The 122,534-nt window shown below is 50.5% G+C and overlaps 6 protein-coding genes and 1 non-coding gene across 12 annotated transcripts; 3 read left to right on the forward strand and 4 right to left on the reverse strand.

The window, feature by feature from the left end:
- Positions 1-3,975: 3,975 nt before the first annotated feature.
- CMTM4 (CKLF like MARVEL transmembrane domain containing 4) lies at positions 3,976-46,327 on the forward strand. Its single transcript, XM_004583910.2, has 4 exons — positions 3,976-4,262; positions 37,836-38,012; positions 44,573-44,671; positions 45,808-46,327. The coding sequence occupies exons 1-4, from the start codon at positions 4,077-4,079 to the stop codon at positions 45,970-45,972; spliced, it is 627 nt and encodes a 208-aa protein (XP_004583967.1). The 5' UTR covers positions 3,976-4,076; the 3' UTR covers positions 45,973-46,327.
- Positions 35,881-35,984, forward strand: LOC118757745 (U6 spliceosomal RNA). Its single transcript, XR_004995352.2, has one exon. It is a non-coding gene; the product is annotated as a U6 spliceosomal RNA (small nuclear RNA).
- A 6,495-nt stretch (positions 46,328-52,822) lies between the features above and the next one.
- CMTM3 (CKLF like MARVEL transmembrane domain containing 3) lies at positions 52,823-58,449 on the reverse strand. 2 transcript variants are annotated; one of them, XM_004583909.2, is made up of 5 exons: positions 58,167-58,449; positions 54,955-55,110; positions 54,138-54,233; positions 53,798-53,918; positions 52,823-53,123 (listed from the first exon to the last, which is right to left on the reverse strand). In XM_004583909.2, the coding sequence occupies exons 1-5, from the start codon at positions 58,317-58,319 to the stop codon at positions 53,095-53,097; spliced, it is 555 nt and encodes a 184-aa protein (XP_004583966.1). In that variant the 5' UTR covers positions 58,320-58,449; the 3' UTR covers positions 52,823-53,094. The 2 variants fall into 2 exon arrangements, with proteins under 2 accessions (XP_004583966.1, XP_058530971.1); XM_058674988.1 differs by having other exon boundaries at positions 53,792-53,918; positions 58,167-58,448.
- A 7,329-nt stretch (positions 58,450-65,778) lies between these two features.
- Positions 65,779-76,289, reverse strand: CMTM2 (CKLF like MARVEL transmembrane domain containing 2). Its single transcript, XM_004584146.3, has 4 exons — positions 75,855-76,289; positions 75,501-75,659; positions 66,503-66,604; positions 65,779-66,087 (listed from the first exon to the last, which is right to left on the reverse strand). The coding sequence occupies exons 1-4, from the start codon at positions 76,080-76,082 to the stop codon at positions 65,779-65,781; spliced, it is 798 nt and encodes a 265-aa protein (XP_004584203.2). The 5' UTR covers positions 76,083-76,289.
- A 65-nt stretch (positions 76,290-76,354) lies between these two features.
- Positions 76,355-90,220, reverse strand: CMTM1 (CKLF like MARVEL transmembrane domain containing 1). Of its 2 annotated transcripts, XM_004584145.3 has the most exons (4): positions 89,320-90,085; positions 88,181-88,339; positions 78,284-78,382; positions 76,355-76,774 (listed from the first exon to the last, which is right to left on the reverse strand). In XM_004584145.3, exons 1-4 carry the CDS (start codon positions 89,962-89,964, stop codon positions 76,541-76,543), a joined length of 1,137 nt encoding a protein of 378 aa, XP_004584202.3. In that variant the 5' UTR covers positions 89,965-90,085; the 3' UTR covers positions 76,355-76,540. The 2 variants fall into 2 exon arrangements, with proteins under 2 accessions (XP_004584202.3, XP_058530141.1); XM_058674158.1 differs by lacking the exon at positions 78,284-78,382 and having other exon boundaries at positions 89,320-90,220.
- A 142-nt stretch (positions 90,221-90,362) lies between these two features.
- CKLF (chemokine like factor) lies at positions 90,363-100,572 on the reverse strand. Of its 2 annotated transcripts, XM_012926652.2 has the most exons (4): positions 100,396-100,572; positions 95,081-95,239; positions 93,222-93,317; positions 90,363-90,546 (listed from the first exon to the last, which is right to left on the reverse strand). In XM_012926652.2, the coding sequence occupies exons 1-4, from the start codon at positions 100,459-100,461 to the stop codon at positions 90,424-90,426; spliced, it is 444 nt and encodes a 147-aa protein (XP_012782106.1). In that variant the 5' UTR covers positions 100,462-100,572; the 3' UTR covers positions 90,363-90,423. The 2 variants fall into 2 exon arrangements, with proteins under 2 accessions (XP_012782106.1, XP_058530142.1); XM_058674159.1 differs by lacking the exon at positions 95,081-95,239.
- Positions 100,573-100,981: 409 nt separating this feature from the next.
- TK2 (thymidine kinase 2) lies at positions 100,982-118,707 on the forward strand. 3 transcript variants are annotated; one of them, XM_058674541.1, is made up of 10 exons: positions 100,982-101,353; positions 104,624-104,698; positions 108,014-108,067; positions 109,422-109,502; positions 110,035-110,124; positions 110,812-110,885; positions 116,256-116,344; positions 116,774-116,853; positions 117,431-117,511; positions 118,420-118,707. In XM_058674541.1, the coding sequence occupies exons 5-10, from the start codon at positions 110,041-110,043 to the stop codon at positions 118,516-118,518; spliced, it is 507 nt and encodes a 168-aa protein (XP_058530524.1). In that variant the 5' UTR covers positions 100,982-101,353; positions 104,624-104,698; positions 108,014-108,067; positions 109,422-109,502; positions 110,035-110,040; the 3' UTR covers positions 118,519-118,707. The 3 variants fall into 3 exon arrangements, with proteins under 3 accessions (XP_058530524.1, XP_058530522.1, XP_058530523.1); XM_058674540.1 differs by lacking the exons at positions 100,982-101,353; positions 109,422-109,502 and adding exons at positions 101,539-101,707; positions 102,382-102,419 and having other exon boundaries at positions 118,420-118,703; XM_058674539.1 differs by lacking the exon at positions 109,422-109,502 and having other exon boundaries at positions 101,226-101,353; positions 118,420-118,703.
- The last annotated feature ends 3,827 nt before the right edge of the window (positions 118,708-122,534 follow it).

A 122,534-nucleotide genomic window follows, 5' to 3' on the forward strand; every position in this document is an offset into this window, starting at 1 on the left:
ACCGAGCACACACTCCGTGGTATCCGTTGGCTTCTACACTTGGTCTCCAGGTGGCAGGTGCCTGCCACAGGCTCCCCAAAGCCAGGAGGCAGGCACTCCAGCTGGGTCTCTCATGGGTGCCAGGAACACAAATCCTTGGGCCATCATCTTCCCTCAGGTGTATTAGTAGGGAGCTGAACTGGATCCCGAGTTGTGGCTTAACCCACAGTACCACATCACACACCAGCTCCTCGCATTTTTTATTGAAGTAGAATCAAACAGATCAACAAAGTCCATGACTCTCACTCCATTTTCTGTTCTCCAAAGGCAACACTATTGAGCATTTAAAACTGATTATATTTTTATAACATGCATATATTGCTGCCTCTTGATTTTTAAGTACTTACTGGTCTTCCCCTAATGGATGCTGTTTATTTAGAGATCTTTCATTTGCTGGTTCATCTTCAGATGGTTGCAATAACCAGAGCTGGGCCAGGCTGAAGTCAGGAGTCAGGAGCTTCTTCCTGGTCTTCCATGTGGGTGGCAGGGGCCTAAGGACTTGGGCCATCCTCTGTTAGGAGTGAGTGAGGAGACTGGAATTGGGAGCTGAACTGTGACTTGAACTCATATATTCTGACATTGAATGCAGGTGTTCAAAGCAGTAACTTAAACACTGTGCCAAACCCCTGCCCCCAAATATACACTTCATTTCATGTAGACAAGTCTTCTTCAAAGCCTCTGTCAAGTCCTGGACTGGCAGCCCTGGCCCTGCTACACAAAAGCCTCTGTTGCTGTCATTTCCGCAACCCTTAGCATCTCTCTCATGCTGTATCTATCCTTGCCTGGCTCCCAGATCCTCTGCTTTCATGGTTTAGAATCAGGGGAAAGGAACATCTAATCTGGTCTACATGCTGCACTTGTAGGCCCCTTTGATCTTTTTAAAATAAGATTTACTTATTTCTATTGGAAAGTCAGATTTACAGAGAGGAGCGACAGAAAGATCTTCTGTCTGCTGGTTCACTCCCCAAGTGGCCACAAGTTTGAGCTGTACTGATCCGAACCCAGGAGCCAGGAGCTTCTTCAGGTCCCCCACATGGATGCAGGGTCCCAAGGCTCTGGGCTATGCCTGACTGCTTTCCCAGGTCACAAGCAGGGAGCTGGATGGGAAATGGGGCAGCCGGGACACAGACTGGTGCCCATGTGGGATTGCGGTGCTCGCCAGGGGAGGATGTGCAAATTGAGCCATTGCGGGCCCATCAGCGTGGCCTAGCAGCTAAAGTCCCCGCCTTGAACGTGCCTGGATCCCATATGGGCACTGGTTCTAATCCCGGCAGCTTCACTTCCCATCCAGCTCCCTGCTTGTGGCCTGGGACAGCAGTTGAGGATGGCCCAATGCTTTGGGACCCTGCACCCGCCTGGGAGACCTGGAAGAAGTTCCAGGTTTCCAGCTTCGGATTGGCGCACTGGCCGTTGCAGTCACTTGGGAAGTGAATCATCGGATGGAAGATCTTCCTCTCTGTCTCTCCTCCTCTCAGTATATTTGACTTTGTAATAAAAATAAATAAGCCTTTAAAAAAAATTGAGCCATTGCACCAGGCTTAGGCTTTTTTTCTTTTTTTTAAAGATGAATTTATTTATTTGAAAAGCAGGGTAGTTTACCAGAAAGAGGGAAAGGGAGGAAGGAAGATAAAGAGGGAGAGAGAGAGAGATCTTCCATCTTCCATTTGCTGGTTCATTCTCCAAAGGGTTCTAGTGGCTGGAGCTGGCCAATCCAAGGCCAGGAACCAAGAACTTCTTCCAGGTCTCTCACATGGGTCCTGGGGCCCAAGCATTTGGGCCATCCTTTGCTGCTTTTCCAGGTGCATTAGCAGGAAGCTAAATTGCAAGTGGAGCAGCTGGGACTTGACTAGCTGCCTATATGGGCTAGCAGCATAGCAGGTGGTAGTTTTAACTGCTATACCACAGTGCCAGCTTGTAGGCGGGGGTGGGGGGGTGGGGTGTGTGTGTGTGTGTGTGTGTGTGTGTGTTCATTTTTTTAAGTTGATAACTTTGGCTCACAAATGATATTCTAAGTGCTCAAATAACCTTTGGGAAAGAGGAAAAAAATAAAAGGGTCCCTATGCTTGATGGTTTTTGTGGAGTCTCCTCCAACAGCTTCCTGAGTCAGAGTGACTGCAGGTCCGCCCTTGTACCTGAGTTAGGCTCTGTGGGAACTCACCTTCTAGAAGAGATCGTTTGCCCTGAGGGTGGGGAAGGCAAAGTCGCTGCCTTTCTGATTCCTGATTCGTCAGAGGAACTGAAACCTGTATGGTACCCATCTGGGATGCTGAGGACCTTCATCTGCCCCATTCCCTTTTGCTTCTGGAAAATATTATTGAATTATTTTATTTATTTCTTCTGCCCACCCCCATAACTTTATGGAAGTCCCATTCTCTTGGATTGTTTCCCTAATTTGCTCATCTTTTATTTTTCCACTTTTTCCTTTGGCTGTACTTCCTGTTAGATTTTCTGGAAAAAAAATCTGTTTAACTTATTTTTTTATTTTTATCGCAAAGTCACATACACAGACTGGAAGTTCTTCCGTTCAATGATTCACTCCTCAAGTGACTGCAGTGGTTGGTGCTATGCCCATCCGAAGCCAGGAGCCAGGCACTTCTTCTAGGTCTCCCACATGGGTGCAGGGTCCCAATGCATTGGGCCATCCTCAACTGCTTTCCCAGGCCACAAACAGGGAGCTGAATGGAAAAAGGAGCAGCTGGGACATGAACCAGCACCTATATGGGATCCAGGTGCTTGCAAGGTGAGGATTTACCCATTGAGCCATCGTGCTGGGCCCCATTTTGTTGCCATTCTTTGCCCTTATGGTTTTATGCCCTGAATAAAAACAAATCCCTGTGTCTGTCATTTCACTGGGATTTGAGGCAAATAGAGGCCAGAGGCTACACCTAACCATTTAACACTCTCTTCCCCCAGGTTGGGGCTGGGCGCCTTCCCCCAGTTCTTACCGTAGGCTTAAAATTTAATGAGAGCCCAATCCATAAGTTTGGGGCCAAATAAAGTTTTAATTAACATTATGGTCCTTCCAGGACCACTCTCCATTTTTTGCAAATAAGCTGGAACCTGGGCTCTTTGCACCAATTAGCAGCGTCACCTGGGAGGAGCCACCTCCAAGCAGGACCCTTAACCCTCTGTACTATGTCATGACAGCCTGGGGTGTCTCGCTCAGCACTCAAGCCAGGAGGTTCAGAAAGTTACACTTGGGCTTTCAGTTAACCTTCAAGCTAGAATTCCAAACTGCTCCTTCATGAATACCCTTCAGGGCAAAATCTGTTTAGCTTGATGGGAAACCTTCCTGGCTTGGAGAGAAAACGAACGTTAGTCATGGAGGACCTACTACGTGGGCTGCCCGGTCAGCGTGGGGGTGCGGACACCTCACCCTTGACTCTGTCTCTCCCAGTATTAACTCGGTACTGACCCCGCTCCGTCTTCAACCAGTTGAAAGCTCCTTGACACCCTTCTGACTGGCCGAATAGTCCGCGTAGGTGCCACTCGGGGCCACGCCACTGTCCCGGGCCCGGGAGGTGGCACAGCCCATCTTGGTCCCTACTGGTACAAGAACCCCCGCTTCCTCCAAAGAAGAAACGCAAGGCAGGGCCCCGGGGAAGCAATTTCCCGCCCTGGCTCTGGACACCTCAGAGCGCCCCCATCCCTGTCGGGTCCCGCCCGCGCACAGCGCAGGTGAGGGCGGGGCGGGGCGCCGGGGGCGGGGCCCGAGCGGCCCAAGACCCGCCCCCGCGGCGCGGCCCCGCCCCCTCCGCCTCGCCGGGCCGCTCGCTCCGCCCCCTCCGGGCCCCGCGCGCCGGCTCCCGCCTCCTTCCCTCTGCGCCCGCTCCCGCCTCCCTCCCTTTCCGCTGTCCAGGCGGCGGGAGCCGAGCCGGAGCGCACCGAGCCACGGCCGCAGCCGGGCGGGGGGCGCAGAGGCAGCGGCGGCGGCGGCGGCGATGCTGCGGCTCCGCTGAGCGAGTGCGCCCGCTCCTGGCGCCGGTGGGTGGGTGGGTGGGCGGCCGCGCAAGAGGCGGCCCGGGCCAGGCGGCAGCATGCGGAGCGGCGAGGAGCTGGACGGCTTCGAGGGCGAGGCCTCGAGCACCTCCATGATCTCGGGCGCCAGCAGCCCGTACCAGCCCACCACCGAACCGGTGAGCCAGCGCCGCGGGCTGGCCGGCCTGCGCTGCGACCCCGACTACCTGCGCGGAGCGCTCGGCCGCCTCAAGGTCGCCCAAGTGGTAGGTGCCGGGCGGGGCCCCAGGTACGAGGCGGGCGGCCTAGCTGTGCACCTTCCCTTCTCAACTCCCGCTGCGCGGGGGGCGCAGGCCCGGCAGGCCTCCGAGGCGTCCCCGCCTCCCGGGGCCAGACCCCGGCTTCGCGCAGCCCTCTCTGCCGCGCGGGGTCTTTGGGCCTTCCCCTCTCGTTGCCTCCGGTGAGAGGGGAGACCTTGCCCTCGCCCCACCCTCCTGGGAACCCGCCCTCTTCCGCTTTGCATCCTGGCTGCCTCAGGTGTGCGCCTTCCACCTTAGCACCTGTCCCCAGGCCTACCTGTCCGCTCGCGCCTCCCCCACCTCGGGCGCTGGTCTTGGCTGGGTCTGTGCACGGAGCCCGGCGCGCAGGGTTAATGCTGTCCCTTGGGTATTTAATGGGCTTAGCAACTGCTGGTAGTTTCTCGGAGGCCCTTGCCACCACCTGTGCACGGTCCTTGCCTTTCTCCGCTCCCCGGAGATCGGGAACTTTGGCTTGGTTAGCCCTCTGGCGCCTAGCAGGGTGCCGAGCATATGGTAGAGAAGCAGCAACTGTTGCTGGGCCGCCGGTAGCCCAGATACAGTGTGTGTGTGTGTTGGAGAGGTGTTGAGTGGGCGCCCGGGTTGGCAACACGGCTTCTCCCGTTTGTCTTGTCGAGTTCTGAGCCCCCCTAATGACCCGAGAAACCAGAATGGGCCTCTGGGAGTCCCCTACCCCAGCATGGTGGCTGGCGCTGCCCAACTGGTACCCAGAGTTAAATCGCTCTGGGAGGACAGCCAGTTTGGGAGGTAACAGAAACAGAGAGCTTTCTGTTGGACTTGTCCGGAGCAGAATGAGCATTCCTCAGGGTCCTTGTTTGTTGCTTCCCTGGGTACCCAGGACACGGGCCTGTGGGCTCGGGGTCTGTGCTGCAGTTTTCTAGCAGGCCTCCCTGCGCAGTTGGTTAACAGGGCATGCTCCAGAGATGTGTGTGTGATTTCGTGGCCCTGTCACAGTAGGCTTTCCTCCGGCTGCTGCAGCGCCCAACTGTATGCACTTCTCGGCCAGAGAAGCCATTAGCAGAGAACCCCAATGCCTGTGCACTTTGCTTCTCGTGCTTTCTTGAGAGAGGTAAACAAGCATTCCTTGGGGGATCGGAGCAGGCGTGGACAGCCTTTCAATCCTGATCTGTGTGTTCATTGCAGCAGCAGTGTGTGATCTTTGCCACAGGCAGGTCTAACTCCGCTAACTGCTGGGGGAAGGAGGGAGGCGTATTTGGAGGACTTTAGGACAGATTCATGGAGCAGGTTGAGTTTTTACACTGACTGACCTTACCCCAGACTCTGGAACGTTCCCTGGGATGATTGGCTTCAGTGGGGTAGATGTTGCTGTTAACATAGAGGCTGGAGGAGGTGCAAGGAGGAAGGTGTTTGCCAGTGTTGCAAGTCCAGGACAGCTCGTTGGAAATGATTAAGTGAGGCTGCACTTTGACCGGATGAGGGCCTTGTCAGATGTCTTTGTGGGGTTTTGAAGGTAGCCAGAACGTTGCCATTGGTGAATTCACCTGTCACTCCAAGGCTGGTAGAAAACTGGAAATCCAGTGGTTGAGGCGGGAATGTTAGTTATCACCTCATTGCTGGGACTTTGTTGCCTGTACCCTGGATGAATGTTATCAGTGTTGAGTATACTTTTGAGAAGGTGCTGCTTTATGGACCTTTTAATCTGGAACAATTTGGGAGCCCAGCCCCTAAGATCCTGCCCTAAAAGCCAGCATTTTTAGAAGGGAAAACCTTTATCGAACTCCAAGAGAGAGAGCGCCTAAAGCTGGGAAAGAGAAGAAATCAAAACCCAGAGTCCCATCAAGAAATCTGTAGACATTTTTGATAACCCGTATACAACTTTGGTGACCTGTTGCAACCTGCTCCGTGCTCCTTCGGATGTGTGCCACAGACCCACAGCACTGCTGCCTCCTGGGAGAGCTAGTTAGTGCTGGAGAAGCAGGGGCGGGCCCTTGGCACAGGGTCAAGTTGCTGCTCCAGACAGCTGCATCCCACATCAGATCACCTGGGTTCAAGCCCCCAGTCTGCTTCCAGTCCTGCTGATGTGTGCTCTGGTAGGCAGCAGGTGATGGTTCAAGTGCTTGAGTCCCTGGAACCCACGTGAGAGACCACATGGAGTTCCAGGCTCCTGGCTTCAGCCTGGCCATGCCCCAGCTGTTGCTGGCATTTGGACAATGAATCAGCTGATGGAAGATTTCTCACTTTTTCTCACTGTTTCTTTGCATTTTCAAATACATACTATGAATGAATAAAATTGCCGGCATATAAGAGCAGTGCCTCACTCCGGACCTTCTGAACAGTAATCTGCAGTTTAACAACTTTCCCCTAAGTGATCAATGTGGACATTAAACTTTGAGATTTAAACTTTATCATTTGAGGATGAAAACTTTACACAGGTGCCAGCAACCAATTCTCTGTCAGAACCATTAGTAGTCAATTAAGGCTGAGATTTTTTTCTTTTTCCCATAAAAGGAGCCGGTCCCTCCCGGAAAAAATTAAGAAAGAGCCATTATGGAAAAATTAGCACCTCACTCGTTAGGCATTTAATTGGTGTAATAAATGTAAGCTATCATTGTTGCTAATTAATATTTCCTGTCTCTAGAGAAACTTGGCAGTAATGTCATCCCAAAATCCTAATTACATATTTGAGTAAATATAGCTTAATTTTTGATTTAGGTTTTTTAATGGGATGTTATTTGAGGTTAAAACCAATCTGAAATATTATGAACACTGATTAGTGCCATTGTTGAGATTATATCCTTTCACAATGAAACGGGGACTTACTTTCGGATCCTGGGAGTGTCTGTGGGGGCTACATCACTTTGTGTGGAAATAGAGTTGGCTTGACCAACTGACCCAAATCACCTGCCTCTCCCTTGTGTGAATGCTGTGACAACTCATGTTTAACCCTTAGGCATCAGTGAATGGAATAATAATAATAGGCCATTAGCTTGTTAATTAGTTTTAAATTAAATGATTAAAAGAGTTTTGTTCTTGATGTGGAGATTGTCACTGTCATTTACGCTGTGATGTGGGACAAGGCCCTGGTAGTAATAGCGGTAGGTCTCATTTATTGGGGGCCAACTTGACTACCAGCATTTCCATTTTGTAGATTAGGAAACAGGCATAGAAGGCATTGTGGGTCATGTGGCTTGGTCAAGGAGGAGCTGGGATTTGAACCCTAGCAGTCTGGGTTAGGAATAGGCCTTCCCCAGTGGAAGCATCCAGGAGTCTCGTGGGTGAGTTTTTCGGTGCTGGCAAGCAAGCAGAGGTTCTGGTCTTTCCAAAGGGATACTTTTTGGAGATGGGTGCTCCTGTGGGTGTCGACGGCTTGCCCATTTGCAGGGGCACAGGTGTAGACCCTCTCAAAGGCATGGCAGTTCCTCCAAGGCCCTGCATTATGGAGTCCTCGTTGCTTCAGGTCTCATTCTCAAACCTCTCCTGACCCCAACCCACCTTTCTCGGTGCAGTGTGTCTGGGACCTGGCGTATCCGTGAGTAGGCTGTGAACATCCAAACCCTGGTGCTTCTCAGCCTGCTCACTAGTGGAAAGTGTGCGGTAACAACTCAGCATTTTCCTAATGGAAAATAAATGTTAGAAAGTAGATGCGACGGGGCCTGTTACAGTAGCTCAATGGCTAAATCCTTACTTTGCAAACACCAGGATTTCTTATGGGCACTGGTTCATGTCTGACTACTACATTTCCCATCCACTCCCTGCTAGGGACCTGGGAAAGCAGTGGAGGATGGCCCAAAGCCTTGGGACCCTGCACCCATGTGAGGACCTAGAGGAAGCTTGTGGCTTTGAATCAGCTCAGGTCTGGCTGTTGTGATCATTCGGGAGTGAAACAGCAGATGGAAGATCTTTCTTTCTGTCTCTCCTCTCTGTAGATTTGCCTTTCCAATAAAAATAAATAAATCTTTTTAAAAAGGTAGATGTGATATGGGAATGGCTACCTTTGCAAAACAGCAGGCTTGACAAGAGACTGGCTGCTGTCACAGCACTGAGCCAGTCAGTTCCCACATCCACCCACCCCCACCCACCCCCGGCTGTGTAGGAGGGGCTGGTCCGTCTCAAGTTCTGTCAGGTGGGAGCTGATGCCCTGTGTCTGAAGACCCTGGAGTAGGAGTAGGTGGGCCTGGGCTGTGCAGGCACAGGATGTGCCTGTCAGAGGCTGAGGGCTCCGTGTGGCGCCGAAGGTTCCTTGGCCTGTCTGGTGTTAACTTGTCCTGAAGGAATGAGACAGGCAAGATAGTGGCTTTCATGGTACTGGGTTCTCAGACCCCCTGGGTGTGACCCCATGTCTGGGGAAGGTCTGTGTGCAGGCCAGATGAGGCCCATGAAATCATTTGGTGAGGCCCTGCCAAGGCAAAAAAAAAAAAAAAAAAAAAAAAAACATCAGACAAATATATCTCATTTGGGCCCAGCACAGTAGCATAGCGGCTAAAGTCCTCGCCTTGAATGCCCCGGGATGCCATTTGGGCGCCAGTTCTAATCCTGGCAGCCCCGCTTTGCATCCAGCTTCCTGCTTGTGGCCTGGGAAATCAGTCAAGAACGGCCCAAAGCCTTGGGACCCTGCATCTGTGTGGGAAACCTGAAAGAAGCTTCTGGCTTCGTATTGGTTCAGCTCCAGCTATTGTGGTCATTTGGGAGTGAATCATCGGATGGAAAATCTTCCTCTCTGTCTCTCCTCCTTTCTGTATATCTGACTTTGCAATAAAAAATAAATAAATCTTAAAAAAATTATCTCATTTGGTGATAATGCTGTCAGAATGCTTTTTATAAAATGTAAGATTTATTTATTGTTTCTTTGAAAGTTATAGAGAGAGAAGCAGAGAGATATTTTCTCTTTGCTGGTGCACGCCTCAAATAGCTGCAGTTATCAGAACTGGATTGGCCTGAATCCAGGAGCCAGGAGCTCCCTCTGGGTCTTCCATGTGGGTGCGTGATAGCCCAAGCACTGTGGCCATCTTCCTCTGTCTTGGCACGTGCATTAACAGGGAACTGGATTGGAAGTGAAGCAGCTGGGACTAGAACCTTTGCCCATATGGAATGCCAACACTGGAGGCTGAGGCATAACTTACTATACTGTGGTGCTAGCAAGGCCCTAGTGAGTTATTTCTGGACAGTTTGGGAGGGACTTAGTTCTTAGCTGGAGATTGGCAAGAGTCTTTCCCAGGTTCTGGGACTCCAGGAGATGCTGACAGGCAATGGCTTGGTCATACATGCCCTGCTATAACCCTGTCCCAGGGATGCTGAGTATATGTTGCTGGGTTCCTGGGTGCTACACCGTCGGGAGGTGGGGCCTAGCAGTGGGGTCTGTGTCATGGGGGCAGAGCCCTTGTGAATGGGTTAATGCCTTCATGCATGGGTTAATGCCTTCTTCCCACTGGCAAGACCGGATCAGCCACAGTGACTGGAGGCTGTTTGTGAAGCAGAGCTGCCCACTGTGGCCTTTGGGCTCTGTTTCCAGTGCTCCCATTCACCTGGCTGCTGTACATTGGGAATTGGAGCTGTGTAAGGCTCTCTCACCAGAACCCTCGAGAACACCGAGCCCACAGAAAACCCCTTTGCTCTGTGATTTACTCAGACCCAGGTGTTGTGACATAGCAGCAGCAACCAGATCAAGAGCCCTGCCTGCTGGGGTCTGGTTCTGGCCTAGAGGTTGTGCTGGATGTGTCTGAACTGCCCCAACCCCATGTGGGTTCCCTTGAGCACATGGGACTGAGTTCTCCCACCCCCGCCAGAGATCCTCCGGGAGTGATTAAAATCAACAACTGGAAATCCCAGCATGCTAGGCTTCAATGCCACGGCCGCCTCTATCCTAGTTCCTAGGAATAGCCCCAAATCCTTCTGGTAGGATAATGTCAGAATTCTTTGGAAAATAAAGTGATTTGTTAGGGAATAGCATAGTAGTCAGAAGGGCTGTGACCAAAATTAGTAAATTTTCCTGGATAGTCCCAGTTGTCTGTACTACCTCATTGGACTGTGTAAGTGTATTTTAAATTTTAAAAATATACTTTAAAATATAAAGTGTTCCAAGCAGTGACATGACGCCGGTTCATGTGGCAGGTACCTGTTTGCTCACAGTGTGTCTTGATGTTTTATTGGAAGACAAAGGGGGATGAGTCTGTGTGTGTGTTGCACGGGCGTGGACAGATGGGATGAGATTTGGGTCACAGCAAGGTGGTATTGCGGCATGTGGAGAAGATCATGCTAGACAAGCCTGGGAGGTGTTAAGGAGTCTTTATTAGCCAAGCTTGGTGATGGCAATGCCTAGTAGAAATTAGTAAATGACAAGTCCAGTAGCAGTCTAGTCTGACAAATGGTCATTACCGTGAAACCTGTCCATTAAACTGAAGACCTACATCCCAGCTTCCCAGCAATATAAATTACCCTAAGAGACAGGCAACAAACAACATGGACACACTTACAAAGCTGCAGATATTCACCTTTTCCTGGCTTCTCTGTCCACATTCCATTACTGCTAGGGCCTACCTCTCCTGGAACTCTTGAAAGTTCACAAATTAGAAATAAAAGGCTTCTTAGCATTTGCATCTTCATTGACTCAAGCAGTAGGTGAGGAATACAGACATACAGGGACTTCCTGTCCTCCAAGTCTCTGGAAAGCCAGAGAAAGCAGGTGCTGGGGAGGCCAAGAGTTGGAATGCCAGAGGGGAGGAGGCTTACGACCAAGAGAGCAAGCCCCTCCCTATCATGGGCTGTTATGGGGGCTGGTGAGGGGAGTGGTTACACAACAATGCAATACTTCCCAGTCTAAGGTCCCAGGAGGTGATAGGTGAGTCACAGGTGAGGGATGTGAGTGGTTTTCAAGCTCTTGACCCTGAACTAGTTGCTGAAAACTACGAATTGGGCCTGGTGTGGTAGCCTAGCAGCTAAAGTCCTCACCTTGAATGCCCCGGGATCCCATATGGTTGCCAGTTCTAGTCCCAGTCAGCCCTGCTTCCCATCCAGCTGCCTGCTTGTGGCCTGGGAAAGCAGTTGAGGACGGCGCAACCCCTTGGGATCCTGTACCTATATAGGAGTCCCAGAGGAAGCTTCTGGCTCCTGGCTTTGGATCGGGGCAGCTCTGGCCATTGTCATCACTTGGGGAATGAATCATTGAATGGAAGATCTTCTGTCTCTTCTCTCTGTATATCTGACTTTGCAATAAAAATAAATAAAGCTTTTTTTTTTTTTTAAAGATTTATTGTTATTGGAAAGCCGGATATACAGAGAGGAGGAGAGAGAGAGAGGAAGATCTTCCATCCGATGTTTCACTCCCCAAGTGCGCCACAACGGGCCGGTGCTGTGCCGATCCGAAGCCAGGAACCAGGAACCTGGAACCTCTTCCAGGTCTCCCACGCGGGTGCAGGGTCCCAAAGCTTTGGGCCGTCCTCGACTGCTTTCCCAGGCCACAAGCAGGGAGCTGGATGGGAAGTGGAGCTGCGGGGATAGGAACCGGCGCCCATATGGGATCCCGGGGCTTTCAAGGCGAGGACTTTAGCCACTAGGCCATGCCGCCGGGCCCAAAATAAATAAATCTTAAAAAAAAAAAAAGACCACAACACTGGGACTTCAGGCAGCCAGAAGGAAGGGAGGGACACACTTGTCAGGGGCAGTGTTGTGGTCGCAAAGGACAGGTTGTCTGGGGTGCAGGGATGTGGCAGTGATGGCTGGAGAGGGGACCAAAGGGAGGAGGGACACGGTCTCAAGATGACACTTCCTTGGGGAGAAAATTCTTCTTTTATTTGGAGTTTGTGGGAGACTCTGGTTTTAGTCATTTTCACAGCTTGAGGGGCAGAACTTTGTATGAAATAAATCTCTCATGAAGGATGGCTTGGCCCTCCTCTCAGGTCCTTTGTGCAGTGGCCTTGGGGCCTTCCACTAGCTCTTGGAGTGAAAGGTGAAGCCCAGGGATTCAGAATCAGAATGAGGGCCTCGAACCCCTAACCCAGCTCCACTGAGCCAAACAGGGCCTCCGTGGCCCAGCTGGCTTTGCTCCGGTTCCAAGAGCCCCTCCCCAACAGTGTGCAGCTGGACGCAGTCCCTACCCCTTAGCGGTTACACCTGACCAGAGGGGTGCCTGGTGGCGTGGCCTAGCAGCTAAAGTCCTCGCCTTGAACGCACCGGGATCCCATATGGTGCCGGTTCTAATCCTGGCAGCTCCACTTCCCATCCAGCTCCCTGCTGCTTGTGGCCTGGGAAAGCAGTTGAAGACGGTCCAAAAAGCTTGGGACCCTGCACCCGCGTGGGGGACCCAGAGGAGGCTCCTGGTTCCCGGCTTCCGATCGGCACAGCACCGGCTGTTGCGGCTCACTTGGGGAGTGAATCATCAGACGAAAGACCTTCCTCTCTGTCTCTCCTCATCACTGTATATCTGACTTTCCAATAAAAATAAATAAATCTTTAAAAAAAAAAAAGACACCTGACCAGAGGGGCTGCGGGCAGCTCCCAGCTCTGTCTGCCATGTCTAGACCTGGGCCTGGACATGCACAAAGGAGAGGGTGAAGAACAGATATCACGTATTGGTTTAGTCAGTGATGCACATAAATGCCGGCTTGACATGAAGTCATGGAATCCTTAAGGGAAATATAACATATAAATGTGTATAAATAAAGCAGTGGGCTTCTATTGGTGGAAAATGCTGGGGAGAAAGTATGGGAGTACAATGCCACTATCATTATTTTTCCTTTTTTAGATTTTAACTTGAAGTCTTTGAAAGAGTACTGCTACCAGGATACAGAAGCTTTTGCTTAGAAGACAGATTTTTGTGTAAGTGGGAGAAACTGTGAAGAGACTCTGCCAAGCTCTTTGCTTAGGCAACAGCGGTGGCCGCCGCCGCCTGCTGCCTGCTGAACCCACCCGGGGCAGCGCTGCCCGCGCTGGCCTTGCCCGCGTCTGTCTGAGGGCCCCTGGAGTAGAAGAGATGTTCCAGCCATGGAGAGTGAGTGTCAGGGCTGCTGCCAGGGTTTTTATAAAGTTCCCTGATTCCGGTTCAGGAAGAGGCAGGCGAGGGCTGGCAGAAGTGCTGCCGCCATCTGGGGCCACAGCCTTGAACACCCCCAAGCCCTGGTTCCACTTGGGGAGCCAACAAATTGTAAACACTTAGAGCCCTTGGCGTTTCGTCACTGGGAGGATGCTTCTGGTTGGGTTCTCTGTTACCCCTGCTGGTTGATGACGGGCGCAGTGGAAGCCTTCATTTTTGTGGTTTCCCGTTTATCCCAGCCCAGCTATGAAAAACAGTGGAAGGCTGAAAGATTTTTGTGCCAATGGAAAGAATAAAAAAGAAACAAACAAAAAAAATAAATGCAGGAACAATGGCCCTGCCAGTGGCATGGCTGACTAGCGTGTCTACTTTCCTGACTGGTTTCAGGCTGAGCTGGGTGTGTGAGGTGAGGTTAGGAGTGGCTTAGTGCCCTCAGGATTAGATCAAGCCCTGTGACTTGATGTTGGTGAAGATTCCAACATACCTACCTCTTTTAAAAACAAAACAGAATAAACACATACTTTATTTGGATGCAAAGGCAGGGCCAGGTGCTGTTAGACAAACATTAACAGGCCAGGGAACCCTGGGGCCTTGCAAGGTTCAGGGTTTGGGGTGGACAAAGGTATACCCATCCTTCCACCTGCCAGAGCTGGGTGCTGTCATTTGAAGGAACCCCAAAAAGCTCATGGGAAATAGAATTAAATGTTTACTTGGATACCAAAAAAAGAACGAAATTTAGATCCATGCATTCAAGGAGTCTTATTGAAGTTCATGAAGAATATATGGCTGGATTTTGTACCCCCCTTTTTTTTTTTTAAGATTTATTTACTTTTATTGGAAAGGCAGATTTACAGAGAGGAGGAGATACAGAGAGAAAGATCATCTTCCATCCACTGATTAACTCCCCAAATGGCCACAATGGCTGCAGCTGAGCTGATCTGAAACCAGGAGCCAGGAGCGTCTTCTAGGCCTCCTTTGTGGGTGTAGGGTCCCAAGGACTTGAGCCATCCTTTGCTACCTTCCCAGGCCATAAGCTGCTTCGGAATTGGAGTCAACTGGAACATGAATTGATGCCCATAAGGGATGCTAGTGCTTGCAGGTGGAGGATTAGCCTATTGAGCCACTGCACTGACCACATTGCTCCCACTTATCTTAATCTCTTTTTCCATGAACTTTCAGAGTACCCTGGCAGAGATCTGGGACTAGTGGGCCTGGCAGGGGAGCACTTGTGACCCTGTGGGAAGTGGCATGCTGATGTGAGATGTTGAATGGCTGGTGCCTGGAATGAGATGTTCTGGGTCCTGTGGTTCAGAGCGGTCTCAGGTGCAGGGAGCCAGGGGCAAGCCCAGGAAGGGGTGGGAGGCAGGCAAGTCAGATGTGGTCCACTGGGCAAAGGTGTGGGGAAATGGGAGCAAAACAGATGCTCAGGAAGGGATGAGAGGGACTCAGCTTGGGGCGGGAAGATCTTCCATCCAATGTATGAGGCTGAATTTAGATTTTCTGCAACAGGCGGGAGCAGCCAGGGCTGTTGAGCACTGAGGTGCAGCTAGTGTGAACTGAAATGTACCTAAGTGCAAAGTATCTGCTTGTGGCTGAAGGCTTAACGGGAAAAGTGTAAAACTTCGCTATGTTAAACATTGAAATGATAATGCTTTGGATAGGTTGGGTTTTATAAAGCATCTTATAAAACACATTTTGCTAATTTCTCTTTTCTTTTCAAAATATGGCTACTGGGGCATTTGTAATCGGAGTGTGGCTCCCATGTTCCTGTTGGGTATTGTTGGGTTAGAGGGTGGGAGGAATGGCTTTGGGAAGGACAAGATTGTGGCGTGGAAAGAGGCTGAATGAATCTGGTTGGGGGAAAGGGGACGGAAAAAATATGACCAAGCAAGTGCATTCAGGGTGGCAGTTAATGTCTTACATGTTTATTTTGCAATTAATTAAATCCATGTTTCAGTTTTAAGAAACGCTAATCAAGTCTGAGTGCGCATTTGGAACAGCAGATGAGGTTGCCGCTTGAGAGGTCCATATCCCATGTTGGAGTGCCTGGCCACTCCGCCTCCCATCCAGTCACCTAATGCACACCCTGGGGGGCATCTGGGGTGAGGCCATGTTCAAATACTTGGGAGAGCGGGTGGCATTCCAGCCCTTTGGCTTTGACCTGGCCCAGCCCTGTCCATTGCAAGCATTTGGGATGTGAACTAGTAGATGGAAAATCTCTCCTCAGCTCCCTCATTACCTGCCTGTCTCTCTGCTTTTCCAATACAGTGAAACGAAAATAAACACATTTACCAAGAAATGATTATGAAGCCCTCACTTTATGCCCATGACTATGTGCCAGATTACCAGGCGTTTTACTTAGTCACCTCATTTAAAGCTACTGGCGAATGTGCCTATTTTACAGAGGGAGGAACAGACTTCTTGAGATCAATAACTGACTTGAAGTCCTAGCTGTTCAGAATCGGCAGCTGCACAGCCCGGGACATATTGGAACCCTGGGCGAGCTGGTTGCTGTGCCCATGAGGCAGACAGCACACACTGTTCAAGGCCACAGGGTCTGTCCACCTGCTGCTGGCCCCGCTTCTCGTATGTCAGCTGGTCCCAAGAGAGCCCTTCTGTTCCCTGATCTCCCCCAATTATTGCAGGGTTTCTGGGCCACATCTGTCAGAGTCCAGGAGGGGCAGTTGCTTCATCTTGAAAGGAGGGCACCCCATTCTCATCTAGCTGTTGGGGTTATCAGTGTTTAGAAATTGTGGTAGCATAGCAGCTAAAGTCCTCACCTTGAATGCCCCAAGATCCAATATGGGTGCCGGTTCTAATCCCAGCAGCCCTGCTTCCCATCCAGCTGCCTGCTTGGGGCCTGGGAAAGCAGTTGAGGACAGCCCAAGCCTTGGGACTCTGCACCCACGTGGGAGACCTGGAAGAAGCTCCTGGCTCCTGGCCTCAGATTAGTGCAGCTCCTGCCATTGTGGTCACTTGGGGAGTGAATTTTCAGATGGAAGATCTTCCTCTCTGTCTCTCGTCCTCTCTGTATATCTGAATTTGCAATAAAAATTAATAAACTAAAAAAAGAAAAGAATTGCTGAAATCTGGGTGAACACCGTGGCTCAGCTGGCTAATCCTGTACCTTGCAGCAGTAGCATCCCATATGGGTGCCGGTTCTAATCCCGGCTGCTCCAGGTCCCATCCAGCTCCCTGCTTGTGCCCTGGGAAAGCAGTGGAGCACAGCCCAAAGCTTTGAGACCCTGCACCCCTGTGAGAGTCCCAGAAACTGTTCTTGGCTCCTGGCTTCAGAGGTCTCAGCTCCATCTGTTGCAGACACTTGTGGGAGGAGGGGTTGAACCAGCAGATGGAAGATCTTTCTGTATCTCATCTCTGTGGATCTGCCTTTTCAATAAAAATAAAACATTTTTAAGTTTATTTTTATTGGAAAGGCAGATCTGATTTACGGAGAGGAGAAACAAAGTTCTTCCATCTGTTGGTTCATTCACCAGGAGCCAGAAGCTTCTTCTGGGTCTTCAGCAGAGTCGCAAGGTTTTGGGACATCTTCTGCTTTCCCAGGCCACAGGCAGGGAGCTGAAAGGGAAGTGGAGCAGCTGGCATATGAAGTGGAACCCATGTGGGATCCTAGCACTTGCAAGGGGAGGATGTAGCCATTGAGCTATCATGCATGGGGCTCAAAAATGAATAAATCTTTTTAAAAAATCACTAAAATCGGAGCTGCAGCTGCACAGGGAAGCTGGTGACCACAGAGTCCATAGGGAGAGGGGAGCCCCATCATCCTCCTTTGCACCAGCTGCCTCAGGGCCTTCAGCGACTGGAAGGAGTGTGGACCCCACTCAGGAATCTGTATTTCCCCTCCAGGTGCAGCCGGCACACAGTGCTGGCAGCTTTTCGGACTTGAGTTTGTGGGTATTTCAGGATAACTTATGAAAATAGGATTGGGCCCGGCGGCGTGGTCTAGCGGCTAACGTCCTCGCCTTGAAAGCCCTGGGATCCCTGGGATCCCATATGGGCGCCGGTTCTAATCCCGGCAGCTCAACTTCCCATCCAGCTCCCTGCTTGTGGCCTGGGAAAGCAGTTGAGGACGGCCCAATGCTTTGGGACCCTGCACCCGCGTGGGAGACCCGGAAGAGGTTCCAGGTTCCCGGCATCGGATTGGCGCGCACCGGCCCGTTGCGGCTCACTTGGGGAGTGAATCATCAGACGGAAGATCTTCCTCTCTGTCTCTCCTCCTCTGTGTATATCTGGCTGTAATAAAAAAATGAATAAATCTTTAAAAAAAAAAAAAAGAAAATAGGATTGTGGCTCTCTCATGAAAGATCCTGATTAACTCATGCGGGTACCCGTAAAATGTAGTACCACATTCCAAGGAATATTAGCGTTTAAAGCCACACACCTCCAGGGTGGGGGCAGGGCAGCACTGTGTCTCCTCCAGGCAGAACCCCTTTGCCTGTCTCCAGACTCATGTCCTTGGCCCAGCTGGTAGCCACCCAGGACTTCCTGAGCTGCCAGGTGGCTCCAAGATAAGGAAAGGCCTACATTCCCTCAGGTCAGGTAACCTGGAAAGTTACTTTGTAATCAGGCCTGGTTTTCTACTGGAGACACTGGGTCATCTTTAAGGCCCTTTTCAGGAGGTTTTCTCGGTGTAGCCTGAGATAGGGACTCCATGAGGACGGGGCTGGCCAGCTGGGTTCTACCCAAGCCATGCATGTCAGACCTTCGCGACTGTATTGGTGCCCTCCTCTCTGTGCCTTCTGTCTCCTCCAGCCTGAATGGCATCCTGTCTCCATGGGGGGAATATGGCTGACCACGGGAGGAGGGTCCTTTATGGCCTCTTGTCCCTGCCCTCCCTTCTAGATTTCCCTGTTGGCCACTTCTCTTTACCAAAATAGGTCTTGATAACTTTTGCTCAGATCTGTGCCCTTTTGGGTTCCAGTCTGGCTGCTGAGGACCTGATTCAGGTGCAAATGGTTAGCAGTGAGGGACGGGAAGGCTCGCTGTGGCCTTAGCAGGTGCAAGATTGAATGGAACATGTCTAGCACTCAGTCTGGCCATAGGAAGCCCTTACCTGGCCCAGTTTGCTGGTGCTGCCCATCACTCCCCTGTGCACCACGCTCTGTGTCCCCTTGCTGCAGGAGCTCCCTGTGCCTTCACAGAATCATATGGCGGTGGCAGTTGCTGTGTGGCCACCCCGACCCTCGCCCTGCCACTGCCATCTCTGGGTGTGGTGGGAGGCTGAGGGCGCCAGGAGCCCAAGTTCGTCTCCCTGCTGTTCCTGCCTCCGCCGGCCTTGGAGGCCCCCGTTTGCTTGGATTTGTGTCCTGGAGGTGTTTTAGAGAAGTACTTGCATTTATGGTGCCCCTCCCTGCACTGGTTCATGGGTACCGAGGTTCTGCTTGGATCAGTTGATGCATATCTGCATGGCCCAGACCCAGGCTCTCCTAGTCGGTGTCCATGATGGTGAACTCCAGGCCATTGCTCAGCATTTGCCAGCCTGTCCATTTGGGCAGGTGTTTAGTTGATGCTCTGCTCCCGGCGGTTGAATCCCTTGGTGGAGTTCCTGCTGGGGAGATAGGTCTGACTCAGTCCTGGCTGTTGCCTGGGTTTGGGAAGTGAACCAATGGATGGTAAAAATCCCTCCTTGGGCCCGGCAGCATGGCCTAGTGGCTAAAGTCCTCGCCTTGAACGCACCGGGATCCCATATGGGCGCCGGTTCTAATTCTGGCAGCTCCACTTCCCATCCAGCTCCCTGCTTGTGGCCTGGGAAAGCAGTCAAGGGAGACCCAGTGCCTTGGTTACCCTGCACCTTCGGAACGGCGCAGCACTGGCCATTGCGCTCACTTGGGGAGTGAAACATTGGACGGAAGATCTTTCTCACTGTCTCTCCTCCTCTCTGTATATCTGACTTTGTAATAAAATAAATAAATCTTTTAAAAAAATTAAAAAAATAAAAATCTCTCCTTTCCTCTTCCTCCTCCCCTCTCATTTCTTCCTGCCTTTCAAATAAAGAAAATAAGCCAAACAGTCAAAAACTCCTAGCTGCTTACAGCTGGAAACTCATTAATACATAGCATACAAATTGTCTAAACCTGTGAAATCCAGGATTTAGCCAGATTGGTTCAGTACTACAAAGAATAGTCCCCAACCTCCTGGATAAACGTCTGGTTGATTTTCCAAGTCCACTTTGTGCAGTTGGGCAGACTGCACTGCACAGCAGGTCCAGCCAAGAGAGGCAGGGAGACAGGCTCTGCTTGCCAAGCTGTGTGTCCTGGCATTGGGCAGTGTCCACTGGTTGCCTGGTCCCAGTTCATCAGCCAGACAGGGTACCATTTTACATGTGCTGTGCTCAGACCCAGCCAAGGTCCTACCCAGACTGGGATCCGTTTTTTATTGACATAAAGGTCTTGATCATTTGATTGTGAAGCTTGTTCTAGAAACATGCCTCAGCTGCGATGCTAAACTAGAGGGTGTATTTTCAAATAAAAATGTGGCCCACAATTATTTTCCACATAGAGTACATTGAACAGATGATTCTGGATGCATAAGCGTTGCTTTAGCCTTCCAGCACTGTGTACGTTCTGTAACACAAGTTGGACAGCGCCTCAGAGAGTCTGTGGCAGAAGCAGGCGTGTATTCCAGCTGTAAGGATGCTGCCTAGGGTCCCGGGTTTGAGTCCTACCTCAGCCTCTGGCCAGCGTGTGCCCTGGGAACCTTCAGCTGAAGGCTCCAGTGCCGGAGAGCAACTGTGTTCTGAGGTCCTGGCTCTAGCTAATGTGAGTACATGGGGATCGAACCAGTGAATGAAAGAGCACCCTTGTGAAGACTGCATTCCATGCTGGCGTCCTGGGGTTCAATACTCAGTCCTGGCTCCTGACCCCAGCTTCCTGCGAAGGTGGACCCTTGGAGGCAGCGGTGATGGTCAAGGACCTTGGTTCCTGCTACCCACAAGGGAGACTCAGCTTGAGTTTCTTGAGCCTTGACACTGACTCAGCACCTTGATCCCTGTGAGCATTTTGGGAGTGAACCAATGAATGAAAACACACACATACTGTCTCTACTTTTAAAAATTAATCTTTATTTCCATTAATTTTTGTTTTGTTTCATGATTGAGTGGCAAAATTGAAGGCTTTCTTGTATACTTTGACTCTGGAACAAGTAACTAAAGCTGGTTTAGACTTTATCATATCATAGTGTAGAGTTAAATAATCAAAAGAAAAAAAAACGAAGTAGGGGAGCGTACATTATTTTCTGAATGTCTACGAAATTGGCAGTTTAGTTCCAGAGGGCTGGGCACCTGCCAAGAATGTTGGTAGTCTTCCCGTGTTTTGTGACACTCACTGAGTGGACAGGTCACTGTACATGAGGACATGATGGGGCACCGCCCCAGTTCAGCCCGGAGCGGTTTCACCAATCTGCAGAGCTTCCCGCACCAGTCCTCAGCAGTGATTGCCATCCCTATAGTTTGGTCCGAGAGCATGCTCCTTTGACACCAGCTCTCCCCCATGTAAATGTTTTATCAAGAGCTCATTCCTGCTTACTGCTGAGTAGTCTTCCGCTGTAGATGTACAACATTGTTTCTTTATTCATTCAGCCTGTTGAAATGCATTTGGGTTGTTTCCCCTTTTTTGGCTGTTATGCATGGAGCTGCTCTTAGCATTTGTGGTGTTTTTTTTTTTTTTTTTTTTTTTGTGGCTACAGGTTTTTATTTCACTTGTGTTAGTACATAGGAATGGCATTACTGGGTCAGAGGGTCGGGGGACATTGAACTGAGCTGTATTCTAGAGTGGGTTGCTATTTCTCAAAATGACAGCAGCGTTCTAGCATGGCAGTTCCGGTTGCGGTGCTGCCTGGCTGGCCCTTGCTGTCATCTGCTGTGGCATCTTGAGGTAGTTTTCACCTGCATTCCCCTAAATGGGTAATGATGTCAGGTGTCTTGTGCCTATCTGATTGGCTATAAGTGTATCCCCTTAACAAAATATCATTTCGAGTCATTTCTTTATTGGACAGTTTGTTTACTTACAATAGGATTTTGCAGATTCCTTATATACTCTGGGTACTAGATCTTTATAAATATATGACTTGCACATATTTTAGATCAACCTGTGACTTTTCATTGTCTTGTAGAGCAAGTTCTTAAGGTTTATGAAATTTGTCAGTTTTTTTTTCTCATGGATCATGCTTTTGATATCCTATCTAAGAATCTCAGATTGTAAAGATTTTTCTCTCATGTTTTCTCCCAAGAGGTTGTTTTATTCTTTAGAGTTTATTATTATTATTATTATTAAAGATTTATTTATTTTTATTACAAAGTTAGATATACAGAGAGGAGGAGAGACAGAGAGGAAGATCTTCCATCCGATGATTCACTCGCCAAGTGACCACAATGACTGGTGCTGCGCCGATCCGAAGCCAGGGACCTCTTCCAGGTCTCCTATGTGGGTGCAGGATCCCAAATCTTTGGGCCGTCCTCTACTGCCTTCCCAGGCCACAAGCAGGGAGCTGGATGGGAAGCAGGGCCACCGGGATTAGAACCGGCACCCATATGGATTCCTGGGGCGTGTTCAAGGTGAGGACTTTAGCCACTAGGCCACACCGCTGGGCCCAGAATTTATTATTTTTTAAGGTTAGACTTATACAGAGAGAGACAGACAGAAAGATCCCACATTGGGGGTTTACTTCCCACATGGCAGGAGCAGTCAGGAGCTTCTTCCCGGTCTCCCCATGATGACCCCAAACACCTGGGCCATCTTCTGTTTTTCCTAGGCTGTTTGCAGAGGGCTGAATGGGAAGCAGGGCTTCCGGGACATAAACTGGCACCCACATGGGATTCTGGCGCGCATGCAAGGAAAGGACTTTGGCCAAGTGATTTCTTTTTTTTTTAAAGATTTATTTTATTTTTATTACAAAGTCAGACATACTGAGAGGAGGAGAGATAGAGAGGAAGTGGAGCTGCCGGGATTAGAACCAGCGGCCATATGTGATCAAGGCAAGGACCTTAGCCACTAGGCCACGGTGCCGAGCCCGATTTTTTTTTTTTAATGCAAAGTAAAAATAATGTAGTATGATGTTCCTATGCTTGCCTGTTGGTGGGCAGTTCCCACATTGTCTTTCAGGCCATCCTGATTAGTCTGTGTGTCCATTCTTTTGTTAATATCACACTACCTTGATTACTGTAGCTTTCTAGGAATTTAAAATATTTATTTGAGAGGTAGAGAGACAAAGAGAGTGCTCTCATCCACTGATTCATTCTCCAACGGCCATGACAGCAGAGTTGGGCGAAGGCCAAAGCTGGAGGCTTGGAACACATTCCATGGTTCTAACGTGCATGGCAGGAACCCAAATCCCTGAGCCATCGCTGCCGCCTTCCAGGATCTGCATGAGCATGAGCAGGAAGCTGGAGTCTGGAGCTACAGACTGCCTGCTCTGTCAGTAACCCATACGGGCACTGGTTCTAGTCCTAGCTTGCTCCATGCTAATGGCCTGGGAAAGCAGTGAAGAACTGTCTAAGTGCTTCACCTACATGGGAGACTTTGAAGAAGCTTGTGGTTCCCAGCTTTGGGCCAGTACAACCCATGCTGTTGTGGTCATTTGAGTGGTGAACCAGTGGACACAAGACCTCTCTCAGATCTGACCTCATCAAGGTGCCAATATCTGATGAGGGTTTTCCTGATGTGTCTGCATGTAGCAGAAGGGTGAGGAAGGTCCCTGGCTGTGTCCCACAAGCCAAAAAAAAAAAAAAAAAGCAAAAAGACAAGATTTGTTTGAAGTTTTATTTGTTTGTTTGAAAGGGCAAGGGATAAGGAGAGTGATCTGCTGGTTCCCTGCCTAAACAGCAGCAGCACCTGGGGCTGGGCCAGGCTGAAGCAGGAGTCTGGAACCATGTGGAACTCCTATGCAGGTGCAGGTGCCCAAACATTTTTACCATCTTCCACTGCCTTCCCAGGTGCATTTGCAGGGAGCTGAATCTGCAAGTGAAGTGGCTGGGACTCAAACTGGAGCCCGTATGGGATGCTGGTAACACAGATGGCAGCTTAACCTGCTGCACCTTAGTGATGGTCCCTGAGTGCTGTTACATGTATTTACACCCTGGACCCAGAGAAGCCATTTCAACAGGAAACCCTTGTTCCTTTCAATAGGAAATAATTAGGTACCTCATTGGCACGTGCTTGTTGTTACTGAGTTATTATTTCTGGCATTTTGAAAACGGACCTGGCTAAATTTTTTTAAGGAACAGAAGTAAGTTAATGTAATTACTTAGATTTTATCCTTTTTTCTTTTCTTGGACTTAAGTTTTTGATCCCTGAATGCCCAAAATCGAGCCTCTTAATCTCATTTTAATCTCATTCTAGTCACATAGCTAATGGGGAAGTAACTCAAGTGTCCACGATGGGTGGATGGGAAAGCGCAGAGCGCTTGGTGCTCCCGTGCGGGCGCAGCCCTGTACCTTCACAAGGAAGGCAGCTGACAGTCGCCATGTGAGCAACTTCCCCCGTCAGACCCTAGCTTCGAAAGGCAGGGACTGTGACCCAAGGGAGTCCCTTGGACTTTTCCTGTGGTAAGGATTGTGGTAACCATTTGTTTAACACTCATCATATAATAATGGACTCATTACAACATGGTTATCCCTTTATCTACCCTACGGATGCATAAGTGAAAAGAGAAATCAATCTTGTGATTTAAAAGTTGTGGTCCAGAGAGGAAAGGTGAATGCGGCGGGATTACAATGCACCTACATGGCCGAGCTGTACTCAGCCGTCAGCTGAATTGGAAAGGACTTTGGTGCTCATACTATGGGGACTTGGATGGAGCAGTGAGGCAGCCAGCTCTGGGACTTTGAGGTTCCAGCTAGACGTCCATCTCCAGGATGGGGCCAGGGATCTGCTGGGGGAAATGCACGAGTCTGATGAGAGTGCGGCAGAGGCCAGAACACTGGGAGCATCTGCTGTTGGAGGGGAGGCAGGTGGAAAGGAGGCAATATGTGGCTAGGAGGAAGACGGTTGCAGGAGCCTGGGGCTGGCTTTGACATCTACTTCTGCTGGTAATGAGACTCATGATTGTGACTGGGTGACTGGGCATCATGGTGTTGTTTTTCCTTATCACCGAGATGGGGATTAAAAGCTGTGTTCCTGGAGCTGGTGCTGTGGCATAGTATGCTAAGCCTCCACTTGCTAGCATCCCATTATGGGTGCCAGTTCATGTCCCAGCTGTTCCACTTCCGATCCAGTTCCTTACTTAAGGCCTGGGAAAGCAGTAGAGGATGGCCCAAGTTCTGGGGCCCTTATATTCATATTGGAAGCCTGTAAGAAGCTCCTGGCTCCAGGCTTCAGATTGTCCCCATTGCAGCCATTTGGGGAGTGAACCAGCAGATGGAATATTTCTCCTTTATTTCTCCTCCTCTTTCTGTAAACTCTGCCTCTCAAGAAACAAAGAAAAGAAGAGGAGAAAAAAAATTCTGGATGATACAAGAATGATGTCTGTTTTGGCCCGAATCAGTTAACTAAAAGCTGCTAATGGCCTGCTGGGTTTCCACATCAGTGAGAAAAGTAGGGCCCTTGCCTGCGGCGTTCAGCTGAAGCAGTGGGTTGTCACAGATGTTAGGGTGAGATCCTGAGGCCATTGGTGGCTGGAAGTTTGGAGGCTGTGCGTGGCCTATGTCCTGGGCTGCACATGCATTGTTCCTGCCCTATTACTCATCAAATGGGCTGAGAAATGCGGCCTTCTGGGCAGGGTGGTGTTGGCACCGGGGTTCTGTGGGCATTCCTTTGGCAGGAAAGATGCTGACCGTCCTGTGGTTTTCTGAAGTCATGTGCAATTATATTATCCAACCACGTAAGGGTTTCTTTTAAAAACAAGCCAGAGTGGGGGCTGGCGTTTGGCCCAGCAATTGGGATGCCACATCCCAAGATGGAGGGACCTGGGTTGGCTCCCTGGCTCCAGCTTCTGACTCCTGCTTCCTAACGTGGGTCCTGATTGGCAGCAGTGATGGCTCAGGTGGATGGGTTCCTGCCTCCTGCTTGCCTGCTGGCTCCTGCCATTTCCCCACCCCAGTGCACTCCCCATCTTCAGGACGTTTGGGGAGTGAACCAATGGATGGGGTCTCTATATGTCCTCACTTTCTCTGCTGTCAGCAGATAACACCATTCCTTGTGCTTTAAGTAGCTGGGCATCCCAAAGCTGCCCTGTTTGTGTTCTTCTAGCTCTGGGGCCCAGTGATCCACACAGAAATTCATGTTGCAGGGGAAAGACTTGCCAGAAGATTGAAACTGAATGCATTTCTCAGGGTTTCTTTCTTGGCTTCCTCAAGGTTTCCAGAACAGCAACACTGTTGACCCAGGAGAACCAGTTAGCAGGTGCTGGCAGAAGCACCTGTTGAGTAGGCCTTTCCCATGCTGGCCAAACCCTGCCTACATCTAACTGCCAGTTTCCCAGGCGTCAGTAGCTTGGGACCCACAGGTGTCTGAGGCCAGCACAGCCTGGCTGGGACTGCCTATCCTGATACACCCTTGCCCTGTGCCCTTGGCAGCCTCTCCCTTCTGTTTACAAGAGTATAACTTGCCTGCCTTGTCCATTTGGCTCCTTTTGCCAAGTGTTCCTGACTGTGGCGTCCTCCTGTCAGAACAGGTAACATTCTTTCAAAATTTTTATAACTATCAGCTCCACAGCTCAGGCACTATTTATTTAGCTGCAGGAAATCAATGAAACCAACGGGTGACAGGCAAAGATGATGGCCACAAGTTTAGTAATTGACCTCTGCAAATAGCCCCTTTGCTTTGGAACCAAAGAGAAAGAAAAAAAAAGTTCTGGTGGTTCTGTTGTCTCAAGGGGAATAGTTTTAAAACCACCTTCCTCATGGGGCTGGTCTCTAGCATTCATGCGTTATTTTTCTTAGAAAGGATATGGAAGTTCCAGAGGTCAGCATTGTGGTACAGTAGGTTAAACCACCATTTATTATATGTGGAGGAACTAACCTTGGGATCCTGGAATAACCTTGTGGGCCACATAGAGGTGCCACCTGCTCCTTGAGGGGGGACAAGGATCAGCAGTAGTGAATAGTTCACACCTGCCCAGGGTTGGTGGCATCCTTGCCTGCAAATGCTCCCAAAATGCAGCCATCATTCTCCTGAAGGGCTGGCAGTGCACCTCTGTAGACCTTGTACTATGGATCCCGGCCCGGGGTGGTGGGGGAATCTGTCAGTTAGCCAACATGGATGGAGTGAAGAATAGCTTAAAAGCCCTTGTCTTAGGACCCGGAAAGAGTGGGCAATGGCTTCGTGTCTTCTGTAGGAGCCTGTATTAGCAAGGGCTGGAAGTCGCTGAGAGCAAAGCTGGTTTCCAAAGAGGAGCTGCTCACTGCCTGGCCCTCTGCCACACTCCCCAGTTTCCTGTTCTGTTCATCATGAGGTCTTCTAGAAGAAGTTGTATTTTATCTGTATCGTCTGTCTACTTCTCTGTCTGTCTCTGTGTCTTCTTAGTTGAAAGGCAGAGAGAGATTGTCAATCTGCTTAGTACCCAAATGGCTACAGCAGCCAGGGCCACGCCAGGCCAAAGCTAAAAGCTCAGAACTCAATTCTGGTCTCCCGTGGGCTCGAGCCGGACCTGAAAAGTCAACTTTAAACATTTAGAAGCAAACGGCCACACATATCTTGGCAGCCCTCACCTTGGGGACTGACATTCCTTGAGACATTACAGTGAACCCAAGTCCCAGATCCAGAGATAATGTTTTTTTTTGTTGTTGTTGTTCCCAAGCAGCTGAAGGCAGCAACGGTGCATCAGGATGAGCCCGGCAGGCTTGTGATTACAGCCAGGGTCTGTGTCTGCCCTTGCAGGGACAGCTCCCCGTGCAGCCTTGCTGGGCACTGTGGCAGAGGTAAGGGGGCAGAGTGTTTGTATCTCACCCTGGCAATCAAATCATATAGGATAGAGCCAGGAGTATTTGGAGATGAGCACTCACATCTGCTCTGGTCCCAATGACAAATGACAGACTCCACCTTTTACAGGCTCCATAGGCTGGACCAACTGAGCCCAAAGTGCATTCAAAGCAACGGGTCAGCATTGCTGTGAATAAAAATGCTGCCCTTTTCCAGTAACCCTGGCACTGTTCTAAGCCAACAGCTCCAGCTAAGAATCAGTGGGCAGACTCAGAGCAGTAGTCTAGTGGCTGAAGTCCTTGCCTTGCATGTGCCAGGATCCCATATGGGTGCCAGTTCGTCTGTTGGCTGTTCCACTTCCACTTTCCCTGCTTGTGGCCTGGAAAAGCATCAAGGCCGGCCCAAAGCCTTGAGAGCCTGCACTCATGTGGGCGACCTGGAAGAAGCTCCTGGCTTCTGATCAGCTTGGCTCCAGCTGTTGCAACCACTTGGGGAGTGAACCGGCGGATGGAAGATCTTTCTGTCTCTCCTTTTCTCTGTAGATCTAGCTTTCTAATAAAAATAAATTAAAAAAGAATCAGAGCAGGTGCTGGAGGTTCCATTTTTCCAGGGGAAAGCACAGCTGTTTTCTTGCTGAGCCTCCTGCTGGGAGCCCCTCCCTCCCCTCCCTCCATTGGTGTGCGGTTGGTCTGCAGCAGCTGTGGTCGTGTGTTGCCAGGCGATGCCCTAGTGCGTGTCTTTAGACAGTAAGAGCCTGAGGGGAAAAGTGAAGTTTTGACATCTTGGATGACTGACAGGATGAAAGCTAAAGAGAATGGTGGGAAGCCAGTTTCTCTGATTGCTTGTGCTGCCCGTGAACCGTTTGGGAAAGTCCTTATCCTTAGGAAACTTGGAATTCATCTCCTAAGCTTGGCTTTGGTTAAGTTATCTGTTCACATTTGTGATGCTGTTGGACACCTTTTCAAGGGTGGGTCCTGGTGCCAGCGTGCGCTTCAGGATGCTGCTGACGTCAGAGGGCCCTCCAAGTGTGCCTTGCTGTGGACACCTTTGGGTGAGTAGTCATGGAGGCTCCTCAGGCCATTCAGGATTAGAAATAAATGCTAAAATGCTGTGCTTTGTGGATGTGTGTATGTCTCAAATTGAGCTTCATTAGATCCTTTGATAAATTGGTGATCAAGGAGAATCAAACTTTTGTCTAATCAGGGCCTACTTAATGGCACAGCAGGTGAAAGCACAGCTTCACTGGCATCCCATATTGGCATGGTGGTTTCAGTGCTGGTCCCACACCTGGGAAAGCAGCAGAAGTGCCAGGGTCCTGGCTGCCCCCAGGGGGACCCAGATGGAGGCCTTAGCTGCAGCCCAGCACTGGGCCGTTTAGGAAATGCACCAGGGGCTGGAGGAGCTCTCTTCTACATCTCTCCTGCCCTCTCTCTTGCTTTTTCAAGTTTTGCTGCTGTTGTTGTTGTTTTAAAGAATTGCATGTCATCTTCATGGACATCCTGGAAGCCAGTGGAGCACTTCTTCCCTGCGCCCCTGGGCCCTGCGTCACCGTGAGAGTGAGGTGGCCCGTCCAGGCCGTGCTTTGCCCGGAGCACAGTGACACTCAGGAAGCAGGGGTGTGTGCCGAGATGCCGACTCTCTTGAGAAAGATGTGGGACCAACCGAGGCGGGCAGAGTGCCTTTTGTTTTCCATGAAAGTTCTTGATTTCATTTTGAAATATTTGAGTGGCTTTAAAACAACAGTAGATTCATGGAGGTCACTGATCTTTAACTCCTCATAGCTGGGATGTTTCCAGAATGTTCTTGCTTAGAGCATTATTTTTTTTTCTGATTAAAAACATAGACTTAATCATAGAAATTTTGGAAAATAAAGGATCATCTTTAAGAAAAAACAAAGCCACCTATACATATGTCTATTGTGTAAATGGACTCATGGTTTCTGTTTCACTAGATTCTTCCTAAACTCATAAACATGTGCTGTTTACATATGCACATAGCTATGATTCCAGTATATATATAATATATATACATAAACACACATGTGTGATCTTTGCATGTAAGTTTGCACACCTGAATGAATATGCATTTCTTACATATTCAGGTTTTAGTACTGTTTAATGTACCTCCCAAAGGGCCCAGTGCAAAAGCCTAGTGGCTAAATCCTGGCTGCTCCACTTTCCATCCAGTTCCTTGCTTGTGACTGGGGAAAGTAGTAGAGGATAGCCCAAAGCCTTGGGGCCCTGCACCCATGTGGGAGACCCAGAAAAAGCTGCTGGCTCCTGGTTTTGGATTGATTGGCTCTGGCCATTGAGGTCACTTGGGGAGTGAACCATCAAAGGGAATCTCTCTCTCTCTCTGTCTCTCCTCTCTCTATATATGCCTTTTCCAATAATAATAATAAAAAAAATCCTCCCCCCCCAAAAGGGGAATTTCCCTGTAATTTCCTTTGTTCCAACCGAATTTTTTTTTAAAGATTTATTTATTTTTATTTGAAAGTCAGAGTTACAGAGAGATCTTCCGTTTACTGCTTCACTTCCCAAAATGGCCTTAGTAATGACCAGAGCTGGGCCAGTCTGAAGCCAGGAGCCAGGGGTTTGCTTGGGGTCTCCCATGTGGGTACAGGGTCCCAAAGACTTGAGTCATCCCCTACTGCTTTCCTAGGCCGTAAACAGTGAGCTGGATCAGAAATGGGGAAGCCGGGGTACAAACCAGGGTTCATCTGGGATGCTGGCACTGCAGGTGGGGGCTTAGTGTAGTATGCCATGGTACTGGTCCTTCCCCACCCGATCCTAATTCATGGGGGATTGTGCTGTCGCTGCTTGCTGTGAGTCCTTCAGGGCCTTTGACGGTGCCTGCAGACATCAGTATACTGACCCCTGTTTTGAGTTACCTTATTCCCTACTTTCTGCACTGTATTCTTTGAGTATCCCTTGGATCGCTTCCCAGGCCACAGGGTATAAACTCATTTGTTTTCCACTTTGTTTCTTGCCGTATACAGATGCACTGTAGCTTGTCTGCCCAGGGCTCTCCTGGGGGGCATGTTTGACTCGGGTGCACAGTGTGTGCCCAGTAAGCACAGCTCCTGCAGTTACGGCAGCGGAGCAATTTCCCAGGCTCTCTGGAGTATCTGCAAGTATGTGAGCTCCCAGTGTTTTTTTTGTTTTAATTCTTTTTAAAAAAGATTTATTTTTATTGGAAAGTCAGATATACAGAGAAGAGAAGAGAAAGAGAGGAAGATCTTCCATCCGATGATTCCCCCCCACCCAAGTGCTCACAACTGCCAGAGCTGCACTGATCTGAAGCCAGGAGCCAGGAGCCTCTTCCAGGTCTCCCATGTGGGTGCAGGGTCTCAAGGCTTTGGGCCATGCTCTACTGCTTTCCCAGGCCACAAGCAGGGAGCTGGCTGGGAAGCAGGGCTGCTGGGATTAGAACCTGTGCCTATATGGGATCCCGACACATACAAGGCGAGAACTGCCCACTCCCAGTGTCTTTTTTTTTTTTTTTTTTTACCTGAAATGCAGGGTGGCAACCCATGTTGCTTCTAGCTGGGCCATCTGCTGCTGGTTTAGAGGTGAGGCTGCCAGGACTTGAACCAGCCCTGTGGGGTGGGATGCTGGTATCACAGATGATGGTGTGACCTGCTCCGCAAGGCCTTCTCGATGCTGCCACAGCAGCCTGGGAGATGCCTTTTGCCCTTCCTATCACTAGTACAAGATACCACTTTCGGGTCAGCACCTGCAGGGCTGACATCCTATGTGGGTGTCAGTTCATGTCCTGGCTGCTGTACTGTCAATTCACTTCCCTGCTAGTGTTCCTGGGAAAGTAGAACAAGGTGGTGCAGATCCTTAAGCCTCTGCTAGCCACAAGGGAGACCCAGGATGAGGTTCTTGTCTTCAGAATGGCTCAACTCTAGCCTTGTGGCCATTTGGGGAGTTAACTAGCAGATGGTATCTCTCTTTCTCTGTAGTTCTGCTTTTCAAAGACATAAGAAATCAATCATTTTAAAAAATAAGCTATCACTTCATAATTTTCTGAATCTGGTAGATGGACATGGTATCCCAGTTATCATTGCTGTTATTGGGTGTGAAGTTGGGCACCTTGTTTGTGCATTGTTGGTCATTTGTTCCCCTGTCTGCTAGACCAGGAATGTGGCTGGTGGTTGTAGCTGGAAGGGTGGGGGAAGCTCGGTGACAATGTTGATGGTTCCTAAAGGCTGCTGTTGGAAGCCACAGGTATCTCACCCAGTCACACTGGAGTGCACAAAGCCAGAGCAGATGGAGGTTTTGAAAGCTCAAGACTCGATGATTTTGGACACTTATTTTAAGGAAAAAGATTCACAATTAAAAATACAAAATCCTGAGAGGATAGTGGATATGTATTTAGAATGAGAAGTTTGCTAAGTGACAAAGTTAGAAAGCATTTTCTTTCTGTTTGTATTTTGACCTCCACTGAAACAGAGGCTTCTCATTGTATTTAAACTTCAGTATGGTAAATAGTTCTGAAAAAATATATTAAAGCCTGTCCGAATTCTAGGAGTATGTAAGCATAATTTGGATTTTAAGTTGCAGTATCATTATGTAACCAATATGTTCCTGAAGGCTCACGAAGTATTGATGAATTCATGTAGGAGTTAGTCGGTGGAATTCTGTTTCTTCAGTCTGTCTCAGTGAGTTGGAGGCATCTCAGAGGCCCTGTTCGAGGATGTCAAGCTTTGTCAGATGTGTAATCCGATATGTGGGGACGCCCAGAACCACAGCCTCCCACGCGGACTGCTGCTGCTGCCCTGTGCCCGGAAAACCCTGGGATTTTCTTAAATGCCATCTCCTTCAATCCGCACTAAGGAGACAGGGAACGTGTGCAGCACTCGTGGAGACATCTGCTATATTAGGGAGTGGGTTCCCGGTGAGGCGCAACTGGCCCTCAGCCTCTCGTAATGGTAGGCTTTCCCACTTGCAGGCTTACGCCTGGTGAAGAATCTCTCAGGTAAGCTCCTGGCTGCTGCCTGTTTCACATCCAGGTTGCCTCTGTTCCCCCCTGTTGCTTCCAGGTGTTGGGCACTGAAGGACATATTAGTCTTGTGAGTTTGGGGGCCCGACAGTACAGTGGGTGCCAGAGCATCTCTGGAAGCCCTACCATCCCCCTGGCAGATTGTGGGAACACAGCATGTGTGGAAGTGACAGCTGCCCCTGCTGCCCCTGCTGCCCCTGCCTCAGCTTCCAGTCAGCCAAGCCCCAAAAACACCTGCTGTTACTTCGTCAGGGCTGGGCAGAAGGAGCTGTGGCAGGCTATGCAGACACGTGACCGTGTTGTCACCTTGCTGGGGTTCCCCTCCAGGGTCCGACAAGGAACTGGGGCCAGTGAGGGCTCTGAAGTGTTGGCTTCACGTTGAGGAAAAATTTGCCTCTGGAAAAGCTCCCTGCCGAGTTGCCAGCCCCACCGTGTGCCTGGGACCAGGAGAGCAGAATGTGTCAGTGATGGTGCTGTTCATATTTCAGCCCCACCCTTTCCCAGTCCTTTTCGTCTGAATCCCAGTTGTGGAGATCTGACAGCCTCTCAGTGTTGATTTGCTTATGCACTGTGCAAACATTTACTCTGAGTCAGCTGGTTGGCAGTACAAGGATAGGGCCCACCAAGGGCATCCCGATCACCAGCTTAGCAAATGCAGCAGCTTTTTCCTTGGACCTCTGTGCAGGTTGCACTCATGAGATTGGTTCAATCCGAGTTGTTGTCAGTTGAATTGCTTCTGACCTTTTGTTGCCTTGAAGTTGTTGGCTATTGGTGTAAATTTGAGTCACTGTTTTCTTTTTGTTGGTTAATAAGTAGGTTGTACATTAATAGTGGTTATTAGATTATTCTGTGCTGGACATTTTGCTCTGCCCAGTGTTAGTGGGGGGTATATTGCTATAGTAACCTAGAAAATATCTGAGCACCCATCAATAGGGATTGATTGGCATATGGGAGGTATACAGATTTGTCTGTGTGTATTGTATGTATATCTTTACTATGTAGTCATTAAAATATGGATATTTCTATTTATGTAGAAATGATGGGGATCTTCGATATTAAAAGCAGTAGGCTAGAAACTAAACTATAATAATGTTTTCTAGGTTAAACACTATGTATAGGTTCTAACATGTTTTTGTTCTTTTAAAAGCTTTGTTATTTTGAGAGGTAGAGTGAAAGAGCGCCCATCTGCTGGTTCACTCTGCAGCGCCTGATGCGATCATGGCTGGGCCAGGCTGAAGCTGGGAGCTGGGAACTCAGTCCAGGTCTGCCATGCGGGTGGCAGGCACCCAAGCGTTTGAGCCAACCATCTGCTGCCTCCCAGCAGCAATAGCAGGGAGCTGGAATCGAAAACAGAGCCAGAACTGGGACTGAGTCACTGTAACGTGGGCCTCCCAGTCATGACTTCATCTCCATGCCAGGTGCCTACACTGTGTTTTTTATTTCCTGATCCTGTGTGCACCACTTCATCTTTCATAGAACCCTTTTATTGTATTCTCATTGTGTTTGGAACACAATCAGTTGAGGAGTACAGAGAAAGATGTTGCTTTGTGGGTGAAGAACTGGTGGGCACGTGGGATCCTAGGCCAGTAAGAGCTGGAGAGACTGAGGGTGCTGTGTGGATGTTAAATGCTGGTCGTATCAGGGCCCCCATTGCCCTTCCTGTAACGTGGGGCTAATGTCTGCCTCTGGCTTGGGTTGGAGGACTAGATGATGGAGAATAAGAGGTGCCTCTGTGGTGCTTGATTTGCAATCATCAGTAACAGATGCTTCTTTTTAATTTCATTAATGATCTTGTAACAATAACAAGGGTCTTCCCCAACCCCCCATATTTTATCTGTTATTGAGTGGCTCTCCACAAGCTCAGTGGCTTAAAACACGATCTTTTGGTTGCTGTGGGTCAGGAGCTGTCAAGTGGCTTGGCTCTGTTTCCCTTGGAAGGCCGCAGGAACAGGTGGGACTGAAGCCCGTTTCCAAGGGTTCGCTCACTGTGAAGTGGGAGGCTGGTTTCCCCAGGCAGTCAGCTAAGAGACGAGAGCAAGGCTCAGACCACAGGGACTTTTCTGTTCTAGTCCAGGCAGCCACACATCTGTGACATTGCTTGTACATGACAGCAGGTTGCCTTGTTCCACATATGTCACAAGGAGGAGCAGACCAGGGGGTGTGGTCTTTGGGGCCATCTTGTATCCAGCAGCCAGGAATTGAAACATAGGTTGTCTGCTGCTTCCCATGGTGGGCTCGTAGGAAGGCCCCTCGCCTGACCTTCAGCCACCCTCCTTGCTGTGGGGCTCCCTGATGGCCAGGGTGTCATCTCATCCTGTTTCACATCCCATTAGGTCTCCCTCCATCTGGGCTGCAATGGCCACCACAGCACATTTTGTCCTTCAACTGTCCAGCTGAGTGTCTGACGTTCCCCAGCCCCAGACTGGTTCCTGCCAGGTTTCCGCAACGTAGCTCTATTACCTGCCTCGCCCAAACCTTCAGGTGGAGCCTGCCCCCTCTTCCCTTCGGTCTGGTTACCCATCAGTGTTCGGAAGTCAGCAAGTGCTTACCATCTGTGCCAAGCCATGCCTCCATCAGCCCTCACCATGGTGTTACAAAGGCCTCCTAACCTTCCTGCGAGCTTCTGCCCCAGTTCTCACTCTTGTCTGGCCTCCGTACAGCAGCTGGTGGCCCTAAAGACCTGAATCTGCTGGTGCCACTCCTAGCTGCTCCAGTGGCTCTTGGTGACAGCTGAAGGCTGCTGTACCACTTCTATGTGGTAGCACCTTCCTAGGTGGGTCTCCCTAGCCACTGGGTCCCAAGCCCCCTAAACCCCCTGCTTTCTCCCCAGCCTTTGTCCCGCTTTCCTACACCCACATTTTCCTTTTGTTCTAAATCACTGTCTCACCCCCCCCCTTTTTAAAATTTATTTATTTACTTACTTACTTACTTAATTCTTAAAAATATCTCCTTCCTGAGACTATGCATCAGGGAGCAGTGGGATTTTGGTCTTGTGTTCACCGTTGCTGTCAGGAACAGCCTCGTAGGATCTGCATAGTCCAGAAGCCATTGTTTATCTTGTTGGAGTTACCTTTGTGCAGTAATATGGTTGAGACTGGCATACCAGGGACATTTGTCACTCAGTATGCCATTGTTGCTGTTGTGTTAGGAGTGAAGAAAAAAAAAAAGATAAGTTGGGGGGGTTTTTCTTATGTGAACTGTCTCCTTATATGAATTGATTGCAAGTTAGGTTTGAAATTCACACAGCCTGGGCCTGGCGGCTAAAGTCCTCGCCTTGAACGCGCTGGGATCCTATATGGGCGCCGGTTCTAATCCCAGCAGCTCCACTTCCCATCCAGCTCCCTGCTTGTGGCCTGGGAAAGCAGCCGAGGATGGCCCAATGCTTTGGGACCCTGCACCCGTGTGGGAGACCTGGAAGAGGTTCCTGGTTCCCGGCATCGGATTGGCACAGCACTGGCCGTTGTGGCTCACTTGGGGAGTGAATCATCGGACGGAAGATCTTCCTCTCTGTCTCTTCTCCTCTCTGTATATCTGACTTTGTAATGAAAATAAATAATCTTTTTTTTTTAAAAAAGAAATTCACACAGGCAGTTAGAAAGTCCCCAGGTCCATGTAAGATGGTCAGGAGAGCCACTGGGAGGGACACAGAGTGTGTGCTGAAAGACTTGTATCTGTTATTTGTTTAAAAAAGATTTATTGTTTTGTACTTGCTAAGGCGGCACATATACTAAAATTGGAGCAACACAGAGATTAGCATGACCCCTGCACAAGGATGGCATGCAAATTCATGAAGCATTCCAGATTTAAAAAAAAAGATTTATTGTTTTTATTAGAAAGGCAGATTTTCCAAGACACAGAAAGATCTTTTGTCCTCTGGTTTACTATGCAAATGGCACAATGGCTGGAACTGAACTGATCCAAAACCAGGAGCCAGGAGGCTCTTTGGGGTCTCCCATGTGGGTATCGGCTCACAAGGCTTTGGGCCATCCTCCTGTCTTCCTTAAGCCATAAAACAGGGAGATGGAAGGGAAATGGAGTAGTTGGGACACAACATGGAGCCTATATGGGATCCTCGTGCTTTCAGGGTGCAGGATTAGCCAATGAAATCATCATACCGGGCCCTCATCTGTTATTTTTTTTTTTTTAAAGATTTTATTATTACTGAAAAGCCGGATATACAGAGAGGAGGAGAGACAGAGAGGAAGATCTTCCATCCGATGTTTCACTCCCCAAGTGAGCCGCAACGGGCCGGTACGCGCCAAACCGATGCCGGGACCAGGAACCTCTTCCAGGTCTCCCACGCGGGTGCAGGGTCCCAAAGCTTTGGGCCGTCCTCTCCTGCTTTCCCAGGCCACAAGCAGGGAGCTGGATGGGAAGTGGAGCTGCCGGGATTAGAACCGGCGCCCATATGGGATCCCGGGGCTTTCAAGGCGAGGACTTTAGCCGCTAGACCACGCCGCCGGGCCCAATCATCTGTTATTTTTTTAATGGACAAATAGAACTGTGTGCACCACAATGCTCTGAAATCTGTGCACTGAAACGGTGCCAGCACGCCGATGAGCAGGTGCAAGTAGACCTGCTTCACGGGCAGAGGACTGACAGTCTCTTCACCATTCTCTAAGCACGCTATACCGCGCCACTGTTCCCCACAGGCACCGTGTTTACCTCACAGCTGTTGAACTTCTTTCTGAATGAAATGCAGACCTGTTAAGATCCATCTCTTCAACAGAGTGGAAAACAATGAGACAAATGCACTGACCATTAGCAAGCAAGGGCTGTGGAGACACCCTCCCTTCACACCTTGTCCCCAAGAGTGAGAAGAAGCACAGGTGTGGGTTTTCTGGGAGCTGCAAAGCCCTCACGTGCTGACTGTGTGCAGGTTAGTGTGTGTGGTGTCCCAGGAGCAGAGAGAGATGGAAGTGAGCCGACCTTGCCCTCCATGGCCCCAAGGGTGCCCGGAGGTGCACTGAGGTGCACACAGAACACAACCAACAATGAGAAGGCACTGCCTGCCGCTCCTCAGCTCCAGCTGTCACAGGCATCTGGAGAGAGAACCCGCCGACGGGAGCACTTGTCTGTCAGTCCCTCAAAAATAAATCAACAGCAGATTGCTTGGCAGTTTTCATGGAGAACTATTTGATTTTCTAATTTTGGAGCACATTTGCTAAAATGCAAATTGGTGGATTTGGATTTTTTTTTTTTTGGTTTGTGCATGCTGCTAGCCTATCTCCTTATAATGTAGTTCAGTGCTAGCACTCTCTAGGGAGCCTGTGGATGAACTACATGGGCTTTGTGTCCTTGGCACTTGCAGTTGGGGAAGCCATCAAGGTCAAAGGTAACCTGGTGGCCTGAAGCCCCCAAGGTAGGTATGGATGGCACAGAATTGATTCTGCTCAACTCTGTGTTAAGTTTGGAGTTCATGCAGTATCCACCACCTGGAGGCAAAGGGGCCAAAAACCGCCCTGCTGAGCTGCGCCTTTCCCTGTGAGAGCCAGCAGCTTGCCCAGTGCAGTGTCCTGCTCTGAGGTCTTAGCTGCTCCCTTCTCATACCTGTCCTTTCCCAAGGTTGGAAATGGGCCCTGCCCCAGCCCAAAGCCTGCTGCAGGAGGCCACTGCATGCGTGTTTACTCACACGTGGGTCTATGGTTCCCTCCCCAGCTCCTGGCCCTCATCGCCTTTATCTGCATTGAGACCATCATGGAGTGCTCCCCGTGCGAAGGCCTCTACTTCTTTGAGTTTGTGAGCTGCAGTGCGTTCGTGGTGACTGGCGTCTTGCTGATCATGTTCAGTCTCAACCTGCACATGCGGATCCCCCAGATCAACTGGAATCTGACCGTGAGTACCAGCCGCCCCTGTCTGACCAGGAATGCCAGAGCACCCTCTGAGTGCTATGGGGTTCCAGTTGAGCTGGATCCTTAATGATTCTGTCATAGCTCATCCATGAAATTGACAAAATTCTTTGCTGGGTTGAAGGAGACAGATGGTGGACCTGTCCCCGCCATGATCACATTAGTCCTGTGACAGGTGTCATTTTGGCTTTGTGACGCTCTGAGATGACTGGTGATGTTGATGTTCTGATGGTACGGGAAAGAAAGCAGATTAGTCCATGCACATTTTTTTTTCAGATAGGACACAAAAACAGTTTACAAAACTGTCAATTCTGGAAGAATTGAATGTACTAACAACAGGCTAATAATGTGTGAACCCTAGAAAAATCACTGAGTATAAAGTAACCAGCTGGTGAGGGAGGGGAGGTCCCTGGGTGGGGGATGGTGGGTTGCAAGGTTTGATCAGAAGGTCTTGAAAGGAAATGTATCCTCTGCTGTTGAGCCTTAGCTGTCCGCTCTACTGGAACACCCAGGGCTGGCCAGGTCCTGGCCCCACCCCATCCCAGCCTGTGCTACTTGTTCCTATCATTGTGTGCTGAGAAAGGAATGTCCATGTGACTGGTTTTCTTGATAGTTCTTTGCAAATAAGCAGGTGCAGGAGCTCAGTTGTATCAGGCAGCCCCGCCCTCTGTGCTGGGTGTGGGGAGCCCCATAGGCAATGCAGCTGCTACCCCTGGGGGGTGGAGGGGATGGATGGGGCACCAACTTCCCCTGCCAGGGCCATGGGAACCTGCGGTTGCTCAGAGCCTGGGCTTTGGAGTGTGGTGGCTGTGTATCTATTTGGCTGGTACTGGCTGTGTGCAGGCACAGGACCGTGAGAAAGGGTGGCACTGTGGGAAGGGGCCCAAGCCGATCCACTGCCTGGCAAGGTCTCTGAGGGGCGTGCCCTGGGCATGTCAGGAGAGACTTCTGGCAGAATAGCCTCTGCGTCATCCAGATGGGCACATACACACTCTCCTTAGGAGAGAAGAATCCAAGGAGGATCGCTGATCTGGAAAAGCAAATGGTGGCAGACTTGACTGGTTTTATCTTAGTGCTGAAAGCGGGGGTAGGGGATGTTTTACATTTAATTTACGTTTTAAAAGATTTATTTTGGGGTCTGTCGTGATGGCTCAATTGGCCAATCCTTCCCTTAAAAGTGCCAGAATTCCATGTGACTGCTGATTTGTATTCTGGCTGCTCCACTTTCCATCCAGCTTCCTGCTTATGCGTGGAAAAGCAGCAGAAGATGGTCCAGTGCCTTGGGACCCTGCACCTGCATGGGAGACTTGGAAGAAGCTCCTGGTTTCTGACTTTGGATCAGCTCAGCACTGGCTGTTGTGGCCATCTGGGGAGTAAAATAGTGGATGGAAGATCTTTCTGTAAATCTACCTTTCCAATGAAAATAAATCATTTAAAAAAGACATTTGTTTACTTTTATTGGGAAGTCAGATGTACAGAGAGAAGGAGAGAAAGAGAAAGAGATCTTCTATCTGCTGATTCACCTCCAAAATGGCTGCAACAGCCAGAGCTGGGACAGTTTGAAACTAAGAACCAGGAGCTTCCTCTTAGTCTCCTATGCTGGTGCAGGAGGCAAGTACTTGGGCCATTTCCTGCTGCTCTCCCGGGTGGCAGCTAGTTCCAAAGTGAAGGAACTGGGACACAAACCTGTGTCCATAGGGGATGCCGACCTGGCTTTACCTGCTATGCCATAGTGCCAGTCCTTCAGCAGTTTTTGAAATAAGGTTTGCATTGTTGGTAAGAAAATGCTTTGCGCTGTAACCTATATTGTCAGTGCAGTGGACGGGCAGCTTCTGAAAGCCATATAAGGGCACGGTCATGGTTCTTGTTCATTGTCCTCCTAGTTGATTTGAACTCTCAAAGTAAGGACTTGTTCAGGGAGGAACTGGCTGAGGAACCTGTGAAACCCTGCAGGGCGACCCATTTGAAGAAGCAGCCACTGCTGAGGTCAAGATCATAGGCTTTGGCAAGTCAGACAAACATGGCTTCTGGTCCAAGACAGTTCTCAGCAGCTGTCCACAGCCCTGGGTGAGGCACCCAGAGCCCTGTGCTGGCGAGACCTCAGCGCTGGGAGAGTGCAGACAATGAGTTTTCTTGTAGCTGTTTGGGAGGTGAAACAACAAATGGATGGAGGATCTTTTTGTCTTTCTTCTCCGTCGATCTGCCTTTCCTAAAAAAATAAATAAATAAATAAATAAATCTTTTTTAAAAATTATTTTGATTATTTTGCATGACACATTTTTAGGCATAGGGATTTCCACCTTTCCTTTCCCCTCCTTTCTCCTTCTCCATTTCCCCTCCCACCATTGTTCCCATATTCTCAGAGTAGTACAGTCCTTTAGTAACAGTCACAAGTTTCATATTCTGCCTTGTAATTGCATTGTGGCATTGTAGGTACAGACACAGGTAGAAACTACTATCATAATGTTGAGGTACAGCTGCACCTCTGTGCCATAGAACACCCAGGCTGACCACTCCTGTTTAACTTTGTGAACAGTGACCAGAGTCACAAAGCAGGTTTTGTACAAGTGGAATTTGATGCAGCCCAAATGATGCTGTTAATGTCAAGCTTGCTGTTTCCCTCTGAATCCGTGGGCCTTGTTCTGCCATGCCGTTTCCGTCAATATGCTAGGAGCCCACACCCTGCTTGTTGCAGCCCAGTTTTCCTGGGTGAGAATTGCTGCCATATCCCTGCCCTGTCCCTGTTTTCTGACAACGCCCCCCACCCCCCATGCTGGAGCTGAGCTATCTAAAGGGCATGTCTGGTCCCTACCCCATGCCTGCCCTCAGCTGGCACCGGAGCCCAAGGCTGCTCAGCCAGTCTTCCGGGAGGAAACCCACACCTGCTGTTCCTGTCCCCTACCTGCTAATCTCTCTCTCCTACCCTGCTAGGATCACATTCAGAAAATGTTTGGAAAGTAAATATTGACTCAGAGCAAGAGTTAGATTGTATAGCTGCCACCTTGGCAGAGAATGAGCCCCTGGATTTATCATGCATCCTCTACTGACATAACGTTGGCCATGCGCAGTCCTCTCTCTAGTCCCGCTGCGACACTGGGCTCTGTTGAGGACAACAGAAGTCCCCTGCCGACCCTGACAAGCTCGCCCCACTTACTGCCTGCTGTATTTGTTCTGGGGAGTCCAGTCCCTGTACACTGTCTGACTTCACCTGCCAGGGCTATGTGCTGCCCAGACTTCCTGCCTCCCTGCCTGCTCCTCCTCCGCCACCTTGCACCCCTGCCCCTCTCTCCGACCTCTTGCAGCCTTGTTCTGGCAAGCTACTAAACTGCCATGAAAACCACCAGGGCCTCTTGCCAAATGCCAGGTTGTTGGGGTCCTGCCGTCACCTGGCAGGCCTAATGGACTTCTGTGCTGCTGGGTTTGGCTTGGTCTAGCCCTGGCTGTTACAGGCATTTGGAAGTGAACCAGCAAGTTGGAGATATTCTCTGACTTTTGATCTTTCAAGGAAGATAAAAATGAGTTTATTAAAAAAAATTCTTGGCCTGGGGCAGTAGTCTAGTAGCTAAAGTTCTTGCTTTGCATGCACTGAGATCCCATATGGGTGCCAGTCCATATCCCAACTGCCCCACTTCCCTTCCAGCTCCCTCCCTGTAGCTTGGGAAAACAGTAGAGGATGGCCCAAAGCCTTGGGACCCTGCACCCATGGAGGAAGACCCAGAGGAGGCTCCTGGCTCCGGTGGATGAAGAATCTTTCTTTCTGACTCTCCTTTTCTGTGTAAATCTGCCTTTCCAATAAAAATAAATAAATCTTTAATAAAAATTCCCTAGAACATCTCATAGGACCCAGGGACGTGCTTGGCGTATGATTATCAGTTTGTTGTAAAGGCTGCAGCCCAGGGCAGTCACAGGAAGCGGTCTGCTGGGTAAGGTCGGTGGATCTCTTGTGCAGGGGCCTCTGCCCAGAAGTTTGTGGATCAACTTTGAACTCAGAACCGGCTCCCTCCCAGTGCATGAGTTCAGCAGCTTAGGTGCACCTAGCAAGGTTATTCACTGGGGATTTTCGTGGGTAGGTGTGGCTGATGGCCAAGTGCCCCAGTCATCTGAGCAAACATATTGTGTACCTGCTTTGTGCTGGGGTTTGGGAACAAGAAATGCAAGGCAGGCCACTGGAGGCCACTCGTCAGCTCTGCGGGGTGGGTGGTCTCTAGGATCTGAGAGGGAAGGGTGCTTCGGGTGAAAGGCCCGAAGGAGGAATCTCTCAAGGGGTGCTCCCAGAAAACACCGCCTTTCAGGTGTGCTCAAAGGACCAGGGATCACCTGTAGCATTTACTTAGTGAGTCTTCCAGTCCAAGGTTTCGAGCACAGCCGGAAGGCGAACGATACCTTCTCGAGGGCACTTTTCTGTGCGCAACCTTCTGGTGCTGGCTTGTCCAGGTCTGTGCCGCACACTGCACAGGCGGACCCTATGGTTGGCACCCTCTGGGTGGGGTGGTGCCACTCAGCTCCTGGGTTTGCCTGGATCTGAGGCCTGTCTCCACTGTGGGGTGTTGCTGCAGGGAGACCCAGGCACACGTCCCTGGGAAGGCATGCGGAGCTGCAGGCTGGCTCTGCTCCTGGTCCTTGACCTTCTTGCTTGGCATTGAAGTCAGTTTAGGTATCTGATTAATGTTAAAGGATAACCTGATAAATATTGAAAAGAAGTCCACAAATGTTGATGTTTCCACATAGTCACTGGTGGTGCTGTGGGGTCTGCTGCTTGGCTTCAGTGTTAGGTCACTGTATTCCAAATAGTCTTTGCTTTAGCAAGGGAGATTTTTAATCCCTTTTACCCTGTCCAGCCCCTACCCCAAAACCATGCCTAACTGGACACTTTGAGGATTGTGTGTGTCTTGCACGTCACAGCTGAGCCATGATGCACTGGCTGCTGCTTCTGGGCTCCCTTTTCCCACGCTGGAGCAGCCGGGGTTTCCGTTGCATAGGCCTGTTACCATGCCAACATTGTCTGTCTGCATATTTATTTTTAAATTTCTGTTTTATTTATTTGGGAGACAGCAAAAGAGGGAGAAGGAGGACTTCAGTCCACTGGTTCACCCAGGGCCTGCAGTGGCCAGGGCTGCAGCTGGCATATGGGTACTCAACCCAGCCTCCTGCGTGGACAGCAGGAATCTAATTACTTGGGCCAGCACTGCCTTTTTCTGCACTGGCTGGGAGCTGGAATCAGGAAGTGAAGCCAGTAAGCCAACCTGGGCCCTCCAGTGTGGGCGGCAGGCTTCCCGATCAGTGTCATCACCACTGGACGACCCTCTCACCCCACTTTCCATCTTTAAAAATCCACCTTGCAAGCTGGCCAGGCAAAAGAATTCCCCGTGTTTGGACGGTGTAGTCCGCCTGACAGTGAGACAGTTAGGGCTTCTTCCTGAATTTTCTTGTCATAAAGGTGTTGGAAGCACTTGCTAGAACCTGGGCACTTGGGAGCCTCTTCTGCCAGAGCAGCACCAGTAGAAGTGACAGCAGAGCAGGCGGTGTGCTCACCGCCATGGCAGGGCTCTGTTCAGTCCCTAAGCCCCTCATGCTGCAGGACCAAGAGCGGCTTGTCTCCGGTCCAGTGTGCAGCCAGGCCCTCTCCTGGCTCTGACTCTCAGTCTCTGTACTATGTTCCTTTCTGCAAGCATGACTGGAGTTAAGTCTGGTGCAGTGATGTCTCTGTAACCAGATGAGCTGGGCAAGAAGTGAGGGGAACACGCTCCATCCAGATTTCAGCTGCATAGAAAGACTGTGTGTAAGATGGGCTGTGAGTTCTTGCTGCACAGAACGTTCTCGATGCAAGTCATGTGTGTGCTGGTGGGATGTCTCGTTTTAGTGTCTCTCAGCTCACAGGGAGCCTTGTTTGTGCCAGCTGATCCACCAGCCGTGCTTAACGAGAGCAGCATGGGCTGTCAGTCCTTAAGCCGAGGCAGGGCTGTGCTGTGGGTTAGGAGGTGAGTTTCGCCAAGGGGTTATGTCCAGCAGTGTCGGGAGCTGCTCCCGTCTTCGTCTTGCTTTGCATGACCAATTCTCTAGGACGTGGACCAAGGCTCAGAGCTATATTGAGGTTGGATCTCTGCGTCCATGGTTGAAAGTTGCTGTCGGGCCCGGCGCAGTGGCCTAGCAGCTAAAGTCCTCACCTTGAACGCCCCGGGATCCCATATGGGCGCTGGTTCTAATCCTGGCAGCTCCACTTCCCATCCAGCTCCCTGCTTGTGGCCTGGGAAAGCAGTTGAGGACGGCCCAATGCATTGGGACACTGCACCCGCGTGGGAGACCCGGAAGAGGTTCCAGGTTCCCGGCTTCGGATCGGCGCACATCAGCCCGTTGCGGCTCACTTGGGGAGTGAATCATTGGACGGAAGATCTTCCTCTCTGTCTCTCCTCCTCTGTGTATATCTGGCTGTAATAAAATGAATAAATCTTTAAAAAAAAAAAAAGAAAGAAAGTTGCTGTCAGAACAGAGCATGGAATACTCCCTTTAAAGAGTTTTTTTTTTTTTCTCTTTTATTTTTTCCTGTAGGATTTGGTCAACACTGGACTCAGCACTTTCTTTTTCTTCATTGCCTCTATTGCCCTGGCCGCTTTAAACCACAGAACCGGAGCAGAAATCACTGCCGTGGTAAGTGAGCTCCAAGGGTTGAGTCACAGCTGCCTGGTGCCCCTCCTGCGGCTTGCTCTCCCACCATCCCTGGCATGTGTCCTGCTTGGCTGCTACCCTTAGCTACTGCTTGCCTAACAACAGATATTGTAGAAGTCACATCTGCCAGGAAGGAGTGGAGTTTGGCAGAGAGCCGCCGGCCCTGGGCCGCTTCAGTGAGGCACCAGGTATCTTCTGTCTTGTAGGTGGGTGCCATGGCTGGGGCAGGGCTCCTGGAGAGTGTGAGGCCTCCACTCCCCATGCTCTACATGTCTATGTTATTGCCGAGTTACAAGACTTCATGTTCGGGCCCTGCGTGGTAGCTTAGTGGCTAAAGTTCTCGCCTTGCATGTGCCAGGATCCAATATGGGCACTGGTTCTAGTCCCAGTAGCCCCACTTCCCATCCAGCTCCCTGCTTGTGGCCTGGGAAAGGAGTCGAGGATGGCCCAAAACCTTGGGATCCTTCACCCGCGTGGGAGACCTGGAGGAAGTTCCTGGCTCCTGGCTTTGGACTGGCACAGCACCGGCCGTTGCTGTCACTTGGGGAGTGAATCATTGGACAGAAGATCTTCCTCTCTGTCTCTTCTCCTCTCTGTATATCTGACTTTGCAATAAAAATAAAATAAATATTTAAAAAAACCCCAAAACTCTTTAGACTTTATAAATTATTAAAAAAACAAACAAACAACAAACAACAGAAAAACAACCCTGCTGCTTCTCACCTTGGGGCTGTCCAGGCGAGAGGTGGCTGGACAGCAGTGAGGCTGCACATAGAAGGTGGCCATATGGCTCAGTGTGAGGCTGATGCGTGGGTCCCCAGCTTTCATCTGTGTTGCATTTTCACAACCTAGAGGAACTCTGTGGCCTCTGACAGGTTCTGGGTACTTGAATAGAAGGCACAGACTGTTTTGTGTCTCCCTGCAGAAATTGGTTCTCTTAAAAAAAAAAAAAAGGCACAGGCTGTCTTCCGTTCCATTGGGATCTTCTGTGGGGCCTAAACGTCTGCTGCCCCCGTGGCCTTGCACCCAACAGCCTGGGCAGCAGGATCAGGTGGGGAAGGAGTGCCCAGGGTGCAGCTGTGGCGCCAGCAGGGTCAGCCATGCCTTGTGTGTTACAGATATTCGGCTTCCTGGCCACAGCGGTGTACGCGGCCAGCACGTTCCTGGCTGTGCAAAAGTGGAGGCTGAGCATGCGCCAGCAGAGTGCCAACGACTACATCCGAGCCCGCACTGAGTCCCGGGATGTGGACAACCGCCCAGAGATCCAGCGCCTGGACACGTGAGGCGCGCGCCTATCCTCTGCCCTCCGCCCTCTTCCCGTCCTCGGCCCTTCCACCCCGGCGTGGTCCCCTCCTCTCGGCTCGCCAGATCCTCACATGATTCAGTGGAAGTCTGTCCTGCTGGGATTCCAAGGCAGCGTGGTGGGTGGGCCCAGGGCAGTCTGTAGAGGCGCCTGAAGGCCATGGGAGCAGCTGGCCTTGCCAGCTACCTACCATGTCCTCCATCTTGGAGCACAGGCACCCCTCTGACCTTAAGCAGTGTCATCCATGTGTGTTTGCGAAGAGCCGAGCCTTTGGGTTCATGGGACTGCTTCTAGAAAGGGGGGGACATAAGGCCTGGAGGTGCCAGCTTGGAAGACACTGGCTGCTTGGCGTCCAAGCACCAAGGCTGAGACCACATAGATCCCTCAGGGTCCTGGCCAGGGGCGTGCTGATGGAGCTGGTGGCCGGGACAGGTGACTCCTGGGAGGGTCCCCTCCCATCATCTGCCCTGCTGAGCAGTCGCCCAATTCTTCCCCAGATGAATCCTCAGACTCGCCGCGTCTTCTCCAGAAACACGGGGACCACCTGTTTTCCAGTTTCCTTCCTCCCCTGAGTCCCGTGAGGTGGAATGGCTAACTTCCTGTGATTTTACCTTCTTGGGTTAAAGCCAGGAAAGAAACAGAACCCACTATGGCAGGCAGGGTCCCTGCCCATACATAGGCCCTGGGAGCACAGGCGGGGTGTGCATGGAATCCGCTCTGCATCCCTGCTCTGTGCTAGGGAGGGCTGCGGGGTCCTCAGGAAGACACTGGACACATTTTCTCTCTGACGCTGGGTTGGGGGGGTACCAGCTGTCACCTGGGGTGCCTTGGTGTCCTTGGCTTTGACCCATCAGGCTGAGGAGTTATTGAAGGAAAAAAAAATCCTGGTTCCTTAAGATTTTGATTGGTTGATGATCAAGTGAAGATGATTTTTTTTTGAGATGAATGAGTTAAATGAGCCCCTATTATGCTGTGGGTTTTTTTTTTTCCAATTAGAATAATTATGTCTTTACAGAAAAAAAATGGTTTTTGTTTGTCTGATCTTCACTCTTGGAGCTGCTTTTGATGTTTACAAACCTCCCTCCAGCTGCCGTGCTCGGGGTGTTGTGGGTCAGTCGTGGTGGGAAGGGGTCCTGGTATGCTGAGAAGCCCCTCAAGTCTGTCCTGGATGTTTACAGCCTCAGGGTGTGCTGAGCTTGTACACAGAAGCTTGGGGGCTGTATGTGGGGGTGGAGGTGACCCGCTGTTCCCGTGCATGCAGCGAGAGAATCTTTCGGTGCAAGTCACAGCGCTGTCCAGGGGTTGACTGGGGAGCATTGCCAGCCTGTGGCCTCTCCAGAAAGTGGTACGAAGCAGGGTGCCAAACCCAACATCCAGTGCAATGGGAGTCCTGTGGCAGTGCCCGCCAGAGGCGGTGGCTCGGGCCATGGGTCCCAGCACCGTGGGCTGCTTCGGCAGCTGACGCAGCTAGTTTGGGGCTGCCTTTTCCCCCACATCCTCTCCAGGAGCTAGCCAGACCTGGCCCCAGCTGGGTGCAGTGCCTGCCACGTTTGGGTCCTAGGAATGGATAGGAGTCAGGCATCACAAACTTTGGATGGACTGACTTTATGTTGTGATCTGGGAAGTGGGGGTGGGAAGGGCCGGAGAGGATGTCTGGATTTCTCACTGTTGGCTGGATGTATTTATTTTGTCTCTGTCCAGTGTGTCTGCATATCCAGAGCTGGACTCACCTTCCTCTGACTGTGCCTGGTGTTGGCCGGGGGCCACGTGGAAGGGGTGTCCTGAGCATCATCAGATGTCCCCATACCCCCACACCTGGGGGTCCCTTAGCTTAGTCCCAGGGAAGGAAAGCCATGCATTTTGGGGTCTAGTTTTCCTAGATCACCTCAGTGTAGCCAGTTTATGTGTGAACTGGGGAGAAAGGGTCAGTTGTCTAAGAAACAGCTCTGAAGACAGTGACCAGAAGTGAGGAGGGTCCCCTGGCATGCCTTGGGAGTGAATGTGCACTGATATGATGTGACCTTCCAGCGACTTAAGTCCTTGTAACTGCTCAGTGGTGTTTGTGCTATTGGTTGCCCAATACCAATATGGCTTTTGTATTTTGCAGATTCCCCTGTGCCCAACCCGGGTGGGGGCCCGGGTGCACCTTTCTCATAGGCAGATTTCACAGTCGTCCCTACACATTATCACGTGCAGGTGGGGCAGGGCGAGGGAGGGGGGCAATGGCAAAGGCAGTGTGGTGATCTGTGCAAGATGACCCAGATTCAGGGGCCTCCAGAGGACCCCTCTGCAAACTGAAGGAAGCATCATGTCCCCGTGGAATAGTTCTGATGTGGGACAGGGCCCGTCTGGTTGGGGATACTTTGAGGCTGAGGCAGCTTCTTGGCTTGGCTGAGCCTCTGAGCTTTGGAGCCCTGGTGGTTGGTGGAAGCCCAGGTGGTTTGGGCTGGGTGGGCCACACTGTGGTCTGGCTGGCGAAGGCCCAGCTGGGCACCGAGAAGAGGCACCTCCGCTGTAGAAGTGGTGGCGGCAGTGAAGTCCTGAACACGAGGCAGCCCCTTACACAGCCGGGAGAGAGCATAGGCTGTGCTGGCTTCAAGTCGCATCAGGGAAGCTGAATTAAAGAGCTCAGCTGTCTGAGGGTGGTGACTTTTGTGGATCTAAAAAAAAAAAAAAAAAAGGAAAGCAAGTAGCAGCTGCCCTGGGCCAGGACTCAGGTGTGCCTTGGTGACATCAGTGTGGGCAGAGCCCAGCTCCGTGGAACTCTCCCTGCCAGGAGGGTACCTACCTGTGGCCCCCTTACATCTGATCCCCAGCCTCTGGCCAGAGCTCTGGGGCGTGGCTGGAAGCCAGCACCCTCCTCCATGCCCCCCAACCTCTTGAAGCTGACATGTTGATCCCCCCCTCCCTTGAAGCTTTCCTCTCAACCTACGCTGGGTGGGGCCACAGCGCTTCCCTGAGACCAGGCCATGTTAATGCTTTTGTACACGCATGTGTGTGTGAATTTTCTACATGCATGTCAAGTCTTGCTTGCCACAAATGAGCCAATCGTGTCCCTGCTGGTTGGAAGCAGCCCCTCACCCATCCACACACACTCTGGGGCGGGCTGTGGTCAGGGCCCAATCCATGCAAGGCTTCTGCACCTGACCCCAGATAAGGAGGCACTGGGTCAATGATGAGGTCACCGGGTCCTGCAGTGCCAGCTGTGTTCAAGGCATGAGCAGCCACCGCCTGTCAGTTGTTGTCCCCAGATCTTGTTTTGTTTTGACAGAGACTTAGTAGCATCAAACCAACAGGTAAAAGGAGAAAACACTTTCTGGCTGGGTGTCACCGACTGGGAGCACTGGCCTCCAGGGCCTACCATGAGCCCATGGGGTCTGCAGAGGCTTCCCGGGCTCCTCTCCTCATCCGGCCTGAGTGACTGCCACAACACTCACTGCCTGGGTCCATGCAGGGGACCCCTCAGAAGGAGTGGAGGCCACACATTGTCCCTTCTGTCCCCAGCCTGGATCTCAGCACACTAGCTGTACATCATACCAGGTGAGCCTGGGAAAAGTGCTCCTTCTTCGTCCCCCTCCAGGGATGCTGTGGGCCTGGAGGCGGCTTCCTGGGACCTAACGTGGGAACCATGAGCCTGGGCTCAGGTGTCCTTGGGGACAGGATGCCGTCTAGTCCCTATCGCCCTTGCGCTGTCAGCTGCCCTGACTGCACCTGCTGCCACGGGGAATCCTACATTCGGGTCCGGCCGAGAAAGCTGTGCTTGCCCTTCCTTCTGTCCAGACAGCATTCCCATCCGTGTGGGTACGCTTTCCCGGCCTTGGGGCGTGGGACCTTGGTTTGTCATCATCAGGTCTCCCTCAGAGCTGGAGTCACTGGTCTGGGACAGCTGTCGGGTCCTTGGATAGTGGCGGTGTCTGGGAAGAGGGTTCACTCGTCATCTCATCTGAGGTTTTTCTGCCAAGACTTTGCTTCAGGCAACTCACTCTCCTGCCATCCCACGGATGGGGGAGGGTGAGGCACAGCCGCTCACAGTGACCTTGGGTTACCACACAGGGATTGAGTGTCTCAAGCCACTGTCATCAGCCTCCTCCTGGGGTCCCAGGCAAGTTGTAGCTGTGCCTACACCGAGAAAAGCTATCAATCAAGATTCAGTTTTGACAGTGGTTTGTTTGCATAGAAGTCGGGAAGAATCCCACACTGTCTTGAGTGGCATCAGGAGAACACCCAGTCAGGAAGCACTCCTGCTATGAGGAGGCCACCTCCAGGGCTGCTCCCCTCCCCCTCCCCCAGCCTGGCCCACAGAGGGGCCAGCCTGCTCCCAACCCTTTCATCCTTAATCCCCCAGGGAAGTGAGTTTCCCAAGCCTCTCTCGGTGTGGTTCCCTACCTCCCAGGGGTGGTGAGGGAGTGAGGCTGTGAACGGACGGGCTGGACAGCACCACGCTGTGGGACATGGTTCCCCACCGCCCAGGGGTGGCGAGGGAGTGAGGCTGTCTATATGTGGTGGTGGGCAGGGGCTCGGGAACCCGTGATGGAAACACGAAGCTATTTATTACAAGTGCGATTGTACTATGATTTATTTTTCCAAGTAGGTACTTCTGTTTTTGTGTAGTTGAAGACAAATAATACTCACTTCACCTTTGGTGCCTTCCATGTGTCATGTGAGCACTCTTGTCCATCATGGAATTGGAAGAGAAGATGTACATTTAGTTAAACCAGATAACACTATTTTTGTAGCATGAATTTAGATTGAGTCCTTTTACTATTGCTTTCCACAATGCTGGTTCAGGCCATCTTCCCTTTAATCTTCATAATGTATTTTTAAGAAGAAACACAAAGCAAAACAAAACAAAAACTCATCCTCCATTTCCCCCACCCCACGCTGCCCCAGCTGCTCCTGTCGCATCTGCATCTTCCTCCCCAGCGCCCTCTCGCTTCTGATTTAGATTGTGGAGAGTCTGTGTTTCTGTGAAATAATGATGAATTGGTGTAACGAAGTCTGGTAATTTGTAACCACTTTGGAGAGCTCCTCAGAACCAGAGGGAAGGCGCCTTCCTACCTTGACCTTGTCATCAGTGTGCTCGCTTCCGCTGCCCCCTCTTCCGGTTCCTGGCTCCTCCCCTGTGCCCAGGGCTCACACAGGGGCTCTGAGCAGGTGCATCCCACCCTGGGGAGTTTTCCTGGCACCAAAATGCCACCTGATGTCCCTGCTGTGGCCGTCATCTCCGCAGGCCCACAGAGACAGCCCTCTCTGAGCCTGAACCGATGATTTTCTGATAGAGTGTGTAGTCAGGTCTGCCAGGCAGGAATGCTGCCAAGACTGCTGCTGGAGGTGATGCCTTGTGCCCACCCATTCATGTGGCTTGTCCAGTCTACCTGCTCAGCAGTTCAGACACAGCTCTGGGCATCCTAAGGTGGCACCCACCTGGTCAGCACTCCCCTCCTGGCTTCTCAGATGGACAGGGGTCCCCCCACCCTTTCCCGGGGCTGACTCTACCAGGCACAGAGAGCCGGGGGGGGTGGGAGGAGGGGCTCCCAGAGCTCTGGCTCCTGTCCACTTGTCCCCAGTGATGGGCAGCGTGGTATCCATGGTTCCCCTGCAGTGTCTTTTGAAGGACCAATTCTTGGCATTTGTGTTGTTTTCCTAGTGTGCAAATCTGTATTTTTGTATGTAGAGGAAAATAATTTTCTCGACACTAATCGCTACTATTGTATTAAATTGTCATGAAGGAGTTCCTGTTTAATAAATGGATGTGCAAAAACCAAAGTCTTCCTTCTCACCTCCTCTGTGTGCGTAGCCTCGATTCCCCAGATGAAGCCATGATGGTGGGCTGGCCAAGGCCTCCGCTCAGTGCTGGCCTGTGCTCCGGCTCTGCCCCTGCATGCTTCATACTACCTGCTGGGCTTCTTCCCAGCGGCATGGGGTCAGTTCACTGACCAGGACCTTCCACCGTGTGGCACTGAGGTTCTTGAAGTGCCACCAGCTTTGAAAGCTGCAAGAACCACAAGTTCTGGTTGTTGGCTGGGAACATGGCCTTGATGTGCACAGTGGCCCGAGGTTCCCAGAGTACCCATCAGGGCAGTGACAGGGGCAGAGAGGAGGCCTCACTGCCCAGCCCAGCCCAGCCTGCCCTGTGGAATCGGAACGGGAACCGCACCAGGGTTCAGAGGCGTGGCCTGGTCTGGCTTGGGGCAGGGCCACCATGGCAGGCGGTAGCTTTCCAGGCACATACATCTCAAGCATACTGTTGGGCTGCTTTAATTCATTCTGGCTTTTTTTTCAGGGTGGAAGAGCCCCATGCAAAATTCTAAGGATACAAATGCCCACCACTCACATAGCCTCACAGATCTCAGAAAATACCATTGGTAAAGCGGCTTTTGCATACATGTATAAAAAATTATAAAAAGTTACAAAGTCCCATCAAAGATGTGGACACAGTGCAAGTCCTTGCACACACAAGGTGTGTGTCCTCCCCCAGGAGGCAAGGTCAGCAGATCTGCTTTGGTGTCTGGAATGTTCTCCAAGGGTCCTAAGAACCAGCTCCCAGGAGAAGGGGTGTGGCTGGGCCTGCCCAGCAATCCATCATGAAACTGTCCCTGCTATGTCCTCAGGAAGTCTCTGGCTCAGGGTGGGGCAACAGGTGTCAGTTGTGGGTGCCCAGATGACCAAGGCCGAAGTCCGTTCTCTCCCTGCTACAAGGACAGAAGGACCCAATCCTGGAGCATAAAGGTCCTGGGCAGGGTCAGTCTCCACTGAGCGCCTGGCAAGAGCAGGGGCACCATGTGTGGACGCTGGCCACTGGCTCGCCGTGGTGGCCAGAGGGTGGGGGAGCCATCTGCATGGGCTCCTTGGACCAGAGTTTGGCAGAGACTGTAAAAAGGGCTGGGCCTGTGGGACGGAAATGGGGAGCACCCTTGCGCACACACGCGCGCCCCGTGTGCACAGTGCCTGACAGGGCTTAGCCGAGGGGTGTGGTTGTAGGTGCTCAGCGCAGGGAAGGACGTGGAACATGGGTGGCGGGGAGGCCTGCTCTGGCCGCACGACCCATCACTGCAGTGGTCGAAGCTTTGCCCCCGCCGGCCACCGTGCTGTCAGGAGGGTCTCAGTCAGAGTCTGAGTCAGAATTCTCTTCTAAAAGGGAAGCAGAAAAGAGGGCGGGCTCAGTCCATGGACCCTCCACAGGCTGCCCTTTCCCCAGAGCTGCGACCCCACCATTCCTTCCTTCCTCTTGGCCCCTGGCCCCACCCTCTGGGCTCCTCCCACGGGGGGCAGGGCATCCCTACACCTGCATCATCTACACCTCCATTAAGCAGGAAAAGGTGATTGTGGCTCTCTTCCTAACCCAAAGCTAAAACAGTAGAAAGCCAGCAGGCCCCTTTCAGGCCTCCCCCAGCACAGAGGACATGACGTAGTAGTCGGCATGGCCCCCAGTCGCCCCCATGCTTGCCAGCCTCTCTGAGTTTGGGGAGGATGCCTGCCAGGCAGCACACTGTCCTTGGAAACTAGCAGGCTCTGGAATGCCAGGTTAGGTCCCTGTTCCTTAAGCCAGAGGCAGGTGAGCCAGCAGGAGGAACTGTGTGGAGGCAGGTGGCCACTCTGGGTTGTGGGGTGAGGGTGGGGAGAGGGCAGGTGCCTCGGAGGGCTGGGCTGCTCTGCAGACTTGTCCAGGAAGAGCGTCGTGGGGTGCCTTTGGGGCCAGTTGCGCTCTGGGCTGGCCCTGAGGGGTGTTGCAGGGAGGCCTCTTCCCCTGGGCAGCTGGGGTCCTCCCTCCCAGCCAGAAGTGCAGGGTGCCTACCCACCTTCACCTTCTGCCTTGTGGGCTGTGCTCTCGTCCACAGAGTCCCCTTGCTTGAGGAACCTGGCCACATCGTTGAAGATCAGGTAGAAGTCAATAGCAAACACGATTGTGGCAAAGAAGCCAAACACCTGTGGGGCACAGCAGGCAGGGCGTCAGCCATACAGCAGCTCCATGGCACCAGGAGGGCGCCGAGCCAAGGGGCGGTGGGAGATGCCAGCAGGAACAGGCAAAGGGGAACAGTGAGCAGTCAAACCTGCTAGGACGTACAGGCATCCACACCCTAGGGCGGAGGGAATATCCAGCCCACACTGCCAGGCACCCCTCCCAGGGGCAGGGCTGCCACTCACCCCTGCCGCCTTGGAGGCCCCGTCCGAGTACTTGGCAACAGCTGTGATGGAGATGGCAAAGTAGATGAGGGCCGCTGTGACACAGCGCAGGAAGTCCTAGGGAGAGAAGGGCAAGGCCTGGGGACAGGGGTCACCTGAGGGGGGACTGGGAGTGGGAAGCAGCCCAGTCCAGGGCTCTGTCCTGTTTTGGGCCCACCTGCTGTGGGCTGCTGGCCCCTGCTCTGTGACCCAGCCCATTTGGTGGGGAGGCAGTAGTTGGCAATGTCACCTGCTTCCCCTCAGCCCCGTACCACCTTTCCATCAGAGAAGCCTACCCCTGGGCCCCCTTTGCCATATGCATTTGTGGGTCTCGTTTTCTTCTCATTCCTGTCTGAAATGGGGACATGACGGGGTGGGTGCAAAGATGCCAGGTGTGAGGCCAGCAGACCAGAGTGCTTATCCAGGCCTTACTGCTGCTCCTCTAAGGCTTCTCCCTCTTAAGTAAAGCTCACTGGTGGGGGCTCAGAATTCTCTCCGGTGACCACACCACAAGGTCAGGATTGCTAAGGTCTGGGGAAGCCCTGCAAGTCCTCAGTTAACCCGCCCTGCCCCCTGCCCGCGTGACATGGCTGGAATTCCTGCGGCCAGAGGCACGCATTCTTCCAAGGCCAAGCTGGGAGCACCGGCGCCATCTGGTGGTGTCTCAGAGACTAGCGCGGAAGGCGCCACAATCCTCTGCCGCCCGCGCTGCTGAGTGTGCCAGGGCACCTTTACCCTTCAGCGCACTTGTCCCCTGGGATGGACAGCCAACCCTGGCCTCCCGAGACCTGGCCCTCACCATCATGGGCCAGCACAAGCCCTGCCACTTGTCCTTCAGTTGCATGGCATCAGCAAACAGAAAGTAGAGGGCCAGCAGGAACTCCAGCAGAGGCGCCGTGAAAAAGGCAGATGCGGAAGATGCAACATAGCAGATGAGGGTGATGAACGAGAGACCCTGCAGGGAAGGGTGGAGGGCAGAGGTCAGAGGTTGTCTTGGATATCCATTCCAGGGGATAGAGGCGACTCCAGCAGGGAAGTCATCAGCCCACAGTCCTGCCGCTGCCAGGACCAGCCTGGGCCCACATCCACACTCCCCTGCAGCATCCCACCATGGCTTTCTCTCCTAACTGGTTCTATGGCAGAATCCACTCAGCGCAAAGGGGGACAATGGGGGTGAATCCACACCCTGCAGCACCCAGTGTCAAAAGCAACTGTCTCCTAAGACGTCTTGCTTTTCACTGAACGTGAATGTTACCTGGAAAAAAAAAAAAAACAGAACCCCCTGAGCCTTTATGAAGTGCCCACCTCTACTTTCTACAACTTCATGTGAAGATCCGAAAATAAAGGGAATTGGTGGGTGGATCGACAAGTGGTCAAACAAGTACAGCAAGGCAATAACTTTTTCTTGGTGAGGGGAGGGTGAAGATTTATTTATCTAAAAGGCAGAATGATCGAGAGGTCTTGCATTCACTGGTGTACTCACCAAATGGCCACAGCAGCCAAAGCTGGGCCAGGCCAAAACCAGGAGCCTAAAGGCCAATCTGGGCCCCCCCGCATGGGTGCAGGGTCCCAAGGACTTGGGCCATGCTCTGCTGCCTTTCCAGCTCCCAGGTGCGTTAGCTGGGAGCTGGATCCGAAGTAGAGCAGCTGTGACCCAGAACTCAGACATGGGATGTGTGTATTGCAAGCAGAGGCTAACCTCCTGCACCACGACACCCATCCCAAGGTGTCCATTACTGCGCAGCCTTGGGGGAGGGAACATGGCGCTAATAATAGCAATCAGTGCTTTCCCATACTTGAAAGCACCAGGGCAGGTAGTGAAATCTAGGGCCAGCTATACTCACAGTACAGCTGGCACAGCTGAGGCTGGCATTGCAACACCAGCATCCCACATGGGCACTGGCTCTTTTCCTGGAGTTCCCATTGTTTCCCACCCAGCTCCCTGTTGAAGACCTGGGAAAAGCTGCAGAAGATGGCCTAAGTGTTTGGGCTCGTGCTAACCACATGGGAGACCTGGAAGAAGCTCCTGGCACCTGGCTGCGGTCTTGCCCTGTAGATGCGAAATCTCTGTCTTCTTCCTCTTTCTTTGTAACTCTTTCAAATTTGAGTCTTAAGGAAAGAAAAATAGTTCACAGCTTGGGGCAGGCATTGGTGTGATGGTTAGGAACCTGCTTGCTTGAGATGCTAGGGCTTCGCCAGCATCCCTTCTGGACATGCCTGGAGGCCAGTGGAGTCCAGCTTCTTGCTAATGGACACTTTGGGAGGAAGAACATTGCTGATGGCTCCGGTAATTGGTTCCCTGTCAGCCTCACGGCAGACCCAGGTCCAGTTCCAGGATCCTGGCTTCAGTCAGGGGCATTTGGGGGGAAGCAAAGCAGCAGGTGAAAACTTTCTTTCTCCACTTTTGAGATTAAAAAACAAACAACAATGATCAAAACCACCAAAGTCTACTGCAGCCTGGCTCATGCTGAGGTGTGCATCACCCTGCAGTCCATGTGTGGTGCAGGGTGGGCCTTGGGCACCATGCAGCTGGCTGTCCACGCAGCAGCCCCGCTGCACCTGGCGCCACGGAGACCTCTGCACGGCTCCTCTAATCCTCCTGGGCACCTGCGTGGGGAGCAGCTAACACGGCATCTCCACTAACACTGCACTAGAGTGCAAACCCAGCCCAGGCTGACCTGTGCATGCTTGGAGAGGCCTTGGTCTAGCCATGGTTGTGGCTGAGGGACTTGGGATGGCCCTCAGTGTCTTCCCCTCCAGGGCGGGGCATCCCCGGAAGGTGGCGCCGGGACCCCTACTTCCTGTCTGCTGCTTTTTGTCCTTCCCCTTCCTCACCCCACCCCCACACGCCTGATTTCTGGGATCCCCTCTCTAGACTCCAGTTTCCTTATTCCTGAACCCAGCAGGCTGTGCCCTTGATGGGGCAGGCAAGACTGACCCAGGGGGCCATGAATGCCCATCCCTCCCACTTCCTGCTTCCCCCCTACCCTGGATTCCTGACACGGCTGCCTATATGCTCCGTGCCTCCTTTCCCCATCCTTGAGGGGGTTCTGGTTGAAGCTCACTCAGAAGGTAGTGAAGTTAACGTTCCTCCCCAAAATGGGCTCTCCAGGGTGGGGAAGGGTGTCCAGTCACGGGGCCGACCCCAGGAGTCGGGTAGGTGTTGGGCCGGTGAGAGGCAAGAGACACAGGGCAACCTCCTGCCATCAGCCCAGCGTGGTGCAACTGAAAGATCCCAAGATCCCGGGCAGACCCCTCCCCTGCCCCCCCACCCCATCCCCACCTCTGAGCCACCTGCCGAAGCCCTGGGACGTCAGGCACCTCCTAGGCTCCTGTCTGCCAAGTGGTAATGGGGCAGGCATCAGCAAGTTGCAGGGAACGCAACAAGTGGCCGCCGCTGAGCGCTGCCCGCCCAGCCCGCCTCTCCCTCCCCGTTCCGCACACGACGTCCTAGGGTCGGGAGGACAAAGAGGCCCGCCCCGCAGGGGAGCGGGGCGAGCTGGAGGGGGAAAAGGAGGAGGAGGGCGCCGGGCGGGAGCCAGGCTGCAGGGGTGGGGAGGATGAGATCACCCCGCAGGGGCCCTGCCCCCCACTGCCCGTGCGGGCCCTCACCCCGTCCCCGGGGGGCTCCTTCTCCCCGCTGCACACCGACTCCTCCCCGCCACCCTGCAGCTCGGGCCTGCCCTCCCTGTACCCAGAAAAGCCACCGGGAGGGGGTCCTGAGGGTGGGCGCCCCAATGGAGAGGTCCCGCGGCCACTGGGAGCACAAGGCGCTCGAGGCCGGCTAGCGCTCCATTGCCCCAGCCTCCTGTGGGCCAAGGCATCGGTGGAGGCCCAGGTTCGGGCCCCCCTCGCGCTCGGAGCTAGGGGAGCCCCTCTGAAACTTGGTGGGGCATTGGCCCAACTTGGCGGAACTCTCGAGGAGTCACCGGGCCAGTCCCGGCACCCCACCTTCGGGTCACCCTCTGAGCCCAGAGGCCCCGCAACCCCTCGCAGACCCCCGGCACTCACCGACTCGGCCAGCAGGAGGCGGCCTTTGCGTGAGCAGAGGAAGGCGCGCGGCGGCAGCAGGGCGCGCAGCGCGGGCAGCGCGGGCCCTGGTCGGGAGCCACTGTCGGCCTGGGGGTCCGGGTCCGGATCGGGATCGGGGTCCGGGGGCCACATGGCTGCCTTGGCGGCGACGGCTACGGCGGAGCGGTGGGACGGAGACACAGCCTCACTCCCTCTCGCTCAGCGCCTGTGAGGGAAGCGGAAACCCGGGCTGTGCGGAAGGAGGACGCGGCGAGCGAGCCCAGCCCGGCATGGGGCGCAGCCCCCCGCCCCGCCCCCGCGCCGCAACGCCCCACCCCCGCGCCGCCCCCGGGGATCCCGCCTGCAGCAGGCCCCCCGACGTCCCTGGCGTCCAGGCCCTCCCCCAGGTCCCCTCACTACTGCCCTGGAGCGGTCCGCCGAGACGCCCACCCTTTTGTCTCTGGCCAGCGGAGTTATCAACCCTTGTCCTCCACCGTCTAACTTCCTGCTCGTGCGTGGGCTGGGGACCCCAGGGGTCTCAGCCCATGGCACTGCCTGCACCTTCCTCCAACCTCCGCCTCCAGTGTCTTTACGGTGCCCTGGCTGCCTCCCAGCCACTCTACTGCCCCTTTGTTCAAAGCTGCCTCGGGGCCGTGGCTCTCCACCCCGGCGCCCAGCCCCCACGATCTCTCTCTAGGTAGGGCTCAGAGTGACCTCCCGGGGCAGGCGCATCCTGCTGTCCCCGCGCGCTGGGGCCCTCACCGTGCCCACCTCCCCGGGGCTCACACCTCTCGGCTCCGAAGCTTGCTGCGCCGTGTCCCTTTCCAGGACTCCAGCATATCCCAGATTGCTCCTATTGCGGCCGTCCACTGCCACCGCCAGCGCTCTGGGTTTCCTCCCTTGGCAGCTACAGACGTGCTGAAATCATCAATCGAGATCACTTCCGTCCCCACTGCTCACTCTGCACATGCAAAACAAATAGAAAACAAACCTTGGGAGTTTGCTATCTTGCCCAGTGTCTTGGGACCCCTAGGGGATCATTTCCTTCCGGCCCCTTCTCCGCAAAAAGGTTTCCTTGTGTCCCAAGGCCTTTGCACAGGCTGACTCTGGTGTCCTGTCTGCTGCTGCTGGGCCTTGCTTCCCTTGGCATGTCCTTATTCTCCAGCGCACACATCCGTCCCTGACATTTGTTGGTACACTCTGCAGCAGCAGCAGGGAAGCGGTTCTCACAGTCCTGGGGAACGCTCATTGGGTCCGAAAAAGCATCTATGAAGTTGATTCCTGATACCTCGCTGGCTCAGAAGAAGAGCTGGCGGGGGGTGGGGGGGTGGCTTTGGGGTTATCCTCACAGCTGGCCCATAGGTTTGTGTGATTGAAAAGTTGGTTCTGAACTTTGTCGTTACAACAAAACTCAAGGAGATAGGTGGCTGCCTAGACAGAGCATCCCTGGCCAACTAGGCTTGCAGATTCAACACGCAGGGGGGCGTGGGGGTGGGCTGTGGCCTTGGCTGCCTGGAAGTGACTGCAAGGCATAGGAGGTGGTACTGAGGCCCGGTGATGTGCCACAGCTGAACAAATGCCCTCCTCACATCACACGCCTGGGGAGCAGCTTGCAGACGAAATCAGACCTGCAGCAGCTAGGTAAGGCTAAAGACCTACCTGGATATCATTGGGGAAAACGTTCCTCCAAGCTGTGACACTCAGGGTGGGCGGCTTTGCAAGTGCAAGTCCTGCAGAGTGAGAAAAGATCTTGGTGGTCACAAAAGGCACTCCTCAGGGAGTGGCTTGAGATGCTGCTTTCCCTCCTCCATTCAGGTGACCCGTGTGAGGAACCCCTGCTAGCCTGGGAAGCAGTGTGGTTGCCAACAGAGCCATGCTGTTGCTCGTGTGAAAGATACCACAGCAATAACCTGGCCACCTGGTTTCCAGTATTTTCGTTATTGGCAAAAGGCACCATACCATGGCTTGGCAGGGGGGCAGGTGCTCGGGCTGTCTTCCTGAGCTGCTTTCCCCGGTGCCTTAACTGGGAGCTAGATCCGAAGCAGAGCAGCTGGGACTCTGGATCTGAGATGTAGGTCACCCACTTTGCCACAATGCCTCCCCTCAAATGACTTCTGGAAGGGAACAGGGCCCAGTGGAGGGTGCAGGAAACATCTGGGGCAGCCAGCTGTTGTGGAGAGAGACATGCATGCAGGGTGTCAGTTTGGCGACTGCCTTGAAGTTAAGCAAGTATCAGTCCACCTCCTGTCACGTTGACTGGAAGAACTGGAAGTCCCCGTCTAGACAGACACCGGCCTGGGGGCTCGCAGCAGCCTGCCTGGTGACGGCCCAAACAGGAAGGCCCAGGAGCAGGGGGAGGGGGCTGGAGAAGACTGCTCGGCCTCTGGTGAAGGGTGGATGTTGCAGTGTTGAGCGAAAGAACCCAGGTTCAAAAAAGATACACTGTGTACGGCTTCTGTCTTTTCTGAGATTCCCAAGCTGATGACAGAAATCAGCGGCTGGCTGCTGGCCAGGCAGGACAGAGGAAAACATGGTGGGGAGATGGGAACATCTTTGTTGTGATTGCGGGGGGGTGGATGGGAGGGGTTGAGCAGGGAGGAGAGTGACCCAGGATCACAGGAGTGATAGAGTGGCTCTTCAAAAAGCTCCTGTGGAATGGGCAGTATGGAAGGAGCCTGCAAAGGATTAAAAAGAGTTTGCACTGCAGTCTACTTGGACTTGCATTTTTTAGCAACGTTTGTTGCATTTTCTCCTGGCATATTTGTGTAAGCACATCATACTGTACACTGGAACGGTGTGGATTTTTTTTCCCCCACATTTATTTATTTACTTGAAAGTCAGAATGACAGAAAGAGAAAGAGAGAGAGAGAGAGAGAGAGAGAGAGAGAGAGAGAGAGAGATCTTGTCTTTTGGCTCACTCCCCAAATGACTACAGCACCTGGAGCTGGTCCAGGAGCCAGGAGCTTCTTCCAGGTCACTTCTTGGCTGCTTTCTCAGGTGCGTTGGCAGGGCACTGGATCGAGAAGTGGGGAAGCTGTGACATGAGCCAGTGCCCATAGGGAATGCCAGTGGTGCTGGCAGTGGCTTTACCCACTATGCCTCAACACCAGCCTCCAAGTGGAAGTATTTTATTTTGTGTGAATTATATTACAATGTACAGGAAAGTAGTGAGAAAAAAAACCAAAATGTGGGTGGGTGGGGCTTATCCCACATGGGTGACAGTTTAATTCTGAGCTGTCCCACTTCCCATCCAGCTCCCTGCTTGTGACCTGGGAAAGCAGCTGGGGATGTCTCAAAGTCTTGGGACCCTGCACCTACGTGGGAGACCCGGAGGAGGCTCTAGGCTCCTGTCTTTGGATCGGCTCAGCTGTGACTATTGTGGTCATTTGGGGGGTAAAAAAAGCAGATGAACATCTCTGTCTGCCACTCTGCCTTTCAAATAAATAAAATGAATCTTTAAAAAGAAAAAAAACTGGGGTGACTTGCTAGAGCGGCTGAGAGAGGAAAAGGGTGCTTTTGCATGAGGTGGCTGGGTCCCCCCCTTGCACTTGTCCCTTCCCCCTCCCTCCTGCTCCCTGCACACTGTCAGCTGGGGTTTGGGACTGTCACTCAGGATGGCATCAGGAGGTGGCTGTGTGGTACACGCTGCTGTATGCCTTTCCCAAGGAGCAGTTCCCCTCTTCCTCAGGGATCTGTTCGGTCGTCTGGGTCACAGTCAAACACTCCCAGACTTAACTCTAGTTTGAACTGTTGTCCCTCCTCAGGTGCACAGATGAGCTCCAAGCAGGGCGTGTGCCCCACGGCCCTCCTCCACTTTCTGATCTGTGACTCTCTGGGTGATTTAGCTTTGATGATCATCTACTCTGAAGAATCGTTCACTTGAGAATGGGGCTCAGACACCCCATTCTCTCCTGGCAATTTACATTCAGGAATTTGCATTTTTCTGTTTACCAAGGGTCCATCCTTGTTGTTTTGTTTTGTCTTTTACATGTGTGAGAATCATTTTTCTTTTCTCTTCTGAGAACTGACCCATCATCTGCGTTGAGTGCTTTAGTTGTTGAGTTTGTGGGTCTTTAAAAGTCGCTGCATAAAAGTGTGTCTAGTTAGGACAGAGGCCCTTTCTCTGAAGTAGGGATGGCACAAGCTCTGCTCATTTGCTTTGTTTTTGCCACAGAGAACTTTCCTTTTTAGCACTGGCTGCTTTCCTCGTGGAGAGAGGGGAGGAATTCCACTGCTAGCCTTCCGTGATGCCGTTCTGCTGTGTGTGGGGTGTGGCTCACATAGTGGGAGGTAGCCCATGCTTGCAAGCAACCTTCGAATTTATTTGGCTCGTATTTTTCCTGGAGATTTTGACCCTGCTTTTCCTAATTAGACTTGACCTCTACTTTCTGTTTCATTTTAGTTTTCTGTGAGCTCTATCTGGTTTGAGAATCAGAGAAATGGCCCATCTGTTGTGAATGAGAAAAATGTTCTTTTCTGTCTATCTGAAAGTGATTCCAAGCTTAGAGAAAGGCAAAGTTAAGTAGCCTGTCTTGGAAAGACTCAGGAACGAACTCAGGGTGGAGACTTCGTCAACATTGGCATTTGGCTTGGGCACTCTCTCATTTTAATAAAATAGTGCAACCCAGGCCCAAGCATCCTTGTTTCTTCTACGCATTCACCCATAAAGTTATCATTAGCCTCCCTGTCTATTTTTACCCTGATTTTCTTATCTGCATCCTGCCTGCTGTTTTGCATGTTTTACATTTTAATTAGTTCCTTGGAAAGGCAGAGAGAGAGAATTTTTTGGCTCACCCTTCAAATGCCCACAACGGTTAGAGCCAGACCAAGACAAAGTAGAATACAGAGAGGAGAGAGAGAGGAAGATCTTCTGTCTGTTGACTCACTCTTTAAGTGACCACAACAGCCAGAGCTGAGCCAATCTGAAGCCAGGAGCCCAGAGCCTCTTCCACATCTCCTACGCAGGTGCAGTCCCAAGGCTTTGGGCTTTCCTCCACTGATCCCAGGCCACGGGCAGGGAGCTAGATGGGAAGTGGGGCTGCCGGGATTAGCACTGGCGCTGTGCCCATATGGGATCGTGGTGCATGCAAGGCGAGGAATTTAGCCGATAGGCTGCTGCACCGGCTCCCATAAACTATTCTTACAACTCCATAACACAAAGATAAACAACCAGACTTGAGGCTGCTGCTGTGGCATTAGTAAAGCTGCTACAAGTTCATGCTCTGGCCTGGAGTAAGGTGAGAGAGGAGCCTAGGAGGGTTCACTCCTCCTTGGGTACTAGCTCACACTGTCAGATAAGCGTTACCTACAATGAAAAATACATTTTAAAAAATAATTTTTGTTTGAGAGGTAGAGAAGAAAAGAGAGCATCTGTTCCATCAAATGCCCACATAGCCGGGGCTGGGCCAGGCTGAAGCTGGGCGTCAGGAACTTAGTCGGGGTCTCCCAGGTGAATGGTGGAGAACCAGCTACTTGAGCCAGCACCTGCTGCCTCCCAGCAGGAATGTGGAACTGGGATTCTCCTCTGGGCACTCCATTGTGATGTGATGCCCACCCTCAGTTGGCATGTTCTGCTTTTAACATTTTCTTTGAAAGGCACAGAGTCACAGAGCTTGCCAGAGGTCTCCTTCCCTCCCTCAGACCCTTGTTGCAGCCAGGGCTGGGTTGGGCTGAAGCCAAGAAGCAGGAACTCAATGCCAGTCTCAGATGGGTGGCAGGGGCCCAGTCACCTGCTGCCTACTGGGGGTGGGTGTGGGAGGGAGATGCTTGAATCCGGAGTGGAGACTGGATGGGACCCAGGCCCTCCTGTGTGGGACATGTGCGTGCCACAAATGGCATCTGAGCCTTTGGCCTCCTGACTGCATGTTGGGACAAATATGGGTTCATGTGGGCCCTCTCTTAGAAGGCAGCTGATTTCAGTGTTCCCTGAAGTGTCCGTCTGCCTTTGTATCATTAGCGCTCACCCTCCATCCCTGAGACTACTGCCTCCATCAACAGCTTTCACTCGAGTTCTGTTCTCGAGCGTCTCAGGACTGGCCTTGGGTGTTTATACATGCCTGGCTTCTTTCACCAAGATGTGACATTTGTCCGTGTGCTGTGTCTACTGCTGAGTACTGTCTCCTAGCCTGTGAGCACAGCACACTGGTATCTCCCTTTGAAATCGGGTTCCAGATGTCTAGTTTTGTTGTTGTTGATGTTTGCTGTTATGAACAGTTTCATAACCCATTTTCTCCAGGCCAAATACCTAACAGCAGGCCTCTGGCCATTTGGCAGAATAGTGTGCGTTCGTATTTCTTGACCATTTAACAATGATTTGAAAGGAAGAATGACAGAGTGATGCTGTGAGGTAGGGGAGTAAAGGGGAGAGAGAGAGAAAGAGGGAGTGAAGGAGAGATATCACTCTCATATGTTGTTTCAGTCCCCAAACAGCCACATGATGACCAGGGTCTGGGCCAGGCTGAAGCCAGGAGCCAGGAGCCTAGAACTCCACCAGGGTCTTCTACAAGCTTGACAGGGCCAAGCACTTGAGTCATCCTCCTCTGCTCTCTCAGGCCCATTAGCAGACAGCTGGATTGAAAGTGGAGCACACAGACCTTGATCCAGCATTGCTACGGGAATCCTGTGTCGCAGGTGGAAGTTTCACTTACTGCACCACCACATCGCCCTCCCAGCTGCTGTTCCATTTCATCCTGGGGATCCCAGGACTACAGGCTGAGGTCTCCAGCCCTCCTTCCATCTCCTCTTATTCCAGGCTGGGTCTGTCACTTCCTAAGGATAACCCTACCTCCTGCAGAGGTGCCTGGACAGTGCAGGAAGGCTAGGGTCCTGGGGCAAGAGCCTGAGAGGCTGAAATGTCAGGCCTCGACTCTCAGGCCCCGCTGGAGCCTAGTTCAGGTTCATGTTCGAGTTCTCTGTGGAGACTTAGACTCCAGGTCCCAGAAGGCTGGCTGTCTGACTCTGAGGGATTTCCTCACCCCAGTACCCCTTGCCTATTTGGCTTGGCACATTTGCCTGCCAGCCTGAATCAGGCCCCAACATGTTATGTTCCCTCCCCTTGGTGAACTTCAAAGGAGGCTTAACATTAAGCTGCAAAGTATAAGCAAGGCAAGCCAAAAACATCCTCTGCACATGACTGCTCAGGTGTCTTAAAAAACTTGACATTATCGGTTAAAAAACAAACAAAAAACCAAACTCGACATCAAAATATTGGTGTGAGCAAAAGGGACTGTTTCCTGTTCCCGTTTCGCTTTTGAGCCTTTGGCCACTTAAGGTGCGTGGCCAGGGGTACCCATCATTCTGCAAGTCCCCACAGTTCTCTGTGCCCTGCAGCCTATAGGCAGCAACTCCTCCCCCCACCCCGTGTGCCCCAGGCCCAGCTCTGGAGGCTTCCTGCCCTGCATCTGTAACTTCCAGGAACTTTTGTGCAATGAACAAAGTCACATTGACATCAAGTTCATGTTTTTGAGTTCTTTTAAGGAGGGGAGGATTTCTTTGACAAGAAAAGGTGGTGATGAAGATGGAAAAGGCAACTGTTCTTGAAGGAAGATAGTGACAGCAATGCGGTGGGCTGTGTGACACGCCGCCATTTCTGACGCCCAGCGTCTCCTTCAAGTTACTTCTTCCCCTTCCCTTTGTCCTTGTCCTTGTCCTTCCCTTTGTCCTTGTCCTTCCCTTTGTCCTTGTCCTTTCCTTTGTCCTTGTCCTTGTCCTTGTCCTTGTCCTTGTCCTTGTCCTTGTCTGCCTTGTCGGGCTTTGCGTCTGGTTCCTTGGGTTTCTCAGGTTCTTTTGGTGGCTCTTTGCCTTCCTTACTCTTTGGCGGCGGGGGCACCAGCACGTCCTTCTTGACCTTCTTGCCCTTGAAGTGTTTTCTTTGGAGACAAATGTCAATAAAAGCAAAAAAGGCAGCCACTCCCATGAGGATCTGGAACACAAAACAACCTCCATCACTTGGGCTCACCCTTCTGAGGGAGGCGGTGTCTTCCACCTGTTCCCAACTCCTCTCCTGATCAGCACCCCCCCCAATGGGAGGCACACCACCCAGGGCCTGGACTTTCTCCAGCCCACTCTCTCATCCTTCAGCTTTGTGCTGTCCTCCCTTCAGGACTAGCTGAGAGAGGGGCCAGTCTTGGCTGCAAGACAGTCATGATCTTGGAATGCTTTCCTGGGATATTATCTGGATTTCTCAACTGTACTTTTCAATTTTCATCCACCCCCAAGTTTTCCATGAAAAGACACCATCCTGTTAAAAACAGGAAACATACACCCCCTGCAAACACCCAACCCTGCAATTCTCCAAAAGAATGAACAAACACATGGGCCAGCCAGGAGAGACTCACCACAGCGATTAAATAGTGCAACGGCACGTTTCGCCGGCCCCTCATGGCGAACACTATGCCTCCGATGAGGAAGCCACAGGCGAACAGGTCATTGAGGAGGTCCTGCAAGGGGCAGATAGGGCTTAGCTGGGGACCCAGCAGCATGGCCACCCTCAAAGGAATATTTTTCAACCATCTGCCTGATCCCCACACACATAATATAAATACATATATATATATATATATATATATATATATATATATATATATATATATATATACATATATATATAAATACATATATATATGTGTATATATATATAAAGACAGATAATCTGATACATATATTTATGTATAAATAGAGAACATGCTATATTGTGGATTTCAACTATTTCTTTTCCTTTCTCTCTTTCTTTCTTTGGGTGGAGTTACAGAGAGGAAGAGATAGATCTTCTATTCACTGGTTCACTGTTTCACTCCCCAAATGGCCACAGAAGCTAGGACTGGACTAGGCTGAAGCTAGGATTCCAGAACTTCTTCTGGGCCAGCCACGTGGCTGTAGGGACCCAAGCACTTGGGCCATCTTCCACTGCTTTCTCAGGCACATTAGCAGGGAGTAGCATAAGTGGAGTTGCTAGGACTTGAACCAGCATCCATATGGGTTGCAGGTATTGGAGGCGGTGCTTTATCAGCTGTGCCATAACGGTGGCCCCTGTTTCAACAATTTAAATAGAGAGGTATCAGACTGTTGAACACTTGCTTTTTTAAATTCAAGTTTATTTATTTATTGAGAAATACAGATTTAGTCTCTTGGTTTCCCTACACATTGGCAGGGAGCTGAAGTGGAAGCAGCGTTGCCCTCTGCAACACCATGCCAACTCCTTAAGTCTCTTCTGGCAAGAATATGAATCCTATCCTGTCAGGAACCCGAACTATTGCCTTGTTTGATTGTAAATATCTCCTTAGAGGCCCCATATCAAAACACAGCCACACTGGGGGTGAGGGATCCAGAAGATGAATTTGGAGGGGATGCAGCCATGCAGTGGGGAATAATTCTGTTAGTCTACTAGCAAAGCTTTATGGTCAGTCTGGTATCTCAGGTAAATTCAACCTCCTCATTCTTTTTATTCTTCCCAAAGAATTTGAGAATCCCCTTGTGAGGTTTCATGAACAATCTCTATCAGGTTAAACGTTATTTGATAACAGATTAGTTGGAAATTGAACTGCTCTTTCTATAACACTAATTTGCCATATCTGTGAGTATGGTGTTTATTTCCTAAGATATTTATGATCTCTACCTGAAGTCTTATATATCTTTTAGCAGGTGTGTTTTTAGATACCTTCTAGCTTCAAATGCTGTTTTATGATTTTCTTGTAAGAACTGTATCTTCTCCTGGTTGGTGTTCAGGAATAGTACTTTGTATTATTCTCTATATAATACTTACTCTGGTAAGGCTTGTGGAATTCATTCAGTTCCAATCATTTGATTGTAGATTCACTTGGACTTTGCTCAGAAACTCATCATATCCTTGAGTGGTGCTTCCTTTCTCTCCTTCCTGATCTGTGCACCTTTTGTTGATCTTGTCACATCATAGTGATTAAGATCACTAGCCCACAAATGAGCAAAGGTGAGGGCCCCAGATGTGGCCCAGGGGGATAAGCCAACACTTGGAGGCCCTGCCAGTTCAAGTCCTGACCACTCAGCTGCAGCTCCCTCCTACCCACCCCCTGCCCCAGGCATATTTCTTTTTCTTTTTCAAAGATTTATTTTATTTGAAAGGCAGATATACATATACAGAAACCATCCATATACTGTTTTACTTTCCAGATGGCCATAACAGCTGGGGCTGGGCCAAGCTCAAGACAGAACCCATGAACTACTTGCATGTTTTCCACATGAGGGAAGGGGCCCAAACACTTGGGCCATCTTCTGCTGTTTTTCCCACGCCACTAGCAGGAAGCTGTATTGGAGATGGAACAGCTGAGACGTGAATTGGTACCCAATTCACCTGGCATTGCAGGTGGCAACTTTACTTGCTGTGCCCCAACACCAGCCCCACAGTAGGCATTTGTAATGAAATGCTTCTGAAGTTTTATCATGAAATGTAATGTTGTATTTTTTAGTAGAAACCTATTATTCACATAAGGAGATTCCTCTTGATTCTTGCTCGCAAAGTTTTTCTCTAACTATTGGTTTTGAGTTGTCCATTCTCTCTCCCCGCCCCCTTTGGCTGTGTATGAGATAATCTTTCCAATAACTAAAATATGGTAAATTATAGTAATAGAATTTCAAAGCTAGAACAGTCTTTGCATTCGGGCAGTGCTCCTGCTTCACTGTGATGCTGCTTGATTCAGTATGCTGCTTCCTACTGAGGATTTTTACATCCATCTTAAAATAAGACAGGTCTAGAATTTGCTTTCCTTATAATGTCTAATTTTAATATCAAAGCCCTATTAGACAGTGCAACTGATTAGAAGGGCACAGTGGTTTAACAGGCTAACCCTCTCCCTTACACACCAACATCCCATATGGGTGCCAGTTTGTGTCCTGGCTGCTGACTTCTGATCCAATTCATGGTTATGGCCTGGGAAAGTAATGGAGGATGGCCAAGTCTGGGCCCTGCCCCGCTATTGGAATCCCCAGAGAGGCTCCCGGCTTCAGATAAGCTCAGCTCTGGCTATTGCAGTCATTTGGGGAGTGAACCAGTGGCTGGAACATCCTCTCTGTAAATACATCTTTCAAATGAAAAAAAAAAAAGTGACTCTTTAAAAAAGAAGAAGAAAAAAAACTAATGGAATCACCACTAATGGAATGTTTACATATAATATTAGCACATAATAACAATGTACCTTCAATGGGGAAAAGATGTAGTAATCAATACGAGAATAAGTCAGGTGATAAGGCCTTATCATTGGATAGCTATTAGGATACAGGGTGGAAGCCGTGGTTCCTACCATACCCCCAAATCACTCAAATGAATCAACTAATTTCAATGTAACAAAATAAAGCCACAGAAGTAGCAGGTAACAAGTTGGCAAATTGTTATAATCTGCTTTCTTTTTATTTCTGCATTGTTTAAAAATATTTGAAAGTTTAGAGATGATGAAATAGAAACAAAAATCTTGTATCTGCTGGCTCACTCTCCTGGGCCATAACCAGTAGCTTGGTATTATTCCTTTGGGGTTTCCCATTTGGTGGCAGGAGCTCAGGCGCTTCTGTTGCTTTCCCAGGTGCATTAGTAGGGAGCTGGATCAGAAAGCAGAGCAGGAACCTATGAGACTGGAACCCATGCTTATATGGGATGCTGGCATCACAGGCAGTACTTAAACTGCTGTGTCATCTGCCAGCCCCAAAGCTTTTTTTCTTAAAGATTTTTTATTTGATAGAGTTAGAGAGGAGGACACCGACTGGGAAGGACGTTGATCTATCCATCTGCTAGATCAGTCTTCGGATGACCACAATGATCCAAAGCTGGGAGCCAGCAACTTTTTCCATGTCTCCTGCATGGATGTAGGGGCCCAAGGACTCGGTCCATCCTTTGCTGCTTTCCCAGGCACATTAACAGGGAACTGGATAGGAAATGGAGCAACTGGGACTCAAACGAGTGCCCAAATAGCAGGCTTTTTCTTGTGTGACCATGAAAGTCTCTATTTCGATAATAAGATGATAGTCTTCATTTCCTGCTGGCACAGAGCCTACTGGTCAGTTCTGACCACCTGTCCCAGCCTGGGAATGTGCCTACCTTTGAAGATCTTGTGTTATGTGTGGGAGCTTCTCAAAGCTTCCATGCTCCCATTGGTCTTTCCTGTCCCTGCTTCTTCCTTTCCAGACTCTCTGGTTGGTCTACTGCCTGCATCATCTGCTTCTCGCACCCTAGGTGGCTCTGATTAGCATATTTTCTTTTGAATGGCTTGGACAAATGCTACCCACACAGTTGCTGTATCCCTAAGACAGTTCTGAACCAGCTAACTGAAACCAAACAGCAAGTTCCAGGTCCAGTATCTTCGTTAGTTACCATACAGATCAAAGCAAATACAGATCTGAAATTCTTCAAAAGTCTTTATTTTTCCTCTGCTGCCACCAAGGTTTTCCAGAAATGTGGGCTGCCCTGCTCATGGCCTGTGCCAAGGTGGAGTGAGCAGTGGCCAGGGGATAGGATAAGATGTACAGTGCTCTTTCTCTCATTAAGCCTTGCATGGGTTATTGTAAGTTTTGACTCGATTCCAGAGTTCTGACAAAGCTACTTCTGACTATTTTCACCATCTTAATCGCTGTTGTCAAGGAGGGACAAAGTTGTGGAATTTCCTTCTCTGCCACATTTTGGTGAATTTCTCTAAATCTACCAGGTTTTCACTCATTATCCCTGAGTATTTTCTCTCTTTCAGTCTCTTAACAACTTACACAACTTATTTACTTGAGAAGGAGAAATGAATAGGTGGGTGGATGGATGGGTGGATGCATAGATAGATAGATAGATAGATAGATAGATAGGGAGAGAGAGATCACACCTGCTGGTTCAAGTCCAAAATGTTCCTGATGGTGGTCACCATGTTGGGTTACCATGCTGGGACTGGGACTGGAGCCGAGGCCAAAGCCAGGAGTTGGGAGCTTAATCCATGTCTCCCACGTGGGTAGCGGAACCCAATGACCTGAGCCATAATCACTGCACTTAGGGTCTTCAGGCACTAGATTGAAGCTGGAGCTCGGAGCTATGTATTGAGCCAGGTCTGCTGATGGGAGTTGTGGGTATCTTAACTGCTAGGCTAATCCCTTGTTTGCACTGAATGTCTCTTTGAAAAGCTTTTTACAGACTGCTGGGATTTGATCCCTGGCTTTGGCTCCTGATTCCTGCTAGTGTAGACTGAGAGAGGCAGTGATGTGGGATCAATAAGCAGGCGGTTTGGTGGGATCACTGAGCTTTAGGTCCCTGCAAGCCACATCCCCCCACCAAGTGTAAGTCTAGCCTTGTACTTGTCAATCAAAATGCTCTGTTTCCTGAGATGCTCCTGCTTTATCTTGGAGCTGGCAGGAAGATGCCATGAAAACATGGACAGTGAGTTCGGCATGTAACTTGTCAAGGTGCCATACAACTAACTCCTGGTGGTGTCCTACCTGTAGGGGTGCAGCCCCTCACCTCATAGAAGGGGCCAACAACTGGTGCTCTCTTTCTCTGTCACTATAGACCACAGCTGGAAGGACTCTTAAATGTCCTCTCTCCACCTCTGTCCCTGAATTTCTTCTCCTGCTGGGCAAATTTGATGATGGTCCTTTGTCTACTCATAACAGATAGTTCCCTGTGTGGACAAGTCATGTTATCTTACGTGTGTGTGTGTGTTTGCTTTCTTGCCTTTTGAATAAAATGTGTTATCACTCTCTGCACCTTATAGGTGTTTGCTGCGCTCACCATGTTTCTCTAGGTGGTGGCCCAAATAACTGGAATGAAAATGACAACCCCATGACCCACACCAACAGCAGTGATGGTTCTAATCTTTGGGTCTCTGCCACCCGTGTGGGTGATTTGGATTAAATTCCTGGCTCCTGGCCTTTGGACTAGCTCTGTTCTCATCATTATGGGTGTTTCAGACATCAATCAGCAGATGAGAGTGCTCTCCCAGCATCTCAAATTAATAAATACATAAGGTTTTCCATTCTGCACTCATGGTCCTGTATTCTTTCCTCATTTATGCCTGTAATCATCTAAACTTTGCATTATTTTCAGGTAACTCTTTCATCAGCTCATACTTTCAGGCTTCTAATCCCCCCGCTTGGTTTATTGGCTAAAATTTTACTCATTGGAATTTTTAAACATTTATTTTTATTATTTGAATTACTTAATAACTGACTCAGTGTAGCTTGTAGATGCAATCCTAAGGGCACAATGATATTCCCTTCCTCCTCCTCCCTCTCCCCTCTTTCAGCCTCCTACTTTCTCCCTTTTTTTAAGCTTTTGAGTAAACATTTTAAATTTACATTACAGTAAAAAAAAGGCTTAATACTTCACTGAATAAGAAGTTTAACAAGTAAAAAGCAAAAAGGCCCTAGTTAGTAGAAACATAATGACAATAAATAATCAAATGAAAATTTCGTTTGTAAGTCTTAAAGTCATCAAAGATCACTAAAGCTATAGTAGTGTAATATTCTTTTTTTTGTTTGTTTTGTTTAAAGATTTATTCATTTTATTACAGCCAGATATACACAGAGGAGGAAAGACAGACAGGAAGATCTTCCATCCGATGTTTCACTCCCCAAGTGAGCCGCAACGGGCCGGTATGCGCCGATTCGAAGCCGGGAACCAGGAACCTCTTCCGGGTCTCCCACGCGGGTGCAGGGTCCCAAAGCTTTGGGCCGTCCTCGACTGCTTTCCCAGGCCACAAGCAGGGAGCTGGATGGGAAGTGGAGCTGCTGGGATTAGAACCGGCGCCCATATGGGATCCCGGGGTTTTCAAGGCGAGGACTTTAGCCGCTAGGCCACGCCGCCAGGCCCAGTGTAATATTCTTCATCATTGGTTTGATAAAGGTATGAAACAATGTTTTTGCAAAGCTGTATTTGCAGCAATATTGTATACACACTTTCTTTTTTATTTATTATTTTAAAAATTTCAGTTCTCCCATATAAGGGAGAATAGGTAGTGTTTGCCTTTTTGGGTCCAGCTGATTCCACTCAATCTGGTGTTCTCCAGTTGTGTCCATTTTGCTGAAAGTGGTAGAACTCAATTCTTTCTTAAAGCTGAATAACAGTCCTGTGTGTGTGTGTGTGTGTGTATGTGTGTGTATCACATTTTATTTATCTATCCATCTGCTGATGGACACATTGGTTGATTCCAAGTTTTGGCTGTTGTAAACAGGGCTGCTGTAAATGCAGGTATCTCTGGTATAAAATGTACCACTCTTTTTGTAGTAGACTTGCTGGATCATGTAGCAAGTCCACTTCTAGTTTTTAGAGAAATTTCTGGGATCAGCATGATGGCTCAATAGCTAAATCCTCACCTTGCAAGTGCCGGAATCCCATATGAGTGCCAGTTTGTATCCTGGCTGCTCCACTTCCCTTCCAGCTCTCTACTGGAAAAGCAATAGGAGATGGTCCAAAGCCTTGGGATCCTGCACCCAAATGGAAAACTAGGAAGAAGCTCCTTGCTCCTGGCTGTTGCAGTCATTTGAAGAGTGAACCAGCAGGGCCCGGCGCAGTGGCCTAGCAGCTAAAGTCCTCGCCTTGAAACACCCCGGGATCCCATATGGGCGTCGGTTCTAATCCCGGCAGCTCCACTTCCCATCCAGCTCCCTGCTTGTGGCCTGGGAAAGCAGTTGAGGATGGCCCAAAGCTTTGGGACTCTGCACCCATGTGGGAGACCTGGAAGAGGTTCCTGGTTCCCGGTTTCAGATCAACTCAGCACCAGCCAGACGAAAGAGCTTCCTCTCTGTCTCTCCTCCTCTCTGTATATCTGACTTTGTAATAAAAATAAATAAATCTTAAAAAAAAAAAGTGAACCAGCAGATGAAATATCTTTCTGTCTCTCCTTTTCAATAAAAATAAATAATATTTAAAAAAAAGAAATTTCCACAGTTTTCTACTTTGGCTGCATTAATTACATTCCCACCAACAATGTGCAAGGGTTCCCCATTCTCCATATACATCCCCAGCCGCATTTCAACCCTCTGTCCTGGACTGCAGCCATTCTCACAAGGGGTAAGGTGATACCTGTGTGTGTGTGAGTTAAGATTTATTTATTTTTATTGGAAAGATTTATATATAGAAGGAGGTACAGAGAGAAAGATCTTCTCTCTGATGGTTCACTCCCCAAGTGGCCACAATAGCCAGAGCTGAGCTGATCCAAAGCCAGGAGCCAGGAGCTTCTTCCAGGTCTCCCATGTGGGTGCAGTCCCAAGGCTTTGAGCTGTCCTCAACTGCTTTTCCATGACAGAAGCAGGGAGCTGGATGGGAAGTGGAGCAACTGGCACACGAACTGGCACCCATATGGGATCCCAGGCCCAGTTCAATAGTCTAGTGGATAAATCCTTGCTACGTTTTTTTTTTTTTTTCTTTTTAAATTGCTGATATATTTGGGATGTTAAACCATTGTCAGGTTGTTTGTAAATCTTTTTTCTCAGTGTGTTGGATGTCTCTTCACTCTTATCGACTGTTTCTTTGCTGTGTAAAAAGCTTCTGAGTTTGATGTATTCCCATTTGTTTAGTTTTGCTTTTGTTGCTTGTGTTTTGGGGGTCTTGTCCAAGAAACTGTTCCCTACATCCATATCTGTGAGTGTTTCCCTTATGTTTTCTTCCAGCAACCTCATTGCCTTGGCTCTCACTGTTATCATTACTAGGTTTTTCCATTTATTTCCGTTCTGCTCCTTATTGTTTCTCTCCTCCTGCTGATTGGAAGCTTGTTCATTTTCTAAGTCTTCAGATGTATCACTGGAGCTTTGAGACGTTTCTCTTGTTCTGATGTAAGCACTTACTGCTATGAACTTCCCTCTTAATACTGCTTTTGTTGATTCCCACAGATTTTGAAATGTTGTGTTGTTGTATTCATCTAATTCAAGATTTTTTTTGATGTCTTTCTAGGTTTGTTCTACAATCCATTGATCATCCAGTAGTATGTTCATGATTGTTATGTCTTCTTGCTGACTTGAACCTTTTGTCAAAATATGTTTTTATCTCTTTTTATAGTTTTGATCTAAACTTTGTTTTTTTCTGCTGTAAGAATAGCTATACCTACTCACTTTTGTCTGGCACAACTTTTTTTTTTCCCCAACTGTTCCCTTTCAGTGTGTATCATTTGATCATGAGCTGAGCAGAACTCACCCTTACCCCAACTCACAGTCAGATGTTTGGGGAACCTTTTCTGCTTCTCCCATTCCAACCTTTCTCACTTTGCTGTTCCTGCCAGAGCCCCATCCAAAACTGCTGAACCCCTCCCTGCCTTGGGCACAAACATGGGAGATGAGGCTGGCCTGCTGTTGGTCACTTTCCAGGTGCCAACACACACACCTGAATGGCAAGCCTGGTTCTGGACTTACCGTGATGGGCCACAGGATGAAGGGCATGTATCTTTGGATGGCGAAGCTGTAGAGCACAATGAAGAAGATGAAGATGGACAATTCCATGCTGACGATGAGTACTATGATGGGGTGGACGGAGACCCCGTGGAAGAGCATCAGCACCGCTATCAGGCAGCCCTGCAGAGATATACACACCTGAGCCGGCCAAGGGTTCCTGCAGCCTCCCAAGTCCTCCGGAGACCCCTGGAGCCTGCTTTTTCTCTTCCCCAACTCTGGGATTAGCACCCCCCCTCAACACACACACACACACACACACACACACACACACACACACACACACACCCCACACCCAGGGATACCAGTCCTACTCACCAAACTTATGAGCTTGACGATGGCATGCCCGAAGACCCAGAACTCCTTATTGCTGTCTTTGAGTTCCCACCGATAGCGGCGACACCCTTTTCTCGTGCCCACTTCATCCTTGGGCTGCACTGACGGCTTCGGGGGCTCCTTTTCTTTGTTGGCCTCCTCCCCAGGTTTGGGGGGTGGTGCTGCGGGCTCCGGGGCGCCGCCCTCTGGAGGCTTGGTTTTGTCAGCCATCCTGGTGCGGGACCCCTTAGTATCTCACAGCCTATGTGTAGCCTCTGTTGCTGTCCTCCGACAGGCCTGGCCCACGAAAGAGCCTGTTGTCTACTGACCTGTTCAGAGGCTGAGCTCTGCTAACCGCCAGGGGCCCGCGAATGCCAACGCCTGCACCCCCTGCGCGAGCGCACGTGGCCGCCTTGCCCGGTCCAGCGAAGCGGGTGTTTCGGCACGTCTGCCGTGCAAGAGGAGCTCGGCCTCCCGGGCCACCACACTGCTCCCAGCCCCGTCTCGAGCTCCCTCCCAGTCCTAGTCCCAGAGAGGCCTCGGAAGCGCAATGGCAGGGGCGGAGATTCTCGCTTTGAGGGTGCGGAGGGCAGGAGCTCTCGGGACGCGGGATGATGGAATGCGACTCGACACAAGGCAACACGAGGATAGCGCGCAGTGGCCCCGACTGAGCAGCCGGGAGTTTATGGTCACAGGTGAGACCGAATGGTGACAGACGACTGCGCGCGCGTGCGCCTGGGCCCACTAAGGAGCAGGTGCTGACCGTCGCTCTGTCTTGCACGCGTGTTTGGGTGGGGCGCCTTGTGCAGCGTGTGCTGGGTTGCCTTTTTGGCCCCTAGGAGTCTCTTTATGTCGTCCCTCGTCCTCTTGGTGACCATCAGCGCATCAATTACACACAGGACTGCCGCTGTGACACACAGTATCTGTAGGACACAGGACCAGAGGCAGGAAGGAAAGGGACGGTTATTCCGCATTTCAGCACGCAGCCCCCTGGCTCTCTCCCCTTCCCCAAAGGGACGCCCATATGGGATCCCAGGGCGTTCACTGCGAGGACTTTAGCCGCTAGGCCACGCCGCTGGGCCCGACCCTCCTGATTTCCACCCACATCAGCATGCAGACTGTTCAGCTTTTCCTGGAGAAAGGGGTGGGGATATGGGTTTCCTGCCCGTAGTGGCCCTGCGAGACACCCGGATCTCTGGCAAGGAAGGGTGGTGGCCCTTGGAGGTACAGGTCAGGGTGGGGGTGCAGAGAAAGTCTCAGCAGAAAGGATTATTACATTATGTTTGATAGGATCGGATTAGAGAGAGAAACCCAGCCCAGCCCAGGCCCCAGGTCTCTGGGCAATGTCCCATGGCTGAAACCTAAGGTGTTGCTGGAACAGGGACAGAAGTGAAGCAGAACAGGTTCAAGCTCTTGGAGTCTGTCAAGAGCCGAGGTAGTGAGCTGACAGGAAAGTGTTCCAGAGTGGTGGTAGGGGAGACAGTGTGTGTGGGGGGGTGGGGCGGGAGGGAGAAGGGATGAGGAGCAGGGGAGGAATGCTGGGTGGGCGGGTAAGAACTGGTGGAGGCAGTTGGATGTAGGAACCCCTGGCAGTGAGAAGCTTGATTGCTGAAGGATCAGAGAGGGACCAGGGGCTCATGACCACAATGGTCTGCAGTTTTTTCGGGCCTTAGATGTCCCCCCTTAGGGTCACTGAACTCCTGGCCTCTTAGAGGTCTTGTCCCATTGTCTGTGTGTGCCGCTCCCTCCTGACCAGGGAAGGGGGAAGAGGGAAGAAGGGGCTGTTTCTCTACCATTGAGGTCAATCTAATGGACCTCTCTTGTCATCTGTCTTTAAAATACAAATCTCAGAACCCATATAATTGGTAAAGCCACTGCTTGTGATGCTAGCATCCCATGTGGGCACGAGTTTGAGTCCCAGCTGCTCTACTTCCAATCCTGCTCCTTGCTAACGCACCTGGGAAAGCAGCAGAAGATGGCCCAAGTGGTCAGGCCCCTGTACCCACGTAGGAGACTAGGAAGAAGCCGCTGGCTCCTGGTTTTGGCCTGGCCCAGCTGTAGCCAGTGTGGCCATTTGGGGAGTGAACCAGTGGATGGAAAATCTCTCTTCCTCTTCCATTTAAATACATACAAAAATAAAGTAATTAAAAATATGATTCTCTAGAAAAGTCAAGGTCCTGTTTAGGGACAAAAAGATCTTATGACATTTCAGAACCAGTATGTGCAGTTCTCCAAAGGGGCTCCTCTTATTTTTGGGCCTGTTTCGGAATCGTTCCCATGGAACTTCACATCAGGGCAAGAACAAGAAGGAGAGAGGGTGGTGGTTGGGGGGGGGGGTTTGTTCTGTTGGTGACATTGTGAGGGTTGGCCTGCTTCTCTCTCCAGAAGCTTGGAATCCTGATTTTCATGGAGTCATGGAGGCCTCTACTTACCCCTCCAATAAAGAGCAGGTGTCTTCTTCTTTTCTCTTCCATCACGAGCAGACCAACCATTGAAAGGAACAGAGCGGAAATGATACTATTGATAAGATCCTGTAGGGTAGAATTGAAAGTGGTCAATTTCATCTGAAAATATAACAAAATGGTTTTTTTCCATCTAAGGACAGATGCTTTTTACTTTTTATTTTTATTTTTTTTTTAGTTTTAAAGTAAGATTTATTAGAAATAGTTGAGAAAGTAGACTACCATCCTAGTGATGGGAGGAGGCCTCGAGATCCTCTGCCATAGTGGCAGGGGGAAAGGCAAGAAAGAAAAACCATAGTCCCCTGCCATAGTGGCAGGAGGAAAAGCTAAGAGAGAAAAACCCGACAGATGCTTTTTTTTTTTTTTCCTTTACTTTATTTGCTTTGACAGATGCTTTTTAAGAACTTTCCCTTTGAAGGGTCCAGCATGATGGGTCAGTGACTAAATCCTTGCCTTGCAAGTGCCAGGATCTCATATATGGGCTACTCTTGGTGTCCCAGCTACTCATGTCCCATCCAGCTCCCTGCTTGTGGCCTGGGAAAGCAGTCAAGCATGGTTCAAAGCGTTAGGACCCTGTACCCAGCTTCGGATTGTCTCAGCTCCGGTCATTGTAGTCACTTGGGGAGTGAATCAGTGGAGGGAAGATCTTTCTCTCTGTGTCTTCTTCTTTCTGTAAATCTGACATGCCAAATAAAAATAAATTGTTTATTTATTTATTGATGTAGGGGCCCTAAAGCTTGGACTACTACTCTGCTGTTTTCTAAGGTGTGTTAGCCGAGAGCAGGATTGGAAGGGGAACAGCCAGGACTTGAACCGATGCCTACCCATATGGAACACTAGCATCACAGGCAGAGGATTAATTTGCTGTGCCACAACACTGGTCCCCACATTTTTTCTTAATGTAAAAATAAACTTTCAGGTGAACACTTAAGTGATTTGATTCCCCTGTTAAATCTACAGGTAAAACTAATGCTCTGGAGGTTGGGTAGTTTATTCTGTGCATTCACAAGTCCCAAGAAGGTTGGGTCCCATCTGAGCAGCAGGCCTGTTGTCTTGGAGCAGATGGTGGCTCTGTGGCCTTGCACATGACCACAACTGAGTCTGCCCAGGCATGAGTAGCGTCTTTGTGTCCTTTACTCTATTGGATTACAGGACAAGGTGCTTTGACGGCTAGCTCAGTCTAGCCAGCATGTGCTGGTGTGGAGGTTGAGTTGCAGGGTGGCAGTGGGGTATGCTGAGTGAACAGAGGCTGGGCTTATGGGGAGGGTCACGGTCTAGGATGATGTAACTAGAGTATGGCTCAGAAACCTGATCTGAACATTTTAAGCATGTCACCCCTGATGGCCTGCCTTGGTGGTGGCAGGTATAGAGTTGTAATGGAACTTTCCAGGGCCAGATATGTGCTGGTTATCATCTCGTGACCACCACAGCATAGCTTTCCAAATAAGTATTGCTATAATTCCCACTTTACGCAAGACACAATGAAGACTTAGAGCTTTGTTTGCTTTTTTTTTTGATGTTGTTGTTGCTTAAGATTGAATCACTGTTAAGGAATGGAGCCAGAACTACTCTCACATTGCCTCTCATCAAGGACACCCAGACTAGGAGGAAATGAACTGTCCCCAGTGGCTGGGAACACCACACCCAGTCCATCTTTGGAATTTTCTTTGGCCTGGTCTGGAGGGTTAAGTTGGAACAGAACACTAAGTTGAGAGTGCTCTCATTGCTTGGTGCTTTGGCCTGGTACCCTTGCTAGAAGTGGGACCTGGGGCATGTTCTGTCACCCTCTGACAACTCACTGACTTCTGCTCTGTGGATGAGGGCTGGGCTGTACCGGGAGGATCTGAGAGCTGCCCGGCATAATGAGTCTGAGAGCATCAGAGACCAGGCTGTGGGATGGTGGTGGGAGGGCATGCAAATGTGAATTCATGCTCACACGGTTAGGTGTGCTTTCTGCAGACTCCACTGACTCTTCCTGTGAAGATGGCAAGGGGCCTTCTCATGGCATCCGACTTGCCTCTTGACAAAGCACCAGTGTCTATGGTTTTGTGTGTTCCTGGTGGGTGGATTCATAGGGCAGGGCTGGTTAGAGTTGGAGGTCAGACCCTGCTGGGTTCTGCAGGTTGAACCCGAGGTCTCCTGACCATAGGCAGGCTGACCTAGACAGCTCTGCAGAAAGCGTAAGGCCTGGGGATTGTGTAAACCAAGAAGCTAAGAAGCAGAGTATAAACATTTTAAAAACATTTTTATTTATTTGAAAGAGGCAGCAAGAGACAGAGACTGGAGGGGGGGCTTCCATCTGCTGGTTCACTTTCCAAATGGTCACAATGGCCAGAACTGGGGCTGGCCAAAGTTGGGAGTGAGGAGCTTCTTCCAGGTCCCCCACATGGGTATAGACCCTGGAGGGCAATAGAAAGGGAAATTCAGGGGATCTGAATCACCCTTTAGAATCCCCGCCCCCAATAGGGTGCTCTCCCTTAAGATCATTGTGACAATGTTGATGGGGGAGCTGATGTTAGTGAGGTTGCTCAAAGGCCTCGAGCTCCAGGAGTGGCCTACAGGCTCCCAATTCATCCTCCCAAGGCCCTCGCTCTTGCTATTCTGGGGATGGTTCTCGGACATTGCCCTGGTACCCTGCAGTGGAGTCTGGCCCTCATAGACCTACCCAGCATTGTGGCAGTGGACCCAACTGCATGAGGCCTTCTCTTGCTTTCTCCTGGTCCCCTTGCCCACAGCAGATGGTGCTGCAGAGCCCTTGGCTGCCCAATGTCAAGGGCCCATGCACCTGCAATGGCCCAATGTCACCTGCAGCTCTGCATGTGTGAAGAAAACCACAAGGATACAGGAGAAGGCACAGAGATGACATTTAGGAGGACAAAGATACAGGCTCCCTGGGCTTTTTCCTGACCTTGTAGGATGATCAGAGAGGACATAGGTAGGAGAAACCAGACACTTGCCTAGGAAGTCTGGGAAGACTCTGGGCTTTGGGATGCAGATGGACCTGGGCTCAGATCTGCAGTTTAAGGCACCTGCGCACAGCAACGGTCACTTGAGTCCTGGGATTCCATTTTCTCATCTGGTCACCAATGGGGGGGGGTGCTGACCACCTCCTCACTGGTTGCTGTGAGGATTAAGTCAGCAGTGTTGAACTGGCTGATGTGTGGTATGTGCTCATGCATGGTTGTTTGATTCATGCCCTTTTAGAAACCTCTCCACGATCCTAGTATCCCCTGAGAGGGGCTTCCTCGTTTCCAGTGAAGCTGCTCATAGTTTGCTTTGTCTTCCACCTGTCGTTGGACAGAGAGAGCTTAGCAGCTTTTTCAGAAAAGTCCCTTATAGATAGCAAGAACAGATTTGAGTTTTAGCTCAATTAGCAAGCAGCCCTACCTTAAGGTTAGTAAAATGTACTGCTCATGAAAAAAGAATCAAGATGGTGGCAAAGGGTGCAGACATGTTTGAGATGACAGAGAATCATTAGAGTAAAGAACAGAAAGCAGATTACAGAAAAAGATAGGGTTCAGGAAGTCAATAGGGAGGTACCTGGAAACCCCCTGGACACAGGGAGGAGGCAACGATGGGGAAGCAGTGTTACAGCGAACAAAACCCACTAGCCACTGGTGAGCTGTGATCTGGACCCCAGTGACAACCAGGGATTCAGCAGCGGCCACAGATCAGCCCTTGCGGCAGCCAGATGGGAGCTTGGGTTCACATGGGGAGCTAGAGAGGTGAAGGCAGGCTGGGACTAGTCAATCCTGCTGAATACTTTGGCCCAGCAACAAACAGAAAGGGAGCTGCGGACTATGCAGGGCAGATTGGTGAGCAAAGAGCACAGGGATCAAACACCAGAGTGGGTGTGTTTGCAGCTAGTCACATCCAGCTGATCCCACTGGGAGGACAGTGCCAGCTTTGCATCCTGCAGGATCTGTGTGGTCCCCAGATCAGAAAGCCAACAGCCCCGGCTCTCTAACAGTGTTCTGCAGGGCGCCATCTTGTTTGTTTAGGCAAGATCAGTGCTGCCGATAAACCAGTTATCTGGGACAGTTGGCGTCTTCCTAACCCAGGACACTGATTGAACACAGAAATTGACTTGTAAACCTGTAGGTAATACATCTTAGAATCTGCGCTAAAGAGAAAAATACACCAAACAGGATTGCAATGTCAAAAGTTAAAAGAAGAGACAGAGGCACAATGAATGTTACTGAAGACTCCCCAGTAAAGGAACAAAAAACTCTACCACCCTCTGAGTTAACTGAGTAAGACAATGAAAAAATTGGGGACATAGAATTCAGAAAACTTATCATAAAGCTTCTGACCAACAATGAGAAGCACATAATTTACAGGAGTTCAAAGAATTAATTTAAAGAATTTGTTACACAGGAAATGAATCAAATGAAAGCTGACATTTCAGAAGTAAGAATACAGTGGAGCAAATTAAAAGTATAGTGGAGAATCTAAAACATAGAATGAATGAAGCAGAAGAAAGAATATCAGAATTGGAAGATCACCAATTCAGTCACCAGGGGGAAACAAAAAGCTGGAAGCAGAGCTATGCAAAGCTAAAAAAAAAGTATCCAGGAATTAAAAAATACAAGTAAAAGGACCAACATAAAAATTATGGGAGTTCCAGAAGGCGCAGAAAGAGCAACTGGGATTAAAGGTGTATTCAATGAAATAATACATGAAAAATTCTCTAATCTAGAGAAAGAATTGAGAAACAACATCCAGGAGGGGCACAGGACTCCCAACAGAGTTGACAAAAGCAATCTTCACCAAGACACATGATAATAAAGCTCTCCTCAGTTGAACATAAGGAAAAAATCCTTAAATGTGCACATGAGAAAAATCAAGTGACCTATAGAGGAACCCTAATCAAACTCACGGCTGACCTCTCAGAGGAAACACTACAGGCCAGGAGAGAATGGAGTGACATATTCCAGACTCTAAAAGGGAAAAATTTTCAGCCCAGAATAATGTATCCTGCAAAGCTCTCCTTTGTCTTTGAAAAGGAAATAAAATTCTTCCACAATAAAAAAAAACTACAAGAATTTGTGTCCTCCAAACCTGCCCTACAGCTAATACTCAGAGATGTTCTCGTGAAAGGGAAAAGGAATAGCAGCTGCCAAAGCCACAGGCAAATGTGGAGAACATCCCACTAAAAGGCCAACAAAGACTCAACCAAAGAACAACACATCACTAAGATGACAGAACCAAACTGCCACCTATCCATATTAACATTGAATGTAAAAGGTTTAAATTCATCAATCAAATGCCATAGATTAGAGGACTGGATCAAAAAACAAAACCCATCTATCTGCTGCTTACAGGAGACAAATCTCTCTAACACTACCAAAGATCAGAGGAAATTGAAAGTGAAAGGATGGAAAAGGATATTCCAAGTGAATGGTAAGAAAAAACGTGCGGGGGTAGCTATTCTTATATCAGATGATATAGGCATCAATGTGAAAAATATTAAAAGAGATGAAGAAGGATACCATATAATGATCAAGGTATCCATTCAGCAAGAAGAGATCATCATAATAGATATATATGCACCAAATGCCAAGGCATCTAGCTATGTGAAACAAATATTAATGGACTTAAAAGGAGAAATAGGCTCCAGAATCATAGTGGGCAACCTTAATACCCCATTAATATCAATGGACAGATAAAAAAACAGAAACTCAGCAAAGAAACAACAGAACTCACCCAAACTCTAGAGCAAATGGACTTAGTTGATATCTACCAAAACTTATACCCTACAGATAGAGAATACACTTTTTTTTCATCAGTGCATGGAACCTTCTCCAGAATTGATCATGTTATATACCACAAAACAAGACTTAGCAAATTTTATAGAGTCAAAATTATACCATGCATATTCTCAGACCATCATGGAGTGAAGTTAGAGACCAAGAAGTCAAAACACCCAAGAAGTCTTGCAAACACATGGAGACTGAATAATATGTTACTAAATGAGCAATGGATTAGAGAAGAAATCAAGGGGAAAATTAAAAAATTGCTTGAAACAAATGAAGGTCTCAACACAACATATCAAAACTTATGGAACACAAGGCAGTGTTAAGAGGAAAGTTCATTTCAAGCAATGCTTAAGAAATTAGAAAGGCATAAAGTAAATCAGCTAACCTTATAGTTGATGGAACTAGAAAAACAACAGCAAAACAATCCCAAGATTACTAGGAAAAAAGAAGTCATCAAAATAAGGAAGGAAATAAACCAAATAGAGACCAAGAAAATGGCACATAAGATCAATGAATCAAAGAGCTGGTTCTTTGAGAAAATCAACAAAATAGACTTTCCACTAGCCCAAACAATCAAAAAAAGGAGAGAGAAGATATGCATCAATAGCATCAGAGACAAGAAAGGAAACATAACAACAGATACCTCAGATATACAGAAAATTATTAGGAACTATTAAAAACAACTATATGCGAATAAGTCAGAAGACCTAGAAGAGATGGATAGATTTTTTTGACACATACAATCCACCAAAATTGAATCAAGAAGCAATTAACAATCTAAATAGACCTATAACATGCAATGAGATTGAATCAGTAGTCAAATAGTAAAAATAGTAATAGTCAAAGCTATCCTGAAAAATAAAAATCAAGCTGGAGGAATCACAATTCCAGACCTCAAGACATACTACAGAGCAGTGGTCATCAAAACAGTCTGGTATTGGTACAGAAACAGAGAAGAATACCAATGGAGTAGAACAGAAAACCAGAAGGGAGCCCATACATGTAGAGACAACTCATCTTTGACAAGAAAACTGAAAACAATCCAGGGAAAAAGCCTGGTCTATGCTGTTGGGACAACTGGATAGAAGCTTGCAGAATAAAGAAGCAAGACCCACACCTGTCACAGTATACAAAAATCAGCTCTAAATAGATCAAGTACTTAAATCTACACCCAGAAACCATCAAACTATGAAAGGAAAACATAGGAAGCACTTTCCAAAGAATAGAAACAGGGAAAAACTTCTTTAAAAAGACACCAGATGCACAGACAGTCAAAGCCAAAATGAACAAATGGGACTATGTCCAACTAAAAAGCTTCTGTACAGCAAAGGAAACGACAAAGTGAAGAAGCAACCAACAGAATGGGAGAAAAATTTTGCACACTACACAAGTGATAGGGAACTAATATCCAGGATGTGCAAAGAGATTCAGAAACCCAGGGAAAGTAAACAACAACGACAACAACAACAACAAACCTGTGAAAAAATGGGCAATGGAAATGAACAAACATTTGTCAAAAGAACAGATTCAAATGGCTAAAAGATATATGAAAAGATGCTCAGGCTTTCTAGCCGTCAGGGAGATACAAATGAAAATCACATTGAGGTACCGCCTAACTCCAGTGAGACTGGCCTACATTCAGAACTCAACTAACAACACCTGCTGGCGTGGATGTCGGGAGAAAGGTATCCTCCTTCACTGCTGGTGGGAGTGCAGACTAGTACAACCAAAATGGAAATAAGTATGGAGAGAATTGCAATAAATCTGCCATATGATACAGCTATCCAGATCCTAGGAATATACCCAAAAGAAATTAAAACTAAACATGAGAATGGGATCTGCAATCCTATATTTGCAGCAGCATAATCTACAATAGCACAGACATGGAAACAACCCAGATGCACATCCAAGGAGAAGTGGCTAAAGAAACTGTGGTACATCTACTCCATGGAATATTATTCAGCCATTAAAAAGAATGAAATTATACATTTTGCAACTGGATGGTCCCAATTAGAGACCATCATGCTCAGTAAAATAAGTCAATCACAAAAAGAGAAATACCGTATGTTTTCCCTAATATAAGGAATCTATCATGCAAATGGGAATGTATAGTGGTGCAGTAATGGAGACTACCATATCCAGACGTGAAGACACAAAGCAACATGCATCTCTGGTTCCAAACAAAAGATGAACTCCAAATGAAAGTGTTGGATATATCTAGACAATGGGATGATGGACTGTCTGACGTTATCTGTACCAGCAATGTCGGGGCACACTTAAATAGATGGAATTGTAACTCCTTATGAAGAGCGTGATATTATGGGAAAAATCAATCAGGGGGTGGAAAATGGGGGGGAGGGGAATCCTAGACTATACAGAATTGTAGTGACAAATTTCAAGAATTATATATTATATATATTATATATAATATATATATTGTGTGTATATATATATGTATATGTATATGTATATATGGCCCGGCATGTGACCTAGCAGCTTAAGTCCTCGCCTTGGATGCGCCGGGATCCCATTTGGGTGCCGGTTCTAATCCCGGCTGCCCCTTTTCCCATCCAGCTCCCTGCTTGTGGCCTGGGAAAGCAGTCGAGGGTGGCCCAAGTCCTTGGGATCCTGCACCTGCATGGGAGACCTGGAAGAAATTCCTGGCTCCTGGCTTCTGTCGGTGCAGCTCTGGCTGTTGCAGTCACTTGGGGAGTGAATCATAGGATGGAAGATCTTTCTGTCTCTCCTATTCTCTATATAATCTGACTTTGAAATAAAAATAAATAAATCTTTAAAAAAAATATATAGATATATAAATGTACTGCTCACAAGTGGAATTCTGTAGTAGCAGGGTCTACAGCACAAGACAGAAGGGCAAATGTCACCCAGCTACCTTACAAGGTATGATGGGTCACTTCTCATTTGGGATGCCTTGTACTGAATGTTGACGTAGGTCCAAGAATTAGCCTATTGGCACCATGCGCCTTTAAATGCTATGAGAAACTTACAAGGTAGTTAACATCACACTTTACCCTTTCTGTTCTTTCTAGTTGGGGAAATGCAGGCTAAAGGCCACTTAGCCAGCCAGTAAGGTGGCATGGCCAGCAACGAGGCCCATGTCTGCCTCTGGTAAAACTGAACTGCTGTCTAGTCAGACCTAGATCATAAGCGTCAAGGAGTTTCTTATTTGGGAGAGAAGGTGAAAGTTTGGAAACAGCAACTGGAGGGAGAAAATGCAATGTCATTTTCTAGATACTCCATTATATGCCAGTCCCTTGGGAGCATGAACTCTGAATACTCACAAAAGAGCTGGCTGCTGCAGTCTTTCATACACACGGAGCTCTACAGCTCTGCCATGTCAGCTCCTCCACCTGGGGTGGGAATGGAGGTCGTGTGTGTGTGTGTGTGTGTGTGTGTGTGTGTGTGTGTGTGTAAGATAGAATGAGAAAGCTGTTTGAGAAGTGGAAGCTTGAGGCCAGCACGGCAGCCTAGTGGCTGAAGACCTCACCTTGCATTCCTGGGATCCCATATGCACATCAATGTATGCCCTGGCTGCTCCAATTCCCATCCAGCTCCCTGGTTGTGGTTTGGGAAAATAGAACAGCCCAAAGCCTTGGAACCCTGCACCTGCGTGCGAGGCCTGGAGGAACTTCCTGACTGCTGGCTTTGTACAGGCTCAACTCTGACCATTGTGGCCACTTGGGGAGTGAACCATCAGAGGGAAGATCTCTCTGTATCTTCGCTCTGTAAAATCTGACTTTCCGATTTAAAAAAATAATAATAATAAAGTGGAAGTTTGCCCTCTTGTACAAGCAGTGGTTGAGGGGAAGATGCTAACCTGCCAAATATACTAATTACAATGTTGGTTAGGAGGAGCTGTAAAATACTGTGTTCCGAGCAGTGATGCCATGGGTTTCCTAGTCTGAACAGGAAGCAGCTGTGTGTGTCCTTGGCTGTGTGTCTATAGACAGAAGGGTCCAGGGAACCTGTCTGGGTTCTGGGCTAGTTTTTGTCCTGAGTCCAGGGTGACACTGTCCCAGCTTAGCCACAACTCCTTAAGGGCAAAAGTGAATATTGGAAAATTGGAATTCTGAAAATGATGACTTACAAGTAAGGGCCAGTGTATGTAAGTCAGCAGGTATTGGAGGGACAGCAGATATATTAGAATAAAGAAAGTGACGATGAAGGCTTCCAGAATGGTGATTGCTATGTAAGACTCGGGGGCGTTGGCCTCGAAGAAGCAGATGGCTGCCGCCGTGATGACACCCTGCAATAAAGGAGACAGGATGCGTTGGAAGGCAGCTGGTGATGTCGCCGAAAATACAGCTGTCAGCGCGTACGTCGGGATACAGTGCCACTGCTGGGGTTTCATTTCGAAAAACTTGTCCTATATTTAAGAAGTAATGCATGCAAATGATAAAAATGTATATAGTATGTAAGGGTAAAAATGTATTAATTTCTTTTCTCCCAATCCAACCTTATGCTCTCTTAAAGTTTATATTTTACACTGTATATATATATATATACACACACACACGTGTATATATATATATGTATATCTGCACTAATTTACTAATTTTGATAGGAACAAGGAGGTTGAGCCTCAGTTTTCTTTTTCTCTAAGCCCGAAGAGTATCTCAACATTTTTTTTCTGAGGCTATTCTTCCCCAATGGGTTGCCGATTTTTCCTCCAGTACTTTCAAAAGGCTGAGCAGACTGCCTTTGCTGGAGTGTAGTTTGGTCTGGTCTTCCTTCTCTCCCCTTCGCAGACTGTCTCCCATGGGTGACCTCATCAGTTTCTTCCAAACTGACCTGTGGGCATTTGACCTTTTACAATTTGCAAAGACTATAAAATTCAGCCCTCCCACTCAAGAATAAAGTGTGCCTTTTTCAGTTATTGTAATTTTAAAAAGTTCTCTTCCTACAGGTGTTTTGTATTTACTCAGTGGCCTAGCAATTTAACAGGAATTTCAAAGGACATCCCATGATCATTTGTTTGCTAATTCACACATTTATGCTATTCTCACTGCTACCTTGTTTTCTTGGTGAGGGGAACTTTGAGAACAACAACAACAAAAAGGCCACATTTAGTGGTGATGATTAGTAGGGGTGAGTGGGTGACGCAAAGCAAAGGGGAGAGGCAAAGAGACAAGGATCTCTTGCCTCAGGTGACACCTCTGAGTCTCCATCCCCGGGGCTACCAACCCACCAGTGTCCACCCAGCCAGGTCGCCCACTTTCTTTTTACCATCCTCAGGAGTTTCAGAATTCCAGTGGGTGAGAAGAAAAATTTCTTGAAGCTGTCCGTTAATTTGTGTGGCACTTTGTCCCGGCCCTTAGCACGCTTTTGGATCTCCTTCTTGGATCCCTGGTATGCAGCGAGCCACACATACTGGCTTTCCGTGGACGCCTCGGGATTTGCCTTGTTGTCAGTCCTTTGTCGTGGAGGCACTTGGGGTATGGCGGGAGCTGGACGCACAGGACGGCGCATGGAGCCTGCCGGAGGAGCTGGACGCACAGGACGGTGCATGGAGCCTGAGGGAGCTGGACGCACAGGACGGCGCATGGAGCCTGCCGAAGGAGCTGGACGCACAGGATGTTGCATGGAAATTGCCGAAGGAGCTGGACTACGTTGAGCAGGTTCGGAAGGGGCTGGAGGTACCGGGTGCACGACACGATAAGGCTGAGGAGAGGTTTTGCCGTACACAGAAAACGCACGCCTTGGAGGATGAGAGGCAGCTTTGCGTGTTGGGTGAGCAGCACTCGTCTCTGGGGTGGGATGTATCAGAGTGGCGTCCCGCGTTGAGGGTGCTACAGGTTCCGGCGTTTCTGGATATTGGAAGTCGTCAGGAGAGGAACTAGACAGCTCATCACTGGTATTTTCAGGATCCATGGTGGGTCACTGGATCTGACTAGTGCTGAGTCGTGGCAGCCAGCTCGGATTTCCCAGCTCCCGGGAGCCAGCGCTGCCGCACACCAACGGCTGTGGCTGCCTCTCGCTCACGCGCTCCCGACCCGCGGACAAGCGCAGCCTTGCAATCTGTTCTTTTGGCTCCCAGGAAACTTACCATCTGTATGCCCCGACACCTCTGTGCTGCAGGCCAGGCAGGAAGGAAGAGCCTCCACGGCCCCATCCAGTGCAGTCTGCCCATGCATTCAGGCCCAGGAGCTAGGACACCCGACCCCAGCCCAGTGGTCCCAATACTCCCTTTAAAAGAACAGGCGTTAGGCCCTTGCAAGGCTGCTTTTCCCACTTTCATTTGGAGATTAAAATGACAAGACCATGGAAAATAGTATGAAAACAGGAGGAAATAGGTTTAATTCTTGAGATTCACTACAAAGGAGGAGTAAATTACATATCTTCTTTGCCATGGACAGGCTTTTTCTGGTAAGGACCACTTGGATTGAACAGAAGCTTCCGGTAAATAAGGGCACTGTCAGCAATACAGATCACCGCTGTGAGGAGTGCGAACACCTGCAGACAAGAGACACAGCGTGAGGCGCGGCTTGGGCCCAGGCTGAGCGTGAGGCGCGGCTTGGGCCCAGGCTGCCGTGACTCACGTAGGTGTTAGTGACCTACCCACCAGTCCCTCTTAGTCCCCTCACTGCCCGGATTTCCCAGCACCTGTCATTTAAGTGAGTGGAGGTGACACTGGACCCTGAGTACAGATGACTTCATCTCTTTCCTGGTTGCTGCATTTATCTTTCAAGCCCTGCTAATGACAGTTACCCATCAATATTTGTTTCCCTACTGCGTCGCTCTGCTGGTTCAAAGGTAAATGTTTGCACCAGCCCAGGATCCATTCTTGGGAATGGGAGCTGTGACAAAAGTTCTGGCGACATACTGACACACTGGAAGGTAGGAGTGTGCAGAACCTGCACTGGGCTGGGAGCATAACAAGACAAACCCAAGTGAATTCTGAAAGGCTGGGCTGTGTCTGCTGAAGGAGGGGGACTTTAAATAAGCCTTGGGAAAATAAAGTTAAATGAAAGAGAACAAACAAGGATGTGGCCAGGGATGGAGTGGGTGTCCTAACGAGCACACCACTGGGTTGTCCTCATTCACAAGTTCTGGTTTCTTCAAATCATAGAACCAAGTCTTGAACCACCGCCTCCTGGCTTCTGACCATACTTGACAGTTTCCTCTACCAATCCTTTCACGATTCAGCATTTCTCCTGAGATCTATTTCTGTCCACTGGGATCTTTCCCTTTTTCTCAGCATATACTGCAATCCTACTGTCAGAGGCAGTTGCTCCCTTTTTTCTCTGCTCCTCATCATTCTGCTGACAGCCTGTCTACAGCTGAGCTCTCTATGCTTCTGTCTGCTGTACTGGGCTCAGAGCAACAGGAACATGGGGCTCACACTCTAGTCCACTGCTGTCTATAGGAAACATAAGAAGTGTCACTATGGAAGCTGTAAAACTAATTTAATATTGTCTAGGAGCCACATGAAAAAGTGAGGAAAAGGGTGAGCATTTGACAGAGCAATGAAGACTGGGGGGGTACCCACATCACATTCCTGGGGTGCCTCAGTGTGAGTCCCACGCCTCTGCCAGGGTGGCATCCTGGGTGCAGCAGCTGATGGCTCAAGGACTTGGGTTGCTGCCACACATGTGCAAGACCCAAACTGGGTTCCCAGCTCCCGGCTTCAGCCTGGCCCAGCCCTGACCGCTGTGGGCATCCTGTGGGTGCACCAGCAGATGGCAATCTCTTTCTGTCTCTCTGACCTTTGGCTAACATGAAAATAAAATAACAATATTTTAAAATAAAGAAAAAAAAAGTGGAATTGATTTGAATATTTTATTTAGCTCAATATATACAAAATATTATCATTTAACATGTCATTCATTAATCTAACAGACTATTCTACATTCATTTTTAGGTAATATATCTTTTAAATTCAATGTTGATTTTATACTTAGAATTTATCTTAATTCAGACTAGCCACACTTCCATACTTAGTCACTTAGGCCTATACATAGTTGTATTGGTCAGTTCATACTTTTTAAGTAACTGAAAAGTGACTTGTGGAATGAATAAATGAATGAATGAGTAATTAAGTCAATAGAAGTAAATCTTACACCTATTTCCTCTTTCTTCCGAGTAGAGGAATACGGTTATTTTCACAAACAACTTGGTGGGGGGGGGGGTTATGTCAGTTTTAGAAAAGTTGTGATTACTCATAGTTGCTTAGAGCCTAAAAGAGATGAAACCCATGTTTACTTCTTTTTAAGATTTGTTTATTTCAGATTTACTTATTTATTTGAAAGGCAGTTATAGAGACACAGGAGAAAGAGAGGAAGGGAGTCAGATCTTCTTCCATCTGCTGATTCACTCAAAGCGGCGCAAGGCCAAAGCCAAGGCAAAGTCAAGAGTCTAGAACTCTATCCAGGTCTCCAAAGGGGGTGCTAGGGGCTCAAGCACTTGGACCATCTGCTGCTACTTTCTCAGGCACAAAAACTCCCATGTATTTATTTCTTTGAAAGGTTGAGTTATAGACAGAGGGGAAGAGACAGAGATCTTTCACCAACTGGTTTGCGCCCTAAATGGCTGCAACGACTGGGGCTGGGCCAGGCTAAAGCCAGGAGCTTGGAACTCTTTCTGTGTCTCCCACATGAATTGTAGGGGCCCGAGTACTCGGCCCATCCTCCTTTGCTTTCCCAGGTGCATTAGCAGGGAGCTGGATTGAAAGCAGAGAAGTTGGAACTCCAACTTCACCTCTATGGGGTGAAAGCTTCTTGAACCACAACCCTGGTCCCAGTCTGCCTCATCTTGACAATAATATGCATCTACGTATTTTTCTTGAAAAGGGAGAGCTTTGAAACTCACCCATCATGCTTTTCTTTGGTTTCATATCAGGTTTCTCAGAGCTAAGTGCTGGCATTGATTTTAGTAGCTTTTCTCAGTCTGTTCTAGCCCTATATACCCATAAGAACTATGTAGGAACTCTTATATTTGATCAACTCCATTATAAAATAATACTGCTTCACATTACTAAAGGCAAGCACTCATACACACAACATGTTAAGCCATTAGATGCCACATACAGGCCTAGGACTCTCAAGGACGAACAGAGCATAGTTTTCCACTTTTGTATTTGTATATAAATTTCTGATCAAACTTCAAGAAACCAGAAAAATCTCACTTACCCCTCCAAAGATGGTATATAATGTGGTTTCTGGTAGCAGTGCCAATACAGATAAAATGATCAAGAATAATGTTGCTACTATTGAGTTGATGATATCCTGAAAACACAGAGTAAGAAGCATAAGTCTTAACATGAAAGTCTTTAAGCAACACTTTAAAAAAAGGATTGAATTTACAAGGATTTTGAAAATTCCCTTTTGTTGAACAAATTTATTTTCCATGTATCTTTCAAAATGTTATCCGTATAGTATCTGGTGTACACTGATAGCATTTAATGATTCTTTTTAAAAGCTATCATATACTGATCATTTAAGCTTTAACTTCTTTTTCATTTAACATATAGCTGATATGAGAATTCATCTAGTTAGGAAAGAAAGGTCATTTGATATGCAGATCAATTTTAATAAGGGAAAATGTTGAGTAGTCTACACTGTATATAAAGTAACTTTGTTACTAAAATGAAAATAAACTTTAAATAGTATACACCAAAGAGAAAGTGAATTTTCAGAAAAAAACCTCACACATAACTTACGTAAAGGTTGGCCAATTGGTGTTTTTCTGTGCGTTGTAAGCTATTAGAACAAGACTTGTTTGTAGATAAGAGTTCCAGTGAATGGAAATGTGCCAAGCTTTAGGTGAGACAATGCATGCAATTCATAAACAAGCCACTTTGCTGTATCACTTGGACAGGATTAGATTTCCCAGTGTAACCTTGAATACTCATTTATTAGCCAGTTAAGGTAAATTATAACATGTGTAAGCATCAGTACTTTTGATCTTATTTCTTTCAGTTTTTCATTTTCACAGTGGGAAATCTGGATAGGATGTTCCTTTTTCTGTCTGTGCCTTTATATTTTAAAGTGTGACTGTAATTTGGTTAACATTGCTTACTTGTAGTATTTCATTAAGAAGAAAATTAACTTTCTATTCAAGTGAATATCAGGTATGGGTTTAACTGATTTTATTGCAGTATCATATGGTTATCTAGAATTATCACCTAACATATTTCTGTTTTGTTCACCATAACTATCTGAGCTGATATTTTTATAATCCTGATTGAGAATTTAGAGGCCTTTTAAAAAAAACTAAAAATGAATGTTTTCTTTCAAAAATTTTATTTGAAAGGCTGAGACAAAGAAAGAGATCTTCTGTCTTCTGGCTGAGTGCCTAAATGATAACACCTGGGCCCGGGCCAGACGGAAGCCGGGAGCTCAATTTGGGTGTCCCATTGTGGGTGGCAGCAACCTGAATCATCAGGCCCTGCCTCCCAGGGAACGCAGAAGCAGCAAGCTGGAATCAGAAGTGGAGCCAGCGCTGACAGGGGATGTGAGCATCCCAGGAGGCACCTGAACAGGTGCACCAAACACCTGCCCCTATTTCTGATACAGCTGATTCATCTAATAATTTCCCCAGATGAATCATTTTAATTCTTAACTATGGCTTTCAGAAGTACAGTTTAGAGCCCAGCATGGTAGCCTAGTGGCTAAAGTCCTCACCTTGCACACATGTGGGCACCAGTCTGTGTCCTGCCAGCTCCACTTCCCCATCCAGCTCCCTGCTTGTGGCCTGGGTAAGCAGTGGAGGACAGCCCAAAGCCTTGGCAGCCCTGCTTCCCATTCAACTCCCTGCTTACGGCCTGGGAAAGCAGTCAAGGAAGGCCCAAAGCCTTGGGTCCCTGCACCCGCATGGGAGACCTTGAAGAAGCTCCTGGCTTCGGATCAGTGCAACTCCGACCATAGTGGCCACTTGGGGAGTGAATCAGCGGATGGAAGATCTTTCTCTCTCTCTTCATCTCTGTATATTCGACTTTCCAATAAAAATAAAATGAATCTTTTTAAAAAGGATGAAATGGAAAACTTACAAGCAAAGGCCAAAATAAGAATTTCATGACACGGTCAAGTCTGAGAAGATACAAAATAATGAAAAAGAGAATAATAGTGACTTCAAATCCTGTGATAACAATGTATGGTTCGGGGGCTTGTGCAAGGATAAAAAAGGTCATAGATGTCACAGAGAGTGCCTAGAAGAAAAAAAAAATCATGCTTTAGTCAGTGATGATTGAAAATAAATGAAGCCGTAAAATGTTTCAAAACTTAAACATGTTTCTACCCCTCCCACACCCCCCCAAAGGAGTGTGATAAAAATGTACAGATAATGGCTTTTCTGTATGCACTGGATGCCCAGGTAACCCTCTGTTTTAAGTCTAATTAACACCACTTGTACTTCTGATACTGTCACTCCCACAGCCACCCTCTTGATTTTCGCATAATGTTCCCTTCTGTCTCGTACCTTCAGTCGTGCTTTGACAGCGCCTTTCCTTGTCATCTCGGAAACACGTCTAGGGGTCTTAAGGCACACCCGCACTTCCCACATACTCTCTGAAGTGCCCTTCTGGCAATATGCCATCTGAAACGACTTCAGTTCCTCTACCGAACCGAGGTCTTAAGCTCATAGATTATGAAATCAGGGTCACTTTTTCAATTCCCTTTCTGTGTCAGCTGTGTGCACTACAGTAATGAGTGCTGATTTTACTCCATTCGATGTGTTTTATGATTTCTGCTACATTGAGTTCTCTCTCAATCCATACTGATAGCTCTTCATCTTTCCTGAGCTCTTGATCATCTTTGTTTTCCAATTATCATTAAATATCCCATTAACATCACCGATGATTTCACAAGTACCAAACTGAATTCTGATTTGTCAGTCTTAAATCCCTAAGGATCTGGATGACTTACTTGCCTTTGGCTGTCTTCCCCTGACTTCTCTACCCCTTTGGGTCCCATGTCGTCTTTCCTAGTTCTCATTACTTCTGCAACTACTCTCTCTCGGTGATGCCTTCTCCTTTTATCCACTCCTTTAGGATGCTGGCCTTTCTCTGTGATATGTTCACATCCCACTAGGCCTACCTTCCAGAGCTCACACATAAATACAACCATTTGAATTCTCATCTGGATAACTTGCCAGAATCTCAAATTCACCATGTCTAAAACGGAACCAATTCCGATGGTGAGAACCCAGGACCACTGTTGCTATTCATTCTCTAGAACCGCTGGGTCAGTCGTCAGGTCCTGATGGCTTAGCGTTCATTTGTGGCATCCTCTCCTCTCCAGCCCTGCAACTACTGCCCGGCAGCATCCCTCCCTTGAACTCCTGGGACAAAGACACTACAGTAGAACTTTTAAAATGACAGTCAATGTATGTATTTCTTCATCTAGCTGAAGTGCTTCCATGGCTCTCCTCTGTCTTCAGAATTGAGCGCATCTCCACCTGTTTCAGAGGCCCCCGAGACTCAGCTCTTGTCTGTCTCTGGAGCAAAGCGCTGTGTAATTTTAGTGTTTGCGTCTAAGTCTTCATGTTACTTGGACTGATGCATCTGACAAAACTGGTCACTCCTTGGTTTCTCCCCAAAGCTTTCTCATAGACTTCTTTGTTGGTTCTTTCTTTCCCCGAGCCTCTTGGTATTGAAGCACGCTGTAGTACAGTCCATACTTCTTTATCTCCATGATTTAATATCTTGGTGAGTTATTCAGTTTTGTGGTTTTAAATATTTTGAAGGCTGGCCTCCCTATCAAAATCCATTCTTGTCTATTTCAGTTCCATACCCAATTTCACCACTTAGAAGTGTAACAGTATCTCTACTCTTACACTGAAATCCAGAATTTAATTCTGATCTTCTTTTCACATTAGTTTCCCCACAGACTTCCTGATTTCTGAGGATAGTGACTATCCTTCCAATTGCTTAGGCCAAAGCTTTGGACTTAGCTTGTGCTTGCTTCAGCAGCTACGTACACTTATGCATACATACACACACTTATTTTGACTTCTCTTTCTCTTTGTTCATAAGCAATTTTGTTGGCACTGCTTTCTCTTTGTTTTTTTTTTAATAATTATTTTTGATGACTTTTACATAGTTGCTTAGGGTGATAAGGATCAAGGGCTACAGGAAGGTGGGTGAGACCATTATTTCCACATTCTCTTTGTTTCCTTCCTGTATCTGGGGGAAGGAGGCAGATAAGGGGAGAAGCCACACCCAGCCTTCCAACCATCCCAGGGTCCCCAATGTGGGGCATGCTCTGAGGGTCCTGCTCAAGAGGTTTTGATAGTTTAACAGTTCTGAATTACTGCCGATCTTGCCATTCCAAGCACGACAAAATCTCTCCAGAATCCACCTGTTGACATAGTCTGCCTTAGAGTCACCATTTGCATAGATATTTTACTTGGCTGGGGTAGTTGATCAAATTGTTCTGTCCTCCATCTTCTGTTGTAGTACCAGGTGTCCTCTGCAGATTCCAATGTAGTGCCATATCCTCCATGTGCACCCAGGCATGCCGTCCACTGCTCTGTCTAAGCCACTGAAGAGGCCCACTCTGACACATGCACTCCACAGTCCAACCATGGAACCTGTAATTCTCTCCATGGTTGGGGTTCTGAGTCCAGCAATTCAGCTGGAGGGCAAAAAGAAACTTCATCTGAGGTGATCTCAGACCTGATTCTTCCATGTGTCTGCCAATACAGGGTCCAGCACTGACCGTCGCCCCAATCAGCTTATGCATATGTGGGTGGTTACAATTGCTGGGTCAGTTCTGCCTCCAGCCTTGTCTTCTACACAAACCAACCGGTGTTGCAGTCCAGCCCAACCCTGCCCACCACAAACTCGGCCTTCACGCAAACCAGTGGGAGCTGGGGCCTAGTCGTAGCGAACCATTATAACCCCCACCAGGCCTGTCCCCTGCCCTGGCTCCCATGGCACTACTTTCAAAATACAGATTGAACATCTAGAATTTGAAAATCCAACAATCCAAATGCTCCAAAATCCAAAGCTTCTTAAATGGAAAATTCCATGACTGATCTCTCAGGGTTGAATGTACACACTTTGCTTCATGCACAAGATTACAGGAAAACATTGTGTAAAATTACCTTCAGGCTGTATGTATATGAAACATAGATAAGTTTCATGTTATTACTTGAGTTCTATGCCTGAGACATCTTACTATGTATATCCAAATACTCCAAAATCCCAAATCTGTCTGGTTTCAAACATTTTAGATAAAGGATACTCAGCTTCCACAGACAAACTTCATAAAGGATATGAAAAGTGGAATTAAGAGATAAGTTTATCTTGGTGAAAAAAATATCTGAAGTTCCTGAATATGATGATTATTTAAGAAGATCATAGAAATATACTTCATGAAAATGTCAATGGATTTAAATTTCTGTACCCTAACAAACATTTCTTAATTGTGATTTTCCATGAACTCTTTGAAGTCCCTATATATCCCTGTTAGCTACTGTGCTCCCACCAGACACCAGCTGGTTTGGGGTGCCATCACCGTTTTTTAAAGATGCATTTTTATTGGAAAGGCGGGCTGCCATCACCTCTTGCCAAGATTCCTGCAATACTTTTGATTGGTCTACCCTGATCCCTAGTTTAGTCCTTTCTTGTCCCTTCTCATTGGTCTATCATTAACATTGCAACTGGTGCATTTTTTCATATAACATGATCAGACCCAAAGCCTTCCTTGTTTCCACTGTGTTTTACTGCAGCCACATTGCTCCTGGACCCAGTCAGCCACATCACTGCCACAGGACCACCCCAGTGGCGCTTCCCTCTGGGTCACTCTTCCTCCAGATATCCTTAGAGCTAACCTCGATCATGTCTCTGATCAGCTGTTACCCTGACAAAGCCTGACCATAACACCTTTCACTATAAAACCCTTCCTCCTTTGGCGGGGCTTTGCTATTCTCATTTCATAGTCCTCACCACCTTCTAGAACACCACACACTGTGTTTGTCTCCTCTACCCTCCCACCAAGGATGGAAACTCTAGGAGGGCAGGGATCTTTCTTTCGTTCACTGATCTCTCTCAAGAGCCTGGGTTAATTCCTGGCACCTGACGGGTGTTCAGAACTATTTGTTGAGTGAATAAATAAGGCAACGTTCAGCTTCTTTCAGGTTGCTGCACAGATGGTATCTTTACTTCTACGGCCTTGTTCAGGTGGCCCTCAGACCCCTCCCTAGGTTTCCAGAGAGCTTTTTTGACACCTCTCATTCTTTTCTTGGTTAGACATCTCACTTCCATGCCCTGCCTCCACCTTATCACACATTACATAGCTAGATGCATAAAAACTCCACCAGTCAGGGATTTCTGCCTTCACTCATCTTGGTTGTTCTGGGTTCCTAATCTAGAGCTTAGAACAAACGAATAACTCAGATTATTCAAAGAATTAATATGCTCCATACTAGACCCTTCTTACGATCCCATTCTTCTGCCAGTGTTCCAGGGTTTTTACTACTTGGTACAACCCTTGCCCAGGCCTGCCTGCAGCTCTTTCCCTTTGGTTATTTAACTGAAAGGACCCTCGCCTCTCTCTGGTTCTGGAGTAGCTTCTGAGCCTCTTTGATGCGTTCTGCCCTGTTTTCCATCCTAGCTGTTTTCTCAAATTCCCGGATTCTGTCCTCTCCCCTGGAGCCTGCTTCAGCCTCTCCCTGGAACCTGTGCTGACCAGGAGTAAGCAGGCCTTCCCCGGATTAACAAGATATGCCTCCTTGTAGTTTTTAATTATCTCCGCCTTCCCTCCTTCCTTGAGTCAACTCTTTATAATTTAAGACAGTTTATATCTTTTCCTATACTCTTTAAGTTCTCTTGTATTCCTTCAACTAGGAGTCCCCGCTGATCTCGTATGCCCGGTCACTTTGCTCCATGTGATGGGTCACTTTCTCCCCAGGTTTGGTCCGAGCTGCCGGCCAGGCTCTGGTCCTGGTTCTGGACTCGGTGGTCCTTGCGTTCAGTACATCCACACCCGGCACCTGAGTTGTTTAGAAACAGGGCACCCACCACACCCCCCTATGATGGAGAACAATTTCTTTTGAATCCTTTTGGCTTCAGAGTGCAGCACAAGTACAGCTGCCTCGCGGTGCATCCTGAGGGACTGGGGTCCAAGGGTAGGCGATTGGGGAAGAGGGCAGAGCTCTGTTGGGTTTGCGGAAGGGCGGGGACCGTACCTGCCTTGGCGCTGTGTCTCCTCCAGGGGGCAGGGTGAAAGGCCTCGCCCGTGGGGAGATCTCCATCACCACCAGGCTGAAAGCGCACACCAGGCACTCTGGCTGCACCCCTCCACTGCTCACTACCCTTGAGCCCCCCTCCCCCGTGCCCATCCTTGTCACCCTGGCCCTCACCAGCCGCAGCATCTTCACATGGCCTTTCACGCTCAAGCAGAAGGGGTTAGACCTCTGTGTCGCCATAGCGCCAGCAGATGAAACCGCCGCACTTCCTCTTCCACCTGCTCAGTGCTCTGCCGAGCCTCGCGAGCGGCCAGCACAACCAACGCCCCTCTCAGCTTCCCGCACTCTCGCGCACAGGCTCACGCTTCATGGAATCACTCTTGCGCATGCGTGCTTGCGAGCCGCCCGCTCCAGGCACGCCCCGCCTGGCTGTGTCAGCGAGAGGCCGGCTCCCTGGTAGGCGCCGGGGAGCAATCCTCTTTGACCGAATGACCAAACTCATCTTGCTTCCTGGGGAGTGATTCCTGCCGGGAAGTGCTTCCTAGCTGGGGAGGTGGGCAGGCGAAGGAGGGAGGGCTTGGCCTGACTGCCCCGCATCCCCTGGTTTGGGCGTCTCAGCAGCCCCGTCCTTAGAGGACGGGAGTAGCCACCACCACTTCCTCCTCAGCCCGGAGCGCTGGACGCCGCGAGCACACAGATGCCACGAAAGCAGGGACCAGTCTCCCACGCGGGTGTGAAGACCCAAGCACATGGGCCATCCAGCACTGCTTTCCCAGGCACATTAGCAGGGAGATGGATCCCAAGTGGAGCAACCGGGACACCCACTAGTGCCCATCTGGGATGCTGCCTTGGCTACCGCCTGTGCCACAACGCCAGCCCTAAGGCAGGATTTTTGCTGAGCAGATCCAGGAGGTGCAGTTCTCCTTTCCACTCGCTAGTTGTCTGTTTAGTTGGTATGTTGGGTGTGGTCTTCCCCAAGCAATCTAGCGCAGGCTGCAGAGAGGAAAGATTACTGGCTTCTAAGCAAGAGGTTTGGGCTGGAACTCCACTCTGCCGTTTAATGAATGTTTTTGATCATCGTGAACAGGTTAGCAACTCTCCACCTCCAAGAATGGGAGTGACAAAAATACAGGTGAGAGTAGGTGCTTGCTGAAGTAATTCACAATCATTAGCACTCCCCGCCTCACCGCCCTCTTCCCTGCAAGGATTAGAAATCAAGCCTTTTCCCAAGGAATCAGAAAAGCGGCGAGGTCTCTTTAAGGGACCGGGCCCAGCTGCAGCTCGCGGGGGCCTGCGGGCCCTGGGCGGAGCGCCGGGGCGGGACGTGCTGCGGACGGCGCTCGGGCAGGAAGGAAGCCAGCTGCCGAGATCTCCCTCTCGGCCATGCTGCTGCAGCCGCTGCGGGGCTGGGCAGCTCGGGCGCTACGCTGCGTGGGCTCGGGGAGCAGCGGGGCGCAGCGGCCAGCCTGGCCGCCGGACTACTCAGGTCGTCTGTTCCTCTCGCCGGCGGCGCGTCGTGGTCCCCCTCCCCCAACTCCCCGCGTCGTGGTCCCCCTCCCCCGAAATTCCTTCTTCCCTGGGGGTGCGGCGGAGCCGTCACCAGGGCTCCCCCGACTTCGGTGTCGATTGGGTTGTGGGTTGGGAAAGGGACGCTGAGAGTGGCGGCAGGGCTCGGGGCTCCCGGCTCATTTCCTAGTCTGATTTTTGGGAGGGTTAGATGGGAGCTGGGAGCGGCCTCTCACCAGGCTTCAGCCAGAGTATGGAGGAGCATAGGTTCGGGAGCCACGGTTAAAAGGCCCCGAGAAAGCCTTGCTGAGCCTGGGCGACGCCGCCGGTCCCTGCCCCACACCTGTGCCTGCCATACTCTCTTGGCGTTTTCGTGTACCTTCCTGTAAACCTCTGAAATACAACGTGTGTGCAAAAGGGGACACAGCCGGTCTGGAGGAAGCATTTGCGCACGCGTGGGGCCCTGATGTGCGCACCTGACTCCAGGCAGGATCGCAAGCAGGTGCCTCCACTCATCCTCCAGGGGCTCCAGAAGTGGAAACCAGGTTTAAGCCTGGGGAGCAAGCACAAAAATGTCCTTTTTGCAAGCTGGGATGGAGAAGAGTGAGTTTTAAAAACTGGGTTTACAAGTTGATTTTTTGTCTTGTTTTGTAGATAAAGGTAGAGAAAATGAAAAAGAGAAAAAGTCAGTGGTAAGTCTGTTTTTATATGCAGGGCCACTGTAGGTTAATTTTAGTTTTAGCTTTGGAGGGGGGAGAATGAGAGCCTCTGTGCCCATAGTACAGGTGCAGGAGGGTTGCCAGGGCTAAGACAGGCTGGCCCCTCACCCTTGGTCGTTGGCCCTAGCATCTACTCAGAGGTTAGCGTGGAAAGGTTTTCCCTCATGGCCTTCAGGTGTGCTTGGACTGTTAAGGTTTCAGGAATGATTGTGAAAGGCCACGCTAGATACCCACCCATTGACCCCCTCCTGCCCATCCTATCTCCCCCATGAGTGACAGGGGCCTAAGCACTTGACCCATCTGCTTTCCCAAGTGCCTTAGTAAAGGGCTCAATTGGAAATGGAGCAGCCAAGACTCGAACTGGCACTCAAATGGTATACTAATGTCACAGGTGCCTGTTTAGCCAACTGTACCACAATACCAGCTCCGGGAAAAGTAATTTTTCCCCCCAAGAGCAACAAGAAAGTCACATTCATTAGTCCTCCTAGTGGGGTCCCTTTGTGCCTTTTTGCCACTCTCACTTGGGTTGATTTTGGAGTTTGGGGTTCTGAAGGAGTGAGCTGGTGGGAATTGGAGGGTAGACTTGTCTGTGGTGAAAGTATTTGTCCAGTTCCCTGGACACTTGCTAGGATTGGAGCAAGAGGAAGTGTCGCTGGGCATAGTCCCATACAGTGGGTGCCCAGGCAAGGCAGGTGTTGCTGGGATTTTCCGTGGGTGTGCCTGAAGCCCTCTGGGAATCATGAGATGAGCCTGCCAGGCTTGCCTGTGAACTCCTCTTCGCTGTGTGTATGGAGCCAGCCACATGGCCCTTATTTCCCTAGATTGGTCCCTGTGTGCCTGTGTGTGCCACCCCGCCCCTGCCCCTGAGGGGCGTCTGCTGTGTGCTGTTTCCTGTGACTTAGGCAGAGCCCCCCCTCCCTGCTTGGGTCAGTTGGAATCCTGAGCCACCAGCAGGGCAGCCAGGCAGCCATGCAGCCTCTGGCTGGAGGGTCGCAAGCTGAAGCCTGGTTCCAAGGTGATGGTTGCCATGGTAACCAGAGGAGGGCGGAGCTTGCTTTGAGCCCTGTCCCAGGCTGTAACCTGGAATGGAGGGCCAAGTTCTGGCGGGGCCCTTGAGGCAGTGAGATCATTGCTGCACCAATGAAGGACCGTAGTGATCCTGCTCCAGCTTCCGCTCCAGCTTTTGTGTTGAAGGGAGTTTAAACATGCCCCTCCCCCCGCCCTTTGCACCACTCTTCCTGGCTGTTCTTCCCTTTGCAGCCCCCTCCTCCACGTCTGCCTTTCCCCTGCATGGGGAAGGGAAGTCCATGACAGTGATTTCCTGGAATAAAGGCCATCTAAATTCTTTCTGTATCTTTGGCTGAGATATACTTTCTCTGGTGGTCTGCAAATCTTACACAAGGGTCTCACTGCTGCCTGCTGCCACCTTGTGTTCAACAGACTCAGGTGGTGGCGCTTCTGTAGCTGGTGCCCCACTACTCCCACATGGAGAGAGCCTGCTGTGGACCAGTGCCTGCTCAGGCAGGGGAATCCTGCCGGGCTTTGAAACCGATATCCTACACCTAGGACTGTGGTGTAATTGGTCTGAATTGTGGCTTCCTTGTAAAGTGTGTAAAAGCTCTCATATCACTGTTGTGTGCATTGGTGCCAAGGCGGAGAAGCACAACCCTTCAGACAATGGGAACTTAACCTGCTGCACCACTACGACTCTGCCCAGTTATTTATGGGATGATCACAGCCACTCTGGATTTTGGCAGTTTTCATGTGACTGAGTGCTTTTTTCTGCATGAAATGACATGTTAGATTCTAGATAATGGGCCATGTGCAACCCCCTCAAGACCTTTAAATTGGACTCTGGGTAGGGGACAGGAGCTTAGGTGTAAGGGGCCAAACCATCTGAGGAGGGGCCTGGTAGACAGGCTGTGGGTAGACTAGGGGATTGAAAGAGTGAGGTGGGGTCTGGAGGGAACGCTTGGGTTCAGCCAGGGTAGGGTGGTTGATCTGTTTCTGTGGATGCTTGGAGCTAGTGAGGAGGGACTTTAGTTCTCCAGTCAGCTTGCTATTTGTTTCAGCATCCAGCCAGTCATGCAGTTTGCCTGAGAGCCTCTCCTAGAAATTAGTTCCAGCCATTCCCCCAGGCGCCCAGTTTCTGGCTAACATACATTTGTCTTTTCCAGATCTGTGTGGAAGGCAACATTGCCAGCGGGAAGACGACATGCCTGGAGTTCTTCTCCAACACCACAGATGTCGAGGTATGGCCTCCACACTGGGAGCAGGGGGACCCAAAAACACTTGATAGGATATATTTGTGGAGTATGACACAGAGTTACTATTGTTTTTATTTATTTATTTGAAGGAGAGAGAGAGAGAGGGAGGAGGTAGCAGAGAGAAGTCTTCAGTCTACTGCTTCACTCCCCAAATGGTGCAACAGCCAGGACTGGGCCAAGCTAAAGCAAGGAGTTTGTTCTAGGTCTCCCACATGGGTGTAGGGACCCGGGCATCTGGGCCATCTTCCGCTGCTTTTCCCAGTTGCATTGGCAGGGAGCTAGCTCACAAGTGGACTGGAATTGGTGCTCCTAAGCTCCTAAGCTGGCACCAGCCTCATAATTTATGTTTCTAATAACCTCATGGGAAAAAAAAAAAGCAAAAAGAATAGCCTATTGAATATCACACCCCTGCCAGATACTATCATGTCAATATGTGATCATTGTAAAAACCATCAGTGGGGACAAGTGCTCAGCCTAGCAGTTGAGATATCACTTGGAATACCATCATCTTGTATCATTGTGCCTGGGTTCAAGGCCCGACTCTGCCTCCATCCTGCTTCCTTCCTCCTGGGAGGCAGCGGGTGGTGGCTCAAGTAGCTGTGGCCCTGCCATCCAGGGGGATGGCCAGGGATGGAGCCTCAGCTCTCAGCTTCAGCCTGGCTCAGCCCAGGCCATGGCTGGCATGTCTGTTTCTGTCTCTGTACAGCTCTCTCAAATGTAAGATAATCCACCAGTGGGCTAGTTTGCATTCTGGTTTTTCTGGTTTTCCTAGTAGGTCTCTGGAAGTGAGTGTATTTTACACTTGAAGCATATCCCCCTCTCCACCCTACCCCCATCTGGCCACCAGAGGGTCTGTAGGGGAAGAAGAGAAGTCAGGTTGTTGAGTAAGGCCGGAATGTACAGTGTGCAGTCCGTCCGTGTGCACAAAGCACAGTCAGTACAACCTTGGGCTCATTGAAAGCCCCGTCACTAAAAACAACCCCACAGACTTTTTCAGAGTCGTCTACACTGGGGGCCTAACTACTTGAGCCATCACCTGCTGCCTCCCAGGAGGATGGAAGCAGGATGGAGGCAGAGTCGGGCCTTGAACCCAGGCACAATGATACAAGATGATGGTATTCCCAGTGATATCTAACCTGTTGTCCTCTTCCAGTTGCTAGTGGTGTCCCATTCACTGTGTGTGGCTTTTTGTGGTTTGCTACAGATCTTGTAGTTGCATCATTATAAGTCATTTTCTTGCCCTCCTTCCATCTTGTCTTGTTTTGTTTTTGCTTCCATTGAATGGTGTGTGGCTTGCTCGGGAGGCCCACTGTGTGTCTCCATCTTACTTATGTCCACATGCTGCCTGAGGAGGTTGCCATGGGCAGACCTGCCTGCAGGGTCTGTCCTTGGCTGGGAATGGAGTTCTAGCATTGCTGACTGATGAGAAGAACTCTCTGGTGCTTAACCTGCTTGTGGTACCATGTCAGGCACAGCTCCCCTGGTGAGACTGAGCACCCCTGGGAACCCTGATCCCCCAGGCTAGGTCAATACTCCTGGTATTAACCTATTGGGAGAATTGAGCTCATGTCCTGTGCGACTAGGCTGGGAGAGGGCCCCCTGTAGATCATCCCAAGCAGCCTTTCCTGGTTGCTGCTTTTGTCACATGGTAGATCTTAGCTGTGAGCTTGATGTGTAGTGTGTCCTATGACGATGACTCCACCACGACTCGACTCATGGGGCTAGAGTTGAGGAGCTCAGAGCACCTCCCCTGTGCTGGGATGCTGGTGGCATTTTGGAAGGCCTGGATTCTTGTTAAAGACCTAGGAGCTTGCTGATGACAGCAGCAGGGGTAATAAGACAAAAGTGAACACCTCAGCTCAGGAGTACAGTGTTGGGTGCCGGGTGTAGGGATCATCACCTCATGGAATGCGGCCTTAGTTGTAGGTGAGGCGATCATTGCAAGCGGATGGAAGATGTTTCTCTCTTTTAGATTTGTTTATTCTTATTGGAAAAGCGCATTTACGGAGAGAAAGAGACTTCCATCTGCTGCTTCACTCCGCAAATGGCCACAACAACCAGAGCTGAGCCGATCTGAAGCCAAGAACCAGGAGCTTCTTTTGGGTCTGCCACACGGGCGCAAGGTCCCAAGTTTTTTGGCAATCTCTACTGCTTTCCCAGGCCACAAGCAGGGAGCTGGATGGGAAGTGGAGCTGCTAGGATAGAACTGGCGCCCATATGGGATCCCAGGGTGTTCAAGGTGAGCGCTTTAGCTGCTAGGTCACCATATTGGGCTCTTTTTCTTTATAAATCTGCCTTTCAAATTAAGAAAAAAAAATCTTGCCCAGAATACACCTACATACCTAAAAAGGCTTTCCCTGTGTCTAGGCCTGCCCCAGTGCTGAGTGTCCAGAGCACAGGTGGCGGTCCTAGGAATGCCCAGCATGGAACCTGCTGTGTGTCTTGGAGAAGCTTGCAGTCACCGGAAAGGCGCAGGCAGGCCCAGAGGGGAAGGGCAGCTCCAAAGCAGCGAGGCAGGGAGCACACTGAAGAAACCCATGTGGAGATGACTGGGAGGAGACGGGCAAGTGGGCTACTGGGGTCACAGGTGAACTTCAGGTGGGGAAGCGAGATATCAGACCTGTCCCAGCTGACTTTCTGCTGGCTTGTCCCACCTGATGCCGTAAGCAGGAAAGGCTCAGAGGGAACGCGTGGAGGAGGGTTGGGGCAAGCCAGCCTTGACCTGGAAAGGCAGCATAGCCAGATTTGTGGGTTGTGTCTGCTCTTGGAGACAGAGCTGGATAGTATTTCTTTGTCTTTCTGTTATTGAGATTTCTTTCTTTGGAAGAGTTAGAGAGGGAGAGATGTATTCGCTGGTTCATTCCCCACATGGCCGCAACAGCTAAAGCTAGGGCAGGTTGAAGCCAGGAACCTAGAGCTTCATCCAGATCTCTTAGTGCAGGTGTAGGGGTCCAAGCACTTGGACCGTCTTCGACTGCTTTCCCAGGCCATAAGCAGGGAACTGGATCAGAACTGGCACAGCTGGGATACAAGCTGGTGCTTCTGTGGGATGCTGGTTTTGCTGCCACCGTGCTGCAGCAGGGCGGGATAGTGCCTCTAAGGTCCTATCTGGGAGTCATGTCAGGAAACCACATCTGGAGGGAGTTGTGGCCTCACAAAGGGGGTGGATCAGCTCTTTTGGCCCGTTGAGCCAGGCACCTGGATCTTGCTTGTCCCCTTCTCTCTGTATTAGCACTTGCCCACAGTTACAGGGCTTTAAGCTGAGACACGACCACACTCTGATGTTTTCTTGCTTTGCAGGTGTTAATGGAGCCTGTGTCCAAGTGGAGAAATGTGCGTGGCCACAATCCTCTGGTGAGTGGGGTTGTTTCTTGCATGAAGCCCCAGCATATCCTTCTGTGCTGCGGGATGTGGGGCTGGGGCCTGCGCTTGAGATCTCTTCCGCCCTCAGAAGCCAAGTTGAAAGAGGAGCAGGAGGAAGAGGGGAAGAAGAGCAGCTTAATGGTGTTCTGAGCGCCACGGTCCCCAAGGCCTGGGTGGTGGGGACATGCCCAGAAACCGGGCCTACTCCCCACTCCAAGCAGATGATCTTAGCTGCTCCCCAGATGGCTGCCCGGCTGGCCATCTCCTTTCCATGCTCCATCTCATTCTAGAACCTTCAGAATCCAGGTTTTCTCAGGCCTAGCCCCCGGGGCCTCACAAAGTAGCCAGGTTTTTTGGTGTACCCCTGAGCGGGTCTGCACTCGGCACTGCTGAGTATCAGGAGCTGCCTCACCCCGTCCCGTCCTGCCCCGTCTGCTTCCTCAAGCAAGGGGACTGACTGTGTTCCTTGCCTACCCACGAGGCTCTGCTCTGGCTGCATGAACAAGATGGTGAAGATCCGACTCTTGCCAGAGAGAGCTTCAGAGTGATGTTGGCTCTCATGGCTTGGGGACAGTTAGTCTCACTTTTCACGTTGCCCAAGGTCACACAGTGGGTAGATGATGGATGTGGGTCTGAACTTTCGACCTGGGAGCAGGTGCTGCCTCCTCATTGTCAGCAACAACATTGGCATCTCCATGTGTGCATCTGTAGGGGCAGGGATGGAGCCCATTTGGTTCACCCTTCTTTGCTAGAGTAGAATGGAGGCCCACTGCTCCCTACTTTACAAGTGCTTGCTCATTCATTCATTTGTTCACTCAGCCCTATTTTATTGCATGCATGCCATGTGGCAGATGCTGTTCTGCGTGCTGGGGCAGTGAGTAATTCAAAGCCCCTGTTCTGGCCCTGGTATTATCATGTGGGGAGGCAGAAAGACAATCTCCTATGGAATACAGTGGGTGGGGATGGGTGCCCAGAAGTACATTGAAGGAAGGGAAAGGACTTTTCTTAAGGCAGAAGCTTGCAGAATCAGTAAGGAATCCCATGGGACGAAAAGCAGTTCACCTCCGTGCCCGTGGGGAAGCTCCAGGCCCATCCCTTGTTGAGTGACAGAAAACCTTAGGCCCATCTGCGCTCCATCACAGCCAGGGCTAAATGCCAATGTCAGGGATCGGGGATACCATGTCCCAGGCCAGCACCCCTGCCTCAGAAGCCCAGGCCTGCTTGGTCTCTGTGTCTTTTAGGAAGGGATGGAGTTTCCAATGAGTTTTATGCCAGAATACGTCAGGACTGGTGAGTCTCCTACAGGCCTGCATTCTGGACAAAACAGACCGTTTTGTTGCATTAGTTTGTATCCAGAGGAAAACGGAGAACAGAAATGTGCCAAGGAGCAGAATGAGAACAGTGGTGCTGGGCTCCGGAGCAGAAGGTTTGTAGTAACAGGCGATAGAGGAATGGATGGGCTGTGGGTGGGCCTCTGTCTCAAACGGGATAGCCTTTGAGCAGTGGCTTGGCAGATGTCTGGAGGAAGTGTTTGGACAGCAGGAAAAGCAGGTGCAGAGGCCTGAGTCCCATGGGACCCCACTGGGCAGATCTGGGACCATGTTGGGCAGATCTGGGGAGCACTGAGGAAGCTCAAGGGCTGAAGAAAAAGTGGTGGGAGGTTCAAGAAGATGGAAGTGGCTCTGAAGCAGCGAGTGGCCTTCACCTAGAATTCAGTACCAAGGAGGGGAGGGGAGGGCGACAGGAATGAGCTGGTCCAGCCAGCTCACTCGAGGAGAGGACAGACCACAATGGGGCTTGTGTTCAAGAATGGCTGTCACTGGGCCATTGCACAGTTGCCACATAGTCTCTGGCTCTGAGACCCTGTTGCGGCCATTTCTGCTGCTGTGTAGGCTTGTCAAGATTACAGCAAGTGAGTGGTGAGGCCAGGTCCCACAGGTGCGCCTTGTCTATTGCAGAGCCTGATGTACCGAGATGCCTGGCGATGGGGCCTCACACTGCAGACGTACGTGCAGCTCACCATGCTGGAACAGCACACGCGCCCGCAGGTGTGTCTCAGGTGCCTGGCTGCAACTTCCCCCTAAACCTCTTTCCAGTTCGGGGATGTGATAGCCATGGAGGAACACTCACAGGAAAGCCCAGCTAGCTGGTACCAGGGTTTCCTGCTTTGCAGCTGTATGAGGACCAGAGACTGTGGGAATGAGGGCCCAGCCATCTGTTTTAGCCAGTCCTCCTGGGAACTTGAGTGCGGGCCTTGTCTGCCTGCCTGAGGGTCGCCTGCCCGACCTTCACATAGCCTGGCTTGTCAGCCCATTCTTGAGAGAGTCTGACAGGTTGAGCCTGACGTGAGCATCAGGTATTGGGGGCAGAAGTAGAGGGGGTGCAGATATGGCTGTGTGGGCCCCTTTCATCAGCTGGGTTGTGACCAGGGGTAGAACCTGTTAGAAAAGACGGTGGCTGAAGAGATCCTGCAAGAGAGGACAGTGCAATAGGGACCCTCTGAAACAGCCAGAATCTTCCTACCAGCTATTAAAGACTGGATGGCCGCAGAGCTGCACCTTGTATGTGGGCCTAGGTTCCTGCAGCCATAGCCATCACTCTTTTATGAATCTGTATCTCTTAGGAAGGGAAGGTGGGGGCACCTTTGTCAGTGGCCTCTGTATCCTCACCTTCAGTGTGCTCCAGGTGCTCACCCCTCTTGCCTGAGGTAGTGACCGCTTCTTGCTTCCCTTTAGACATCACCTGTTCGGTTGATGGAGCGGTCAATTCACAGCGCCAGATATGTTTTTGTAGAAAACCTATACAGAAGGTACGTGGTTTGCCCAGTTCCCAATGAATTATCAAGCAACTAAGTTTCTGAAATTGGAGATAATGTTTGGTGGACACATGGCAGATACCGACTGCATTGTACCAATTATCCATCACTCCGGTCACACTGTAACAGACAATCCCAAAACTGCTCAGGCCGGGCCTGCAATTCCTGCCCAGCCAGCTCTGCAGACCATGGCCTGGATCAGTGAGGTGTCTGTGGGCCGGCTATCCTAACCCAACCTCAGTAGGCAGCTGAGCCCTCTTTGAAGTGACCCCTCTCTGCCTCCTGGGACCATGGGCTGGCCGGACATCTCCTGTTGGCCCCAGGGGCAGAGGGTAGGAGTGCCTTTACAAAGCCCTGCTCTTGGCCAAGTCACAGTCCATTGGCTGCAGCAGGTCACATGATCATGGGAGCCCAGCCATGGGAGGTTTAAGGGCCTAGAGAGTTCCATGGGCAAGTGCAAGGATATTGGGGGAGGTAGAGAATCAGGGTTACTAGAGAATTTGATCTACTGTAGTGCATGTGTGATGTGGTGTGACTTATAAAATGATGTTGGAGAGTGAGAGTGATCTTCCTATCTCTTGGTGCCATGCCTCAAATGTCTGCAGTGATTGGGTTGGGCCCAGGAGGGAACTGGGAGCTGGCAGCTGAATCTGGCTCTTCTGCATGGGTAGCAGCAGCCCAGTTACTTGACCCTGCCTCCCAAAGTCTTCACTGTCAGGAAGGTGGAGCAGGGACCCTGGCACTTCCATGTGGGGTGTGGGGCATCTCAACCACCAACTCCCATAGGACAGGGGTTGAGTCTGAGGGACTTCATTTCCCCAGAGTGGATCCAGCACAAATCTGACCCTTGGCTGGTGCCCCTGGCTGCTCTTTGACCTCTGGCCTGCTTGTTTCCTAGGTCTACATGCCTGGGAAAGCCTGCTTTCCTTTGAGGGGGCTACTTCATGGGTCCTGAGCTACCATGACTTGAGGTGTGGCTCCCCCTCCTAGTGAGAGCCTTTGCCTAGTCTTTAATCCCCATCCCACCTTGCACATCAGACCAAAGCTGCAGGGCCTGGGGCTGGCAGCCAGGGCAAGTGCTGACCATGACTTTGGCCGCTGCGTCAGGCTCTGCTGCTGGGCTTGCTCTTCCAGGAGGCGGCACTCCCCATGTCAGAGCTGCATCCCCATCCAGCTGTGGGCAGTCTGCCGCTGGGCTGACTCAGCCCATAGCTGTGTCTTGGCTTCCTACTGCCTGGCTCCTAAGCCAGAGGACAGGCAGAAGAGAGAAGTGGTTTTGTTTACTGCTGTGACTAGAAGTGTAACTTGTGGTGTAAGCCTGGGCAGTAGGGTAGGGCTTCCTGGGAGAGGATGCCACTGGTGCCTGTGTGTGCATGTGTGTGTGTGGATGCCGATGACAGCCAGCTGAGTGGATTGTGTGTGGCAGTGGGCAACTCCTGCTGAGTGGACCAGCCTAGGTCAGGGACGTGACTGCATGGGCCTGGCTCCCATGTCAGCTCTGGAGTTTGCCGTGGCAGTCAGAATCTAAACTCCTGGAATCTCTCATCTTCCATTCCCACTGACAGTCCCCGAAGAGCCTTCGGATGGGGGTGTGCAGTTTGGGTCTTGTGGTCTTTGCCTGGCTCCTTGCTCACCTTGGTCTTGGTAAAGTCAGTAATCCTACAGCTTTCCTGCCCCCAGCGTTGGCCACCCACCACCAGGGGAACACCCTGGGAGCTGTCTGTCCCATCTCATCCTGAGCCATGGTTTAGCTCATGATCATGACTTTGCCAGCTCACACCCCTCCTCCCTCATGATTGTACCTTCAATGAGTCCATCCTGCCTTTCCTAATTGCTGTGGCCATGGCATTGGTCCAGGCCATGTGGGCCATGGCCTGACCTGTTTTGTGGGCAGTACAGCAAGAGAATGTATCTTTTACACTCTTCTACCCTCTCCTCCAGTCTTCCCAGAATGCTTGGCAGCTGGGGCTAGGATTTCTTTGGAGGACAATGAACTTCAAGAAGAAATTCATAGAGTTCCTGTTTCTGTTCTGATTGCTTTAAGCCTCTGCAACCTCCAAGTGGGCACGTTTCCCTGAAAGCCAGGTCGGAACCTTGAGACCTTGTCCCCAGCTTCACTTGATGAGACCAAAGACTATCAAACGTTGACATGTGGCCTTGGGACACCCTGGAGGACCAGGCCACCCACCATGGCCTGCAGGGAGCCCCTAGACCCTCCCATTGACTTCCCCCAACTTGTGCTGCCTCCTCACCTTGTCTACCTGGCCCCTGGGGCTCAGAGCAGCCACCTGTTCTTAACAGTTTCACCTTTGGTCCTGGGGATTCACCTGGGTTTTGTGTTCTGCTCTGTAATGTGTTCTTCTGCTCCTACAGCAAACAGTAGCTTCCTCACTTCTCATTGAGGACAGTGGGTGAGCCTTGTGGAATATCCCCTGCTGCAGCCACATACCCCAGAGTGCCCAAGAAGGGCAGGGCGTTGCTGTGTGACCTGGACCTGCCCAGTGCCCCATGGAAATGCAGGTGACTTTGCCTGGACAGGAGCTGTGGTTGTCATCTGGTTTTTGAGTCCATCAGCAGATGAGGAACTGAGATATGATGACGAGGCCAGTGTCCCTGACTGCCTGGGTGGAGGCTGCCCGTGGTCACGAGCTGGTGGTGAGGGGTGCTGGGCACTCTGGTATATGGGGCTTGCAGGAGATGAGGAAGTGGCCAGCGGCAGCTGCAGCTCCAGCTCCCTCCTTAACAGCTGCAGGCTTCAGAGCCCACAGAAGTCCCCTAAAGGCAGGCGCTTGGTCCCCTGGGGAGGCTGTTCCCCCTGGGCCCTCAGCACTGGCTTCTCCCTGGAAGTCCTGTGCACCTTGCTGTCATGCAAGGTCTGCTTCAGTGAGGCTGGGCCGGGCCCCCAGTCCACCTTCCTCACAGGTGCCCCAGTGAGGCTGTGTTCTGAGCAGTGTGGCCAGCAGCCAGCTGGCCAGCAGGGAGCTTCCTGGCCCCACACCTCGGCACTCCTGCTGGCGTTCTGCTCCCATGGCTCCCTTGGGGCCTCCCTGGGCCTGTGGGTGGTCATGAGAATGGGAGTCAGATCCTGGGATGGCATTCCAGGCTGTGCTGCCCACCGCCCGTGGTCCCTGCATTTCACCTGTGTCCTGGTTGCTTCAGCCACAGGCTGTAGGTTGCCTCTCTTGAGACAGTAGGAAGCCAGAGCTGCAGAGGGATGGGTGACAGGAAGAATGGCTTAGGGATGGATTTGTGATGTCTCCCTGGAGCTCCTGCAGGAAGCCGCTCATCCACAGTGCGATATTTCTGAGTAACTGGGAGTTTTCAGAGCTTTCTGCTGTTCCCCAGAAATGGTGTTTGCCACTTGAAGCCACTTGTGACGGAGCACTGAGTTCTTTGGCAAGATGCTTTAGTGTCACCTTGCAGAGAGCTCCGCCAGGTCCACTCTCCTGGGTCCTTCCACCTGTCTTGCCCCAGCTCTGGTCAGCCTGGGTCAAGGGTCCAAGAGTTGTGGCTCTCTGGAGTCCAGGTCGCTCTGGGCGTGATCCGTGCTCCAGCGACAGAGCAGGGAGGACATGAGTTTGGGGGTGGCAGGGAGCCAGGCTCGAACATGACCCTCTCTGTATCTGCCTCTCTCATCTCTAAGTTGGGACTAATCTCAGCCCTGTGAGGTTTGTGAAATAAGGAGATGGGGTATACAAGGCAGCTAGTGTTTGAGCATGGGGCATCTGTTCTCATCCACACTGTGTGCAGTCAGGGCTCTCTGGGCCCTGGTTTGATAGGGTGTAGGGGGTGGGGCAGGTCACAACAAACAGGTCAGCTGGATTCTTTTCCCAGCACTGGGATAGGAGTGCTGCTAGGGAAGCCCCTCAGTTCGCTGCTGCCGAGCCCTGGGCTGGACATCCTATGCTGCTCCTGTGGGAGCTGTGGGAATCAAGCCCATCCCTGGGCATCTGCAGCGTGCCCACAGGTACTCAGGACCCTGGGCCATGGTGCTTTTGGTTTGGTGTTGGCTTCTCTGGGCTGCGGGCAGCCTGGCCTGTGCTTGTGTTCCACGGTCCCAGCTCTGGGAGGTGATAGCATTTTTGGCGACACATGTGAGCCATCCTGTGTGCCCTCTTGGGACTACTTAGTCCTTAGAGCACCTCCCTCAGCTGCTTTCCCAGCTTCTCGCCTCCCTCCTTCCTTGGCCCTCTCCCTCCCCGCATGGGGCTGGAGTGAATTCATACAGAGCTGGGTGGACCCATCCCCTTCCATGCCCGTGCCTGTGGGTTGTGCTGCTGCAGCCCCAGTGAGCAGTTTCCATTGCACACAGCATGGGCACGGGCACGCCAGCCCTCTGCTGCCAAGAGCCAGCTTGCCAAGTGCAGGGCTGAGCCCATCCCAGTGGCACCCACACAGGAAAGGTGTTAAAGGGAGAGCTGCTGGCCAGGAGCTGGGGCGCAGCCAGTAAAGTCGCTACTTGGGTCACCATGTCCCATGTGGAGTGCTGTTTTGACATAGCTGTTCTGCTTCCCCTTGGGCTTCCACCAATGCACCTGCAAATGCAGTAGGTGACAGCCCATATGCTTGCAGGTCCCTGCCACCCATGTGGAAGACCCGGATGAAGGTGCTGACTTTGGCCTGGCCCAGCCCTGGCTAGTACAGCCCTCTGGGGAGTGAAGCAGCAAAGATCTTGCTCTCCTTGCCTTTCACATACATAAATCTTAAAATGAGGCAAGCAGCAAAGCCTTCCTCTGTTGGGCTTTGAGACCCCTAACTGCTGTGGGACCTGCCCAAATGCTGCCATCCCTCTGTCTCTGTCCCTTCTGGATCCCCCCGTGGTGGAGCGATCCCTCAGGAGTGCTGGGCACAGACATGGTCTCTCCTCTCTTGGGGCCTTTCACTTCAGACGCTGCAATGCGTCCCGTGTCCGTTAGAGCAGGGCCTTCCATGATGCACGCAGACCCAGGCCTAGCTCTTCAGTAATTTAGGCAGCAAGCATGCAGGGATTGTTTCCAGCAAACACATTTCCGGATGTAAACCTGGCTTTGCTGTCTGCCTCCTCAACCTCTTCTGTCTCTCAGCCTGAATTCTGCCTCTGTTCTCCAGGAATGAGCACGCATGTCCTTGTCTCATCTGGAGTTCAGATGGCATGTAGCAGGGCTCTGGCTGCAGCGGGCTACCCTGGGTGGTGGAAGGCCTGGCACGGCCCAGTTGCTGTCGTTACTCATGTCCAACGGCTGAGGGTCCTGTTCTCTTGCTGTTTTGGGCCATGTAACAAAACGCCCGTGTAATGAAACCCTTTCTGAACTCCCTTTCTGGGGGATGGCACGGCCCCAGAAGCTCTCTCTGAGGCTGCTGACGCCCTGGCAACTCTCTCCACAGTGGGAAGATGCCCGAAGTGGACTATGTGGTCTTGTCCGAGTGGTTTAACTGGATTGGGAGGAACCTGGACGTGCATGTTGATTTGATAGGTGAGCCAGCCTTTCCTTCGCTCCCTGCCTCCTAGGACCCTTGGGGTACCCTTACCCACACTGCCCTGGGACCTCTGGGCTCATGGAGGAAGCTTCCTGGTCTCTGTCCATCATGCTTCCTTCCTTGGCCACAGCCATCTCCAAATAGGAGCCTGCTGTGGTGTGACAGGCTTTTCTGGTTTGCAAAGACAGGGAGGGACAGAGTCATGGCACATCTGCTGGGACCTGCTGTATGCCAGGCCCTGTGCCAGGCTGCCTATTGCAGGTGGGTGACAGTGAAAGCGGACAGAAGGCGGTGGTTGGTGGTGAGTTGAGCTGCGGCAGGCACTGCTCTCCACCCGTTGCCCATGCCTTCCTCCCTTCTTCCTTGGCTGTGGATTTTAAGCCTGCCACAGAGTAACTGGAGCCCCTGGGTGTGTTTAACCCCAGTGTATCTGCGGACTAACCCCGAGAACTGCTACCAGAGGCTGAAGAAGAGATGCAGGGAGGAGGAGAAGGTCATTCCGCTGGTAAGAGGCCCCTGGCTTGGCCAAGGTCCCTGTTCCCGGAACCCCATCCCTGTGAGTCCTTTGCACAGGTCCCCTGACCTGGCACCTGGTGGTCACTCAGTTAACATGGCAGCAAGTGCCCTAGAGGTCTGTAGAGGCTGGGTGAGGACTTAGTGGCCATGGTTGTCTTGGCAGCAAGACAGTAGGAATGTGTAGAGGCTGGACACTGTGATGCCCAGTTACTGTGTTGTATATCCGGAGCCCTGGCCACAGTAGAAATAGCAGGACGCAGGCAAAGCCAGGTGTGGGCGTTAGACTTGGCTTTGCCTCAGGCCCTTGGGGAAGGGCTGGTTCTGAGAGGAAAGCCTGGTGGAGCAGAGTGGAGTGGCTGATGCTGCCCCTGACCAAAGGTGCCCATGCCGACCCCTCACCTTGCTCTGCGTTCACTGCTCCCCCATCAAGCCTGCTTGGCTGCTGCGGGTTCCTGTCCCAAGCTCATTGCCGAATGTCCCCCCTCTACCACTGAGCCCTGAGACCCTTAGAGGGAGGCCTTTGTTCCTGCCTCCTCCAATAGCCTGCATTCCTGGACTTTTGGCAGGAGTACCTGCGTGCCATCCACCACCTCTATGAGGAGTGGCTCATTGCTGGAGACCGTTTCTCTGTGGCAGCTCCTGTTCTGGTAGGTTCCCAGAATGGGGAGTGACCCAGGGAGTATCTGCACTTTGCAGCATGGCAGGGGTGGGGCAAGTCCTTCAGGCTTGGGGAGGTGGGAAAGTTGGAAGGGCAGCCCTGTATCCTGTGTGCCTGCTCCTAGGCTGAGCTGAGCACCAGGGGAACACATCTGAGGGAAGGCCGCCAACACCTGACCCAGAGCCATGGCACCTGTCGAGCACAGTGTGGTCAGCCAGGCAGCCTCTGACCCTGGGCTTGAGTCTTAGCCATATGCTGTGACCTTCCTCCTTCATTGGATGGCTTGGAGCTGAGTGAGGATTCGGGCAGCAGAGGGAACAAACACGTGGTGCTGTTGTGGGTTGTAGCAAGGTGTGGCCTGTGTGCCCTTGTTGGCTGTGTAGGACCACCCTCCCCTCTTGCCTCTCTGATGGTGAAGGATCCTCACCAGCTGCTGTGAGGCATCCTTCCTCAGGCCAGTGGGCAACCTGGGCTTGCTGCCTGCACCAGTGTGGCACAGGGAACTCCATGCAAGCCCTTAGCACTTGTGTTGGGGATGCTAATGTGGCACTCCAGACAGCAGTGTGGTGCCACAGCGTGAGACTCACCAGAGTGAATTTGTAACAAGGTGTAAGGAACTTCACAAAGCCTGGAGGAAAATGGAATGACAAGCTTCTTTTGGTGCAGAAAAAAAATAGGTTTCAAAATGCATGTAGTTTTGAGAAAAATTCCAGGAGTGGGCCTCTAAGCGCGGGCCAGTGGCTCTAGCATTCTGTTCCATGTGCCCCTGCCTGGACCGACCCCTCCCTCTCCCCGCTTCTCCTGCCCACGTCCCTCCACCTGCTGTCTGCTGGCTGGCCAGGGAGGAGGCTGCAGAGGCTGCTGCAGCCCTATGCTTCCCGGGTGTTTGCTTTTCAGGTGATAGAGGCTGATCACGACATGGAGAAGATGCTGGAAGTGCTCGAGCAAAACCGGAACCAAATATTGGCGCCAGAAAACCGGAAGCGTGGCCCCTAGGACAGGAAAGGCTCATGGGATTGTGTCAGAAAAATACCTGCCGCTGCCCAGTTAGGAGCTGTCTGGAACCATCTCTTGGGGAGAGAGGGCCTGGAGGGCAGGGGGACTCTACCTGGCTGGATCTGTTCTCTTTGGCTAGGGTCCTGGCCTTGGGTTTCTAACCCTTGTGGGTGACATTTGGGACCAGTGGGTTTGTTGTGCCCTTGGCTGTTGGCAGCCTTATAAGTCCCCTAAGGTTCCCTACCAGTGTGTGAGTGAGTGAGTGTGTGTGTGTGTGTGTAGGGGGGAATCCGGGAACAGTTTTGTGTCCAGGAGAGGAATTGAAAGCCCAGCCAGGCCTCGGACCTCCCCCTGGCTGGCACCTACTGGACTGTTGGCTGTGTCACCCAGAAGATTGTTTAACCCACAGCTGTGCCTGCCACGCTGGAGATCATCCCTCCCACTCCCACTCTTCCTGAGTGTGTTGGCAGGGCAAGCTGTTCTCAAGGATGGCCCTGTTACTAGATGTCTGTCCCCAAACCATGCTGTCTGGCTCGAGTCCCAAGGTCAGTGGTTTCCCATCCAGGCATTTGGACTTTGGTAGGACATGCTAAACCACACCTGGTCTGTGGCTGGACAATGGCCTTGGTGTCCTGGCCAGTTTTCCCAGAGTGAGCTGGGACGAGGGACAGGCAGCCATGACTTTCCAAGCTTCCTCCCTACTGTGACTTTGTGACCTGGGGAGACATGCAAGTAGCCTTTTTGTCTTTGCGACCTGTGTTTGTGCAGGGGGTGTCTGGGGCCATGGAGCGTCAAGGTGTGTGTGTTGATTTGGAAAGTGGCTTAGTGTTGCCCAGCTGCCGCAGTTCATCAGAAGCATGGAGGCACAGCTACCACTAGAAACCAGTGGGAGTGGTCAGGATGGGCAAATCAGGGTCTGTGATGGAGGCGCCAAGCACTGCTGCCCTGCCATTTGGATATTGTAGTGGGAGGCAAGCTGTGTGAGGGCCTCCAGGAGACTGCCACAGTCTGCTGTGGGAGTCCTTGAGCACCCCTTCCTGTGTGGGGACCCCTTTGTGTGGGTGTTCTCCCTCTAATTTGGTGCCAGTGCGTCTGGCCATCCTGGTCATCCAGCAGTCATGGACTCCACCTCCTGGTGCTCCCCGTTTGGACCAGTTCTTGGAGTGTGGGTGTCTGGATGAGGGCAGCGGTTACATGGGGACCACATCTGACAGCACCTGCAGCCGGATGCTGGGCTGAGCCGGAGCCTGGGGAAGGCAGAACCCTGCACACCCCAGGAATCCTGACATGCTGGGCCATCCTTGGGACATTGTGGCTGTGCAATCTGGCCTTCTCTACCTCGGCTCAGTTGGAGAGGAGTTTGGGGAGTTTGGGGAGTCTTGTGGTAGCCCGTAAATTCCTTCTAACCCTGTGGTTCACTCTGGGGGCTTTCCCCGCCGTGTTGGAACCCTCCACAGCTGGCGTTTGCTATCACTATGACACAGGTTTTGTTTGCTTGTTTGGAACCTCCAGTTTCCTGATGTCATGTTTCTAGATCCTGAAGGAGCCCTCCACCCTCCTGACTGAGCCGACGTACGTCAGCCATGGAGCCTCCCAGCTGGGAGGATCACCCAAAAGGACGGGACCAGGGCCAGCTTACATGGGGCTGCTGCAGGCCAAGGTCACAGAGCTGTGGGCCAGGGCAGCAAGAGGCTAATGGCATGTCAGGTGTGTCCTGGGGGGAGGCCTCCCTAGAGAGGCTAGAGCAAGCCCAGGGACTGCTGTCTGAGGAGCTGCTGGCGGCAAGACGGGTTGCAACATTCCAGAGCTGTGGCCATCACTTACCCTGAGGGTGGCTAGTCCCACCCAGCCCCACTCCCAGGCTGGCAGGAGGTTGCCTGTCCATTGCTGTTTGCTGGCTTACCAGGTCTTGTTTTGGTTTTTAAATGTTGATGAATCTACATTTCGTACTTTTCAGTTACCCTTTTTACTGGAATAATTTAATATTTAAGCTTTTTGGTTTTATATTGCAAAACACATGATATGAACCATCAAAAAATATTTTACAGGTCTGGTGACTAAAAGAAAAAAAAAAAAAGAAATCGTCTCTTTCACTCTCACTCAATCTCACATAAAAGAAATGTGGCCCAGAGCTGGCATGGGGGCTCAGTGGCCATCAGGGTTCCAGGTTCTTGGGATCTGGCTGAGTCCCGTTCTGGTTCCTGGTTTGGCTTCCTTCCTCAGGAGCCCTTGGGTGCCATGCACACTTCCTGCCTCCCCCACTCCTCCAGTTCTCCAGGGTGCTGGGTCTGCTCACTGTTTCCTCACAGTTGGGAGGAGTTGTCCAAAGTCACGTCTGGGACTGTCCTAAGATGCACTCAGCAGATGGGTCCCCATGCCTGATGGGCCCTGAGTTTGGCTACTGGCTTCCCCCTACGCTGGCCCCAGAGTTGCTACCTTTGCCAACACCTTCCCTGATGGATGTCAGGGTGAGTACAGTCCGCACTTGGGGCATCTGTGCTGTGCCCTCCAGGGTTAATGTCCTCCATGGGAACTGGCACTCTGGGGCATGCCACATGTCCTGGGGTTGCAGTGGGGTGGGGGGAGCTCTTATTCAGCTCACCCAGAGCTGAGTGGCTCTGCAGCCCACTAGTGGCATCTGGATGTGGGGCTAAGGGGTCTCATGGGATGGCGCTGGGCTGGGCACTGGGCAGCATGGATCCAGGACTCAGAAAGCCAAGGAGGAAGCTGTGCCCAGGGCTTTGTCGCTACTGTCACTCAGGAACACCAGGACCTGGGGCCCCTTCTCCAGTCCCTCCCGGAGGGGTGGGCCCAGCTCAGCTCTGGCCTCATCTCAGTAAGCATGCCACATTCACATGCTATACTCAGTCAGAACTCCAGCTACTGGGCTTCGTGTGCCCTCTAGGCCACAGGGAGCTCATGCCCTCTGGGTCATAACGGGGAATAGGATGAGGCCATAATTCCTGTCTTTTGCCTCTGTACTTTTGAAGTGCATTTCATGTGGTCTCCCAGCTGTGACAGGCTCCACCTGCGCCTTGCTGGCTCTCCTGTCCTTTTTTTGTTTTAAAGGTTTTTATTTGAAAGTTTTATGGAAAGGGAGAGACACATCTTCCATCCACTGGTTTACTCCCCAAATAGAGGTATAATGGCCAGGGCAGGGCCAGGTCACAGCCAGGAGTCAGCAACTTCTTCCAGGGCTCCTTGGGTCCTTGGACCCGAGCATCTGTGCCGTCATCCTCCGCTGCTTTCCCAGGCACATCAGCAGGGAGCCGGATTGGAAATGGAGCAACTGGGACTTGAATCGGCACTCCTATGTGAGATGATGGCATTGCAAGCTTTGGCCTAATCCACTGGACCACACTGCCAGCCCCTCATTTGGGGCTCTTAAATCAGCTGACTGTGAGTAAAAGTACCCCATGGCCAGGTGAGTTTGGGCAGTAGTGGCTTAGGTGAGGCCCCTCTGTGTGCAAAGCCACAGGTGTGGAGAGCCCCAGATGCGTGTGTATCTGAGTGGACGTGGCTGATGTGAAAGTGGAGACCCGTGTGGTGGCTCCTCACAGCCACAGTTCATGTCCACACTACCTACTCAGACTTGCCAGGCCTGGGCTTGGCAGCCAACAGCAGTAGCCTCATGGTGCCCCCCTTATGCCTGCCTTTTCTTCCTGGCTTCCCTGACCCACTGCCTCTGGTGCTTCTGGGTTATTGCCCTGACCCCAGCCATGCCCCAGGGGTGCAGCTTCGCCTCCCGTCTCCTTGGGGGCTGAAGAAACCTGGCGTGTTCTTACCCCTCACCCCTCACGCGGAGGAGGCTGATGTCCGAGTAGAAATTAGCAAAGGATCTGGTACGATGCACAGGCATGTTATAGATGGAGGGGCCAGCTGTGGGCGCTGGGAGTCAGTGTGGCATCAGGTTGGGATGCAGCTTGCTGCCTTAGTGCTGGGATGAGGTGGGGGGTCCCAGAGCACAGACCTGGTGCTTAAGCCATGGTGGGGTCGGGGGACGGTTGGCAGAGCAG

Source organism: Ochotona princeps, chromosome 16 (genome assembly GCF_030435755.1).
Source record: "Ochotona princeps isolate mOchPri1 chromosome 16, mOchPri1.hap1, whole genome shotgun sequence".
NCBI lineage: Eukaryota > Metazoa > Chordata > Mammalia > Lagomorpha > Ochotonidae > Ochotona > Ochotona princeps.

Coding starts and splice junctions, on each gene's coding strand:
- CMTM4 (XM_004583910.2), top strand. CDS start 4,077: ATGCGGAGCGGCGAGGAGCTGGACGGCTTCGAGGGCGAGGCCTCGAGC. Junction 4,263..37,835: donor GCCTCAAGGTCGCCCAAGTG/GTAGGTGCCGGG, acceptor TTCCCTCCCCAG/CTCCTGGCCCTCATCGCCTT. Junction 38,013..44,572: donor AGATCAACTGGAATCTGACC/GTGAGTACCAGC, acceptor TTTTTCCTGTAG/GATTTGGTCAACACTGGACT.
- CMTM3 (XM_058674988.1), bottom strand. CDS start 58,319: ATGTGGCCCCCGGACCCCGATCCCGATCCGGACCCGGACCCCCAGGCC. Junction 55,111..58,166: donor GCCTCCTGCTGGCCGAGTCG/GTGAGTGCCGGG, acceptor CCTTCCCTGCAG/GGTCTCTCGTTCATCACCCT. Junction 53,919..54,137: donor GGGCCTCCAAGGCGGCAGGG/GTGAGTGGCAGC, acceptor TGTGCCCCACAG/GTGTTTGGCTTCTTTGCCAC.
- CMTM2 (XM_004584146.3), bottom strand. CDS start 76,082: ATGGCTGACAAAACCAAGCCTCCAGAGGGCGGCGCCCCGGAGCCCGCA. Junction 75,660..75,854: donor TCGTCAAGCTCATAAGTTTG/GTGAGTAGGACT, acceptor ATATCTCTGCAG/GGCTGCCTGATAGCGGTGCT. Junction 66,605..75,500: donor TCATCCTGTGGCCCATCACG/GTAAGTCCAGAA, acceptor TGCCCCTTGCAG/GACCTCCTCAATGACCTGTT.
- CMTM1 (XM_004584145.3), bottom strand. CDS start 89,964: ATGGATCCTGAAAATACCAGTGATGAGCTGTCTAGTTCCTCTCCTGAC. Junction 88,340..89,319: donor TTCTGAAACTCCTGAGGATG/GTAAAAAGAAAG, acceptor CCTTTATTGCAG/GGTGTCATCACGGCGGCAGC. Junction 76,775..78,283: donor ACCTGCTCTTTATTGGAGGG/GTAAGTAGAGGC, acceptor TGTGTCCTACAG/ATACTGTGTGTCACAGCGGC.
- CKLF (XM_012926652.2), bottom strand. CDS start 100,461: ATGGCGACACAGAGGTCTAACCCCTTCTGCTTGAGCGTGAAAGGCCAT. Junction 95,240..100,395: donor ATGTGAAGATGCTGCGGCTG/GTGAGGGCCAGG, acceptor TTTTTCTTCTAG/GCACTCTCTGTGACATCTAT. Junction 90,547..93,221: donor TATATACCATCTTTGGAGGG/GTAAGTGAGATT, acceptor TCTTGTCTGCAG/GTGTTCGCACTCCTCACAGC.
- TK2 (XM_058674540.1), top strand. CDS start 101,605: ATGCTGCTGCAGCCGCTGCGGGGCTGGGCAGCTCGGGCGCTACGCTGC. Junction 104,699..108,013: donor CCAACACCACAGATGTCGAG/GTATGGCCTCCA, acceptor CTTGCTTTGCAG/GTGTTAATGGAGCCTGTGTC. Junction 116,345..116,773: donor CGTGCATGTTGATTTGATAG/GTGAGCCAGCCT, acceptor GTTTAACCCCAG/TGTATCTGCGGACTAACCCC.